Source organism: Emys orbicularis, chromosome 9, assembly GCF_028017835.1.
Source record: "Emys orbicularis isolate rEmyOrb1 chromosome 9, rEmyOrb1.hap1, whole genome shotgun sequence".
Classification (NCBI taxonomy): domain Eukaryota; kingdom Metazoa; phylum Chordata; order Testudines; family Emydidae; genus Emys; species Emys orbicularis.
In genome coordinates this window covers 69,670,805-69,814,983 of record NC_088691.1, presented here as the reverse complement: position 1 = coordinate 69,814,983, position 144,179 = coordinate 69,670,805, and the positions used below count along the sequence as shown (strand labels likewise).

Genomic DNA, 144,179 nt, shown 5'->3' with positions numbered 1-144,179 from the left:
ACTTTAAATAACAGGAATTGTGGAAAAACAGATGACCAATTTGTTTAAAAATTAGCACTTTTTATGAAACATATAAAGTAAAAACTAGCTCTTGACTATTCTGTACAGAATATCTTTGAAGCATTGTACAAATATTAAATAGTGCACAAAACACCCCTGTGAGCCTGGTAAATGGCGGTATTCCTATTTTCCAGAGGGGGAAAATGAGATGTAGTGTCTCCTACTGAAGGGAGCATAGGGCGATGGAGGCAGGTCAAGAATGTAATTCAGGAGTTCCTGGGCACCAGACCTGTACTCTGGCTTCAGGACAACCTGCTTTATTAAAACAGCTGCATACAAGCATAAACATTATGGTGGGACTTTAGAACTGAGCAACAGAGCCATTAAACAGAGTTAAGAGACGGGAGGCTTGCCCCAACCTGTCCATCAGCTGCTTTGCTGTTCTGTCCAACTGCTTGCTGGATGGTGTAAGATGACGCAGTGGAAACTCTGCTGTCCTGTGACATGTATAGGCTAGCTGGTGTGCTCCTAACTTTGCTACTTGCTGAAAGCAAGTGTGCAATTACTGAAAAAAGTTCGATAAGGCTAACCCCAAATCTATAGTACCAACACCTTCAATCTGTCCATTACAGTGACAGACCCTAAATTATATTGTCTTTGACTAGTAACTCTCTGAAATCTTCAGTAACTGAACTGTTGTCACTGCTCTTGCAAGTACACATACCTTAAGCTAGTAGTATCCAGCCCTGAACTGCAGCAGCATCCATATAATATAAAAAAAAAAAAAATAAAGCCAGTTCTTTATACATGAATGCACAGGCAGTCAAGGCCAAAATAATAGACTCTATAACTTCCCTAGCCCCCTACAAGTATAGCTCTTTGGTTTGATTAAAGTGCACTCATCACCAGCTTCCAAAACATATGTACAAAATATAAAACTAAATGACCAAATGGCATCTACTAAAGACTCAGTCTGAACCTCCCAGACCCTCTTCAGGCCAAAAAAAGTGAAAAATATCATTTTCTGAAATTGACAAACTTGGCCTTGTAATCCACATAAGACCCAATTATCTGTTGTTGTGTGTTCCTATGCTTGATGCAAGGGAGACAGAGAACCCAAGATGGCTATAAGTCACCTTTCTGCCCCCTGTGTACTTGGGCTATCTGGGGGCCTGTGGAGAGGAAGCCACTTGCAGAGTACAAGTTTTATTGAGCAAGCAAAACTCAGAATCTGTGTTTCACGTTCTTAAGAAGTATCTTCCGGAAACTATCTATTAATATAGACATACAGATACAGAGCACTCGCTTAAGGAACATGTCGGGGTGGGGAGGAGAAAGGAGGTGCATAGCTGGGGCATCCTACACTCTTGCTACGTTAGGCCAGTGGATGGCCTATAGGGCACTTTTTTCAGCCAGAAAATAAATTAGAACAGCCAGGCAGGCCCTCCAGATAGGCCAAAAACTTAGGGAGCAGAAAGGTGACTTGTATACCATGCATATAGTATATTACAACTGATTTTCAAAACTGTGTGCACACTGATGAAGCTGAAACTTAGATCTTGTAGGTGTATACATCTGTTCTGGCTTTATCCACATGTATGGGTGTTGCCTTTAACACTCCTCACACTAAGGTTTATAAAGAAAAGCCTATAACTTGTATAAGATCTATTGTCTACTCTATACCATTCTATGAATGACCGCAATATGCAGGAACCAACATTCACCGCTTCCAGTTTAAACTGATACATTTATTATTCTTTGGATTTTAATTCTAAACTTGGATTTACCAACTGGCCTCAGTGTATTTTCTTTTAAGTTAGTACAGTGTTGATATGCTCCATCTCCTCCTCCCCTCTCCCCCCCCCCCCCCCCAAACAGGACTTTTAGCACTGGTTTGCTTTAGCTGGAAACTTACATTTCTGATTTATTCCATTATCACTTTGAATCAAAATCATGACCTCAAAATCACTCAGAGTAGTCTGGTCAAAGCCAAGCAAAACTCTGCAAGTATGCTCTTCTTTTTTTTTTTCTTTTTTTTTTCTTTTCATTACTGCCTGGAAGCTGCCTCTCGCTGATTAGGTTTTTGTTTGTTTGTTTGTTTGTTTGTTTTTTGTAGTCCCCATCCTCAGACTGGGCTCATTATGAGAATTATATTGGACTTTCTTCAAGATGCTTGTTTAATTTATGGCCAAAAAAAAAAAGAGTTGGTGAGGTTAGGAGGAGTGGTGTGGTGGTTGGTTTTTTTGGTTTTTTTTTATTAGAAAGCCAGAGTATTAGAGTTACAGTAATAAAACTGTCCAATAGGTGATAACTAATGCAATACCAGATGTCATTGCAGATGTTGAAGAGGCTACTAGCTAATAAAAGATTCTGACAGAAACTCCTTATATAAAGAGCAAATGGAATTAAAAAAAAAAAGGCTGCTAAAGTCAGTACCAGGACTGCAAAATAGTGCAGAAGGAAGCTGGAGATGTTTTTGGAATATGATTGGATACAGTGCTGCAGGTCTGATCTGTAGTTTGAAAACTGACCTCTCAGTACTTTGTTACCTGCTGCTAATCCATTGAGTTTATGCCATGATAAGAGCTGTACTTACCTTGTTCAGTCCTGACAGTACCATGTTTCTTGGACACAACAGCAAAGATCTTTTTAAAATGGAGGCGTAAAGTCAGGCTTACGAATAACTTAGGCTTGACTTTTCAAAAGGGCCAAGCACACAGTCTGGGGATGGAGGCTGCACAAAATCAGATTGATTCCAGGGGTGACTGGTGGTCAGTGCTTCTGAAAATCAGACCAAACTTATTTTAGAGCCTAATTATGACTTTGGGAGCTTAACTTTAGGGTTTTTTTTTTTTTAAAGTATTGGCCCACATATTTGCATAATCCAGTGCCACGAATATTTACTTCATGGCACAGAAATATTTCTACCAGTACCCCCTAATTTCACTGCAAAAGTTAAAAGGAGGGTTGCTCTCTTATTTTCCACAGATATCTTTCCCATGTAGGCCTTTGTAGACCATAATAAAGTTATCTTTTATCCTTCTGGCTATTATGATACTCTTACATGATGCTGGTATTTCTGCAATCTTTGAACTTTCTCTTAGAATTATGCACAGTATTTCTTCCTTGCCTTTTAATGGAAAATCTCTTTTTTTCTGATCATTTTGAGGAAGTATCTTCTTTTGTCTGTTGTATTTTGGATTGGCTAGTAATAAATGTCTATCACATCCAAGTTCTTCTCTGTCACATTGCTTATAGATTCATATTCCAAAAGCCAGAAGGGACCATTGTGATCATCTAGTCTGACCTCCTGTATAACACAGGCTGTAGAACTTCCCCAAAATAATTCCTAGAGCAGATCTTTTAGAAAAACATCCAATCTGACTTAAAAATTGCCAATTATGGAGAATCCGCCATGACCCTTGGCATATTGTTCCAATAGTTAATTACCGTCACTGTTAAAAATTTACGCCTTATTTCCAGTCTGAATTTGTCTACCTTCAACTTTCAACCATTGGAACATGTTATACCTTTCTCTGCTAGACTGAAGAGCCCATTATCAAATATTTGTTCCCCATGAAGGTACTTATAACTTGTGATCAAGTCACCCCTTAACCTTCTCTTTGTTAAACTAAATAGATTAAGCTCCTTGAGTTTATCACTATCAGGCATGTTTGCTAAGTCTCTAATCCTTCTTATAGCTCTTCTCTGAATGCTCTCCAATTTATCAACATAATTGTCAATGGTGGGCCCCAGAACCAGACACGGTTTTCCATCAGTGGTCGCACCAGTGCCAAACACAGAGGTAAAACAATCTCTCCACTTCCACTCACAATTCCCCTGTTTATGCATCCCAGAACTGCATTAGCTGGTTTTGTTCATAGCATTACACTAGGAGCTCATTTTCAACTGATTATACACAATGACGCCCAAATCTTTTTCAGAGGGCATGTCTTCACTAGCAACGTTAAAGCTGTGTAGTCGCGGCACCGGCGCTGTTCGAGTGCTCTCCAAGCACTATAAAAAAACCATCTCCAAGAGGGGAATAGCTACCAGCATGCTCCCAACGCTAGTGCACTGTCTACACTGCCACTTTACAGTGCTGAAACTTGCAGCGCTCAAGGGGGTGTTTTTTCACTCCCCTGAGCGAGAAAGTTGCAGCGCTGTAAAGTGGCAGTGTAGACAAGGACATAATCACTGCTTCCAGGATAGAGTCCCTCATCCTGTAGGTATGGCTGCATTCTTTGTTCCTAGATATTTACATTTACATTTACATTTAGCTGTATTAAAACACACTTTGCTTGCTCACATCCTGCTTATAGGTATCAAGTGATCTGTTCTCTTTATTATTTACCATACTCTTCTAAAATTTGTGTTCTCTACAAACTTTATCCATGACAATTTTATGTTTTCTTCCAGGTCATTGATAAAAATGTTAATTACACTAGGGCCAAGAACCAATCCCCACTGGAAACACATCCGCTCAATGATGATTCTCCATTTAGAATTACATTTTGAGAGCTATCTATTAGTAAGCTTTTAATCCATTTAAAGCATGCCAGGTTAATTTTATATTTTTTTTTAAATCAAAATGTCATGCGGTACCAAGTAAAATGTTTTATAGATGTCTAAGTATATTACATCAACACTATTGCCTTTATCAACCAAACTTGCAATCTCATCAAAGAAAGATATCAAGTGAGTTTGATAGGATCTATTTTCCATAAACCCATGTTGATTGGCATTAATTATATTACCATCCTTTTAATTCTTTATTGAGTCAAATAAAGTGGTAAAAATGCCAAAGCCCCCTCTACACTAGCACTTATACCATTGCTACCATCAATGCACCTTACAGTGTTGGTGGTAGCAATTGTTGTAACATGGGCATTAATTTTTCTGCTATGGTCTTAGCATAGAAGACTTGCTCTGACCAAATCTACATGACACAATGGTGAAAGTGGGTAAGATCTCTCTATATTAGCACTTGTGCAAAAGTACCATTGCTGGGAAACAGGGCCAAAATATGTTAGTCTATCAACAGTTGCAAATTGAAGATCTGTCATTTATCAGCACTGCAACTCCATCTCTGGTGGAGACAGTAATGCAGTGAGGACTCAGACATTTATACTGTGTTCTGTTAAAAGCAACAACAACAAGCAGGTGAGTCCTAGCTACACAACAGCTTCCACCACCGCTACCACCAGTGGAGTGGTAATGGTAGTGAATTATGGGTTCTCCGTTTGTGTATTTGCAGCCATAGTGTGCCAGGTGACTGCAAATCCCATGGTGGATCTTGGAATGAGAGGTGGTTCCTGGAGATAGAGTAGACCTAGTCCATTAAGGGCTATTTATTTATATTTCAGTTCCAGACTCACTTGAAAAAGTAAGGGAAGGTAGTGTAGGTTGTACAGCATTAGTGTTTATTATTATAATATGCTTTGTCTGGTTAAACCTGTTCAGAGCCACTATGTGATGTACTAATTACAGCATCCTCATGATCTTTGCCTTTCAGCCCATGAACACTGACTGGCAACAGTCCACCTGGAATTGGTCAGAACATGGTGCAGATCTCGTTCTGCAAGACTGACGTTTGTGTTGGGGTGACTTGTACAGCACAAAATGATGCATAATGTTTTAAGGGAGTAACTGGAATAAGCTGCACCAGTAGAAATCATGCTGCACTGGTGGAAACCCTGTCTACACTAGGGGTTTACACGAGTGAAGTTAGGTCATTGATAGATAACTTGACAAAGTAGGGATGAGACTGCATCTTAGTCACACTCCTTTTTATTACTGAAAGCTTTTCTGCATTTTGTTTATTTTTTATTTTGAAACTGATGGATTGATACATGGATTTAAATTATGTCATGTGTTTTACCATCACTTCTGTTTTGTAGCAGATTTAAATATAGACTAGTAAAACTTATGAAGCAAGCAAATATCTTTACTCCTTTTTTTTTTTTTTCTCCATGTGCTCGCTATCACAGAGAAATCAGATTTAGTTCCCATGTTGGTATGTTGTTATTGGCTAGCTATTGTAATAGGCTTTTGTTGATGCTGCTGGAGAGTAATTTATTTATGCTGCTGCTAACATGGATGTATCACTGTAGTTGTTAGGCTGACCGATCTCCATTTTTATATTGCAGGAACTGGTCCCTTTGAGCACATCTCAAAGTCCAAAAAATTAGGATAAACCATTTCTATAGTGCATTGTGGGCATGCACAGTCCAATATTGTAATATTATCTGGTTCACAGGATTTGTTATACAGTATTTAAAGGGACACTATTTACTTGAAATCTAATCACAATTAAACAAATAAATTAAAAGAAGTTTTAGACACCCACCCTTTAATCCCCCAGCAAATTGTTGGGGTTTTACAATCACAGTTTTTTCTTTTTGCAAAAGCCTTTCTTCCCTCTGTTACAACATTTGAACAAACAGGAAAATAAGCCCCCCCCCCAATCCTGAAAAAGCTTAGGTACACATCAAACTTTAAACACATGAATACTTCCATTGAAGTCAATAGGAATACTTATATTAAGTTATGCATGTGTATAAATGTTTATCAGATTGATAGCTCTGGCCCAGATTCAAAGAAGTATTTAGGATCCTAACTTCCATTGAACTCAATGGTAGTTAGGAGCCTAAATACCGTTTGGATCTGGGTCTACCTTGACTGTACAGGGGAAATAGAAAAACTGACCATACAAAAAGTGCATCAAGTAAAAAATTCTAAAAAAAAAAGAGAAATATTTTCACTAATCTTATTCATTTACAGTAATCTTAGGAGTTGCGTATAACAATAGCAAATAAAAATAATTTCAAAATGGAGTGTGGTCTTTTTTTAAAGTCAATAATATCCCTTTAAATACTTGTAGGTTTGCTTTGAATTTGAATTTCTGCATTGTTATAGAAGTATCTGGGGCAATGTTGGTAACTTTTAGCACAGGGGTGGGCAAACTTTTTGGCCCGAGGGCCACATCTGGATGGGGAAATTGTATGCAGGGCCATGAATGTAGGGCTGGGACAGGAGGTTGGGGTGCGGGAGGGAGTGCAGGGTGTGGGAGGGGGTGCGGTGTGCAGGAAGGGGCTCAGGGCAGGGGGTTGGGGTGCAGGAGGGGTTTGGGGTGCAGCAGGGGGCTCAGGGCGTTGGGGTGCAGGAGGGGTTTGGGGTGTGGCAGGGGGCTCAGGGCAGGGGGTTGGGGTGTAGGAGGGGTTTGGGGTGCAGGCTCCGGCCCGGTGCTGCTTACCTGGAGCAGCTCCGGGGTGGCAGCGGCGCACACCTGGGCCAGGGCAGGCTCCCTGCCTGCCCTGGCCCTGCGCTGCTCCCGGAAGCAGCCGGCACCATGCCCCTGCGGCCCCTGGGGGAGGGGGGCAGAGGGCTCCGTGCACAGCCCTCGCCTGTGAGTACCGTTCCCGGCCAATGGGAGCTGCGGGGGCAGTGCCTGCAGGCAAGGGCAGCACGCGGCGCCCTCTGCCCCGCCCCCCAGAGGCCGCGGGGATGTGGTGCCGGCCGCTTCCAGGAGCGGCAAAGGTCTGGCAATCCTGCGGGACAGATCCAAAGCCCTGGCAGGCCATGTAGTTTGCCCACCCCTGTTCTAGCAAGTTAAATTTGTGGGATATTGTTCTGAATTAATTTTTTCCTTGTTTGGATTAAATTCTTTTTGCCTCATTAATCTGTGATAATTTTGCTTCCACATGGATTTAAATCTTCTTCTTCTTCTTTATAGAGAAGCAGACACAGCTACTGAGTCTATACTGCCACCCTCTATATTCCTCATACGTGCATTCCAATACACTCTTTTATCCTGCTCTGGGCCCTTAAAAAATGTAGCAGAGCTTTTTTAATGTTACTCAATTTCCTGATATGCTCACTAACCTCCTCTTAGTATGTTTTATCACCTTCAAGCTTCTAAATTTTTCATAGAGAGCCTTTTTTTCCTGGGAACACTGCCAACATTTCAAAATCAGGTGATCGACTGTTTCTTTAACCTTACGTGTATTACATAACTCATCTTAGTGTCTATTCAATAGATACAAATTATTATTCAAACTGCAGTGACCAGTTAAAAGTCTAAATATGAGTACTGTACTTCACTGATCTGGTCAGAACTTTGGAATAGTGCATTATCCTCTATTTTGGGGCATATTTCACAGAATCAATCTTCTTCCCCTTTTCTCTGTGGTCCACAATTCATCTCATCCTTTTTTAATTAAACTTTTAAATTCCTGAATACTGAGAGGAATCTTTATATCATTTTCTATATGTTTAAAAGCATTTTTTTGCTTCTTTATCTACCACTTCATTGCCAGGTATCCTCGCATGCACTGGAATCCACGCTAGTACTGTGTTCATGCCCAAGCATACAAACAGTTGTCAAAAACAATATTTCATTATTAGATCACCTTTGCTTTATGGATTGACATCTTCCATTAGGATGCTTTTTAAGAGCTAGGCCATGTCTACACTAACGAGCTGACAATGGCACAGCTGTACCATGCAGCTGTGCCGCAGTAAGGCCCTGTCTACTCTGGCAAGTTTCTGCACAGTAAAGCAGCTTTCTGCACTATAACTCCCGAGGTGTAAACACTGCGAAGCCACTTAGTGCACAGAAACAGTGCAGTTGTAGCGCTTTAAAAAAACCACCCCGAGAGGCGTACAGCTTTTTGCGCCAGGGCTACAGCACTGCGGTGCCAGTGTAAACATTGTGGCGATTACAGTGCTGTGATTGGCCTCCAGGAGGTGTCCCACAATGCCTGTTCTCACCTCTCTGCCCATCGGTTTGAACTCTACTGCCCTGCCCTCAAGTGACCAACCGTCATCCCCACCCCATACATTCCTTTGCAAATTTGAAAGTCCCCTTTCTGTTTGCTCGGTGATGCGTGCCGTGGTCTCAGTTCATCTTTCCAGGTGGCCATACCTGCTCCACGCACCAGGCAATCCCCTGCTTGGAGCAATGCCGAGCTGCAGGATGTCATCAGCATTTGTGGAGAGGAGGCTGTCCAGTCCCAGCTGCACTCCAGCCGAAAGAATTATGATGCCTACAGACAGATTTCACGATGCATGAGAGAAAGGGGCCATGACCAGGACACATTGCAGTGCAGGGTCAAAGTGAAGGAGCTGCGGAACGCCTACCCATGAGCTGTCAGTTCTACAAAGAGCTGGATGCGATACTCGGCAGCGACCCCACCTCCATTACAAAGACCACTGTGGATACTTCAGTGGCTCATGTGCCAGTCGAGAGTGGACTGAGCCAGGAGGAGGAAATCTTGGATGAGGATGTGGAGGGGGAGAGGGACCCAGAGGCAGAGGATGATTCGGAGCCCAGAGATGCATGCAGCCAGGAGCTCTTTTCTACCCCGGAGGAGCCTAGCCAGTCACAGCAGTCAGATCTTGGCGAAGTGCAAACAGGAGAGGAGGTCCCTGGTAAGTGGATCTGATTTTGGGAATCGCTGAAGCAAGTTGTTGGGGGCAGGAGGGTTGCAGAAAGCAGGCTTGTCTCCCACCGCATGCCTAGTCTGAGCGGCAGAACAGGCCGTTGATTGACTCCCTCACTTCATGGGAATTTCCCTCAGAGATCTCCTGGAAACTCTCACGGAGATACTGGGCAATCCACTGCCGCAGCTTCTTCGGCAGAGCTACTTTGTTTCTTGTCCCATTAACAGTAACTTTCCCGCGCCAATGGGCTGTCACGATGGGGAAACCATTGCTGCACACAGGCGAGCCACATAGGGGACAGGGTGGAAGCTGCAGGCTTGGAGAAGACTCTGCTTTGATTCCCTGCTCACCCTCAGCAGCGAGATATCTTCCATAATGATCACATCCTGTGGAAAGAGTGGGGACAGGAATCATTATCAGATCCCCCCCCCCCCTACAGTGCTGGCTCTCCCCAAGAGCCACGTGCCCAGTGTACAGCAGGGTCCGGGAAGAGTGATTTACGCCACCCCCTGCGGCTACTCACCATTTTGGGGGTCTTGTGGCTCATGTGTGCTTGCCTGGGGTCAGACAGTTAGTGACCGGTGTGTGAGTACTGGCTGTGTTTTAAATCACTGAATCAGTGTTCTCTGTGTTGTAAACAATACTGCTTCTGTAAAATGTTGCGTTTAAACTTCACAGAGATGACATTGGGAGCCCAGCCTCCCTCTTTGTTATTGGCGGCTGAATGGCTGCGCAGAATTAGAAAGCGGCTAAGAAAAACGAAGGAGGACTTTCTGCGTGATGTTATGATGCACTCCGCTGCCGAGAAACAGGAATTGAATGAGTGGTGGGACAGCGAGAAGAGGGACCGAAAGGAGAATGGGGCATGCCAGAATGAAGCCACAGAGTGGCTCTTAAAGGTTATGGAGCGCCAAGCGGACATGCTCCATTAGCACTGCAAACCGAGCAGCTCCGTGCCCGCCCTCCCCTGCAGCTGCTGTCGCAAAACTCTTTCCCATGTGCCCTCCAGACACCGTTAACACACTCTGATCAACCTCCTGGCTCCAGTCTATACCCGCGGCATTCCATCCCCCCGCACAGTTGAGGACTGTGGACTCCCACTACCCACTGCACTCAACATCCATCCCTCTGCAGTTTGGCCCCGCTGAAGTACAGTACCAGTTGCACTGTACTCCAAAGGAGAAGGTTGGATATGATCCCTGGACACACAGAAATCTTTAGCTGTCCCGGGACCCCTCCTCCTCCTGGGACCTTCCCTTCCTCCATCCCCCTCACTGCTGATGTTTTTTTTTTTGGTTTGACTCTCTCCTCCGGTTGTTGTCTTTTATTAAAAGAATTGTGTTGGTTTGAAAGCAGTCTTTATTCTAGTAATTGAAAGCAAAAAGAGCACTGCAAAGCAACATATAATTATGTTAAACCCCCTTATTGCATCATGTGCACCAATCACCTCCTAGCATTACAAGCACTGCAATCTCAAGCATAGCAACAAATATTAGTGGCTTTTAGCTTCAAATTGCTTCCTCAAGGCATCCCTGATCCTTATGGCCCCATGCTGTGCCCCTCTAATAGTCCTGGTGTCTGGCTTTTCAAACTCTGCCTCCAGGCACTGAGCCTATGCGAGCCAGCCCTAAGTGAAGCTTTCACCCTTCCCTTCACAAATATTTTGGAGCGTACACCACATGGCTATAAGCATAGGAATATTGTCATCCGCCAGGTCCAGCTTTCTATAGAGGCAGCGCTAGCGGGCTTTTAAACGGCCAAAAGCACACTCAACAGTCATTCTGCACTTGCTCAGCCTGTTGTTGAACCACTCCTTGCTGCTGTCAAATTGCCCCATGTATGGCTTCATAAGCCATGGCATTAAGAGGTAGGTGGGGTCTCCCAAGATCACAATGGGCATTTCGACTTCCCCTAGAGCAGGCAGCAGTGTGCCATTAAAAATCCTGCCCAGCCCGGTCCGGCCCGCTCTTCTCTGCCCTCTGCCCCCCTGCCCCCTCCCGCGGGGGCAGGGGGCAGAAGCTTGGTCCTGCCGGCTCCCCTGCCTCTTCCCGTAGTGTGCTGGGTTCCTGCCCCTCCTCCTCTCTGTCCCTCCCTCCCTCCCTGCCGATCAGCTGATGGCCCTTGCAAGGGAGGGGCTGGGGGAGGAGTGGAGTCAGTGTGCTCGCTGCTCCCGGCGGAGGCAGAGAAGAAGCGGGGGCAGGGCCTTGGGAAGGGGGGTTGTGGAATAGGGGGCATATCCCCTCCAGCCCCCTGCCCTGACCCCCCTCACACACACCCAGCCCTCTGCCCTGAGCCCTGCAGCTCCACACACACCCCAGGCCCCTACCCTGAGCTCTGTATCCCCCTGACACACACCCAGCCCTCTGCCCTGAGCCCTGCGCCCCGCACACACCCCCGGCCCCTTCCCTGAGCCCTGTACACACCCCCTCATACACACCCAGCCCTCTGCTTGACTCCTTCACCGCCCCCCCCACAACCCCAGCCCTGACTCTGGCACCCCCACACATACCCAGGCCCCCCATGCCCTGACACCTACACCCCCCTCACATGCCCCCAGCCCTCTGCCCTGACTCTTGCACCTCCCCACATACCCAGCCCCTCCACACCCCATGCACCCCCCATATCCTGACTCTTGCACCCCCCACATCCCCACCCCCACCCTGAGCACCAAACGGGAGCTCCTGCACCCTCCCCCCCCACATTCCCACCTGCACCCTTCGCACCAAATGGGAGCTGCCCAGGTAAATGCCCCAGACTCAAACATCCTGCCCCAACCCTGAGCCTCCTCCCTCATTCTAGCTCCTGACCAGACCCTTCACCCCCAGCCCTGTGCTCAGTGCACTCCCACCCTCAGCTCAGTGCAGAGAGAGGAAGAGAATGGGCCAGAACCAGGGAGAAGGTAGGTACCCACTGTATGTGGGCAGGGCCAGGACCCCAGACCGGCAGCGGGCTGAGTGGGTCCGGCAGCCGGGCTCCCGGCTGGCAGGAGACGGCGGATGGAACCCCTGAGCGGCAGTGGGCTGAGCCGCTCAGCCCACTGCCGGTCTGGGGTCCCGGCTGCTGGCGCCACACAGCCCGCTGCCAGTCTGGGGTGAACAGAACCCCAGACCAGCAGCGGGCTGAGTGGGCCAGCGGCGTAAGATCAACATTTTAATTTAATTTTAAATGAAGCTTCTTAAACATTTTGAAAACCTTGTTTATTTTACAATACAACAATGGTTTAGTTATATAATATATAGACTTATAGAGAGAGACCTTAAATTAAAGTGAATAAATGAAGACTTGGCACACCACTTCTGAAAGGTTGCTGACCCCTGCCCTAGAGTGATCTTCTGGTCCAGGAAGAAAGTCCCTGCTTGCAGCTTCCTGAACAGGCCAGTGTTCCGAAAGATGCATGCGTCATGCATCTTTCCGAACCAGCCTGCGTTAATGTCTGTGAAACGCCCATGGTGATCCACAAGCTCCTGGGAAACATTGAGAAATACCCCTTGCGATTAATGTACTCAGTGGTTAGGTTGTCTGGTGTCAGAATTGGAATGTGCATGCCATCTATTGCCCCTCCGCAGTTAGAAAAGCCCATTTGTGCAAAGCCATTCACAATGTCACGCACGTGGCCCAGAGTCACGGTCTTTTGCAGCAGGATTAATGGCCCTGCAGACTTCCGTCAACACGAGTCCAACAGTAGACTTTCCCACTCCGAACTGATTAGTGACTGATTGGTAGCAGTCTGGAGTAGTCAGTTTCCACAGTGTGATCGCTATGCACTTCTCCAACGGCAGGGCAGCTCTCATTCTCGTGTCTTTGCGCCGCAGGGCTGGGCGAGCTCATCACACAGTCCCATCCTCATCTGAAAGTTCTGCAGCCACTGCTCGTCATCCCAGACATGCATGATGATGTGATCCCACCGCTCAGTGCTTGTTTCCTGAGCCCAAAAGTGGCGTTCCACTGTGGTCAGCACCTCCGTGAATGCCACAAGCAATCACATGTCATAGCTACTACGTGTGGTGAGATCAATGTCACACTCTTCTTGCCTTTGTAGTTTAAGGAATAACTCCACTGCCACTTGTGACGAGTTAGTCAGAGCGAGCAGCATACTGGTTAACAGTTCAGGATCCATTCCTGCAGCCCGAAGAGGCAAGGTGCGTAGTACACAAACCATTGAAAGATGGCGCCAAATGCGGACGGAAGCACAGGGATTGCTGGGATGCAAAGCAATGCATCACAGGGCATTGGGACAGGACCCAGGATGCCACGTGACCCCCTCCGCTTTCCCACAAGTCTTAGCAGCAGAAGAGAAAGAGGTGCTCTGTGGGATAGCTGTCCAGAGTGCACCGCTTTGAATACTGCTGCAAGTGCCGCAAGTGTGAACACGCTATTGCGCAGGCAGCTGACAGTGTGAACACACAATAGTGGTTTCCCTTCAGTGCTCTTTGAGCGGTGCTGTAACTGCCAGCGATGTAACTTTGGCAGTGTAGACGTGCAAAGATAGCTCGTGTAAAGATCGCTTGTGTAGCCGCTCTAAACCCCCAACGAGCAGCGGTAGTTATGTCTCCCACCCACATAGAGCTGTTCACACCAGCCATTCTATCAGTGTAACTTATGTTACTCAGAAGCATGTTTTTTCACATCCCTGAATGACATAAATTATACATATAAAAGTGCTAGCGTAGACATAGCCTTACATACTGTGTTTGATCACTCTCCCAATTAACACCTTGTTTTTCCACCCACCTGCAGTAGTTTTCCTCTCAGACCAAATGGAAACTTTGAAAGTTGTTTTCAGATAACAATGGAAAGCAATTATCTACATCAATACCCCCTACCACAACCCCTGTGCTCCTAATTGACAATACCTATCTGCCATTCAACTGAAACACCGCTGGCCGACACCCTGAGAGCCCAGGGCTATGAGGTCCAGATACATGCCCTGATCGTGGGAGCCCTGGGCACATGGGACCCCCACAATGAGCCGGTACTGAGAGCGTGCAGAGTCGGTCGATGCTACGCCCGGCTTATGAGACAGCTCATGGTGTCCGACACCATCAGGTGGTCCAGAGACATCTACACAGAACACATCACAGGACACTGCTAGTACCAGGTCGAGTAACCGAGACCACCGACCAGGGAAATAACCCACTTCCTTTCCTGACGAACCGAGGGATGCACCCCCCATCATGTACTTATTCTCTACACCAATACTGACTTGGACTCTTAATACATTCCATTCATGGCATACCTGAGCCCATTTATCCACTGATGCTTTAAAAACTCCCACACCCCAATCTGGATCTATGCTGGTTATGTGATATGTACCGTATGTACCTCGTGAACCTTGTAACCGATACTTGCAATCCCCCATAACCCAAGCCCAACCCCAGATGTACAGTACCTTCCCTCTTAACTTGTGTAAATTTGATTTTAAACATTAACTTTAATAAAATTTTTACATCTGCCGTACTTTACCCTCAAACCAAACTGGAGACTTTGGAAAAGTTGTCTTCACATACACATAGTGCCAACAGGGATCAGAGTGGGAGTGCAGAATTTCAATTCATATTGAAATGTATGTGCCACCCAATTAGCCCCTTGTTTAGCTTCACACCTTCAGTAACTACTTTCAGACCACTGCACTGAAGCAATAATCCTCTGCATTACAGACACAGTATAAAAAACAAAAAAACCTAGACTGTAAGGGGGCTGAAATAAGACAAGTTTATTTAAGAACAGGGATACAATGCATACTTTCAATACACACTGCCATAGGAAAACAACCTTCAAAACCTTCTACTATTTCCATTCACTGAAGAGCCGTGTGAATTTCCTTTAGTTCTACTTTGTGAATCTTCTGGACAAAATGACAGCCTCTGTAAAGTAGTCAGAACCACTGGTGCTGTAAAAATATTGACACCACACCAGGTATTTTTTTCAGGGGTGGGGAATGCTGTTTGGTGACTTTAGTTTAGAAGGTCTTTATTTACAGCCTTGTATAGGAAGAAAGGGATTGCAAGATAAAAATAGAATTGTTCAACTGCCTCACATAAATAGGTTACTTCAGCATCTTCTGTCATCCAACTCCCCCCTAAAGCCTTATGAAGCAATGGTCAAGGAAATTAAAATTACAAGTATAGGATGTTGATTCAGGCCATACAAGAAGGAGGTCAAAAAACTCACATCTTTTTAGGATAGGAACCAGGTGGAATATAATTTGGAATTACAATATTTCAGTTATTCTGTTTCTAAATGCAGAAATTTAGAAATAATCTATTAAATATATTTTTGAATGTTTATTTTGATGCTTTTACTGGCCCCAGCAGACCCCCTTGATGTCAATGGGATATATGTTGAAAATGACTGTAGAATATTGTTGGGAGGGGGGGGAATTGGCATGGGGGATATGAGAACGGTCAATAAAATAGCAAAATAAAACTTACCTCATTGTGTCATATTTTACTAATCCTGTAATGACTTCAAAGGAACTTTTGCTTGTCAGGATTGCAGGATGGGATTCTGAATATAATACATTGAAAACCTACTTTCTGCCCTTCCCTCCCCCTTCAAAATGCAGGTATTACATAGGTTTTGTTGAAGCTCCTTCACATTTTTCCAGCTATATATAGTTCTGCATTGTTATCAAAACATCTTTTCAATAGATTTTAGGTGTTACAATTGAGGGAATACATCTTTTTTGTTGTTTCTAAAGCCTTTCAAAAAAGAGAAATGATTATAGTCCCATATATATCCTCAATGTATCACACAAAATTCATGCAAAGCCTAAAACAAGCATCAACTTCAGACTGTGATAGATGGATTTATGTAGCTAAAAAGAAATGATTTGATTTTTTTTCTTTGTACTGCCTTTTAAATAGAGAAGAAATTCTTCCTCCCACCCTAACATAGGCAGCTGCCATTCTGAGTTTCTTTTCAAATGCAGAATGTTACAGAATGAGACCATGCAAACACTTAAGCGTGCGCTTAACTTTTAAGCGCGACGGTGATTCTCTTTCTCTCATATTTTCTCTCATATTCTTTGCTTTTTACTCTGAAGCAAAATATTGAAATTTTGCATGTTCTGTATGGAAAAACAGCACAGGGTATGTATATGTATGATTCTTTGGAAATGCAGTTTATCTCCAATCTCCTACTCCACAAGGAAACTCCCACTCCAAATGAATTTCAGTCAGTTACCTATTATAAATTGGAAAAAGATGCACAGTTTCCTTCTTAAATACCCAGAGCTCTCTGATACAATCAGCCAAGGCTCTGATTCTTCCCCCATTCAAATTAATGGCAAAACTCACATTGATTTCAATGTGTATGACTGGGTCTTAAAAGAAACAAAGAAACTTATTTTTAAAATTAAGAAATGGTATTCTTGTGTAAATAAACCAAAAACTTGCTTTTCCGTAATTTTTAAAAGAGAAATGTTATGTTAATGTTAGGAATGTAGAGAATACATTGTATTAGGGCCAACCTTTTAATGCTTCTGATGCCCTCAGCAACATTTTGAGTAATGCTAGAGAGTTTTTCAGCAGGTGTACAAGTAAATAAAAACTTTAAGATATCATGTCACTTGAAACTAGTAAAAAACTAGTAAAAGCAGCATGCCTGTCATATTGTTAGAAAGAAATTGTTAGAGTCATTGAAGTGAAAGTATTTTGTGTAGGTCCTTATACTGTGCTCATCACTGTAGTATTGGAGTACCTTCCAACAGTGCATTTAGCCATGTGACCTTCAGATGCATACTAGTCACTCTCCATGCTGAGCTATTCTCTACCTATTAGAGCAGGCATTCCTGGCCCTTATACTGCAAGCTTGAATACTAGCGTGAAGGAGGCTAGGGGTGAATAGAGGGTAGAAGTAGTCATGGCACATGAACCTGAACCCCTATTACTGAAGGGTATTTCCCCAAAACTAGTTACTAGTTACTACTTTCTTTATTGTAGGAATATTTGAAGATGTATACATAAGATAGCTGGCATTGACCAAGATGGGCATTAGGGCTACTAGCAGTTCATAGGTCAATCTTGCTGTTCTTCACCCACCCATCTCCCCTCTGATTGACACCACTGGTACTTAAGAGCAATTCCAGTGGTTCCTTGTGTGAGCACAAGACCTTACATTTAGCAAAACTGCTTTATTTCTACTACAGATGGGAGCAGAAATTAGAAGAGGCAACAATCCTTACTCTTAATAATTTTAGTAAGTAAGAACCAGCAATATTATTGAGTCTTGTATAGTGCCAAATAATCTTACAGTGCAAAATACAGCTAAAGTTAGGAAAGATTCCCAAGGAGAACCGACATGGTTGTAACTTCATTTTTAAATCATCAGCCCTACTCTAGTTACATGTTGGGATTGAGCATTTGACTGACCTGAGTTACTGTTTGTGGACCTCCTAAAAAGAAGTGAGTCTTTAGGAGTGACTAGAATGAGAAAATGAGAGCCTGGTACACTGGGCTAGTGAGGTTGCCCTAAGCATAAGGGCATATCATGAAAGAAAGCACAAAAACAGTAGCAGAAGACATTGTGCTAGAGCAATCGGCAGTAGTGGATACTGCCCATTTTTGCAGGCACCTGAGATCCAAACTGCAATTTAAAGTAGGATCTTTCTCCCAACCCTTTGAACTTCTTGCAAGCAAAATTCTTAGTTTAGACTTAATTGGCTGGGTTGGATTCATCTCCTAAGCTCCAATGTCTGGGGACCATATTCTTCATATTGGCAGTCAGAAGGAAAACTTTGCATCTCCTACCACTTGACTTTTCTTTTTGGTTGTTAATGAAAAGCGCTTTAAGAACTAGACATTATTCTCTAGAAACTCTACTTTTCAGAAGGGCTGAATGGTACTGTACTTTAGTCATGCTGAAATCATTAAGACTCGTTATTGTTGTGCTGCTGTTATATAATTTTTCCTTTCGGTGTATACTTAATGCTGATCAGGAGATTAAAAACGTACAGAAGAGGTACTTGCATTAGTCTAAATGGGCAGTGGTTGTTTTAAACTGAAGGGAACAAATAGGTGAAGAAACTATTACAGAAGGCAAACTAGCTCACAGGATATTTGTACCTATGTACCCTCAGTGCCAAAGTTTTACAGGTTTTGCTAGGAAACTGCTTAAGTGGTATAATGATTTTAGGTATTTTTCAGACTAGTACACTATCATAAAAAGAATTATGCTCCTATAGTTAGGGTCCAGATTGGGAATCAAAACTAGGAGTTCTATTCCTGCCTGTGCCTGTATGGGATCTTGGTCTAGTCACCTAGGCCCAAATTTCAAGTGTCTACTAACTTTTTGTTGTTGTTTTTGAGTGACCCACCTGAATGCCAGAGGTGCTGAGCAATTGAACCTGCCATTGACTTGCAAAATCTGATATTTACAAAACATCCATCCCTGTTATATAAACTGTCCTAATTTGCAAGTGACCTATATTTAGCCTCACTCTCACACAGGTATTGCTTCAGGTGGCATCCTCATTTCTCAAGCATATGTTGTGATTAGCAAATTTAAAAAAGGAAAACAAAAATGTATTTCAACATGACTATGAGTCTCCCAAGGAGTACAACACCCATGAGTGCCATGACTCAGTGAGGCAAAATTAACCGCAGGGAAACTTCAGGTTGATAAATAACAGGAAAAGGCACAATATGCCTGTGCAGTTCTTTTCTTGGCCTGTCTTTTAAAGACACTGTTTGCTTTTGCCCTGTCCATACAGGTTTGAAAGGAGTTGTTTAAGGCCTATGTTTAAGGCTGTGTCTACATCTGACTTTGTTTCCTTTAGATTTCCCACCATTGCTACCATCGGGCGCTAGTTAGTGTTGCCAAACTACCAGCATATTAATAACCATCTCAGCTCAGATCTAGCAACCCGATGGCTAAAACCCTGGTGAATGCTGGCATCTACCTCATTTATGCTACCAATGGCATGATTATTACCAACATGGGAGCTGCCTCAGTGATAGCAATAGACAGACAAATTTCAGGTCAACTATTGCCAACTCCAAGTGTTCAAACATCACAAGTCAGATCCTCCTCAATTGTAACTTTAAAAAAAATAATTAATGCTGGGGTCTCTTTTTGTTTTCTGTTCAGGCTTTGAGCCTTAAGGTGAACTCAGGTCACACTTTCAACTTCTCCCCCCACTTTGTTTAAAAAAAAGGACAGCTGTGAGTCTTCCATAGTCACCTGATTCCAGGAGCTGTGACTTTAAGAAAAACACCTGAGACGTGAAGTAAAAGGACGAGAGCTGGCGAGGCGGCTAGTGTAGACAGGACCTAACGTCTGTGCCCGCTCAGCCAGTTGCTAACAATGTGAGGCACTCTAGTCCTAGCTGGCCCAAGGCTCTGATTGCAATGAGTAGGGGCAGCACTAGGCCCAGTATGTGGTGTCTATGGGCCCAGAGAGGCTCCTGCCAGCCCCTGACAGACTCTCTACAGCAGCTGGGGCTGCTAAGAGACCCCTTTCCCCCAATCCCACCACTGCTCCCTCCCGACCCAGGCACCCCTTCCCCAGACCAGCCCTGGGACCCTCTCTGCGTTTGCCCCTCCCCTACTGCGCCGCACTCAGCCAATCAGCGGCCGCCTTTCCCCCAGCGCGCTTTCTCTTCCTGCCTTTCCCTCTCCCCCCCACCCCTTTGCAGCCGGTGACAGCTCGGAGCGAAGTCTCGCGAGAGCTAGGCAGCAGAGCCCCCACCCCTTCGCCCGCCCTCCCCGTCGTGCTCCTCCCCGCGCCCCTCCTGCCGCCGCGGCCGGATCTGTCTCAGGGGTGGGGGGGCGCTTGGCCCTGCGCACTGAGCGATGTTTGTCCGCCATCGCGGCGGACGAGGGTGAAGGAAACGCCGCCGCCGCCGCTGGAGATAGGGGCCTGCGCCACCGCCGCCCAGAACCCCCCGTAGCCGCCTCCCTCCTCCCCGCCCCGCACACCCCGGGGGTCGCCGCCCGGAGTGAAGGTCGCCAGGGGCTCCTGCCCGGGGTCTCCCCGTAGCCCCCCCCCTCACCCCGCAGGAGGCTCCGCTCGAGCCGGGTCCGAAGATGTCGAACCTGAGCAAGGGGACGGGCAGCCGGAAGGACACCAAGATGCGGATCCGAGCTTTCCCCGTGAGTACCCGGGCACCGGTTCCGCGCCAGGCCCCGGCCTCCGCCCGGCCGCAGGCCCCGCAGCCGCCCGGTCTGTCACCCTGCTCCCCGCGGGGGGCGAGGGGGAGAAACTCCGGGGATGCGGGGGAGGGCAGGGGAAAGGAGTTGGGAGCTGGGGAGCCGGGGGGAGGAGGATGACACGCTCTGTGCCCCCATCTGTTATCAGCACAATGGAACCTGTCACCGCGGCCAAGCGGGGGAGGAAGGACCGGGACTAGGGGGCGGCGGCACGGGCGCTTACTGGGGACCGGGACTGGGGGGGCGGTGGCACGGGCACTCACTGGGGACCGGGACCGGGACTGGGGGGGCGGCGGTACGGGCACTTACTGGGGACTGGGACTGGGTTGTGGCGGCACGGGCACTCACTGGGGACTGGGACTGGGACCGGGACCGGGGGGGGCGGGGGGGCACAGGCACTCACTAGGGACTGGAACCAGCACGGGGGGGCGGTGGCATGGGCACTCACTGGGGACTGGGACCGGATTGGGGGGGGGGGGGCAATGGCAGCACAGGCACTCACTGGGGACTGGGACCGGCACTGGGGGGAGGAGGGGGCAGTGGCGGCATGGGCACTCACTGGGGACTGGGACTGGCACTCGGGGCGGCGGCATGGGCACTCAATGGGGACTGGAACCAGGACTGAGGGGTGAGTGAGGTGGCAGCATGGGCATTTGCTTCGGGGAGAGGGGAGACAGCGGAAACAATTACTGAGGGGGCCGGCACGGGCACTTACTGGGGACTGGCACCAGGACAGGCTGCATAGGCATTTACTGGGGACTGGGGTTGTGGGTGGTGGTACTGGTGCTCAGTGGGGCGGTGGTGGCACAGGCACTGGAGGCTTGGACTGAGGGATGGGTGACAGCACAGGCACTCACTGGGCACGAGAGCTTGGGGGGGGCACATTACAGACACTGGGGATTGGGTTTGGGGGGCAGCAGCACAGGCACTTGCAGGGGATCGGGGTTGGGGGAGTGCACATTACAGACGGTTAGGGGGGGACCCTCCATCACAGCAAGAAACATGCAGAGGAACCTGCACCGGTGGTGGTTCTTCCCTCTCATAACCTATGCAAAAATGTTATGAAAATATATTTAATGCAGTTTCCAATGAAAGGCTCTCAGACAAGGAATCAGAAGTTATAAATGTATGTAAACAAAATAAGAAGTTTTATAAATCCAACTCTGGGCTAGTTTTTCTGCATATGGGAGACTTCATGTTGCAGGGATTTTAGGTCAGATGGTAAAATGTCAGGTGATATGAAGAGTTGGTAGCAACATAGCCTCTGTGTAACTTTCATAGGATTGTTTCATATATCCAGCTGTGAGATTACCAGCCACTTTAGTTACTGAGTGAATGGGCCTAGTTATTAACTTATACTGCCATAAATCTTTGCTGATGCTTCGACAGTTTCTTCAGTTGAAGGTTAGGGCACATGAATGCGAAGACTGCTGTTAATGGTTTCTAGCATTACAAGAAATATGAAAACTTCAGTCATCATTCGTGATTTCCTGCAAGTAAGTGTGTGTACACACACACACACACACACACACACACACTTGTTAAAAAGGAGACGCTCTGTTGAGTCATTGGCTTTTAGTGTTTATCATAACTTTTGATGTTACACCTGATCCAGGTAGCCAGTGGCAAACAATTCATATGTGTTGCCTTCACATATAAACTGGACATACCTGTTCACATCAGTTCACCAGCACATAATATGGCAGAGGACTTGCTTAGCCAAAATTCTTGCCAATGAAGTTGAGGATTTTAAGACTTCTTTAAATTGCTGGAACTTTTCATTTAGGACTCTGACTCAACTGGACAGCTTCCCTCTTAACCTCTACTTCTAATCAACAATAATTCTTTATGTTGAACAGTGAATGTCAAAGGAAGGAGCAGTGTGTACTGTGTATTAAAAGACTAGAATGTTTTAAGTGATCTATGGCTGGTGATCTCCAAAGAAATTATTTATTTTTAATACACTCTTATTCAATGCATAAACCTCATATTATTAGAACTTTTGGAGGTATAGAAAAATAATAATTGGTTGGCTGAAACAGCCTTAGACAGCTTGTATACCATAGAGCAGTGGGTCTCAAACTTTTTTACTGGTGACCCCTTGCACATTGCAAGCCTCTGAGTGCGACCCCCCATATAAATTAAACACCCGTTTAAATATATTTAACACCATTATAAATGCTGGAGGCAAGCGGGGTTTGGGGTGGAGGTAGGTTGACAGCTCGCAACCCCCCATGTAATGACCTTGTGACCCCCTGAGGGGTCCCGACCCCTAGTTTGAGAACCCCTGCCATAGAGTGACTATCATAAAACTTAATAGTGACAAAAATTGTGCATCTATTTTACAGCAAACTACTCTTGTACAATAAAAGTTTTCTGGCAATTTTAAATTTGGCTAATAGGATCCATGCATAAAATCTCTTTATATATGTAGATGAGGGTAAACTAACAAGGGTAAATTCAATGATTAGAATAAACATTATTTTGCATTTTATTTTTTGACAGTTCTTGTAACCGAGCATATAAAATGCTGTTCGTGGGTGAAGAATGTTCACACGAGCCCTGCTCTCATAAATGCTGAGAATGCTTGATTTTTTTTTTTTTTTTACCCCTCAAACTGCTTCTTGTTAGTATTGTTTTAATTTTTCCTTTTGAGTTGTTTAAAGAATGGATTACAGTTATTTCACAAAAGTTATCTAATTATGTTCCTTAAAAATTAACACATTTATGTATATATTAACATCAGGGCCTCCAACTCCAAAGTAGAAGCTGACATCTGTTGATATTATTTTTCAGGTTTTGATATTTAAAATACATTTCCTTTTTTGCAACCAAACCCAGTCAAAAATTCATGAAGGATTTCTAACTGAAAAAAGAACATGGAAGTGAATGACAGCTTTTAAGTGTTTACTATCATGCGAGTAATTACAAGAGAGAAAAGTTATCACACTCTCCAAAAACTATAACCCCAGTTTTCTAAAGATGTAGGCACGTGTGTAATTTGCTCAGTTGACTTCAGTGGACTCTTCATGTAAATGAAGTTACATGTGTTTTCAAGACTGGGACCTGTATTTAGTATTTACATTCATATCTGGTTACTGTTCTCTCTTTTCACCTTCTCCAATTCTGATGCATCATTCTTAGTTTTGAATTGTTAATATTGCTAGTGTTGTGCCATTTCTGTGTTCTCTGTTTGTTTGTTGTATATCTTCAGCAGTATTACATCTCCATTTCCTTCATTTTGTTTCAGTTTTTCATGTGGGAATAAATATTTACTATTCCATTATCTGGAAAAGGTAACCTTGTTGGACAAGTAAGGTTCCTGAAATCTAGCAATGTCATGGTTACTCCCTGATGATGGCCATGGCCCTTCATATTCTGTACTTATCTATAACATTTTTAGCATTTCTTTCCTATAATAAACATGGGTGAATGATGATGGAAAGGTGTACAATAATTTTGCACTTTTCTTTTCAAATTGTTATGTTTTTGCTGTTTGTTCATGTATGAATTAAAAATAGCATAAGGGTAAACACAGTGTTAAAAACTTGCTCAATCACAAATGCTCTACTTAAGAATCATTATTTTACTGCAAAATTACTTTTCTTCACAGTTTTTTTTAGTTTCTTGTAATTAAGGAGTGTAGAAACACACATTGGTGCAAATGCCCCTCCATAGAAATGTCCTTCAGTATTAACCAGCTGCTGGTATACAGAATCTCACTCACTCTGCTTTTCCTTCCCTCAAGGGCAGTGGCAGAGGGTACGTCTACACTGCAATTAAAAACTTGCGACCAGCCTATGCCAGCTCACTCGCGCTCATGGGGCTTGGGCTAAGAGGCTGTTTAATTGTGGTGTAGACTTTCAGGGCATGTCTACACTTACCTCCGGAGCGATCGATCCAGCAGGGGTTGATTTATCGCGTCTAGTGAAGACGCGATAAATCGACCACTGAGCGCTCTCCCGTTGACTCCGGTACTCCACCAGAACGAGAAGTGTAGGCGGAGTCGACAGGTGAGCGTCAGCAGTTGACCTACTGCAGTGAAGACACCGCAGTAAGCAGATCTAAGTACGTTGACTTCAGCTACGTTATTCACGTAGCTGAAGTTGCGTAACTTAGATCGATTTCCCCTCTCCCCCCTCCCCCCCAGTGTAGACCAGGTCTCAGGCTTGGCTGGAGCCTGGGCTTTAGGACCCTGTGAAGCAGGAGGGTCCCAGAGCCCAGGCTGCCACCCGAACATCTACACCACAATTAAACAGTCCCTGTGTTTGCACTGCAGTTAGACACTCATGACTGGCCTGTGCCAGTTGACGGCCTCCCAGGGCTTGGCTAAAGGGCTGTTTAGTTGCAGTGTGGATAGGCTCAGGCTGCAGGTTGAGCTCTGGGACTCTTCCACCTCACAGGATCGTAGAGCTCCAGCCCAACCCCAAATGTCTGCACCCCAGTTAAAAAGCTCCCATGACCCCAAGTCAGCTGGCACAGGCCAGCCGGGGGTGTCTAATTGCAGATAGACAGACTCTTAGGCTACGTCCTCACTACGGGGGTCGATTTAAGATACGCAAATTCAGCTACGCGAATAGCATAGCTGAATTCGACGTATCCGAGCCGACTTACCCCGCTGTGAGGACGGCGGCAAATCGACCTCTAGGGCTCCCCCGTCGACGGCGCTTACTCCTACCTGCGCTGGTGGAGTACAAGCGTCGATTCGGGGATCGATTGTCGCGTCCCGACGAGATGCAATAATTCGATCCCCGAGAGATCGATTTCTACCCGCCAATTCAGGCGGGTAGTGAAGACGTAGCCTTAGAGTACTTAGGAATCTAGAGGCTGAAGTGGGCTGGCTGTTCAGTAGTCAGAAGCAGTCAATGACTAGAATTCCTTGAGCAGTAAACCACCCTTCCTATTCACAATAGAAAGAAATAAGTTTGTGTGACCAGTTTAACTCTGACATACTAAAAAAGGTGTTTATGCAACATTGTCTTGTTACATGCACATTACAGCATATTGGTATTTGAGTGTGGCTAGATTGTGGGATTAGGCCACCAAACAAACAAACAAACAAACACAAAAAAAACAGATGGTTTAGGGCTCTTTTTTAATTTTACCTTTTGAAATTACTTAAATCTAGAAAGAGTAATGGAAATAACTTTTTATCATCTTGTTACTAAAGTTCTGTATATTTGCATTAGGTATACAACGGTTACTTTAAGGTTGTACGATGAAATAATCTTGTGTATGAACTTTCAGGAGTACAGAGCCTGTACAATAATGCCATTTTCAAAAATATAACAAGATAGTCTTAACACTTAAAATATGTACCTATACACACACCTTTCAGCATCAATAATTCAGCTATAAAAATTTGGAGATGAAACTTGGCATAGGGTTTAAATAAACTCTGCAAGTTTTTTTCAACAAATCTCTTTAATTTGTCAGCTATCTGTTACACGGAAGCCAGAAAAACTCACACTGCAATGGATGTTCAAGTCAATTTGATTAGACATGTTAAATGTGGCAAGTGATTAATTCATAATATTATGTTGTATATTGATAATAAAGAATGTCTGTACATTAACTATATTTTGTAAACATTGCTCACATTTGAGGGACTAAAACAGTGCCTTTGCAGAGTAATAAGTCTGCTGCACAAAACACACACTGAAGTTCTAGTTATTTTCCCAAAATAAAGGAAGGAGTTATATTTTTTTGCCATCTTTTACCCTCTTGTTAAAGTACTATAGCGTTCTTATGTTGCGTTTCTCTACTCAAGTCACAATGGGCCAGTTGTTGCTGGCTAAAGGACTACTTAAAAAGCTCTCAAACAACAAATATAATTTTAACATGATTTAGTTGACCTGTGTGGATGGAGCAAAAGCATGCTAGTTCTGTCTTTAAAACTTTGTTAGAGATGAGTCAGTGCAGGCCTGACTTTACTGCAGCTGCATTTGAACTATTTTGTGGTGACTTTTGACCAGTGAAGATAAAGGCCATGAGTGTATACTGAAGTGTCAGAATGTAGCGTATAAGTCAAAATAGCCTTAATATATCCAATTCTATAAGTTTCTTGTGAAAATACATTGAGCTAACAACAAGAAGTTTTATAAATTTACACAAATAACCTGACTTTAAGAGCTGTTAGATGGACTCTCACCAAGGATTCTTACTACTTATATCACAAGAAATTAACTTTCATCTACAAGAAATTGGTTGGTTAGATCAGTCTGACTTGAAGTGAGTTATTGTATTTGTTTATACATCATATTTTGTCAATGCTTTTGACCATCTTAATTTCCTGTAGAGCTCTTTCTTATTTTTGGATAATCCTACAAAATATTTTTCTGCCAACCCCCAGAATGTAACCAGCTATTTATGTACGCTGTTATTGCAACAATAAATACAGGGCTACTTTAAAGATTTCTGGAGAGGGTTAGAGAGATCCCATACATGTGTATTATGTAAAATGAGTCTATTTAAATATACCCCAAACTGTAAACTAATGCATTTTATATGGAATGGATAGGATAGTTATGTTCACTTTGCCCAACCTTCTTTTGCATACGTGTAGCCTGGCTGCTTGTTCCTTTCAACCCCAGTGATCAGCTTACATTAGTTTTAAGTTTTCCAAGCTATTGTTGCAGAGCAAAGAGATAGTGGCTTAATTTTTGTATTTAAAAAATAAAGAAGGCTGAGAGTCTCATTAACACTCCTACATTCTCCAAATCAGAGTGGCTGGTACATGTGGCCTTTGCATGGCTGAAAGAAAGCTCTACTTCTGGGAGCATTAGCTTCTTTTATGGCTTGTTTTGACCCTGGGAGGTGGAGGGGGGTACATGGTGTACCTTGAAGTGAAATTAAAATTTACATTAGCTATCATAATGTTTGGATCCGTCCAAGCATTAAAGAAGTTGCTTTAACGTCTGTAGATTCACATGGATGAGTCTGAGCCGAGATTTCAGAAAGAACCTGGATAATTTGTTGAACTAGTCTAAAACTGTGAGTATTCAGGTGGCAGAAGCTGTTACTGGTGTATTAACATTTAGGGCATTCTACACATACACAGCTGCAGCGCATCTCCCGTCGGCATAATAAAACCACCTCCGCAGGTGGCAGTAGCTATGTCAGCGGGAGAAGCTCTCCTGCTGACATAGCGCTGTCCACACTGGCGCTTACATTGGTGTAACTTACGTAGCTCAGGGGTGGTTTATTCACACCCCGAGTGACATAAATTATGTTAACATAAGCTGTAGTGTAGACATAGCCTTAGACTCATAGTACGTGTTCTCTGTGGTGTGCATTTTGGGATGGGGTGAGGGGAGAAAGGAAAGATGGTTTGTCATACGTTTGTTCAGCTCCAAATAAATGAATTAATTTCAACATAATGACTGGTACTATTCACTTCAGACCATATGGTTAAATAAACATATCACATCAGTGCCTTTGTGAGCGTATGCTATATTTCACAGTCACAAGCCATATTTTTATAAAAGCAAATTAGCCTTTAGCCCCTAATAAAATATGTAGTAATAAGTTGGATATTCATCAGTTAAGTTTCACTGTAACACATTTAGGGCTTTGAAATTTAAAAAAAAACAAAAACAAAAAACAAAAACAAAGCTGCAACGTTATTTACCTTGTTGAAAAGAAATGGGCATTGTTTTGGAAAATTCCCATTTAACAATGGTATACATTCTTTAATGTGAAAATGCTCTTAAATTTTACCTAATCGTGAACATTGAAAGAACATCACTAGATTTAGTTAATATTTCAGATTAAATGGTGGCATGGAGTTGAACAGGTTGGACTGTGAAAACTAGCCATCTGTTCATTTTCACCGCATTTTAGGTGTTTGAGTTGATAAAGGTGTGCTAATACTAATTTTAGAATTTTTACAAGAAATGTGTATTCCCCCCCCTAATTCTATGACCATACTATGTCTAGCTGTGATGTCAGCAGATCTTTCAAGATAGGCAGGGACAAGTCTATTCAGCCCTTACATGGAAGAGTTTCAAGGCGATTCCCAAGTCTTATAGGTGTTGGTGATTTAGCAGCACTTCTCTCTGAGTGCCTGGTCTTGATAGGTATTGGGTACCCATGATTCCAGCTAAGTTGGTACTGAATTAAATACCTCACCATGGTGTTGGAAAGCACCTTGCTGCTGCTGGAGGTTACTACCATCTTTTAAATGAGATGGAAAAACAAAAGAGCTTGGCCATTTGTGATTGGTAAAAATTCCTTTGCAGTCTTTGCAAGAGAAGGAGACAACACTAGTATTCAGGCCAAATTTTAATTTAGGTGATTAAATTAGTTTTTCAGTGGATTTGGTGGTATTTGTTTTCTGTTGAACTGTTGTGTAGTTTAACTGCTGTTAAGCAGTGATCCCCTTTTGTCCTAGGTGTATCTGCATCAATGGTGGGTGAATGAGTTAAATGAGAATTGCTTTACAACTTATGCAGGATGGAAGATGCTATATAATTGTAAGACCTTTTAGATGAAGGTTGCATATATTATTGGGTTCTCTGAAAAAATACTATTTAATTTGTTAATTGCTTCCTTCATATGATGCAGCCTGGAACATTTTTAATAATGTTCTATAGGCGTGTGAGTGTAGGTTCCTGATTTAATGTAAAATAAATTTTTTGCAGCTTTCTAATTAGTAGACTTGTCCATCTATGCTCCCTCAAAAGAAAGCAGGTGGTTTTTAGTAGTTTAAGGTTCTATTTTGCTTGTGGGACTTACATTTTTAAATTAAGATACAGGTAGTAGAGTTAGGACTGTCTTTACTTTTTTGTCAAGTATCAGAGGGGTAGCCGTGTTAGTCTGAATCTGTAAAAAGCCACAGAGGGTCCTGTGGCACCTTTAAGACTAACAGAAGTATTGGGAGCATAAGCTTTCGTGGGTAAGAACCTCACTTCTTCAGATGCAAGTTCACAGACCGAAGGAGCTTATTGATTTGCGGATTGCTCTCATGGTTATGGGATATTGACTCTCTGACTGCTATCAGTAAAGTGTGTTAGCTTCTTTTTGGAAAAGGACTGATCCTCCCAGAATTAGTGGAATGGGGAGAAACAAGGTATGGGAAAGCATTGCAATAGAAAAAAATGACAGCTTTATGCTAGGATGAAGTAGATTTTATAATGTATAATTACTCTCTTTGGAGTTTAATCAAAATAAATATTCAGGTAATATGAAGATGTACATTCTGGAGAATAAGCAGAAGTGGATCAGGGCAGATTTTTGTATATGGTAGCTAGTTATGACTTATATGATTTATGGGGTGGGGGGAAATAAGGGAAAAAATTCCAGGGGACTGTGCGTATAATCATGAGAAGATGGAATCACTTTTTTTTATTAGGACAATGTGTGCTGCAAAATTGATTAGACTCTTTAAATTGGTATTCATGTTGTTGCTGATTACAGGCCTGAAGTCTTTTTGATACTTTGACGGTAAAATAAGGTGGAATTAGGAGAGGTGAGAGATGTATATTGTTTATAGTTCTGGTTAAGATTTATTATACTTGTGTGGAAATATGGAATGCAGAGCGAATCTTTACTACCCCTCTACCCCAATATAACACGACCCAATATAACACAAATTCGGATATAACAAGGTAAAGCAGGGCTCCAGGGGGATCAAAGCAAGTTCGATATAACGTGGTTTCACCTATAACGCGGTAAGATTTTTTTGGCTCCCGAGAACAGCGTTATATCTGGGTAGAGGTGTATTTGTAGTCTCAGTTTAAGATATGTGCAATACAAAACTGACAGTCTTCCTTATGTCTCACATTAGTTTGAACCTAAAAGTGGTTTTGTTTAAGTAGTCCATTGCAGCTCTTCACATTCACTCTTCCAGTCTAGAGTATTGAAGTGCTAGTGTTTCCCCTCCCTCCCCCCCCCCCACACCTGGCTGGTTTTTTTACTTGTGGTGGGAGGGATGGGAGAAACTTTGATGCTTCTGAATTTGGGAGAAAATTGGAACTAAGATTAGTGAGGACAGATGCCCTGTAAACGTTCTCGTACAACTCTTAATTCATTGCTTTCTTCCTAAGTTGTTCCAATGCTAGGGTTTTCCAGGCAATGCTTCCTTGTGTGCCAAAAATTATGGTAAATATGTTAAATATAGGAGAGAAAAAAGAAAAAATGTTACCATAGTGCACCAATATAGATTATGCACAAAATTCTAAATGTATTACAACTCTCTTCAAACAAAGTGGGAAAGTAGGCCCTTTTTGTCCCTTTTAGGCCTCTCTCCTAAAACTCCTTGCGGTATTGTGGGGTTATCACGAGAAAAAAATAGTTGTCTTCAAGCCCAGAAGCATTTCTTTTCCCTTATGTTTCTTCTTTTGGAATGCTGTTATAATCTTTGTAAGTTTCCCGTATACATTGGTGTGTTCTTGGAACACTTCCTTTTGATCTTGATGTATTCTGTTTAACATCTATATAACAATTTCAAAATATTAATCATTTAACCTATTTGTAAATTCACTTTTTTTTTTTAATCATATGGGTACATTTCTAGTGGGGTTTAGATCGAAATTAGTATCGGGAGGGTATTTAGTATTGTGGCTCAAGGAAACTTTGAATCAGAGCTGAAAGGCTAATGAACTAACGAATTGTTAAGTTGGGAAGAGGGTACCTCTGAGTAGAGTTGGTGTCTTCCCATGCCCCAATTTCTCTGGAAGTAATATTTTTCCTTCTCCTACTAGTTTCCAACTAAGACTTTGCAATATAGCATCTGCATCATGCTCTAAAGTGAGTATCTTTTTGATGTCTGAGCTTTTGTAGTAATCAATAGACATGAGCTGGCAAAAAGGAGAAATTAATGATCTCTGCCTACGGTGTGTAAAATCAGTTAACTATTTTTTTTTCTTAGAGTATTGCCTTAAAAATGTCTATTTAAAGAAAATTTGTCAGAACAGATCTTGAAATATACATAATCATTTTATTCTAAGTCAGGATTCTTGGGATAGATTTGGGAAGCCCTACATCAGTGGCTCTCAACCTTTTCAGCCTACTGTACCCCTTTCAGGACTCAGATTTATCTTCTATACCCCCTTAAAAACTACTTGCTTACAAAATCGGACATAAAAATACAGAAGTGTTACAGCACACTATTACTGAAAAATTGCTTACTTTCTCACTTTTACCATATAATTATAAAACCAATTGGAATATATAGTATATAGAACAGTATAAACAAGTTGTCTGCATGAAATTTTAGTTTGTACTGACTTTGCTAGTGCTTTTTATGTAGCCTGTTACAAAACTAGGCAAATATCTAGATGAGTTGATGTACCCCCTGGAAGACCTCTGTGTGCACCCAGGCCTGCACAACCCTTTTGCATCAGCTAATCTCCCATTATTTCATTACAAATATTTATAACAAACATTGGTTCTAGAGCAGTTATTCATCCGTGTCTCTCAGACTGACTTAGGATACCACATCTACAACTCAGAAGTACTTTGTGTACCGCTGTCATAACTTTAATCAGTGTAGCTATACTAGATCCCTATTCTAATATACTCAAGTTGTGATATGTGGGGAGAGAGAGAGAGAAACTGCTGCTCTATATATTTAGCATTAAATGGTACTAGAAATATTTACCAAAGCTAAGATGGGGAGACACAAGTTCAGGTCCCTGCCCTTCCTGATTCAGAGCATTCTCCCCCAATTGCTCTGAAGGCTGAAATGTAGTGCCACTTATTTGAACAGGCGCACTTTATCTGTTACAGTAATTACAGGGAAAACTGTTGTATGGAATGTCATCTGAAATACTTTGAATCCTACACAAGGATTTTCAGAGGCGCCTAGGGCAGTTAGGTACTCAGATCCCATTGAGGTTGATGGATAATTCCAATAAGTAGTTATTTTAGGTAAATGATTCTTTATGGTTAGATCAGGGGTCGGCAATCTCTGGCACGCGGCTTGCCAGGGTAAGCACCCGTCACAGGCCAATGGGGGCTACGGGAAGCAGCGCGGGCCGAAGGATGTGCTGACCGCGGCTTCTTGCAGCCCCCATTGGCCTGGAGTGACGAACCGCGGCCAGTGGGAGCTGCGATCGGCCGAACCTGCCGACATGGCAGGTAAACAAACTGGCCCGGCCTGCCAGGGTGCTTACCCTGGCGAGCCGCGTGCCAGAGGTTGCCGACCCCTGGGTTAGATTCTGATACTCGTACAGCACCTTATTCCATGAGTAGTGCCAATGACTTCAGCATTGCCTAAGGTGGTATTGAGTGTGAGTAAGGGTATCTGAATCTATATAATGAGTAAAAGGAATTAATAAATATAAGTGGTAAAAGGAATCTTCAAAGCAGTTGATAAAATACTGTACCTGTCACTGTTTCATAATCTCTTTAGTGCATGTAGTTGATGCTGTTATAACAGTGGGGCTGACATAATAGCTGCACAATAAAGTTTGTTAATTTGGAGTTAGGGTTACTGAAGTGATGTTTTCATCAACCCAAAGCCTCAATAAGATTAAAAAACAGCGAAGCACCTACAAACCATCTTGCAAGTACATATTTTTATGTGCTTAACTAATCCTGTTCCTATTGACTTTACTGGCGCAGGATCATGCCCTAACTCACAGATCTATCTACCACCTCTGCCAGAATGACCATTAAATTGTGCCCACATGTCATGCATGTAAACATATTTCAACATGTAGATGAACATATACAGGAAGCCCAATTTGTGATTGCAAATAAGATGAAATTAATCCTCTTTCCTATTAGAACATATTGGAGATGAGTTTCAACATTGTAAGGTGTATCTATTCAAAACATTTAATGTTTGTTTAGAAATTTAAGATCAATGTTAGTAGATTTTTACATTTAAACAACTTAAGTTACAGCAACTTTGAAATTCACATTTCTTACACTTTCTAGTAGGAAAACTTTTTTTTTCAGTCCTTGATATCTCTGAATTATCAAGGTGGTGATTTCCTAATTGAGTGTTTTATTACATTTAAGACAGTATTTTAATGACTTACCTTTCTTTGTAATTAGAAACAATGATTAACTTCTAGTTCTCTTTTAAATAAACTGTTTTTGGAACTGTTGATGTTTGTGGCATGTGACAAAAGGACTTCCTTGCCTGCTTTGTCGCAAGTCTGAACTAGATTCCTCTTTCATAGATCAGTAACTTACTGCAGTTTGTATTGTTTCATGATTCCATTTTGTTCTATTTTGGGTGGAGGATGAGTAAGAGGAATTAGATATCACTATTTGCATTTGTTCTCCCAGTTCATTCAGGATGGATTAATTTTTCTTTTACTATGTAATTCTGAGCTCCTGGTAAACTATTTCTTGTCATTTTTAACTGATCACAAGCAAGGCAATTTACTTGAATTGAAGAGGCCAAGGCAGTGAGATGTGGCCTCCTATGTTAGCTATATCACATTTGTATTGGAGATTGTTAGTTGGACCAGACAAAACACACAGTGCGCCTTCCTGGATACAAACCACTTAATTCATCTCATACAGCTCTTGCTAAGTAAGAATCCAAGGATAGTTTCTGATTCTTCACTCTTCCCAAACCAAATTGCCATGCATACTGATGCACCAGGCTGACTGGATCTGCCTGCACTGGAGAAGTTTTCTAACCTGTTTTGAAACCAGTTTTATAAAACTGCTCAGGCTATTTTAAACCCCTGAATCTAGGTCTCTGCTTTGGCTCTAACCAAGTTTTAAAATTAGGTTAGGTTGAGCTAGCTTTAAAATCAATTAGAACAATTCCACAGTATAGCCAGATCTCTCTCTCCCCCAAACAGATATTTTTGAAAATGAGCACTTTCATTATGGCCATTCTCTAATACATGCTAATCTTTTCTGACCTGAAACAATATGGCAATGACCACCATGGAAATGTGTCTAAATATTTGCTGTAATCCTTGGTTAATATTATAGGCAATGTCTGTATTTTAGGTTGTATAAGCATTTCCATTTCAAAGGGCCATTTGCAGTTTGGTATAACTTTCTCCAATGTATGACTTTTGAGCTGAAACCTTCCGTATTTGATTTCTGATAGAGAGTCACTTAATTTGAAAGCTTGAGCAAATTGGTTAAGCCATTTAAAAAAAAAGTTACCAAAATATTGCAACTCTTTTGAACAGCTCTAGCACCTCTGTGTGAGGTGATAGGAGCTTGAAATTTAGCAGGGAGATGGTGCCTAGTTTACAGTTATATCTTTTGGTGGTCTGTTGAAGAGCCATTTATATTTGGCAGAGTTATGACTTTATGTAGCACGTGCACTGACTTTATGCAGAAATGAGAGAGCGTTTGAAAAACATTTTTATTGGGATTGCAGAAAAGGAAGATAATAATAAAAATGAGAAATTATACGTACTGTGATACTTCAGGACTTGTGTGGAATGAGGCAGGGCTCATTTGGAACCCAGGCTCATGAGGAGCACTGCCTCATTCAATGCAATATGTGAAAGTGGAAATGAGACAGGGATTCACAGTACACTGTCCAACTTCAGCAGTTCGAGGATGGTGTCCTTCAGAATGTTGCCTAATTCACCAACTGACCTGTACGTGTTCTGGGGAAAATAAATAGTAAGATCCAGATTAGAACAAAGCATACACACAAGGGGCAGAATTAAGGTTGTCGTAAAGAAACTACGATATTCACTGACTTCAGGTACTTCATGTTGCAACCTTGTGTGGTGTTTTTTTTTTTTTTAGAATCATAGACGTTTGTTGGCATGAATCTTGGAACTGAAATTGGTGACCTGGTTTTGATTTATGCATTGAATTTCTAATTGGTGGTAGGCAGTATTTCATGTTTTTATCTGTAACAAAAGGAGTAAATTGTCCACAATAGATTTTGTAACTTTGCACCACAAATAATTGCATAGCAAAATTATGTGTTACTTCTGTTGTGATAATGTAATAAGTATTAGGGATGTACATACCATTTAAAAAGTTAACCATTTAAATTATTAAAAAATATTTTGTTTAAACGGTTAATTGATTAAAGGGCCAGCCTGCTAGGCTGCTCTGGCCGGCCGGCGCAGGGTTAACGGTTAAGGTGGGTTAACCAGTTAGACTAATGCTTACCGGTTAACCTTTCACATCCTTAATAAGTATACAAAGCAACAGAATTCTGATTCCATATAGGAGTAATACTGTTATACATAACACTTAAGTGATTTAATTTCTGACCCTGTGATGTGTATAATCCACTACATTTTAGAGAGGCATCGAAAAACTTATCCTTTCACAGTTGTGATATCCTGTGAAATGTGATCTTTGTTTTTTAAAGCATGCTGGTCTCAGTCTTTCTGTATTTGGTTAGAGATCTTTCAGCTTAAGATGGTATTTTGGTTGGTCACAAATATTTCATTTTAAATATAAAATTAGTGATGGAAAAAGTGCTAGATTAACAGATGTGGAGGGAAGTCGTCTTTATTCACAGAATCAGACAGCATGGATAATAGCATTCTATGACTAGCTATTATTTATCAGTGCCTAAGGGCTGGCCAAGCATGGGACCCCACTATGCTACAGTATAAAATAGAACAGTGGTTCTCAAACTTGGGCCGCCGCTTGTTCAGGGAAAGCCCCTGGCAGGCCGGGCCGGTTTGTTTACCTGCCCTGTCCGCAGGTTCGGCCAATCGCTGCTCCCACTGGCCGCGATTTGCCGCTCCAGGCCAATGGGGGCTGCAGGAAGTGGCGCGGGCTGAGGGACGTGCTGGCCGCCCTTCCTGCAGCCCCCATTGGCCTGGAGTGGTGAACCACGGCCAGTGGGAGCCGCGATCGGCTGAACCTGCGGACGCGGCAGGTAAACAAACTGGCCCGGCCCACCAGGGGCTTTCCCTGAACAAGCGGGGGCCCAAGTTTGAGAACCACTGGAGTAGAAAACAGTCCCTGCCCTGAAGACCTTATAATTTAAATAGACAAGACAGATGCAGTGTGTGGGGGAAGGGTAGAACACATAAGCAGAGTGAACAATGTGATGGCAGCAATGACTAGGAATTCTGGATGTCAGTTTAAATATAAAGTTGTTAATTTTCAAGAATAAGTTTTCAACTATAAAGAGCTGTTGAGTATATTAACTCTGTTTCTTTGATTGCTCAAGAATCGGTGACTGCTTTAATTTACAGTCAGAATTCAAACAAACCTGTAAAAACAATTATTTTCCTAGGAATTTACAAGACATTAAAATTGTGGGGGAAAATACAGAATGGCATAAAAATAGAACCTGAAATCCAGACTCATTACTTTCCTTCATTGCTTGACCTATGTGTGTCAGTCTCATTCTGTTGGGGCCATTTCTAGAAGAGGAAGGATAGTTAAATTTCTGTTCATTTGTTTAAGTTCTCAGTCTCCTAAATTTGTCAAAAACACTGCCAGATCAGGATAAGGATATGGTTTAAAGCCTATTTTATATGGGGCACTGAATACTGTTAGATGATGAAACTGCAGCCAGCTCTGCGTGTTAGAAAATTTCTTCTGACTCTGTCTGTATCTTGTTGCTGTTGCCCTTAATTTAATCTTTTAAATTGGAAAGAACTGTCCCCTCTCCATTAAGTCTTTGCAAAATGCTGTTGCAACTCACCCTACTGTTTAATTTAAAAGAACCCACCTCCCTTCAATCTTCCATCCTCAAACTGTCTAAGAAATGGGCTCTGAAAAGCCCTCACAAGCAACAATGATTTAGTTTTTATTTTTCATTTGAAAGCTAATATAGTGCACGAATTGAACTCTACAACCGAACAGTAATTCATTATTTTAAAACATTTACATCAACAGTTTAAGTAAATCTATCAATGCGAGGCAGGGAATGAGCAAGGAAGAACACTGGGGACTGATTCTTCACTCAGAATTGCTAGTGTGGATCAGTGAGCACCCTTTTGTTGTCAGGGGTCTGCTCTAGTGGATCAAATTGCAGAATCAGGGCTTTAATTTTTTAATAAAACATATATGCCAGCTCTTATCCAAGGATCTCAATCTAGATCTCAGAAGTACATAAATGTTCTTATGACATCACAAACTAATTTTGTGTCTCTTGACTACCATAGTGGAACTTTCAGTATGTTTGTTTTTATGGAGACAGTTTTTGTTACAGCTGTCTTTAGAAAAATATTTTCATTTTATTTAAAAATTTTCATTTGTGACAGCCTCACAAGCTAAACAACCCAGAGGTAACCGTTCATTGACATTATTTAGTTTTCAGGAAGCAAATATTGGCCAGTGTAAGGTCCTACATATTTTGTGCAAAAGTTTAAACAGAGCTTTTTAACAGAGGGGAAAACCGTAAGACTCTTCTTGCTAAAACTTATGTACAAAACTTATTCACTGCTGCAATACATAGTCATTTAAGTTCTTAGAAAGCTTTGGTTTGCTAGAAAACCATTGCTGCAAAGCAAGTCAACTATTTTTGATTTCTGAGTAGAGGATAATATTCTCTTAATTTGTCATGATAAAACTTCAGCAAACCCATTTCCTAAAATGTATTCAAGTGCTGCTGCTACTTGAAAGAGAGAGATAATTAATTGAAGGAGAATATGAAGCTACACCAAAAGATGGAATATTTAATATCAAATATTAAAAAGTAATATATTTCAAATATTCTTTGTGATAGCTTTGTAAAGTTGTCTTCTATAGGTTGAAATTTCCTGGCATTTCCCTTCTGCAGTTCTCTGAAGTGGCCCCAGTATGTGAGTTATGATTAGAGCAGGGGGTTGTTTACATTTATATTTAGTGAATTAGAGGCAGAAAAGGATAAAATAGCAAGTTCTAATTTTAATCCCAGTCCCACCAAAAAATAGAAAATTAAAGTTGACAGAATTTATTATCCCTATTATAAGGAAGGACTTTTACTCAAAGTAATTCCTCAGTCCCAAAAAGAATGGAAAGGGGGGTGAAGACCTGTTCAAGACCTCAGATATTGAACATCTTTATACAACATTGAAAGTTCAGAATGAGCACTTTGGCCCCTATATGCCCTCCCTCAGCTCAGGTGACCGGTTTGCAGGCTTCGATTTGAAGGATGCTTCTCTTCATTTGGACATTCATCCTGTTCACAAAAGGTTCCTGCAGGTCACAGTGGGCCAAGAGCACTTTGAATACAGGGTGCTCCCGTTCAGCCTCTCCATGGCGTCAGGTTATTTACAAAAGGTGTTGTGGTGATGGCTGCATACCTCTGTAGACAGGGGAGATGGATATTCCTTACCTGGACAATTGGCTGCTCATTGGTTGGTCGTACCAGGAGTTACAAGCAACAGTCACTACCACAATTTAACTCTTTGATTCCCGTCATTTTGGACAAGTCCATATTAACACCTGCACAAACCATACAATTAATCGGGTGGACCTGAACTTGGACACAGTGGGGACCTGCTTACCTCTGAACCAATTCCTGGCCATGAGGGATCTCATCAGCCAGCTTCATCTCAGCCCTTAGACTACAGCCCAATCCTGCCTGGTTCTGGCCACTTGGAGGCATGCACTTATGTCACCCCGTTGACATGATTGCATCTACAATGTCTCTCGATCTGCAAATTCCAGGGCCTACTGTCTCAAAATGAGGGCAATGTGAAGCACCCCAGTCCAGCATCCCTACATCTGGCAGCATAGCTTTAGGATGGACAATGAGCGTAGAACAAGCCTTCTTTCAAGACGTTGAGCCATCCTCCAGAACAGCAGGAGACCCACTGTGGGAAAATGCTACTGCTCTCCCTTTCATGCCAGCAGCATCACTTCCTATTGAGGTCCCAGGTATCGCTCCCCTACTGGAGTATCTTCTTTTGCTAAAGACACCTGGCTTGTTGATCAGCTCCCTATGAGTACGTTTGGCAGCTCTGAGCTCTTTCCAGTCCCTGATGAAAAGCTGCCCTGTTTTTTACTCATCCCTCTATCACAAAATTCCTGAATAGCATCATAAGGACATTTTCTCTAGCTTTGAAACCAGTTCCTGCTTGGGATCTGAACTTCATTCTTTCTGCTGTCCTTTTGAACCTTTAGCCCCTTGTTTCCTTCTGCACCTTTCTTTGAAGATCACCTTCTAATAGCTGTTATCTCTGCTAGAAGGGTAGGGAAACTTGGAGCCCTTATGACAGACCCACCTTACACAGTTTTTCACAAGGGCAAAGTTTCTTTAGGTCTACGTCCTAAATTCATACTTAAGGTGCCTTTTGAGTTTCATCTTAACCAGGCTATACACCTGCTAGTGTTTTATGCTAAACCTCACTGAAGCATGGAGAAGGCAAGACTCCATACCCTAGACATATACAGGGTTCTTGCCTTCTTTTTGCAAAGAACAACTCCTTTTCGGAAATCTCCAGGGTTGTTCGTTGCTGTTGCCGAGAAAATGAAAAGGAAAGCTATCTCTTCCCAAAGACTGTCTAAGTGGATAGTCTCTTGCATTTCTCTCTCATATAATGTTATGAAAGCCCCTCCTCCTCAAACTGTCAGGCCCGTGCTAGGATTGCTCAAGTGGTACCAGTAGCTTCCTTACAGGGAATTCCCCTCTCTGAGATTTGCAGAGCAGCCACTTGGGGCTCTTTACACACTTTCACCAGGCATTATGCGCTATTCCAAGCTTTGGACACAGATGCCTCCTTTGGCTCAGCAATCCTCAACTCTGTGCAACCAGAAGGAGCCAGCAGCCAGCTTTCCTCACTGTGAAGGAGCATTTTCCTCCGCCCCTAGTTGTGCTACTGAAGACCTTTCCAGCTGAACTGCCTCCTTAATCTTGGAGGTCTCCATATTCATATTCTCAATGAATTCCCCATGATAGAGAATAATATTTGGTAAATACAGCCTGAGAGGTAGCAGGAGAAAGTAAATTAAAAAAAAAAAAGATGTTTCTTCTATATCTTGACATGAGAAGAGGGAATGATCTGGAGCTACGAGAAGGGAGCTGTGGAAATTCCCACATCCCACTCTTGATAGGACATAAAACCAAGAAAATTCAAGAGGCTGAAAGTAACTGAGGGCATGTCTATACTGGGACACTCAAGAAAGTTAAGATGAGCCAACTAAAAGCGTGAAGCTAAAGTGCATTTAACTCCTATGTGGAGTTCTCATTCAGAAGTAAAGTGGCCTGCTTAGACAAGTCCTGAAATCTGAATACCCTAGATCAGTCAGACTAATTTCTGCATAAATATATACCTTGTCCTCTTAACTATGGCCAAAATTGGGGTTTAACATATCCAGTGCAAAATGCATGAGAACAAATGGCAAGAATCTCAAAATTGGGTTCCCAAGGCTTTTGAATAGTACACAACTTATCTGGATTCTGACCTCTTAAAAGGTTATTTGCAAAGAATTTCTCCTCCCATCACCATCTTCAAAATGTTAATATGTATTACTAAGTGATCCTATTTTTAATATTGTCTTGTTTATCTTTAAAATTTACATGTCTGACACTGACTCTCTTCTGAAGCCTAGTTGACGCTAATGAACTCCTGTTTTAGAGGACTTCATTAGGCAAACTAGGGATCTTTTCGTTTGTGCCCAAAGTGTCCACACACGGAATTACAGTACAGCACTTTGGTGCATGCTGCAATTCACACCCTCTTAGTCTAAACTGCAGATCAGTGTAGGCATGCACAACTAGGGGAGGAGGAAAATGCTCCTTCCCAGTGAGGAAAACTGGCTGCTGGCTCCTTCTGGCAGCAGGCAGTGATTCACCCCTGCTCCCAACCCAGTGTTCATAGAGAGGGAAAAAATGTATGCTGCCCTGGCAATGAAGAATGAGGATTCTCTCCCAAAGGTGGAAGAGGAGAAGCCATGTTACCTCCAAGACTCCCAAGAGGAAAAAAGGATGGTGGTGGTCAGTGACTCCTTTCTAAGGGGGGGCGGAGACATCCATCTGATGGTCTGACCTGGCATCTCAGGGGTGTGCTGCCTGCCAGGGGCCCATATGACAAGTTACGGAAGGATTGCCAAGGATTCTGACCCACTACCCTATGTTGCTCATCCATGTGGGCACTAATGATTCTGTGAGGTATGACCCTGAGCAGATGAGAAGTGACAGCAGTGCTCTGGGAGTAAGGGTGAATGAGCTGTTGCGCAGATGGATTTCTCATCAATCGTTCAAGTCAATGCTAGGGGGCCAGGCAGAGACAAGACACATCCTGGCTACATGGATGGTATCGCCAGGAGGGCTTTGGCTTCCTTGACCACAGGATGCTGTTTCAAGAAGGACTTCTGAGTAGAGGTGGGGTCCACATATCTTGAATCAGTACCAGCTCTGCTGCTAACTCACTATGTAGCCTTTGACAACTCATGAAACCTCTGTTTCCTCATCTGTGCAATGAGGATATGTTCTGTAGGATTGTTAAGTGTATTTGACGGTTGTTTGCTAAAACAGTGCTTCATCTGTTCTAAATACTTGTCATTTATATAGATATGTATTTCCTCAACACTCACCACTGTGGCCATAGCCGTGTTATAATAAATTAGAAACAAATAATTCACTCATATGGATCACTTCAGTAAAATCACTGCCTCTTATTTGTCACACATGAGACCTGTACCTGTTATGAGGTATGTCAATTAAAAGCTTGATTAAACAGGTGAGGCTTATACCATGGCCCAAAATTTGTCAGGTTGTATGTTAGGGTGGGTGATAACTGGAGTTGGTTGTTATATTTAGGGGGAAAACAAGAATTTTCTCCCTGTGGAATCAGGGTTGAGTCCTATGAAAACTCTATTTTTGAAGATAAAAATGTCTGTTTAAAAAAATAAAATAAAAAAAGATGCCATTGACCGTGTACTTGGAAAAATCATAGCAAAGGCTGTCTTTGACTCAGTGCAGTTAATCCCTACCAGTCTTGTCAACTCTTGTTGATCTAAGGTTCTGATAAATGTCATAAATTTCAAATCGGAGAAATTTGACAGAAACCATTACTAGTGGTTTCCAGCTAATTTTCTGGTAGCCAAAGTTCTTAATTCTGGAAAATACTCATTTCTTTTCTTCAATATTGCAGATGACCATGGATGAGAAATATGTAAACAGCATTTGGGATCTCCTGAAAAATGCGATCCAAGAGATCCAGCGTAAGAACAACAGTGGTCTCAGCTTTGAGGAACTGTATAGGAATGCATATACTATGGTGTTACATAAACATGGAGAAAAATTATACACTGGACTACGAGAAGTCGTCACTGAGCATCTCATAAACAAGGTATCTGACTAAACTAAATTTTAAATCGGTGTCTTTCTTACTGATATCTAAGATGAACACTGTATAATTGTGGTTTGTGACAAAAATCTAAATTTTGATACATTAGTTTTAAAACAATGTTTTTACTCATACATAATATCAGTTTAGGACTAATGTCACGCATAAGATGATCTTATGTTAGAGGTACCATTTATGTTTAAACTACTAATGAATAATGAAATGTACCAATTTAAATGTTTATGAATATGTGAATCAAGAAACCATTTTTAGTTGAATCATTATTGCATGAGCAATGAAAATAGGTATGTCTGCTAACCTGTTCATTTTTTTTTTTTTTTTTAAGTTTGTGGCTTTTTGATAGAATTGAGTAGCTTTCTTTGGTGAACTCTGTTTCACTTACTAGTAATAATAACCCCTTTTTTCAATCTGGGAACTAACTACATCCCAGAATAAGAACTTGCTTGTAATGGGCTTTGTTCATGAACTAATGAAATAGTTGTGCTGGTATTACATTATATACAGAGAGTAGAGAGGCATTGTTCAATGCATAAAATCAACTTGACAAAAAACATCCTGAACAGTCTGAGTCTTTACATTTCAGTCTTTTCAAAACATACATTTAATTTAGTCCAAAATTTTAAATTAACAATCCTTTTGATTCTGAAGATAAAAGATATAAAGACCTTCCATCTCGCCTCAAGCCAGAGATTGGACCTCTATGGCTTTGTGTTGAAGAAAAGCAGTCACGTTTAGATCTGGCGTAGCTAGCTCACGTTAGCTATACCCAGCCTTGACTTGACCTTTTTCTGAGTTGAAACAAGGCTGAAAACGTATTGGCTAAAGAGATCCAGCACTTGTGGCAGAATCAAAGATGCAGCCTGGAGAACAGCTGCTTTTCCACTGTGCCCATTGTATGTACTGACCCAGGCACTCGGGTAGAATCACAGCCTATCGTGCCCTTACTGCACAGTTTAGTGAGTTGCAGTAATCAGTGGACTGCTTCCCATTTTTGGTGGTTCTTTCATGTGAAGACATTTTAAAGACTTTGCTCCAGACCACTTCAATCTAAAATATGCTTTAAATATATATTTTCTTACACTGTGTGAATGCAAGGACAGGTTGAGTATAAAGTGACCAAAGGATTTTGCAAGTATATGTCCTTTTATTGTAATATATTAATGCCTCAGAGATATTAATGAATTTGTTAAGACTAGTCATGTAACATGGTAAATGTCTGAGACTTTTAGAACTCTATGCCTGTAAACACCTCTGCATTATCATGGGCTTAGTGGTGTTTACAGCCTACGCTAGGTAACACACAGTAGGGCAGTAATCTTTCACTTGGTTAGACATAAGGTCAAAATGAGTTTCTTGTGGTGGTCTGATCTCTCCTGCTCATTATTTATTTATTTATTTATTTATTTATGTGTGTGTTTAAATAAATAAATAAATAAATAAAAAGCTTACACATGTAGGAAAGCCCAGTTGTGATAATTGCCAGTGACTCTAAATAACAAAAGTTGAGTAGGACTGAGGTATTGTAGTGCAGCTGTGAATGGGATGCTTATACAGTTTTTACCTGGAAATGTTTTTTTTCATGCAATTAGAGTTTTTTATCTGATGCTTATGAGAGCTTAACTAATACAAACTCAGCAGTGTCTGGTAAATTCATATTTCAAATGAGTAATGAAAGGGCCTCTGTGTATGTGCACGTGCTTGTGCTCACAGAAAAGTATAAGTGTGATTCAGACATCAAAATTTGAGTCAGTATTTACAATTGAAATAACTTATTCATGAAAAGAAAGCTAATTGCTGAATTTTAATCTTTAAATTAGTTGGTTTTAAAATGCCAGAAAATGTCCATATTATATACAAACTAGTTTCCCCAAACGTGTAATCATTCACATGAAAAGGTGACTTCCCAGTAAAAGTGCAGAAAAATAAAACTTGAATGAAGAGGTCTTCTTGGTTGGTTTTTTGTTTATTTTTTTAAAAAGTCTTCAATTTCAAAACCAATTCCTGTCTTCTTTTATCTCTGAGTTCCAGCTTCAGGATGTGACATTAAAGTGTGGTTTATGTCCAATATATTGGTTGTATAAAATGGTGCTATTTTAATAACAGAAATAAAAAATAGCATTTCAGGAGCGTATACACAGGTGGTAGAAGTTGGTTCAACTCTGAAATTAGACATCTCTTCAGTTTTCTTGTAGTACTTGTTGCAAGGCAGATGAAACAACTAATTACAATTCAATCTATTTAATTGAGCATTTTACTAAACTGAAAGTTTAGTGGAAAAATCATTACATCTTTGATAGCTCTTTCCAACACTACTACTTATGTCAGTATTTGAAACATTAAGTATCTAATTAAATCACTGGAATGCATTCTAGTCACAGGTGTTCACTTATCTATACCTTCAAAGAACAAATGGTGGATACTAGGGCTGGTTGGGAAAATCTGACACAACATTTTTTGCTAATTTGTCAAAATCAAAACATTTAGTGGAGACAGCTTGATTTGATGAAGTTCAAATAGAATACAGGCAGGTTTAGAGGTCTGCCTGGTTTCCTGTCAGCTCACCTGCCAGATTGCATTGGACAGGGGGACTGCAGGGTCTGTGGTTCCAAGGCAGCCCACTGGGTTGACAGCCCTGGAGCTGGGGCTCCATTCTTTGTGGATACCCTTGTGAGAACAGGTTAATGTTCTTGTAGCTAAGTATACCAGATATGGTGCTTGCGCTGTGCATGTAATACAGAGGTTTATCTGTGGTTTATAGATGCCAGAGATTAGCGAACTGCTACTCATCTATTTGAAAGCATTTTTCATGGTTAGTGGTGTTCAAGTTTGGAACACAAGTATATTTTTCTTGTGTAGTTAGGAACTTTTGCTCTGCTATCTTTAATTGCTTGTTGAAAGTCGTGTTCCGCCAGACTTGACTTAGGAAGAGACCAGACCAGGGGTTGGCAAACTTTTTGGCCCAAGGGTCACATCTGGGTATAGAAATTGTATGGCGAGCCATGAATGCTCATGAAATTGGGGGTTGGGGTGCAGGAGGGGGTGCAGGCTCCAGCTCAGGGTGTGGGCTCGGGTAGGGCCAGAAATGAGGAGTTCAGGATGTGGGAGGGGGGCTCTGGACTGGGGCAATGGATTGGGATGTGGAGAGGGTGAGGGCTCCGTCTGGGGTTGCAGGCTCTGGGGTGGGGCTGGGGATGAGGGGGTTGGGGTGCAGGCAGGTGCTCTGGGCTGGGACTGAGGGGTTTGGAGGGTGGGAGGGGGATCAGGGCTGGGGCGTGGTGTGGGGGGGAAACGTACGGACTCAGGGATGCAGGTGCCGGGTGGCATTTATCAGAAGCAGTGGCACATCCCCCCTCCGGCTCCTACGCAGAGGCGTGGCGCCGGGCAGCTCTGCGTGCCGCTCCGTCGGCAGGCGCCGCCCTGACAGCTCCCATTGGCCACAGTTCCCGGACAATGGGAGCTGTGGGGGGCGGTGCTTGGGGTGGGGGCAGCGTGCAGAGCCCCCGGCTGCCCCTACACATAGGAGCTGAAGGGGGGACATGCTGCTACTTTCAGGAGCTGCATGGAAAGCCCCCCACCCTGCTCCCCGGCTGGAGCCCGAAGCGGGGCAAACCCTCGACCCCACTCCCTGGCAGGAGCTCGAGGGCCGGATTAAAAGGTCCAACGGGCTGGACGTGGTCATAGTGGCTTTTTGTTTGTTTTTTAAAGTTACATACCTTTTTCCTCAAAAGGTCTGGTCCAGGGGTGGGCAAACTATCTGATACATTTTTTGCAGTATATTTAGTTGTAATTAAAATCATTAATGTTTGCACCTGCCAAGTGCCGGCCCCACTTCTGAGCTCTGGCACTAACATTAAAATGTAACCAGTATAAAATTTAAGAAGGATAAAATTAAACACAAAAACTGTGTATTAACTTTAGCTAGATAAAAGTATTAAACCACCCTCACAGTGGTTCATGTCTGAATTGTTGTAGGTAGTGGGACACCTAACTTTTAGATTACAATTTCTTCTGTGTATTGTGTAGTTAATGAGCTTAAAAATAGTTTTTTGTAGTTACTTTAGTTTATAGTTACACCTTCAGGTGCCAACCAAGATTGAGGCCTCTTTGAGCTAGGTTTTGCATAAACAGAAAGCAAGAAATCATTTCTGCCCCCAAAAGTTTACATTCTAAATAGATAAGACAGGTAAAGAATCGGAAGGGAAATGGAACAAGTGACGTTCCTTGTCCAAGATGACATGGCAGTTCAATGGTAAAGATGAGACTAGAAACCAGGTGTCCTAACTCCTAGTCCAGCGCCATATCTACTGAACCATGGTGCATTTAAGTAGTAAGATATCACACTGTCTATCAAATCTAAATTGATTGATAGATAACTTTGTTCTTCAAGTGATTGCACATGTGTATTCGCTCCACATACAGTTGCTGGAATTTTTTTCCTCAGTGGTAACTATCTGGGTGGCTTGAGTGCCTCTGCTGCAGCATGCCACTGAATCTAGTAGTATAAATGGCCAGCTGACCCTGAGCCCACTCAGTTCCTTCTTATTGACCGTGATGGTCTCTTGAACTGCTCTTCTTGCTCTTCATAGAATCATGGGACATGAAGGGACCTCGAGAGGTCATCTAATCCAGTCGCCTGCACTCATGGTAGGACTAAGTATTATCTAGACCAGGGGTCTCAAACTCCTGGCCCGTGAGCCTCTCCAATGTGGCCCGCGCAGCTCCAGGAGTTTTGGGGCCGGGTCTCTCCCTTGACCCCCACCTGCCGCCCCCGGGCGCTCTCTTCCCCCCCCCCCCCCCCCCACGGGGCCCCAGCCTGAGCGGCGTCTGCCTGCTCACTCCGGTGGCTGCTGGCCCCTCCATGAGGCCCCGGGGTGGGGCTGTGCCTCTGCACGCTGCCCCCACCCCGAGCGCCCCTGTGGCCAATGGGATGCTGCGGGGGCAGTGCCTGGGGGTAGCAGTGTGCGGAGGCCCCCAGGCCCGCCTCGCCCTGCCTTGGAGCGCCAGGTAAGCGCCGCATCCCCGACCCCCTCCCAGAGCCTACGCCCCCACCCCCTCCCCACATACCCCCTCCCATCCCCAAACTCCCTCCCAGAGCCTGCACCCCTCCCCAGCCCCCCAAACTCCATCCCAGAGCTTGCACCCCTTCCCACACACCCCCTCCCACCCCCAAAATCCCTTCCAGAGCCTGCACTCCAGACCCTCTCCCCCACCCAAACTCCCTCCCAGAGCCTGCACCCAAATTCCCTACCCCAGACCTCCTCCCCCAACCCAAACTCCCTCCCAGAGCCTTAGGCAGGTGGGGGGTGGAGTTTTGGGGGGCGGGTTCTGGGCAGCATGAGTGACATTATTGGCCCACTGGGAGGATTTGAGGACTGGCCCTAATGTAAATTGAGTTTGAGACCCCTGATCTAGACCATGTACTCTCAGTGGACGCTGTTCTCTTGCATTTTATTGTAAATAGTTTAGTGTTTGTTTTTGTTCGGTTTTTACTCCATCTGATAATTTTGGTTGATTCCTGGTGCTGAGGGATGTCTCGGTCAGCAGGCTTCAAGGCCTGCATTTCCTGCCATAGGGCTATGCCCTTGAGTGACCCAGACTCAAGTTGCTTGAAGTGCCTTGGGGAAGATCACATTGGGGAGCATTACCAAATATGCAGGGACTTTAAGCCTTGCACGAAGAAAGATCGTGAAGCCAGGCTAAACTTTCTACTCATGGAGACCTCCATCTGAGCCAAGTTGGTAAAACTTGGCACCAAGTGCCTCAGCGTCGGTAAGGAGTGCGCCTTCTACTGTGCCTGAGTCCCAACAACCATTTCGCTATCCCCAGTGCCTGAGAAGAGGCATTAGAAGCAGACTGCTGAAAGGGGAAGATCCCCTGCACTGAAGTCTGCTAGGCATGGGGATAAGTGGAGTGTGATCTGAGTATAAGCACTCCTCTGTTTCAGAACCGCAGAAAATGGCACTGTTGATTACAGCAGCTTAGGTACATTCTGTTAAGTCCACAGCCAGAGGAAGCACCTTCCACATCTCTGGCACTGCATTGTATCAACTTTGTTTTGGAATCGATCATACCAGAGGCATTTGCGGCTGCCAGAGACCTCTCTTTCGGTGCCAGTTCTGCCGGCAGTACAAGAGTTGATGCTATCAGTTTTGGCGAACGCAGGAGAACCAGCAGGACTGCTACAGCACTTGGTATCATGCCAGCTTCATGTACCCCTGATGACTTGTCCTTCAGTACCATCAAAGGGAAAACCCGCGATGCTCGCTTTTCTGTGGACCTCTCAACGTTGGCACCGATCGCTGGCACCGATCGTCTGGAACGGGGCCTCCATGGTCAGCGGAAGGAGAGTTGTCTTCTTCTGAATCGGAGGTCAGGTGCAACATTTCCCAGCCTCGGAGCCACACTCTCTACCCCTCCTCCAGATGTTTCCATCCTTTCATGGATCCTGTCACGGGAGTACCATAGAGTTGGGTGGTCAGGAGATCACTGGGGCCCTATGCCTGTCCAGTGTCTTTTTTTGGAATCCGTGGGTCTTTCCCCCTGTTTCCAGATCAAATTCTGGGCACTTCTATTCGGTGGCATTGGAAAGGCCCATGCATGGCACCTACTCACCAGGAAGCACCCATTCTTGACTCTGGTACAGAGTCCAGTACCAGACAGCAAGAACCAGCTCAACAGGACCCTGCAGATCAGGAAATGGAGGAGCATCTGCAGCCAGTGCTGGGCTTCTCTTCCTCTTCCCCTGATGAGGCAGTCTCAGGAGGGGTCATGTCATCTTCTCCCAGATTACTATAAGGCACACCAAGAATTGTTGAAGAGAGTTGCTTTAAATCTGGGTATACAGGTGGAGGAAGGAAAAGTATCCTCACACTGCCTGGTCAGTATTTTTGCGACTGCAGGTCCTTCCAGAATGGCTCTTCCTCTCAGTGAGACAGTTAAGGGTCTGTGGCAGACCTCTGCATTCTTTCTCCCCACTTCAAAAAGGGCTGAGCACAAGTTTTATGTGCCCGCCCAAGGTTGAGTTCCTGTACTCCCATTCCCTCCTCCCCCTCCCCCCGGGGTGTGTGTGTGTCACTGGGAGTATCTGTTGCTAAAGACAGGAAAAGGCAGGGACATCAGGGTGCAACCCCAAAATCAAAAGATTAAAAAAAGATAAACCTGTTTGGTAGGAAAGTTTATTCTACTGTGGGGATGCAGCTCAGGATTGCAAACCAGCATGCACTGTTGAGCAGGTATGACATTAATGTATGGGACTCCATGCTAAAATTTAAAGACCTGCTCCCAGAAGATGCTAGACAGGAGTTCTCTTCGCTAGTGGATGAGGGAAAATTGGTGGCAAGGGCCTTGCTGCAAGCTGCTCTGGATGTGGCTTACTTGGCTGCCAGGTCCATGGTTTCAGGATTGACCATGTGGAGGAGCTCCTGTTGCAGTCCTGGAGGTCCAGCAGACTGTGCAGGACCTGCCCTTTGAAGGATTCTCCCTCTTTTCAGGGTAGACTGATGCTAAGCTCCATGCATTAAAAGACTCAAAATTAATGGGGTGGGGCCAAGGGGTTTGGAGTGTGGGAGGGGGCTCAGCGCTGGGGCAGAGGGTTGGGGTGCGGGGGGGGGGGGTGAGGGCTCAGGCTGGGGATGAGGGGTTTGGGGTGTGAGAGGGGCTCAGGGCTAGGGCAGAGGGTTGGAGTGTGGAGGGATAAGGGCTGCAGGGTGGGGCCAGGGATGAGGGGTTCATGGTGCAGGAGGGAGCTGGGGCAGAGGGTTGGGGTGCCGGGGGGTGAGGGCTCTGGCTGGGGGTGTGGGGCTGGGGATGAAGAGTTTGGGGTTCAGGCAAGCTGCCCTGGGGCTGGGGCCAGAGAGGAGGACTCCACAGTCCACCCCGCCCTCTCCCCACCAGCAGCAAAGAGCTCCAGGGGAGGGACCCCCTTTCCTCCACTAGCAGCACACCCACCTGGCACTGTCACTGCACGTGCTCCTAGGGGCCGGGCCCTTCTCAGGTCCAGGAAGGCCCCTCGCCTCCCCTGAGTTGAGTGCCGGGGTGGGGGTGGGGGTGGCGGAGCCGGGGGATGCTCCGGGGGCGGCGTGCGGGGTGGCAAGTGGGGCTGGAGAAGAGACCTGGCCCTGAACATTGGTGGAGCCACCTGGCCCCAAACATTGGTGGAGCTGGGCCCCCGGGCCCTGAATTTGCTGGAGCCCCGGCACCAAGGGGCTCATATAACTCGCCGTCCCTGGTCATACCAGTGATTCCAGACCCTGTTTTTCCTTTGTTTTGCAAACTGCCTTTCCCATTTCCTAAGTATTTGGTCCCGTATCACCACGGACTGCTGTGTGTTGAGCACCGTAGATGTGGGGTACACCCTCCAGTTTATTTCTACTCCTCTTTCTCACCATCCCTTCTAGTCCCTCTTGAGGGACCCCTCTCACAAAGAACTTCTGGTCCAGGAGGTTTAATCTCTTTCAGGTGGGAGCCATTGAGGAGGTTCCACAGAATTTAAGAGGGAAGGGTTTCTACTCCCATTATTGCCTAACCTGAAAGTGAAGGGATACGGCAGATCTATTTTAGGCCTATGTCAGCTCAACATCTATCTCAAAAAGATAAAGTTTTGCCTGGTCACCGTGGTGTCCATTATTCCCTCTCTGGATCTTGGAAACTAGTATGCTGCCCTCAATTTAAGAGATGCCTACTTTTGTGTGTTAATATATGAAGGGCACAGAAAGTTCCCCAGATTCTTAGTGACACTCTTGTCTTACTGGTTCACGGAGCTTCTGTTCAGCCTGTCTGCAGCTCCTCAGGTGTTCGCAAAATCTATGGCTATGGTAGTAGCATTCTTCAGTAGATAAGCAGCACAGGGTCTACCGTTACCTAGATGACTGGCTAGTCAATGGCTGGTCCAAAGCTCAGGTTATATCCAGCATTCAACTCATGTAGTCAGCCTTCAAGGCCTTAGGCCTTCTGATCAATGCAGACAAGTCTATCCTTTGCCTGGTATATAAGATGGAGTTTATAGGGGCTGTATTGGACTCTACCCAGACCAGAGCATTCCAATCTATTTAATCTCTCATGACAGACCTCAAGATTCATTCAGTCACAACAGCCCAAAAGTGTATGAGGCTCCTAGGGCACATGGCCTTGTGCGCACATATAGTACAATGTGTGAGGCTGCACATCAGACACATCCAGATGTGGCTGGCCTCAGGGTACTCACCAGGCCACCTTCATCTGGGCCCTGTGCTCATGGTACCTTTGTGGGTTCTAATTTAGGTGAATTGGTAGTTAGAGCCTGTCAATGTCTGTGTGGGCATTCCATTCCTCAGCCCTCAACCGTTGATGGCTCTGCATCACTTCTAGGGTGGGGAGATCACCTGGGGCCCCTCTGAACTCAGGGTTTTGGTCCTCAAGGGAACTCACTCTTCATATCAACCTCAGAGAGCTCAGAGCGATTTGTCTTGCCTGTTAGACTTTCCTACCTCATATCAGTGGGAGAAATTTGTTCGTTCTTAGACAACAGTGCAGCAATGTTTTACTTGAACAGGCAGGGAGGGGCTCTCTCATCCCGCCTTTGTCAGGAATTCCTGTGGAAATTGTGCATAGCCTGTTCAATCAACCTCAAGGCCTCTTACCTGCCAGGGATGGAGAATGAGCCAGCAGACCATCTGAATGGGTCCTTTTCCAATCACCACAAGTGGTCTCTTTGCCCAGATGTAGCCAGATGCATTTTCCAGCAGTGGGGGACTCCCTAAATAGACTTATTTGTGAACAAGTACAACAGACAGTTTCATCAGTTCTGTTCCCTGCAATGCCTCAGACTGGGATCCATCACAGAAGCCTTCAGAAGCCTTCCTGGCTTCTGAAGAGCTTTACTATAGTTTCCCCCCAATCCCACTCCTACACAGAGCGCTTCTAAAGATCAAGTGGGACCACACCCCAGTGTGGTGCCGACAACACTTGTTTTCTACCCTACTAGTCCTCTCAGTGGCAATTCCAGTCTTACTTCAGTTGCACCCGGATTTGATCTCTCAGGACCACAGTTAGCTGCTCCACCTAAACTGGCAGTCCCTTAATTTAACGATCTGGAAATTCCAGGGTTAAATCCCAGAGAGGAAGCTTGCTTGGAGCAAGTTTGCCAGGTCTTACTAAGTAGCAGAAAGCTCTCCGCCAGGAAGAGTTCTCTATCTGGGATTGTCAAACTGGAGTCTCACCAATGCATGTGTCCATCCAGCATATACTCATCTTTTTGCTGTACCTGAAACAAGGTTTAGCAATTTTCTCTATCAAGGTTCACTATCATTTTCTCTATCAAGGATCACCTGGCAGCAGTATCAGCTTTCCATGTGGATAACTTATGTTTGTCATATCATTAGAAAAATTTAATTCCTTAAAGCCTGGAAAGATTGGGCCCTCAATTAAGGGAGCCTGTTTCCCCTTAGGACTTGAACTTGGCTTTGTCTAGACTTACGAGACCACCATTTGAGCCTTTGGCAAAATGCTGTTTACTGTACCTTTCGTGGAAGATGGTTTTCCTAATTCCTATCACTTCTGCCAGAAGAGCCTCTGAACTGTGTGCTCTTGCATCCAATCCACTGTACAGTCTTCTTTAAAGATAAGGTGTACTTATGCCCTCATCTGAGTTTCCTCTCTAAGGGAGTTGCAAATTTTCACATCAATCCATGTACTTACCTGTATTTTACCCCAAGCCACATGCAAATAGGGATGAGCAACGGCTTACGGTTACACATATTAGACGTTAGATGAGCATTGGCATTCTACATAGACAGGACCAAACTGTTTTGTGGCTATAGCGGACAGAAAGAAAGGTCTTTCAGGGTCCTAACAGAGAATTTCATCTTGAATATCTTCTTGTATCTGTGCTTGTTATGATTTAGCAAGCATTTGACCACAATGCAAGCTGGCTGCTCACTCTACAAGATCGCAGGCATTCCTCAGCGACATTCCCAGCGCAGATTCCCTATCCTGGACATGTGTATAGCAGCAACTTGGTCACCAGTGTATACTTTCTCTTCCCATTATGCAATCATCTAGTACTCTAGAGACAATGCCAAATTTGGTTGTACTACAGTGTGTGTGTATGTGAACTCTGATCCCAGTGCTTGGGAGTCACCAAGAGTCAAATGTGCATGTGCAATCATTCAAAGAAGAAAAAACAGTTACTAAACTTTTGTAACTGTTGTTCTTTGAGATGTGTTGCATGTGTCCATTCCATGACGCACCCTCCTACCTCTCTACATTGGAGTTTCCAGAAAGAAGGACCTGAGGGGGCTCAGGGTTGACTGAGCCATTTATCCTTGTGCCAGTGGTGCGCGGCGGCATAAGGTGCTCAAGCTGCCCAAAGAGGTCCCGCTGTGGGGAAAAATTCCAGCATCTATGTGTGGGGTGCGCACACACCAAGAGTGGAATGGACATGTGCAACATATCTCAAAGAACAACAGTTACGAAAGGCAAGTAACCATTTTTTGGTGACATCACTGCTGGTCCTGTGCCATTTGTATCTGGCACCTTGCACTTGATTTGTATCTGTTTTCTTGCCCTGGGTTTATCTCCTAGCTTCACCTCAGGGCTTTACCCTTCCATGGCTTGGTCCCACACATTCCAGATAGTGTTGTCCCTTTGCTCCCTTTACGACACAGCTATGCCTGGACAAAAATCTCACCCTAAATATAACAAAAGCCAGCAGGCCTAGAGCCCCAGAACCATTTGCTGATAAGCAATACCATGGCTAGAAAAAAGGAAAAACTACAGTTAAAAATAATGAAAAGTTAAAATGTTAGAGGAGAGAGTTGTGTGTTTTTTTTAAAAACCTGGTAGGTAATCCAAACTGACACTAAAATAGCATACCACAAAGTATTTTCCCTTATGGGTAATTGGCATACTGTGTGTGTGTGTGTGTGTGTTTTTAAGGTATTTATAATTACGTTTTACAATAGTCTGTTGTACATATTTTAAAAAATGTAAAAAATTTTTGCTAGAAAGCAAATGTCACTCAGTATCATGCGTTTCTTTCCTCTATAAAAGGGGCACTTGGTGGGGAGCAAATATTCCTGGTGGAAAACATAAAATTACACTGTAATACCTTATTTTAAAGCTACATCTGAATAAAGAGTATCTAATGTCACAAATGTATAAACTCTTTTACTTTATTAATACCATTTTATAATGAATGGAAAACTTCTGCAATAAAAGCTGTTAACTAGAATTTTAGCTAAAAAGCAGATTAAGTCCCCAGTTCAGGAGGTACTTAAACATACTTAAGTACCTTCCTGAAGTGGGAGTCGTATTTTATAATTTATTTTCCTCCCTACAGAAGATGGATCTGGCTAGCTGGGCCAAGTGGTGTAGTTTAGGGAATTACATGGCTGAACTGTTTGTGCTGTACCAGATCTCAAAATTGCCAAAGGAAAAATGTTATACCATAAATCTATTGCACAGCCTATTTAACAATGTTAGTTAAAAGTAAAGCTATGCAAGGAGAAAATTTAAATAAGAAAAACACTATTAGAGTTTTCAAAAAAAAAAAAAAAAGTTAAATTTCTTTAAAAGCCAAGAGCTCTCTAAATTAGGGCTGTCAAACGATTAAAAAACTTAATCGCCATTAATCGAGCTGTTAAACAATAATAGAATACCATTTATTTAAATATTTTTTGATGTATTCTACATTTTCAAATATATTGATTTCACTTACAACACAGAATACAAAGTATATAGTGCTCACTTGATATTTTTTTTATTACAAATATGTGCACTGTGAAAAACAAAAGAAATTGTATTTTTCAATTCACCTAATACAAGTACTGTAGTGCAATCTCTTTATTATGAAAGTTGAACTTACAAATGTAGAATTATGTACCAAAAAAAACTGCACTCAAAAACAAAACGGTGTAAAACTTTAGAGCCTACAAGTCCACTCCGTCCTACTTCTTGTTCAGCCAATTGCTCAGACAAACAAGTTTGGTTACTATTTGCAGGAGATAAAGCTGCCCGCTTCTTGTTTAAATGTCACCTGGAAGTGAGAACAGGCATTCGCATGGCACCTTTGTAGCCAGCGTTGAAGATATTTACATGCCAGATGCACTAAAGATTCATATGTCCTTTCATGCTTCAATCACCATTCCAAAGGACATGCGTCCATGCTGATGACGGGTTCTGCTCGATAACGATCCAAAGCAGAGTGGACCGACGCATGTTCATTTTAATCATCTGAGTCAGATGCCACCAGTAGAAGGTTGATTTTCATTTTTGGTGGTTCGGGTTTTGTAGTTTCCGCATTGGCGTGTTGCTCTTGAGACTTCTGAAAGCATGCTCCATACCTTGTCCCTCTCAGATTTTGGCCGTCACTCCAGATTATTAAACCTTGGATCAAGTGCTGTAACTATTTTTTAGAAGTCTCAGATTGGTCCCTTCTTTTCATTTTGTCAAATCTGCTGTGAAAGTGTTCTTAAAACAAACATGTGACTGCTATAACATGAAATATATCGCAGAAAAGGCGACATACAGTTCTCCCCCAAGGAGTTCAGTCACAAATTTAATTAATGTATTATTTGTTAATGAGCATTATCAGCATGAAATCATGTCGTCTGGAGTGATGGTACCAAAGCATATATGGCACGTAAATACCTTGCAACGCCGGCTACAAAAGTGCCATGCGAATGCCTGTTCTTACTTTCAGGTGACATTGTAAATAAGCAGGCAGCAGTATCTCCCGTGAATGTAAACAAACTTGTTTGGCTGAACAAGAAGTAGGACTGAGTGGACTTGTAGGCTCTAAAGTTTTACGTTGTTTTGTTTTTGAGTGCAGTTATGTCACAAAAAAAATCTACATTTGAAAGTTACACTTTCACGATAAAGAGATTGCACTACAGTACTTGTATGAGGTGAATAGAAAAATACTATTTATTTTGTTTCATTTTTACAATGCAAATATTTGTAATAAAAATAAAGTGATCACTGTACACTTCGTATTCTGTGTTGTAATAGAAATCAATATATTTGAAAATGTAGAAAAACATCCAAAAATATTTAATAAATTTCAATTGGTATTCTATTGTTTAACAGTGCGATTTAATCACAATTAATTTTTTTGAGTTAATCATGTGAGTTAACTACGATTAATCGACAGCCCTAGTCTAAATCAAAGTCTAAAACAAATCTTGTGCAAGCTTTCATCTTTGTGAATATAGAGGCTATCTAACTTATTCTTAAATGTATACACTGAAACAATTAAATAAATGTATATCTTCTGTATAGTTCTATAGATAACTCACACATAGAAAACCTTCAAATGGTTCTTTGCTAGTTTGTTCAGTTTGTCCCAAAGTCTGAAGAGAAGTTCAGTGACTGAGCTGTGTCACTGATTGCAAGGCTTCAGCAACCCTTTAACACAGTTACCTATTATATTTTATGCAGATTAGTTTACAACTCCAAAGTGTTTTATTGTGTTGTGAAATGTGAACAAGGCTAGGTAGGGGTTGTCATCTTATCAGAGTTAGCCCAGGCTAGTCTCGCATGAGCCATCCATACTGCAAAGCCCTATCCAAGTCAGAGCTATGTGGCTCTGTGTACAATGGTACTGTACTAGCCCCTAAGCTGGGCTGGATTTCTAGCAAGATATCCTTGGTTCTTAATGATGCATTAAACTGGGCCATTTTTTAAATTCATCCTTAGCGTATGGGTCTTAATGATGTCACACCACAGATTTACAAAAAGGCTGGTGTCAGCTTCTGGCCACCTAGCAGCCCGTGAGGAGTAGGGTGACCAGACGTCCCGCTATTTCGCGGTATTCCCTTTTCCCCCCCCCCCTTCTAGCCCCCCGCCCCCCCATGTGTCCCAATATTTTCTTCTTCTCATCTGGTCACCCTAGTGAGGAGGATTTCTTGGACAGCACCTCTGTTCAAGTGCTGTGGAATGCAGCTCAAGTGGACCGAGGGGATGTGGGGGTTAAATGCTGAGCCAGTGGCTTCCAGTGCAGAAGAATGGAGGAGTTAAATCTACAAAGTAGAGCCCAGGTGGAATTGCGGGATATGTTTTTGAAGGGCTAACAGCACCCAAGCTTGATTAGCTGGCATTCTCACCACGAAGTAGATGGGCTGCTAACTTGGGCTGAAGCAAAACCCTGATCTTGAGCCTGTACTCTCAGCTGTGCCTGCTAGCTCAGGCTTGAAGCACCCTCATAGCTCTGGTTAGAGGTTTTTCTTGGAAGATGGAATGGGGTTAGGGGCAACGTCTGGGCTGTAGCCCTCACTAACTGCAGTGAAGACACCCCTAGTGACCACAAATCCTTCTTTTTATGCAAACTGTGGTAGGCTTAATATGTGTCTTACATGAGGAAATGGCAAAGAAATATTTGTGGGAAAGTGAGTGCAAAGAAGCAGGCATCCTAAGTGCGTCTACCTGTTTTAAAAACATTCAGCATAATGCCTCAGCATCTTTGAAAACATTCCAAATACTGGTTAAAGTAAATTCTGGTATGTGAGAAATATAGAGGGCTGTACATGTCTATATTTCTTAGGCCTGGTCTACACTAACCCCCAAATTCGAACTAAGGTATGCAACTTCAGCTACGTGAATAACGTAGCTGAAGTCGACATACCTTAGTTCGAACTTACCGCGGTTCAGACGCGGTCCACACGCGGCAGGCAGGCTCCCCGTCGCCTCCGCGGTACTCCTCTCGCCGAGCTGGAGTACCGCAGTCGACGGCGAGCACTTCCGGGATCGATTTATCGCGTCCAGACCAGACGCGATAAATCGAACCCGGAAGTTCGATTGCCAGCTGTCGAACTACCGCGGTAGTGTAGACCTGGCCATCTGCTAATTTACTGTCATCTACAAACAGCTAACTTTTAGGTGATATTGGTTAATTATAATCTATTCTGTAAGAAAGAACATATAGTGTTTAACTATTCCATATTATTATGGTGCCAAGTGGGAATGGTTTGCATGTTGGGCGTCATTGATGTATATGCATCCAAGATGGAACTCAACATAGAGTTAAAGATGCTATGCAGTAACTTCTGTCTCAGTTGTAAAAGGTATTGTATGGATTAATGCACTCTACTTTGTCTAGGCAGTTAGACCAGGAGCTGACAGGCACCCTGAGGCTTCTAGATGACAGAGAATGTTAAAACAGACCCATGTGGAGATAAATGTTATGGGACTGTAAAATTGAGAAAAACAAAGCCATCTAATGTTGTTTTGTTCCAATAACTTCACTTACAGTGTAAGGGATGATAAATTCAAGGGGAATCCTGCTGTACAGTGACTGGCAGCACATTCTGTATCTATCTTACGACTGCTAAAAGCAAGAGATTGATAATTTGGAAAAGGCAAAAGCTTTAAATGAGACTGCTAAAACTAGAGTACTAGAGCCTTCAAACTGTCCCTTTAACAGGGTACCAAGCTCTAAATAACCTCAGTTAGACACTATATGAAATTTTCAGCAATTGAATCATTCACATTGCCCTTGTGAATACAGAGACCTGAAACCAAACAAAATTCATCCCCTTTCTCACTGGCCCAGACCTAGCTACTTCTGTATAATCAGAAACTCCAACCATATGTTAACAAATGTTCAGGTAGTCAGTGTCAAGCTAACAGACCCTGGAGCTGCAGCCCTCTAGAAGTATCAAACTATGATTTAAGAAAATTCATCCATCACCACCTTCCTAAACACATGTACAAAATTTACAAATAGAAAACTGTCACTTTTTAACAATGTTTGTCTCTTCTGCTTCCCAATCCACAGGCCTCTTTCTGTAAATAGGCATAGACATCCTATTCTTCATTATATTTACTTTCTAACAAAATGTTGCTATTGTTTACACACCATGGTGGTTATAAAGTGTTCTAAGAAATGCCTAGATTGTTTTATAGCATGCACTGAATTATCCACTTCGTAGACTTAAAGTTGGAATTCTAGCTGCCCTCTTTTTTTTTTTTTTTTTTAAACCAGCATCTGTTTTTCTGTAACAGTTTGCTTTGACTATATTTTAAACATCACTCTTCCTTTCTATGTTTTAGCTTTTCTCATGATTTCTGCCTGCAGCTGTGTATAGATTCTAGGGATGGAGTTAATTCCTAGTTAATGGTTAAGGTGTTCTAGAGTTTCCCCAACTCTTGTTGGCTTCCCTCCTAAATGGTGGGGGGAGATTTCTGACTGACCATAGGAATGAGGTAAAGGGCAGAAAGTGTATGCAAGACCTGGAAAAGGAGAAAGGAGGATTATGGCACAACAAACTTTATCCCCCCAAAAAATGTTTTACAAAATTTTATAAATAAACTCAGTCATTAGTAACATTTCAATAATTAATTATGATTTAAACACCCAAACATTGCAACATGGTGGTAGCTCATGAGAATTGGTTTCATTGGGTAAGCTGAATGCAACAGTAGACAAACAGCATTAATGGTTAACAATAAATTAATATCATAGGTTGGGAATCCGTTCATAAAATATGTCATTCTTAACCTCCTTACTATCAGTTACTGCCTGCCCACTCCCTAGTCCTTTCTGTCTGCTGGAGTTCTGTGTTAGAGACTGCACCGCTACAATCTGGAGGAATCTGTCTTACTATACGAATGCTTTTAAAAACTCTTCTTTGCTGCCAATTCTTCATACCGTCCCTTACTTTTTAAACTTTGCCATGTCCAATGGCCCACCTAAACTCACTTCTGATTGTAACACTTTACAGTGATATTCATTGTTTTGAGCTGCTGTGCAGAGGGAGTCATAATATTCATTTCTGTCATAGAAATCTTGTTTTTATTTTGATTTGCCCCTTACTTACAAAGGGACTGTACCAGCTATATGCAGCTAATACTCTTGGAGAACAAATATAGAATGTTGTATATTAGCTAGTAACAATCCTTGCCTTTGTATCTGTGGTAAGTAAACCTTTCTTTTCCTAGCTGTTTGTTTAATATTTGTATGATTGTTCCAAAATGTACATATGTGTATGCTTTTTGTTTGTATTAAAGATGAATCTTTTTCATAAATGAAACCTGCTTTAACTTTAAAGTACATGCAGTGGATGTCATCAGGACAAAATGACTTTAAATCTCCAGGAATATTCACTTAGTTTTGACACTGCATATTAGGCAAGCTAAATAACAATACTAATATTTGTAAAAGTTATGTGCTTTATTCATATTTTAATAATTCAGACATCACTTTTGAAGTAGATAATGGTCAGTAAGCTTTGGCCTGTTTCTTTCCCCCCTCCCCCAGCACCCCACCCCCACCCCCCAGATGTTGAGCACCTGCTTTTTCCATTGAATAGGAGCTGTTGGTGGGCAGCACTTATGAAAATTAAGCCCCTAGTAGCTGGCATTCTTGAGAGAGTAGCACAGCAAATACATATGTAGTAGCTGGCTTCAGACTTGAAGCAGAACTTTCTAGTGTCAAAACTAATTTGGTAGTATGTCATTATCTTCGTGTTTCGTTACAGGTGCGAGAAGATGTGTTAAATTCATTGAATAACAACTTTCTTCAAACACTAAACCAAGCGTGGAATGATCATCAGACAGCAATGGTGATGATTAGAGACATTCTCATGTACATGGTGGGTAATAGTGGTATTCCACTTTTCATCATTTACAGCCTGGTCTTCAGAAATGTAAGCTGCTTTCCTTTTAGACCACCATGGCAGGAGGGGGAGCAGTAAGGTATGCACAGTAATCTGCTTTCCAAGAGAAATAATTTATCTCAAAGATAAACTACTAAAAAGCCTAAATGAACAAGAAAATGGTAAACTGGTCATTTTGTTTCATCATCACATTATTTGGTAGACAGAGCAGAGGTTATTGAAAGTGTTGTTCAGTTCTTTGTTTCTTGCTGTCACTTGTGCTTCAGGGATGGAAAAGGCTTTCAAAAGCCAAGCAAAAAGGTAAGGGTAATTGATTCAGAATACATAGTTTATTTTGTTTTCATTTGGGCAGTTGGTTTTGAATTGTTTCTCTCTTCCAATTAAAGGAGCTTTCACTTTTCTCAGACTTGGGAAAGTCTAATATAGTAGTCTTAAACTGCCTCATGATATTTACGTTTACACGTTCAGCGTAGTCTGCTATTTATCCTTTGGTGAGTGAGAACCCAATTTACAGATTGCAATTTTACACCTCTCAGAAATCTGGCAATGAGGTTCCACTCTGAAGTCCTAGATTAGGACACCTCTATTATCACCTCTAAATTTGGCTTGGAGACTTCCAAACATACTGTATAAATGCTCAGCAAATCTTGAAGATAATATAATCAGGGTGCTGTAGAATTACAGGAAGACAAAAAATTACCCTAATTTGAATTTCTCTTTTGTCTAATGTTCTTGTTATCCTGAAACTGAAAACCAGATGGTGACTCTCCCATCAAACTTACAGTGTAGTGGAATCTCCTTGAAACTCTGTGCTAGCTGTATTTGAGGAAAATAGATAGATATTAAGCAAAATTATTTACAGGTCTTGTTCTGGATTTACATGTCTCCAAATTATTATTTTTGCTATTGACTTAGTGGGAGCAGAATCGTTCATGATGCATGTGTGAACATGTTGCCCTCAATTGGATGGTTGTAATTCAGAAAGAACATAAAGATCCTTCAATGCCTGGTAGCTAATAGATGTCTTCTTTCAGCTTGGATGGTGGAGTCCTTAGTTTTTTGGATCTGTAGCACTAGGGTTCTAGTGTGTTTTAAGTTAACCACTATGGAGTTTGAGCTCTCAGAAGGGAATTTATTCTCTGGTGAGGAGGTGGTAGAATGGACTCTTGTATGCTCTCAAACCACAATTCATATTCCAGAACCAAAAAACTTGATTGCAAAAACCAGTTAAGGTTGCAAAATGACAGTGTTGTACTTTACTACCACATTACTTAAGAGAATAAAAGGATGTGGTGTTGGTCACTGTCAGGAGACAGTATTGGGCCACTAGATGGACCTCTGATTGGTATGGCAATTGCTATGTTCCTTAGTATGTACTAATTTTTAACTTGGATGACTGAAAATAGGACTTAAGTTAAAGGAGGGGAACAGTCAAGTTTAAAATCTTTTATTGAATTCTCTCATTCCATCTTCTTCCATTGTAGGTAGTTTTTTATTAATCTTTAAGCTTGTCAGAACAGGAAATCTGACCTTCTATAAGTCTCAAGTGCCAACATTATTATTTCCTTTCTAAATACCTGTTTTCAGCCTATTACAGCTTCTGAATAAAATTATCTATGCAAAAGCTTGGTGCACACAAGATTTTTTTTTTTAAGATATTTTTGAACTTGAATTGAGAAAAATATACAAGCTATGGCTATGGGTACTTCTTGTGGATCACATCTTGCAATCTTTACAATTAATTCATTAAGTTCTATGTGTGTTAACAGGCATTTTCCTTGAAGTAGATCTTTTAGTCTAAGAGCTTCTAATTAATACTCATATGAGTTGGTGATCTTCTGGCAACTAAGTCTGTGTAACAATGCATAAATCCAAAATGGCAGAAAGGCTTGCATTTTGTGTTACCTATGTTCAGATATTTCAAGGCAACACAGGAAATGTAGTTGAGTAGTATTTTTCTGAAGTTTGCTTTTATACATTTTAACAACGTGCTTTTCACAACAAACAGAACTGCAAAAGGATAATCAGGAAAAAAGTTACTTTTAAAAAAAAAATTGTGGTAACACTGCGCATTAATGTTTCAGTGGAGAGTGCCAGCAGGCTGGATCAAGGTCTGGTATCTAGAATTAGTTAGTGATACTGAGGATGATTACAGATGCTAGTAGCTGTGTACACTGATCAGTCGCTGAAAATCAGATCATATTCAACGTATGAAGCCTTAGGCCTTGCCTATACTACAAAGGGTTTGCTGGTGTAGCTATACTAGCAAACACTCCTGATGTAAACACAGTTTATAGCAGCATGAGTTCTTTTGCTGGCATAGCTTATACTTGTTCCCCAAATGAAATAAGGTATACAACAAAATGACTTTTTTGCTGGTGTAACTGCATCTGCAATAAGGCTTTTGCTGGCATAGCTATGTTAGTTATAGGTGTGATTTTTTTTCACACTACTAACTGAGATAGCTGTGCCGACAAAACTTTTAAGTGTAGACCAGGCCTTTAATTCTATAGTTAAAACTTTAAACAGTCTAAGGGTGAAAAACACAAGCAGTAAAAGACCAAGTCAACCAACCCCTTGTTTCTCTAGAGAATGTAATTTAAATACTTAGTGCTATATAAACATTAACTGATCCCCAAGAAATCTTTAAATTAGTTGTTTTACCGACTAGGCAGTGAGACAGAGGTTGTGATTTACATACTCTGGCGTTCAAGGCTGAGATCCAGCACATTCTGCTAGACAGTGCTGTAATCTAACAGTGAAACAATCACAGTACCACACCCTCTAAGCTGGAGCACAAGTTTGCAGATAAAAGAAGGAAATAAAAATTTCATCTTAACCATAAAGCAGCATGGATTTTAGACATCTTTATTAATGTAAATCTAGGGGTCTAAACACAATAAGTAGATGGATATACAGATACATTGGAACAGAAGTGACCAAAAAGCTTCAGTTTTGAGATAAACTCTAATTCGGCAGAACTAGTAACTGGACAGGAAAGCAAAAAGGATTGGTCTACATCTATTAAGTGCAACTCATAATGAACAATAATAAGACCAATATCTTGAGAAAATAAAGATGTGTTGAGTTCTATATAAGAACCAGTTAATGCAGCTTTTGATATAAAGGAATGTAGAACTTAAATAAATCCTGTGAGACACTTAGTAGTAGGCATAAGAAGTTGGATTAGTACCCCAGTTCACCAAAAATCAGGTGCTCAGCAAGGTGATTAAGCAAGAAAGTGCTCTGTGCCTTGGTTACCAAAACCGGTTCAGTTTCATTAGACTGAAATGATATCTTGTGCTGCAGCATGTCAAGAGTGCCAATGGATCCAATAAAATAAAGATGGAGGATCATAGTTTGTTTGAATTAGCTCAAACAAAGTCTTAATTGGTCAATACACTACTAAAAGTTAAACAACTTTGAGCTATGGGACTCAGAAGTTCAGAAGTGCTACACTCCACGAGTCTCCAAGTCATGGTGAGCTGAAATATTAAGACTGTATAGAAACCCGAATACCTTTTTGGTTTTATATTATAAAATTTGGTGAAATTTAGGGTTTGTAAAGGTGCAGTACTAACAGTCCTGGAGATTGAAGTCCTTACCTACAGAACTTGTGTAGTCCCAGGAAGATCCAGCTTCCTGATACAGACTTGTCATATACCTTAACTGCGGTGTGAAGGAACCACCAGGGAAAAATATAGTGATTCAGTCTTCATGCAGAGTAAGTATTCCTCTGTGTGCGCCAATCAGGATACCAGTGAGTGGCATTTATGACTGAGTTTGAGTGTGCACTTATCCGCTAACCCAGTGGTTCTCCTAAGTTTCAAATTATATGGTGTTTCTTAAAGTAGGGGTCCCCTTGTAAGGTCTTTCTTGTGGCAACTAGAGTATTTGGTTACGTGAAAAGCAATAGATAAGAGACAAGGTGAATGAGGCTGGTTTAATATGATGGATGTGGCTTTTTTTCCTCCTAACACCTAATATGTATATGTACTTTTTTCTCCTCTCCCTAGTTGTAGTATTTTAAGTTTTAATACTGACACTTTTTGGTTGAGTCCACTATGTCAATCCTTCAAGGTCACTTTTCTGTGTGTGTGTGTGTGTGTACCTCTTATTTTGGTGTTATCAACAAAGTGTGGTATTGGTTTAAATTGCATGTGACAGGCATGAATTAGTCTGCAGTTACAAGTCCTAGCCATGCCAGGGATCTCTGCCTTAAGATTGATGAATACACAATTGAAACTTTCCAGGTTATTGGGGGCAGCCTTTTGTATCAATGTCACATATTTTACTGTTGTGCTGTAAGCAGTTGTGTGGATCACGTTATATTGATCCATAATATTTGGTTGTAATCACTAACATCAATTTGGACATAATCACCTCCATTTAAAAATTGCTCCTATATGTTCCTACTCTCAGGATAAACACACCTGATGCATGAACTTGTAGTCTTCTAGTGTACATCTACACAGCAGTCAGGAGGTACAATTACAACTTGCGCAGGCATACCCAAGCTAGCTTTGATTTATGTACCTGGGGCCCCAGGTGGGATTGTAGCTGAGTGGCTAGCTGAGCCTGTGCTGGTGCAGTTACAGTTATTTTTAGCAAGCTAGCTCAATGAAAGCTAGCGCAAGTATGCCCATACATGCTGTCCCAATAACAGTGTAGCTATATCCCTAGGGGAAAAAAAGCAGTGTTTGCTGGGGCCATTTACTCCTCTTCCTTCTCACAGGGCATGACGGATAAAAATGGTAGAGGGCCCACCAGCCTTTCAGTGTTTTGACACTTGAAAGTACAGTGAGCTTGGAGCACACACAGTCCTCAACATTTTCCTTGCCATTCTCCCCCCCCATACTTTTTTTTTTTTTTTCACTGCCCATTTGGGTGATTTATTTTTTTTAAGTAGTCAGTCAGAAAAACAAGAAGGGTGAGGTGATATCTTTTATTGGACCAACTTCTGTTGATGAGAGAGAGAAGTTTTCGAGCTACACACAGCTCTTCCTGAGCTGTGTAGCTCAAAAGCTTGTCTCTCTCACCAACTGCAGTTGGCCCAGCAAAAGATATTACCCTCACCCACCTTGTCTCTAATATCCTGGGACTGACACAGCTACAACAACACCGCATACAGTCAGTCATTAGGGCAGCTTCCCCTTTCTCTAATGACAGTACTGTTTAACCAATTTTCTTAAGCATTTTTCTTTTTGTTTTTTGGAGTCCATTGAGCCCACAGTTTGCATGACTGAAAAGCTGGTTTATAGCCCTGTGCAGTTCAGTCCATTTGGTGCCAATCTTCAGTGTCTGGAAGTCCCATGACTTGTAATGCCAATCATGATCATTTCACTGTTTCCTTGTCTCTCCCCCCTCCCCCCCCCCCACTTTCTCCTTAGTATCCTCACTGTTGCAAATCTAGTGCATGAGTGTTTGAGAAATAACATGCTTCAATTGTAAGGGGTGGGTTTTTTTGTTTTGTTTGAGTAGGGACTGTTTCTTTATTACAAGTCTGTATTGTGCATAGACCAATGAGGCCCTGATTTATGATTGGTGTTTGTCTAGGTGCTACTGAAATACATACTTCTACCTCCTTTTGTCGTCCTCCCCCCCCCCATCCCCCCGCCCAGCCAGGGGGCCAGACACCCACAACCCCTCCACCTAGAGCCCAGCTGTGGGGCCCCCTTGCCCAGGTACCTTCACCCCCCAGAGCCCAGCTGTGCATCTCCCCCTGACCCCCAGCCCAGGCACCCATCTCCCTCCTCCTCCAGAGCCCAGGGATCCAGAGGGAGAAACAGCCTGATGCTCGGTCCCAGGTTTGCATGGATTTTCCTGCACACCGCCCTCTCCTTCCCTCAGAGGATTCAGGGGGTCTGGGGGCAAAGCGGGGGAGCTGCAGCGCTTGTATTCACCCGGCGGTGGTCTGGGTCTTCGGTGGCATTTTGGTGGCGGGCCCTTCAGTCGCTCCGCGTCTTCGGCAGCACAGAAGGGCCCCCCGCTGCCGAAATGCTGTCGAAGACCCGGACCGCCCCCGGGCCAGGGCTCGCGGGGCCCTTGCGGGGCCTGGGGCAAATTGCCCCACTTGCCCCCCCCTCTGGGCGGCCCTGTGCCAGGAACCCTCTAGCTCCCGCTCCCCCCCAGCAGTGTCTTCTCTGTGTGAGCTGGGCTCTGCCAGGTCCAGTAGCCCCTAGTGGTGGCTAGCAGCACTGCAGCCCATTTCTGTGGGGCAAAGGAAATTCTGCATGCACAACATTAATTTCTGCAAAATTCTGCATTGCACAGTGGCACAGAATTCCCCCAGAAGTAATATATGAGACATTGTTTAATGCCAAAGAAGTAAAGTTGGCAATCTGTGTTTAAATCCACTTACTAACCTTGCTTAGAAGTAACCAGTATTCGGTTACTTTGTGGAAACCTTCAGTGCAGTATTTGGCAGCTCTTAATACTCCAGAGTAGTCGACTGTTCTCTTGAGGCTTCCATTTGATTAATTAGCTGCCTCTTTCAGCAGGCTTTTTTTTCCTTACACCATAGTGAGAACCTAATCGAGAGAAATGAACTACATAAAAAGAAATGTTATCAGAAGAAAATAGCTTTGCCTATAGCTGCAGAAATACTGAAACTTGTACTACATATTTGTCATTTTATTTCACTGAATTATAAACTTTTACAGTTATAGACTTTAAGAAACTATTGAACAAAATCAATACATTTTTCTTACCTGTTAACATGTTGTAAAAAGAATTGGTTTAATAAAACTTTCAAAAGTCATAGAGCTTTATTTAAAGCCTGTTTCTAAGTACACTTACAATTTCAGATCCTCTTCTGTTATTAAAAGGCCAGTCTATATCTTTCATTTAAAAAAGTTATGTTTACCTCCTCTATCATTTTTTTTTCCAGATAGCCCTATCTGGTAGGAAACTGATGTGTTGGGCAGGATGCTTTCTTTCCTATGGATTTGGAGGGCTTGCTATAGATCAGGGATTTTCAGACTGGGGGTCGGGACCCCTCAGGGGATCACGAGGTTATTACATCGGGGATCGCGAGCTGTCAATCTCCACCCCAAACCCCGCTTTGCCTCCAGCATTTATAATGGTGTTAAATATATTAAAAAGTGTTTTTAATTTATAAAGGGGGGTCACACTCAGAGGCTTGCTGTGTGAAAGGGGTCACCAGTACAAATGTTTGAGAGCCACTGCTATAGATTGAGGGGCTTTGCCATGGGAAATGAATGTTACGATCCAACATAAGGCTTAAGTGTTGGCTTAAAAATTTAGCACTCCCATATCTTTGCAGTTTTACACTTCTGTTTATTTCATTTGAATGTACAGTTGATACAGCTTATCCTATTGGTTTAAAATAGGACTGGGAGGAAGGAATGTCGGAGTTTTAATCACAACTGTATGACTTGATCAAGTAACCAGTAGCATCTCCCAGTGATGTTGAGATTTAATTGCTTACTCTTTGAAGATACATAAAGTACTGTGTAATGCTAGGTATTATTATTTGCTCTTATTTTATCCTCTAAAATGAGTCAGAACCAAAAGTAGTAAATATGACTGGCATCTATTATTACACTGTGCTCATTATGTCAAAACTTATTGTACGCGTCCCCACATATAAGCACAGGTAAAGTCATAAACAATATCTAAATGGAGCCAAATTGTTGTACCTTGTTTATCTGCAGGTACTGTCAGCGGAGATGATTGTGTTCAGTAAAGAAAAGGAGAATGTTTTGTACATTCTAAATGAGGGACATCCCCTATACCATGTGCTCTGGCTCACTCTAGTTATTTACCCACTTGTTGCATAATTAGTAAACATTTCAGGATAGCCAAAGTACCCATTGTTGGCATTCTTATTGTTGATGCTTCAGTGAATGCATCACACTTATTAATATCCTTTTTATATGTGTAAGTTTTTCTCCATCACACATGTATAGTTCACCACTACCTAACAATGTGGGTCCCAAGTTCAGCTGCTTCCACTTGGCGTTTCTGAGCTCTTGGTTTTGAAGTGTAGGTTCATTATTTGCTGAATTTAGATTCCCATGGTTGATCAGCAGAAATGCATTTGAACTGCTAGTGAATGAATATCAAGGCATAAACTTAACATATGATAAATTCCTTTGGTTTAAAATGTCCCTTTGAATGATCCGATGGACAGTGCTACAAACTGAGAATCCTTATTTCTCAAAAAATCAGGTATGCACAATACCACCATGCTATGCCACCAGTCTGCCTCCAAGGCTCAGGTCTACTCATTTTTTTTCAAACCATATTAGCACCTTAAAAAAAAAAAAAGTTTTTAAAAAGGGTGTTCTTATGCAAGTGTGTGTTGGTGTGGATCCCATGGTAGGCGCTCTTGTGCTCCGTGCTTGGAAGATCAATGCCAGGTGTTTGCCCTGTGCCTAAAAGGACATAACAGCTGTGATTCTCCCTCATTTTCCCACTTATCACCCGTAGTAGTGAAATAGATCCTGGTAAGTGTCCAACTTGTTTGTTAATAGCTATTAAAATTAATTTATAGCTAAATCTCTGAAAATTCTTAAAATCTTCAGAACTCCTCTAATCTATAGATATGCAACTAATATACATGCAGCCTGGCTGAACTGAATACCAATGAACATTTTTTCCTTTATAGCCTCCTCGCCAGTTCAGAGCTTCTCAGCATGGTGGATTTACCAACAAAGAACAGTTCATTCTTGCTTGGATGGTGCTAAAAATGTTTGAAACCATATATACATAGCTTTGTTACAGAATGACTTACAAAAAGTCTACCTAGTTTACTGCACAGTTTAATTGTTTTGTAATGGATTGAATTTATTAGAATCTTTCTACCAATTAAGTTTAATGCCTTCCTAGAGTTGTTTTAATGTGAGCTGAAAGCTAAATACATACAGGTGAAAGTAGCTGGATCGATCAGTCTCTTATCTGTTAGCCACCTAAGTGAAGAAAATAAACAAGGATGCCAACTATGGTGATGGTTTTTATCAAATGTACACAGTTCCACTAAAAACTGGAGTGAAGATACCGATTTATTTCATATAAGCCATTGAAATAGCACTGGCTGTTGGTAATTCAGTTTTACTACAAATTTGTTTTTTAAAAGTGCCTATGGAGATTATAGGTTATTTAGTATATTGTAACCACTTGAGCTGCCCTTGGAGAATCTAATGGCTATTGTTTGTAAATACTTGTATTTAACTGCATAGGTCACTTCTTTCTGAAACACTGCATCCAAAGCAATGATAATCAGGAAAAGGTGGAATTAACTAATGTGCAGGTTAGTTTTTTGCAAACTGTAGAAATAATTTGTAATGCAAAAGCCTAAAATAAAATATGAAAGTTTCAAACTTACACACAAGTTGAGAAAAGGTAGTTATAGCTATGTGTAATGTTGGTAAGCTTTCCTCTTTCTTTCCTCTTTTTTGTTTAATTTTACCTCTTTAACGTTAAAATACCATTTTCAGTTAAGTTAGTAATGTGTATATACATATAGTTTTGTGCATTTTTATACTAATAACCATACCTGGGCAAAGATGTTTTTGTAGTGAGTCACATTTATGGTTTTAGTTGCCTGATCTGATATTAAAAACCTTCTGTAAGTTATAGGACTTCGCTAGTTTTGAGTTATAGCCGCATTAAAGCGGAAGTGCATTATATTTTGTTTTGTTTTGTTTTTTCTTTAGTTCTGTCTTCCTTGAATGTTTCCAGGCATCAATCTGAGTTTCATGTAGGTCCGTTATATAATAGTGCATGGTTCTGTGACCTGTAATTGTGTTTTAAAGGCAGTTTTAGCTCACTTGACATATTTCAGTTTCATAAGGAAATGCATGTTCTGTGCTACCTTTAAAGAGCGTTCTGTGTGTATTATTTCCATGCTGACTGGGGCACAGAACAAGGGCCCGTGGCCCTCCACGTTTCCTTGGCTTAGGTCAGCACTGATTGATAGGCCTTTGAGTTCTGCCCTCTGAATACAGGGGACTCCCATTGTGCATGGCTCATATGCGTGGGGGCAGGAAGAAGAGGCTCGTTACTATTTATTTTTTATGATGGTAGCGCGGAGGTAGCTCAGTGCAGGAGCGCGCCTCATTGGGTGTGTGCCTACACTGCATTAAAAAACCCATGGCAGCAAGTCTCAGGGCTTGTCTTCACTTCAGGCTAAATCAGTGCTGCTGCGATCAATGCAGTGGGAATCAATTTTAGCGGGTCTGGTGAAAATGCGATAAGTTGATGGAGTGTCTCCTGTTGACCGAGTGCGATGTAGATGCCGTAAGTTACGTCGACTTAAGTTACGTGACTTAACTAGTGTAACTTAAATTGACTTGCATGGTTAGCGTAGACATGGCCTCAGAGCCCAGGTCTACAGACACAGGCTTGCACGGCTCATGCTACAGCACGAAAAACAGCTATGTAGACGTTCAGGCTCAGGCTGGAGCTTGGGATCTGAAACTTGGGGAGGGAGGTGGGTTTTAGAGCCCGTTTTGCAGCCCAAGCCCAAACATCTATACAGCTGTTTCTAGCATCAGAGCCTGGCTCTACAGACTTGGACTCTGATACTCGCTGCCTTGGGTTTTAAAATGCAGTGTAGGCAGGATCATTGTACTCGCAACTATACAAAAAAGTGACTGAAGACAGTTCCTGCCCCAGAGAACTCATCTTTACTTCCTTCCTTTTTATACCTATGGAGAGACTGGGAAAGTAGTTGATTTTAGTGTAGGTAACTTGTTTTAGGTTGAGTCCATAATCACTTCAGCAACATTCTAGCTTGTGAATCATTGCCAACCCCAACCCTGGCTCCTGGGAGTTTCTGTTATCCTTTCAAGCACTTGCTGCTGCTGTTCCTGGGAAGTAATTGCTGCTCCCTGGTCTGCAGCCTTTGTGTACTAAACCTGGGCCACATGGGCTTTAGTCCCACAGTTGTCTCTAATTTTTGAAAGTATCAAATAAAAAAAAATAAAAGTAACTTGCCCCCAGTGGGAAGCAAATCTGCAGCTTCAGGAGCAACAGTAGTGCTGTTCTAACTCTGTAGCATCACAGATTCACTGGAGCATCAGGTGCTACTGTTGTAATAGCATCATTAGTACTTCTACCATGGATACTATACAGGTTAGTCACTTCCCTGGTTTTAATCTCATCAGTTGATACCCTAGTATTTAAACTCTGTTCACAAATTTTCTTTGGAGATAGTATGCCCTTTTTTCCTCAAAGTTGCCTAGAATATTCAGTTATTTTTTAATTGCCTCAACTTTGTTGATCTTTTTACAAAAGTACACTTTGTCTTGGTTTTATTCCAGAATCACAAGACAAGGACTATAATGTTCTTGTGTGCAAGTCTATAAACAAGGCCGTGAAATAAATAACAGAATGTCTCAAGGTATTAGGAAAATCTGGTTAACAGTAGTATCCTCTAACGACCATCTTCATTGTGTGACACCAGGAGGGTGAATTTGTTAGGCCAGTTAGTAACAGTCATTGCTTTGAGGCAAAATTGTTAAATGATTGATGTAAGTGTGACAGAGTGCGTGTTTCCCACCTGTTCATGTTTTACTGTTTAATTTCTCTTCGTATGGTATCTGTTAGAGCTTCCTCCATGTTAAGTGTGAAAAACATGTTGTTCTCTCCGAATTGTGGAGTGTAAAATGTTTTTATTGTTCAGTTGTCATGTAGAGGAAAGTTGGAGTAAAGTGACTGACTTTGAGTAACTTTCAAAATGTCTACTAAGAATGTCAAAATTATTCTTCTGAGAGTATGGAACTCTTTCCTCCTCAATTTTTTCTAGTCACCTTTTACTTGTGGGGAAAAAAGTATGTAGTGCAATCATAATTTTAATCAGTTGTTTCCATAGAATGAAGCATAAATTTATGAATGGTCTGATTTCCTAGGTATTCATGATACAAGAATTCTGCACTTTAACTCCATGTAAAGGAAAGTGTTTACAATAATTTAGCAGAATATATAATATGAGCGCAATTAAGTGTTTATATCTCCAATTCAAATATTGACCTTTTTCCTACAGTGAATTTGTATGCACTCTGACATGCATAGCTATAAAAAATCTCCATAATGTTTTATATTGTACAAGCCAGTAGGAATGAACTAGCACATTTTGAAACTAATGTGCATTAAAATTAATGAATATCCTGAGACCTTAAAAATGCAGGTTTAGGAATGTTTTCAGTAAGTAGCTGATTTGCTATTTGGCATTACGGAGCATGCACTTAAAAATAAAGGCAAAAATTTTACCATCTCTCAACAGTACTAGTACAAACCACAAGAACTTCCTCCTCTTGATGGTCTTTTAGTGATGTCACATGCATGGTTTCATTCAGCACTATACTGTTAAATGCCAAATAACAATTGTAGTCCCTACCTGACTTATTAACCTCATCCTGTTGACTTTTGAAGAGAGATGAATAGAGATAAAAGAGAGACATACAAATGAAAGGGGAAGGGAAAGTTTATCAGGCACTCTTATTTACCATTTCTCCTAATACAAATGTTAGAACACTCAACAAAAAGTGGGATTGCTGATTTTCTTTTGGTCTGTGTGTATAGAGAGTAGGAGCCAAGTTGTTGGTGTCTTTCCAGTAATGGGCATGTGATCTCTACAGGAATGGTCTTTAGGCCATATGTAATAGGTGGAATACTGTTTTATGAGGGTTTGTGGCAAATATTTGAAATGTATATTAAATAGCGTTGGATATGAGAGTTTCTTGGCCAATGCTTCAGATAGAGGCTAAGCAGAGAGATGGAGATGGAATAAGTTTGTTTGTGATGACCTTAAAGAAAAATGGTTTCAGAGTAGCAGCCGTGTTAGTCTGTATCTGCAAAAAGAACAGGAGTACTTGTGGCACCTTAGAGACTAACAAATTTATTAGAGCATAAGCTTTCGTGGGCTACAACCCACTTCTTCGGATGCATATAGAGTGAAACATATATTGAGGAGATATATATACACACACATACAGAGAGCATGAACAGGTGGGAGTTGTCTTACCAACTCTGAGAGGCCAATTAAGTAAGAGAAAAAAAACTTTTGAAGTGATAATCAAGATGGCTCAGTACAGACAGTTTGATAAGAAGCAAGTGTGAAAATACTTACAAGGGGAGATAGATTCAATGTTTGTAATGGCTCAGCCATTCCCAGTCTTTATTTAATCCTGTGTTGATTGTGTCTAGTTTGCATATCAATTCCAGCTCAGCAGTCTCTCGTTGGAGTCTGTTTTTGAAGTTTTTCTGTTTTAAGATAGCCACCCGCAGGTCTGTCATAGAATGGCCAGACAGGTTAAAGTGTTCTCCCACTGGTTTTTGAGTATTATGATTCCTGATGTCAGATTTGTGTCCATTAATTCTTTTGCGTAGAGACTGTCCGGTTTGGCCAATGTACATGGCAGAGGGGCATTGCTGGCACATGATGGCATATATCACATTGGTAGATGTGCAGGTGAACGAGCCCCTGATGGTATGGCTGATGTGATTAGGCCCTATGATGATGTCACTTGAATAGATATGTGGACAGAGTTGGCATCGGGCTTTGTTACAAGGATAGGTTCCTGGGTCAGTGTTTTTGTTCAGTGATGTGTGGTTGCTGGTGAGTATTTGCTTTAGGTTGGGGGGTTGTCTGTAAGCGAGGACAGGTCTGTCTCCCAAGATCTGTGAGAGTAAAGGATCATCTTTCAGGATAGGTTGTAGATCTCTGATGATGCGCTGGAGAGGTTTTAGTTGGGGGCTGAAGGTGACAGCTAGTGGTGTTCTGTTATTTTCTTTGTTGGCCCTGTCTTGTAGGAGGTGACTTCTGGGTACTCGTCTGGCTCTGTCAATCTGTTTTTTCACTTCAGCAGGTGGGTATTGTAGTTTTAAGAATGCTTGATAGAGATCTTGTAGGTGCTTGTCTCTATCTGAGGGATTGGAGCAAATGCGGTTATATCTTAGAGCTTGGCTGTAGACAATGGATCGTGTGGTGTGTCCTGGATGGAAGCTAGAGGCATGTAGGTAAGTGTAGCGGTCAGTAGGTTTCCGGTATAGGGTGGTATTTATGTGACCATCGCTTATTAGCACAGTAGTGTCCAGGAAATGGACCGCTTGTGTGGATTGATCTAGGCTGAGGTTGATGGTGGGATGGAAATTATTGAAATCATGGTGGAATTCCTCAAGGGCTTCTTTTCCATGGGTCCAGATGATGAAGATGTCATCAATGTAGCGCAAGTAGAGTAGGGGCATTAGGGGACGAGAGCTAAGGAAGCGTTGTTCTAAGTCAGCCATAAAAATGTTGGCATACTGTGGGGCCATGCGGGTACCCATACTCTCTGTATGTGTGTGTATATATATCTCCTCAATATATGTTTCACTCTATATGCATCCGAAGAAGTGGGTTGTAGCCCACGAAAGCTTATGCTCTAATAAATTTGTTAGTCTCTAAGGTGCCACAAGTACTCCTGTTCTTTTTAAAGAAAAATGTCTTTCTTTTAACAATTGTGTGCAGTGTTGTTGTAGCCATGTTGGGCCCAGTATATGAGAGAAATGAGGTAGGGGATGTAATATCTTTTATTAGACCATCTTCTGTTGGTGGAAGAGACAAACTTTTGAGCTTCCAGAGCTCTTCTGTAGGTCGCTCACTAGCAGCCCTTGTCCTCAAAGGAAATCTTCACAACATCTTCAAAAGTTGAGCTTAGGAATTTAAATGCATAACTCTGTGGGGCACTAAAAATTGTGGTCTCAACAGAGACACTGGTTTTATGACTCATTACAGCAATTTGTAACCTAGCAACCTTCCTTTGTCCTCTGACTGTAGAGGTGTTAATTGCCCACTTCATCTTACCTGGTTTGTTGCAACACGTGTTAAGTTAACTCCTCATGCTTAACAAACTGTCTCGCCTTGTATTTAGATGTGACACTCTTTTCCAGATCTGAATGAACTCTGAAGCTTGTCTCTTCCACCAATAGCAGTTGGGCCAATAAAAGATATTACCTCACACACCTTGTCTCTTCCTTAAAAAGCAATTTGAAAATTTCATTTCTAGCAGTGTTTTGAATCAATAGATATTTGTTATGGAATTAAAGTTTAAAATAAAGGTTTTTTTGATTGGGAACTTAGGTTCAGATTTGGAATGTGTGAATTTGTGCAGTACTAAGCTTTTTTCCCCCTAGGGGAAACATAATTAAATTATTTTTGTTCCCTTTAAAAATAAAAAAGGTGGTGGGGGGAGCGACTTCAGATTATACATGGGCATTTCCACATATTATGGCGATTTTCTCCTATAAACAGCTGAACAGCGTAAAGGAAACAGATTTGTCTTGGACATGTTTTTCTTCATATAATGTCGCCACTAACAATGTCAGCATTGTGTTGCGTAGTCTAGCCTTTTTTTAATCTGTGTAAATAAAGACTTCGAAAGCTAAATACTGAGTTTATAAAGGGTAGCAGTCGGTGTGTGGGAGTGTGTGTGTGTGTGTGTGTGGGAGGGGGAATGCAGTTCAATTATTCAGCTGTTTCCATGCAGTTTAAATCATGAACAATCTCTTGAACACATTTTGAATTATACAGGTGTGTGGGATATAAACTTATATTTACATTTATGTATTTTTTCCTTATAGGACCGTGTATATGTACAACAAAATAATGTGGAGAATGTCTACAACTTGGGGTTAATAATTTTTCGAGATCAAGTTGTACGTTATGGCTGTATAAGAGATCACCTACGACAGACTCTGTTGGATATGATCGCAAGAGAGCGGAAAGGAGAAGTTGTAGATAGGTATGATGGCTCTGACTGATTACTGTTATATTTAATCTTTAAACAGAGTGGTAAGTAGTATTTACAACATAAAATATGTATAGCTTGCTTGCTTTTCAAACCACCAGTTAATCTGTAATTCTGATCACAGGTATGTTGGAGAGTTGTTCTTTAAAAGGCTGGGGGGAAAAAAAGATTTTTGAGAACTTGTCTCCTGTAAACGTTAAATTCACATGTCTGGATAACTTAAAGGGTGTACTGCTAAGAAAATGGTTAAATAAATATTTAGTTTAACTACAAAGGTTCAGTGACCTGTTTATTAATATTTTTTCATATTTACTCCCTGATTTTATTTTTTGTTTTTGTTTCAAGTCTTTCCCATTACTTGACTTTGCAGGTTGCTCTAAAGTTTGCGGTTGGGGCAATTCCTTGTGCATTTCTTCTCCTGGTTTCCTCTTTTGCTTGGACACTCCTTGTTTGACCTTTTGGGGGTGGAGGAAGGTTTATTTTTCTCTCCATTTTACTTTTCCAGAGTTTTAACCTGCCTTTCTCTGTTAATTTGTTCCCTTCTAAATCCATTTCTTATTCTCTTTTACAATTTCATCAGATGCTGATTGCCATGCCACATGCCTGGTGCTACACCTGAAGTAACTTGCAATTTGCAAGTTTTTTGTGCTTCTCCAATTTCAGAGCAGCTGTTGGGTGTGGAGGCATGTAAACTGCATGCTGCTTTAGTGGCAGTATTGTCATTGGGATTGCCCAACAGGCATTTTATGAAGAGAATAATATTGTCTGTCAGCAGCTGTATATTGTCCCCTAGTGCCACACAGTGGGATTTTTCCCAGCCTGACTAATCCTTTGCACTCTTACGTAATCTTTATTGACATGTGCTTACCCATGTTTTGACTTGCTGACTCTCTTTTGTCAGTAATAAAAAATACTGTATACTTTCACTGGACTAGATCAGTGCTACGCCTTTAATTATGGGACTGTTCTGGGTGAAATAAATTGATCGGTTCGCTCCACGTTGGTAGCTTTCAACTTAGCTTCATTTAAAGCAAAAATACTTTTGGTTGTCCATTGTACTGTGGAATTTACTGTCAATATAAACTGAAATGGATTTCAAAATTGTTTACTGCTCTTGTCAGACTAGTTCCTTTGAAAGATTTTTTTTAAAATAATTTAATGAAATAGAAAATGTAAGACTGTTACATTTTAAAATTGCTTATAGTGGACTTGATTCACTCCCCCCCCCCCCCCCCGCCCCATTAGTGGTTTGGGAAATGAATGAGAGAAACCTATCTTAGCAATGTTCTGTACCGTTTTATTAACTTATATTCTTCTTTTTGCTCTATCTTAAAAGCATGTATGAATTTCTAAATTGTTAACATCTTTTGGCAGAGGCGCAATAAGAAATGCTTGCCAGATGTTAATGATCCTAGGTCTTGAAGGAAGATCAGTCTATGAAGAAGACTTTGAGGCTCCATTTTTGGAGATGTCTGCAGAATTCTTTCAGGTACAGCAATGTTGCCACTTAAATTTGTATTTTAACTATATATGGAATAGAGCTAGTACATTTATAATTATGGATACATTTTGTCATGGTAAAGTTAAACAAAATTCACGCAACAGTCATGGGGGAAAATGTATAAAAATCAATGTATGGTCACAGCAAGGCCGAAGCCAGAACCCTGCCACCTGGGGCTGACAGCTGGAGCTTCACTGCCCGGTACTGAAGCTGAAGCCGAAGAATTCACGGAGATCTGTTAAAGTCATGGAATCTGTGACCAAATCGTATCCTTATTTATAATTTCCTGAATAGTAGGACAATTGGTAAGAATCAAAGCTCAGCATTCAGTAATCGTAACTTGATAAATAGGGAGGGTGTTTGTGTTTTTGTATGCGACTATATAACAAACATTTCCAATTAATCTTAAATCAGGGTCCTTTATAATGTCAGTACAAAAGTGAAATTATTTGGGAAACTGCCTTATGAGCGTGATTAAGCGTATTGCAGAATTTTTAATTTTACGGGCTCTAATTGCATAAAACAGGGGTCTGCAACCTTTCAGAAGTGGTGTGCCGTGTCTTCATTTATTCACTCTAATTTAAGTTTCCTGCATGCCAGTCATACATTTTAACGTTTTTAGAAGGTCTCTTTCTACAAGTCTATAATATATAACTAAACTATTGGTGTATGTAAAGTAAATAAGGTTTTTAAAATGTTTAAGAAGCTTCATTTAAAATTAAATTAAAATGCAGAGCCCCCCGGACCGGTGGCCAGGACCCAGGCAGTGTGAGTGCCACTGAAAATCAGCTCGCGTGCCGCCTTTGGCACGTGTGCCATAGGTTGCCTACCCCTGGCATAAAAGGAAAGAAGAATAATGAAATCTTCCTAAATAGCCTTTTGAGGGTGGCCCTGAATAGTGGATTAAGAAAGTTTTTAACAAATTTCATAGCTAAAAATTGAGTTGGGGGAAAAATGCCACTTGTTAAAAATGGTTGAAATTCAGTCCTGCCCTCATGTTCATGGGGATGAGTTCCTGTATCCTGCAAAATTACTTGAAATCAGCAACATGTGCAGTATGATTTTTTTAAAAAGTTACACAGCAGTATGTACCTGTGTGTGATTAGTATTTAGGTGTCCAAAATAGTCCAGAAAAATTCCTATACCTGAGTTTCCCTAATCTGAGGGAACTAAGATGAGTTGCTAACAAATGTCAGAATCAAAAATGTTACTTCATTTGTGAACTACAGCATGGTCTACGTGAGCTGACTTTTTAAAAAAAATAATTGCCAAAAATAATTCTGGAAAGTAGACTGGACAGTCTTAGTTAAATATTAGGTAATTTGTTAAAGAGAAATCCTGCACTGATAATTTTTAACTTATCTATCTTAACTCTTTTTTTAAAACGAAAAAGAGAGAGGAAGGAAGAAAAAGTTAGAGATGGACAGTTTTCAAAAGAGAGAAACTTTCCATCTCTAACTTGTAAGAATTTTTTATTTGAAAAATTTGACAAAATAATAGATTAAAAAAAGTGAAGAACTTTCTTTCAAAAGGATTCTGGTAAAATTCCTTACTAGAGGCTATTAACTTTCCCTTTCACAGCTGAGAAATTTCTTTATGTCTTGATTTTAAAATCTTGTTGAAACAGAAAGGGGGGGAAGGAATAAATAGCTAATTCTCAGTGTGTCTGAGTTGACTAAGGAGTGCTTAAGTCAGTGGTTCTCAACCTATTTACCATTGTGGTAAATATGCAGGTCTGTGTGTGTTATATGTGTGTGGTTGCATCCACACACTATATAAACTACCTATATGACCCTGAGGATGTCACATGGGCTGCAGCTGTGCGCTGATTAGGCCGCGTGTTAAGAACCACTGTATTAACTGTCTGGAAGTGAGAAAACCAGATAGCAAAATTTGCTGACAGCAATTTAGGTTAGTCAATTCCAAAAAAAATTGAACTCCAAGAAAGACCTATATTAATAAAACGAAGCAATTTCAGCATCATAATGGCAGACAAAATTTACCATAGGTTCAAGATAAAGTACATTGGAAGACTAAATTGAAATAATCCAGTGGAACAATTTGATTCCAATTCTTGTTTTCCGTATGAGTTCTAAATACCTCAGAGTAACTGCACAACTGATTGGAGATGTTTGTTACATGTGCATTTGTAGTGATTTAAAGATGTTGGACTGTATAATAAGAGAAACAAAAGTATAATATTGACCAATAGGGATTAAAAACAATTTGATATGAAATCATATACCCTTCAATGAAATTAGCTGGAATAATAAAGGCTGTGAATCCTCACATTTCAAATTTATCGCCAGCGGGCATTAAAGAGAAATTTCCATCTTTCCTCTTTTCCCCCATAGTATTGTACTGTACAGCTAGGTACACTGTGTTGGGGGTTTTATGCCTTTCTCTGGATCATATGACCATGGCTACTATTGGAAACTGGACATGGGATTTGCCATGCCAAGAGAAACCGGTGTTCTTATTGTGCTCACAGAGGCGTGAGCTTAACCCTGGGTATGTGAGTAGGCCCTTTGAGCTCACATACTTTGAGTTAAGTACATTCATAAATCTTTGTAGGATCATAGCTATATTGATTTCACATTTTTGTCATTTTTCTATTTGATATGGGCCTATTTATAAATGATGTGATTAATACAAAATAAATTTCATAGTACTCTCCCATTTTAAAAGTATCTCAAGTATTAATTTGTTTTTGTTTTTTATCACAGATGGAAAGTCAGAAATTTTTAGCTGAAAATAGTGCTTCAGTATATATAAAGAAAGTAGAAGCTAGAATTAATGAAGAAATAGAACGGGTGATGCACTGCCTTGATAAATCAACAGAAGAGCCAATTGTGAAAGTTGTTGAAAGGGAGCTTATATCCAAACACATGAAGACTATAGTGGAAATGGAGAACTCTGGGCTTGTTCATATGCTGAAAAATGGAAAGACAGAAGGTAAGACTAGATCGCACTGGAAGCAAAAATGCCTGGAATGCTGCTGTGATTCTTGTGACACTTGTAACCTTGCTTTTAAGTCTCAATATGGGTTCTCTTTACACCTTAATATTGACGTTCCTGTGGAAGCCTAAAACCCCCACCAGTTCTGTGTTAAACGTATCTGGGAAAGTTGCTACAACTTTAAATGCATCTTATGTAAATTAGGTCACAGTCACCTCAGGGCAGGGACTGTACCATACATGTCGCATATTTCTGCTTAATGTCGAACATTCTGCTTCTCAGTGAAATATAAAAGAGTCTTTGGCAAAAGAATGAATGTATTATACTGTCATATGTCTCCTACCTTCTGTGAACCACTGTAATGCCAACCTGCCACTCTTCCAATGCATTGTTCTCAAAATGCATCTTTCTGTGGAGTGTCAGAAATGTTCCATAGATTAATTTTGGCCAGCAGACCACAGTTTGAGAAGCGCTGGAGTGTAAGCCATTCACTTAACAGTAGACTTGCATGATGAATGCATTGAGGGAAGAGACTAAAAACTGCATTGCAGAGAAGAATTGTCTCAGTTCTGTTAATAATAATAAAAAAAAGCACACAATTTTTCCTCTCCTCAAGATAGCAATTTAAGAGGTGAACATGAGACATGGAGTGATTGGTTATAATTTCCTGCAGCAAGAGAGGCCTTGAGCCTTCAGGACAGCAAAGAGGTGGGTGTAGTGGCTCTAATAGTATTCAGTACATATTCACTCATCCTCAATTTTCAAAGTAGTAGTACATCCAGGAATTGATACATTTCAAAAGGGTGTGAGGTAACTAAAACTCTTATGACTTCAGAATTGTAACTTAAAAGGAAAGAGAGTAAAAGTAACATACTCACAGACCACTCACAATGGAAACAGAACTTCAGTCATGTGGCTAAAGCACCATTTTAAAGTAGAGAAACTTGTAAGAATAAGGGGAGTGAAGGGAAAATGAAAAAAGGAGGAAATCAAGAAAGTCAGTCAAATGCAGAGGCTCATATTAAGGAATAATATTAGTCACACAAACTCTGTATTGATTTCCTCATCAGTTTAAAAATATCTCATTTTATAACTCAATGGGGTTTTGAGTTTACACTACTGTAGGGCTTTTCAGAGGAAAAATGGCATAGATGTGCTAAGGAATGTATCACTATTTCTGTGCAATAAATTGTACAACAGTGTTCATATCACAACAGCAGGAACAGGAAGGTAACTGGGCTGTCTCTTATGCAAATGGTCCCTTGTTCCCAAAGCAACTTTAGAAACACGAGGAAGTCAGATGGAAGGTAACACTAGTCAGTGACAGAGAGCCAAGGTGTGAGTGGACAAAGGTATTAGCTGTGTGGAAAGACTTATTTAAAGAGGAGGTGACAGGACTATGCTTAACTGCATATGGGTGTATAAAGTAAAGTGACTCTGAGGTTTCCAGCTGGTGAGACGAGTAGTTGAATGGTCAGTGAAGGATTGTATGGAAAGTTATCTTCAGCTTTGGAGGCACAACTAGTCTGAGATAACTAGAGATTCAAAACTATATGAGAGACAGCTCAAAGTAAGACTGGATAGAAGGTAAATATTTGTGGATGAAGTATTATGTTAGAAAATCGTCTACATAATAATGGGGACTGAACTTAGGGGAACATGATGTCAAGAGTGTGTGGAGGGAGGAATCTGGAACAGATACCAAAAACATGACACCAACAGAGAGGAGGAGAAAGGAAGATAAGGAGATATTGAAAGAGCAGTTGGTTTGTAAGAGGAGAGCCAACAGAAAGCTAAAGATGGAAGATTAATCAGCAGCATCAAAGGCAGCAGGCAAAGAAGAAAGGGACAGAGAATCCCTATTAATTTAATAGGAGGAGTTCCAGAGCTAGAGAATAGGAAGTCAAAGAAGTGCAAGTAGATGGCAAATACTAAGATTTTTGAGGCTAAGATGAGGAGGAAAAACAGATGGAAGTGAGTGTAATAGAAAGAGAGTGAGAAAGGCAAGTGGGATAAGTGAAGATCTTTTTCAAGATAAGAGCATGCTTGAATGCAGAAGATGCTAAAAGTGGGAGAGCCATTAAAGGTAAGTGGGGTAGATAGGAACAAAATAGGGAATGCCTGTTCTGGTGGTGGCAGAACAAGCACAAATTCAATGGGATAGGCATGGGTTAGAGGCAAGTAGTAGACAAGACCTCTGACAAAGGATGATGATGGTTCTAGAGGAAAGTGTGTGTGTGTGTGTGTGTGTGAAGTATTATATAACTTAACACCCCCCCCCCCCACACACACACACACAGTTCCAGTTCTACACACAAATCACTGGACCAAAGAAGGGCAGGGATAAAGGGGCTCAAGACAGGAATCGAGGCAAGAGCTGAAAATTGTTACTGCAAATAAGAAGTTTAAGATTTTTACGTTATTGACAAACAAATGTCAAATGATGAATTTGGGTCTGTTTTAGCTAAAAATAACTCATATTTGCTTTGGGAATTTAATAAATTTTAGGAATTTTAAGTGAAAACTAGAAAGTCGTTTAATTAGCCCCTTTCTATTTTAATTTTTTAAATATTCTCTCATATCCTTAAATAAGGTGTTTGATCTTTGGGATGGTGAATTTGAAGACTACATTGTTGAACAAAATTTACAGCACATCCCCACTAATAAATGTCTCATCGTCTAGAGAATTGTGATGCTGTATTGTTTTATTCTGTTAGCAGATTTTTTTTTTTTTTTTTATTGGAGAGGCTGTTCTATGTGAATCTTCTGAGACTTGTCCTCTTCATACCTATTTTGCTTGTCTAATGAATGAGGTGCATGCAGATATGGTACATGTTGGCTGTAGTGCACAATATTTCACTGTTTTTGTTTTCAGACCTTGCTTGCATGTACAAGTTATTTAGCCGTGTGCCAAATGGCCTGAAGACAATGTGTGAGTGTATGAGTTCGTACCTGAGGGAGCAAGGTAAAGCTCTAGTATCTGAAGAGGGAGAAGGAAAGAACCCAGTTGACTATATTCAGGTAGATAAAACTTCTCATTGTCGTCTTTTCAATTTTTTTATTGGTCTTACGGGGTAGCAAAGATGTTTAAGCAATGCCTTATTTGGGGGTTAAACCTCCAAACTGATGCAAAAATGGTTAGTAATAAAACGATACCTTATAATTTTAGGTTATTACTAACCTGTCTATGGTGAACTTTGGGAAATATTTTCAATTACTTTCATACACATGGTGCTTGGAGAATAATAGCTTTTATGTTTGTTTTTATTTGCTTATTTTATCAAATGAAATATATTCAGGCTAATTAAAGAAATTCCTAGGAAATCTCTGCTTTTCTCCCAATAAGTGACCGGCACTAAAACTTTCTAGGAGAATACTTCCTCTTGACCAGAAATCTGTACTTAGCAGCTCCGGGTGTAATGATTAGGAGTTGTAGGTGAATGAACACACCACATAGATGCATGTACACTTTTTTTAGGCCACAACTTTATTAATTTTAACACTGAGGAGAGGGAGTGTATGCACCCACGCCCTGCTCCCCCATACTAGGAGTGTAGAGTTACAAAGCTCCCACCATAAAACCTGGGGGTAGACCGCTTGTAGGCCTACTCCTAGGACTTGTGCCTGAATCCTCTTTGCCTTCCCCTACATGAATGGGGAACGGGTGGCCAAGGGGGTGACCATAGTACACAGACTTCAGATCTCCCTTTCTCATATAGATGCAGAGTCCATCAGCTAAATCTCAGGTCTCCTTTATCTCAGGAGCTGGCAGTCTTGCTGGACACCAGCCATAAATTGCAACAACCTAAACAGTCTTACCTTTCCTAATATTAAACATTCACGTTCTATATCTTACAACTCAACTGTGTCACTGTTGGTATGACTACATTGCAATTGGGAGTGTGATTGCAGCATGTGTAGGCTTACCTAAACTAGATCAAAGCTGGCTTGAGTAACAATAGCAGTGAAGCTATGGCAGCAGGGGCAACTGCACAGGCCAGCCCCACCCACCCAGGACCCTGGCTGTATGCTAGGGCAGCAGCTGCGTGAGTATTAAACCTCAGAGTTACGAACACCTCAGGAATGGAGGTGATCCATAACTCTGAAATGTTCATAACTCTGGACAAAACATTATGGTGGTGTTTTTTCAAAAGTTTACAACTGAACATTGACTTAATACAACTTTGAAACTTTACTGTGCAGAAGAAAAATGCTGCTTTTAACCATCTTAATTTAAATGAAACGAGCAGTTTCCTTACCTTGTCAAATCTTTTTTTAAACTTTCCCTTTATTTTTTTTTAGTAGTTTACATTGAACACAGTATTGTACTATAATAGCCTTTTTTTTTTTTTTTTGGTCTCGCTGCCCAGTTGCGTACTTCTGGTTCCAAATGAGGTGTGTGGTTGACCTGTCAGTTCATAATTGTGCCATGGCTTAACTGCTATTATTATTCCAGTTAGCTTTGATCTAGTTAGATGGAAGCTAGCTCAATTATGTCTACACGTGTTGCATTCACACCTCCCCATTGCAGCATAGACATACCCTATGATGATGTGAGGAAGGTAAAAAAAAAACCCCAGACCTCTGCCAGTTTGGTCCTGTGGGGAAAATTCCTTCCTGGTCCCAAAACATGTGATCGGTCTGACCGCAGTATCCTCAAAACACAACTCCTAAAGCAACATCCTAAAAATTCAGCTGAGACTAGGGGAAGGGTGTGAGGATAGGCAAGTGGGAAGAAGAGGTTTTGGGAAGTAATTGTAAATATCTCCTAGCCAGTGGAAGGTGGCAGATCTGAATGGGCATATGGGCAGCCCCTCACTCTTGCCATGCATGCACTCTCACTTACACCTCCACCCAAAATACCTCTTCCAGGCAGTGTTGCATGCCCTGTTGAGTGTGGGGGAAGAGGGAGGCAATTGCAGAGGCTCTGAAATGCAGCTTTGTAACATCTGTTTTACTTTAATACTCTCCTGTTTTATGGGATGTTTGAAAGAAGGACCTGAATATTAGTAATAGTAATTTTTATCTTGTGTAGAGTTTTTGGAGGTAGTTTTTAATTGTGCATTACAGGTGAAGCTACTGTAGAATGCAACAACCATCCAATGGGTGTCTTCTCAAAAAGCAGGACACATCCTCCTTGTTAAGGGATGAAATACTTTTTTCCCCCTGAGAGCTAAAGGAAAGTGATGTGTAGCACCTGGCTTATCAAGGTCACACAATCTGAGCCAGGAGCCTATTGTCAGCCTTTCCTCTCTCTCTCCTTTCTTCATAGAGGAAAAAAACCTTAGTTTTAAACTCACACAAAGAATTCTGGAAATGTTCTTATTAAAATTTATTTCTTTTCTTCTATAAGTACTCATTTATTTTTTAAGGAAAACCTGTAGTTGGGGCACTATTGATTAATTTCTTAACCCATGCTTTCTCTTAAGGTGAAAACTGTTTTGTTCCTTAAACTCTTAAATTTGTTTGTGTACGGGGAGGATGGTCATTTGCAAATGTCTTGTACTGTATCTAAATGCAAACATTTAGTGTAATTTCCTATATTAATAGTATTCATCGCTATATTCATAGTAATGTTTTATCTATCAACATGGAATCAAATGACCTTATTACTGGTTACTAATTAAAAGAAGCCATTTGAGTATAAAATATTGATATTAATTGTGGAATTAATTAGTTATGTGGCAATGCTTAAGCAACTTCTTTACCAGACTCAAAGACATGAACCACTTCTCAAAGGATTAAGAAGAAAACACCTTCTTTGATGACCAGATGAGTTTTAAAACTCTAAGAATCATTCTATGTTAAAAAGCAAAACAAAACATCTATTTTAAAAAAGCTGAAAGACTTTAAAATTCTCCTCTTAACACCAGTTGTTGTGTATTCCTGGAAAGGACACATAAGCGAACCTGGATAGACAGAAAATAGCATGATTTACTTTGAATTCAAGACTCTTATAGTCATTAACTTGCCTGTCTCAAGACCACTCTTTAATTTAAATGGATGGATTTATAAGAAACATGCTATTTCATTTAACTCTTGACTGGCTTCTTTTAAGTAACTTAATTAAATACTTCCTTCAGTTTCATAGGAATTAGTTTATAATGGGCAAAGGTAGGTTACAGAAGAGATTGTAGCTGAAGTTGCTAGTTTTGTTTTTGTTTTCCCGTCTTTTCCTTTATTAATACGTATTCGTAATTAATAGTGAGTAGCTTGTTTGTCTTTGATTGTAGTGTCTCCTATGGCATGGGAACAACATCATGTGACTAAAATAATGGGTGTCACATCCATGGTTGGCATTAAGAGAAACAATTAAGATTTGTCTTACCATTTTTTTCTGTAGATTATATACTTTCTTTGTAATTTTGAGGATAAAAGTACTTGGGGTATGTCTACACTACGAAATTAGGTCGATTTAATAGAAGTCAATTTTTTAGAAATGGATTTGATAAGTCGATTGTGTGTGCCCCCACTAAGCGCATTAAGTCGGTGGTGTGCGTCCACAGTACCGAGGCTAGCTTCGACTTTCAGAGCATTAAACTGTGGTAGCTATCCACAGTTCCCGCAGTCTCCGCCGCCCATTGGAATTCTGGGTTGAGCTCCCAATGCCTGATGGGGCAAAAACATTGTCGCGGGTGGTTCTGGGTACGTGTCGTCAGGCCTCCCTCCGTGAAAGCAACGGCAAAAAATTGCCTTTTTTCCTGGGTTACCCCTGCAGACAACATATCACGGCAAGCATGGAGCCCGCTCAGCTCATTGTCACCGTATGTCTCCTGGGTGCTGCTGGCAGACGTGGTAGTGCAGTGCTACACAGCAGCATCCCCTTGCCTTGCCTTGTGGACGGCAAATGGTACAATACGACTGCTAGCTGTCGTCGTCGTCCCGTGGGTGCTCCTGACCGACCTCGGTTAGGTTGGTCGGGGGCGCCTGGGCAGACATAGGTGCCCCTGGCTGGCCTCCGTGAGGTCAGTCGGGGCTGCCTGGACAAAAATGGGAATGACTCCAGGTCATTCTCTTCTTTAAATTTCGTCTAATGGAGATTCAGTCCTGCCTGGAATATGATGCCAGCTGAAGGCTTCTGCCTCAGGCTGCTCTCCCAGTTGGCAGCAGCGCGCGGTCACACCTACCCAGCCTACCCCTTGCTCCCATGGCTCATGAAGCCTGGACAGTAGTAAGGAGCAGTTCAGCTATAGGCTGAGCAAGTGCATAATGGTGGTAGAATGTGCCTTTGGACGTTTAAAAGCTCGCTGGTGCAGTTTACTGACTCGGTTAGACCTCAGCGAAACGAATATTACCATTGTTATTACTGCTTGCTGTGTGCTCCACAATATCTGTGAGAGTAAGGGGGAGACGTTGATGACGGGGTGGGAGGTTGAGGCTAATTGCCTGGCTGCTGATTACGCGCAGCCAGACACCAGGGCGGTTAGAAGAGCACAGCAGGGCACACTGTGCATCAGAGAAGTTTTGAAAACCAGTTTCATGACTGGCCAGGCTACGGTGTGAAAGTTCTGTTTGTTTCTCCTTGATGAAAACCCGCCCCCTTGGTTCACTTTACTTCCCTGTAAGCCAACCGTCCTCCCCTCCCCCCTTTGATCACTGCTGGCAGAGGCAATAAAGTCGTTGTTTCAAATTCATGCATTCTTTATTAATTCATCACACAAATGGGGGGATAACTGCCAAGGTAGCCCGGGAGGGGTGGGGGAGAAGGGAAGCACAGGGGTGGGATAGTTGTAGGGGCACCCCCTAGAATGGCATGCAGCTCATCATAGAAGCGGCATGTCTGGGGCTCTGACCCAGAGTGGCCGTTTGCCTCTCTGGTTCTTTGGTAGGCTTCACGCGGCACTGCTGCGGGTCCCTGTTATAACCTCTGTCCTTCATGCCCTTGGAGATTTTTTCAAATATTCCGGCATTTCATCTTTTGGAACGGAGTTCGGATAGCATGGATTCGTCTCCCCATACAGCGATCAGATGCAGTACCTCCCGTTCGGTCCATGCTGGAGCTCTTTTGCAATTCTGGGACTCCGTGGTCACCTGTGCTGATGAGTGCTGCATGGTCACCTGTGCTCAAAAGTTTGCGGGGCTTTTCCTGTCTACCTGGCTAGTGCATCTGAGTGGAGAGTGCTGTCCTGAGCGGTCACAATGGAGCACTCTGGGATAGCTCCCGGAGGCCAATTCCATCGAATTGCGTCCACACTACCCCAAATTTGACCCAGCAGGGTCGATTTCCGTGCTAATCCCCTCGTCGGGGAGGAGTACAGAAATCTATTTTAAGAGCCCTTTAAGTCAACAAAAATGGCTTCGTTGTGTAGACGGGTGCAGGGTTAAATCGATCTAACGCTGCTAAATTCAACCTAATCTCGTAGTGTAGACCAGGGCTTGGTGCTTGACACTTTATAACACCCTTTCCTGCCTATGTTACTGTTCTAAAGTGCTCCACTTCAAAGAATGAACCACAACCAGTAGTATTGAAAAGGCACATTCCCCTAAAATAATAAAATAAAACAAGCAGTTCAATTTTAAAGAGAGACAGATTAAAGCATGTGGTAATATTTCTTTATTAAACAGCCTATTATGATAATTGCACCACCATTAATGCAGCTGTTTTAGTCCATTTATTTGCCAGGGTTTCAGTTTAGTCTGACCATAAATTTGAATTACAGCAACTAGAAACATAATTTTACATTGAAGTAAAGATTCTGAATAATACTGTGAAATATGTAGATAAATTCTAAATTAGCAGAATCTCTGTTTAACTATGGTCTCCTGAAATGCAATACTGGAGTGTAATTTTCTTACTAGCAGTATTATATCTGTAAAAATAAAATGTTATGCTCTATTTTTCTTAAGGGTTTACTGGATTTGAAGAGTAGGTTTGATCGGTTTCTTCAAGAATCTTTCAATAATGACCGGCTCTTCAAACAAACTATTGCGGGTGACTTTGAGTATTTCCTCAACCTCAACTCTAGGTCTCCAGAGTACCTCTCATTATTTATTGATGATAAGCTGAAAAAAGGAGTCAAGGGAGTAAGTACAAGTTCAATTACGAGACTATACTGAATCTATGGAAAACAGTAGCAGGTTAAACTAAACTAGTTGTCTTTGTATACTTTTATAAAGCGTTATGTGAATGTGTATGTAATACTTTTTAAAATGCACTATTATATAGTGCATTTGTGTGCGTAATGCTTTAGACATGTAAGTAAACAAGTTGCCTGTCACAAAAGCCATATAAGCTAAACAGTTAACATACATAGGGAAAAAAATTAGACTCAAGCATGGTAAACAATTGCTCAGTTTTTATTTTTTTGTCTTAAATTGCATTGTGAACCAAATTTTAAAGTGTTGCACTTAGGCATGAAAGTGTGGGGCCAGAGATGGTTAGTGGAGGAAGTCTAGTCAAAAGAACTAAACTTTTAAGAGTAAGTTTTTGATTTTTGCTGGACTGTGATCAGTATTACTTGAATATAAAATATTACACAATAAAAATGTATAACCAGCTAAGAGATTTTCTGACTCAAAAAGACACTGGTCAGCTTTTCTGTTTTATTGACTCTTTCTGATTTGAAAGAAAATAAAGCATGATAGTTTGAAAGATCAATCAGAATGGAAAGAAGCACTGACCAGTGTGTTCATTTCCAAACCTTTTTTTAAAAAATTTTGTTTCAGCAAATTTTTAATTAGAGCTGCATATCTTGAGTGTTGCTGATGGACTTGGTCAGAATTGCTTGCTTTTTATTTTGTAATTGTTTCCTTTACCGTGTTCAGATTGCAAGAAAATCTCTGAGATCCTTATAGCTTATATTTTTGCTAGTGTTTCAGAAATTAACTTATAAACTCTATAAATTATTTAATCCTATGAAATCTGAAAATTCATGTTGCAGTCTGAAACTGTCTTTTAACCCACTTTCTGTGCAACAGTCAAACTCAGTAAAATGAGTTGTGAATGGGCTTTCAGTCTTAATTTAAAATGACATGTTATTTCAGAAGCACTTCTATTTACTTTGTTTAGAGTTTTTGTAGATATTTAAGTAAAATACTAGTTTTTCCTATTGTAGCATCATAGTTTTCCCCCTCCTCATCGTCTTTTCTCCATTTTCATACTACTGGGTTTTCTTCTTTCCATGATATGACTGCCCTGCCCTTTGGCCATTTTGCTACCACAGTGGTCCCACTTCTGCCAATCTGCAGTCATACTTCCCACTGGCAGAATGGGATACTAATTAAGGGAAGCAAATTGTGTTGATGGTATGAATCATAAAAAGAGAGTCTTTAATTTGCCATAGTGGTGGTGAGGAAACCCTTAAGGATGCAGCAGCTAAATCCAATTAAATGAGACATTTTAGCATTAGAACTTCCATACTTTGTCATTGGTACAAACTGATCTAAGGGCTTGTCCACACTAAAGTTTTAAGTATAGACACTACGTATGGGTGGGGTTGTCCCTTTGGTATAGTTAATCCACCTCCCTGAGAGGTGGAAGAATTCTTCCATCAATCTAGTGCTGTCAACACAGGATCTTAGGTCGGCTCAGGGGGTGTGCATTTTTTATATCGCTGACTGACGTAGTTAAACCGACCTAGTGTAGAGCAGGCCTAACTTTGTCCTGGGTATGTAACTGGATTGTTTCACCGTATTGGTTGGTTGTGTGTGCTGGCTGTAGATTACTTTTCCATTACTTTTGGTTGTATAAGAAATATGTACTCGGAGACTAAAAATAGCAAATTAATTGTTTCTTTATTTTACAGCTAACAGAGCAAGAAGTAGAGACTATATTGGATAAGGCAATGGTTCTGTTTAGGTTTATGCAAGAGAAAGATGTTTTTGAACGTTACTATAAACAGCACTTGGCAAGAAGACTTCTTACAAACAAGAGTGTTTCAGATGACTCTGAGAAAAATATGATATCTAAATTAAAGGTAAGATGGCTACCTGCACACAGCTTAGCTCCTTCAAACTGTTCTTAAATTGAGTTTTATTCCTTTATTTCTTTTTCTTTTATAAATATTTAATTGGCATAAAACTGATTACAATATACTCATTTAAATATCAAATTAAAGTTTTTAATAAATACAGAAAACACTAATCCGCTTTATTTCTATTATTAAAGGTTATCTGTCAGAAAAAAGAAATACTACTACAAAATTAGGGTTGAATGTCCCACGTTGGGTAGGAGGGCATTTTAGAATATTGAAATTTTGGGGGCAGGAGGGTGGCTCTAAGAAATATCTTCCAGCAAGAAAGTGACTCCAGTGAGGCAGTGTGATCTAGTGGTTTGAGACCAGGAGTTTCACCTTGATCTTATTCCGAACTTTTCCACTGACATACTGTGTAACTTTGCAAAAGATGCTTACCATTTCTGTATCAAAATATCCTCATCTTTTAAATGCCAATAATACTTAACCACCTAAAGCACTTTGAGGTCCTTTGGTGAAAGGTTCTTTGGTAAGTACCAAGTATTATTTCTTCTGTATGAATCCTCCTTTCACCCATATGCATTGTAATAGTGATACCATACTAATATCTGAAAACAAACTTACCTTATAGTTTCCTTCACTTCCCTCACACTCAGTACCATGTGGTTTCTACAATTTTCAATAATCTCACTTCATAACCTATAGCATACTTAAAAAAAACTCTACTTGTCTAGCGCAAATGAACTTTTTGGATGGATGAATAAACTATTATGATTTTGTTAATTGGTGTCATGGTAAATGACAGGTGAATGTTTATCCCTGTGCTGGTGAATTTTCATGATAGTTTTGCAGAACTGACCTGTACGATAAGAGATATGGATGCTCAAAAGAAGTATTTAGAAAAAGTGCAGTAGTGTAAGGAGAGATGAGAGATAACAGATTTTACCTTATTTATTTGGGTAGGCTTCAGTCCTCACATGCAAAAGAGAACTGCTCTTGCAAGACCTGAAAATGGGCTAAGGGTGGAACCAAGCTAAAGAAAAGTATAGAGAATGTCCTCTCCATGTTTGTCTGGGACATTCAGTGACTAACTCCAACGTTTCAGGATTTAAGTGTTTGCAGATCCATTTTATAATTATAATACAGCAAATAATTTTTTTTTGGTAGACTGAATGTGGATGTCAATTCACATCTAAACTGGAAGGAATGTTCAGGGATATGAGCATCTCAAACACAACAATGGATGAATTCAGGCAACATCTACAGGCTACAGGGGTAAGAATCATTCAGATCTTTTCTTGTGCTTCTATTTTTACATATAAACACAAACCTGCATTAGAGAGATTCTGCATAACTCTTCATTCCCTCACTTCTCTCAACAAAATAAGAACTTTTTAACTTAAATTTTTGACCTTGCAATTTTTTCTTACTCACTCTGAAAATATTTTGATCTTGAGATTTGTTTGAAGCCTGATTTATTACTTTATTGAGTTAAATTACTATTCTTTAAGTTCTGTTGAGTCTTTTACTGCGTCAGTGTTCTTCTAAGTCAGTGGTGGGAAGCCTGCGGCCCACATGCGGCCCGTCAGGGTAATCCCCTGGCAGGCCGCGAGACAGTTTGTTTCCACTGACCGTCCGTAGGCACGGCCGCCTGCAGCTGTGGCCGCAGTTCACCGTTCCCGGCCAATGGGAGCTGCGGGAAACGGCGCGGGCTGCAAGGATGTGCTGGCCACTGCTTCCCACAGCTCCGATTGGCCAGGAATGGCGAACCGCAGCCACTGGGAGCTGCAGGTGGATGTGTCTGCGGATGGTCAATGTAAACAAACTGTCTCGTGGCCCACCAGCAGATTACCCTGATGGGCTGCAGTTTGCCCACCGCTGTTCTAAATAGTTGTATGGACTGTCCTCTATAAATGAGTCACACAATTGCAAAACTCTAATTTATGCCAAAACATAATGTAATAATTTAAGTAAAATGTATACAGTGTATTTGCATAGACTTAGTGCTTGGTAAAAGTAGGAATAATTACAGTGGACATACAGTCTTGTCAATACACCAGTACATGACAAGATTTGAAAAGCTTCATAGCTAAACTTATGAACTGTTAAACTGCTTTACCAGCAGGTGGCGTACACTTACTTGTTGTTGAGGCAAATAGACGGTAAATTTTTCATCATCAGTTAGTATTTGAACTCATGAGCTCCACTTTAAAGTCGTAGCTTTGTATGTCACTTTTTAAAGAAATGATTGTGCAACTCTTCGTATTGTCTGTCAGTCCTGTATTAATTTTTTATCAAGGATTTTTTTTCCAAATTTTTTATCAAGGGGTCTTTCTTTTTATCTCATTTTGGTAAAGTTTCTTTTTAGACATCCTAGTTTTTCTTTGTGTTTGGATCTTAATTGGTATGAAATGCCTTGAAGTGTTTAAAGGCTACAGAATTGAGTGTCTGCCCTCTTGGGAGTCAAAGTTTTGTATGAGAGCCATCTACTTTGGTGCATATCCAACAGAATTAGTTCTTTGGCAGCACTTTGACAAACATGTTTCCAATTTTTATGGGGAGATTTTGATAGTACTAACTCTGTTGGGAGTCGCACGTGGCACTGTTACAGGTGGTCTTCCTAGTTCTGTTTATCTGAATGTATATGAGTTAGATCTTAGAATGTTATTGGAAAAATCATGGAGCAGGTCCTCAAGGAATCAATTCTGAAGCACTTCGAGGAGAGGAAAATGATCAGGAACAGCCAGCATGGATTCACCAAGGGCAAGTCATACCTGACTAACCTAATTGCCTTCTATGACAAGATAACTGGCTCTGTGGATGAGGGGAAAGCAGTGGATGTGTTATTCCTTGACTTTAGCAAAGCTTTCGATACGGTCTCCCACAGCATTCTTGCCAGCAAGTTAAGGAAGTATGGGCTGGATGAATGGACTATAAGGTGGATAGAAAGCTGGCTAGATCATCGGGCTCAATGGGTAGTGATCAATGGCTCCATGTCTAGTGGGCAGCCGGTATGTAGCAGAGTGCCCCAAGGGTCGGTCCTGGGGCCGGTTTTGTTCAATATCTTCATTAATGATCTGGAGGATGGCATGGATTGCACGCTCAGCAAGTTTGCAGATGGCTCTAAACTGGGAGGATTGGTAGATACGCTGGAGGGTAGGGATAGGATGCAGAGGGACCTAGACAAATTGGAGGATTGGGCCAAAAGAAACCTGATGAGGTTCAACAAGGATAAGTGCAGAGTCCTGCACTTAGGACGGAAGAATCCCATGCACTGCTACAGACTAGGGACCAAGTGGCTAGGCAGCAGTTCTGCAGTAAAGGACCTAGGGGTTACAATGGACGCGAAGCTGGATATGAGTCAACAGTGTGCCCTTCTTGCCAAGAAGGTTAACAGCATTTTGGGCTGTATAAGTAGGAGCATTGTCAGCAGATTGAGGAACGTGATCATTCCCCTCTGTTCGGCATTGGTGAGGCCTCATCTGGAGTACTGTGCCCAGTTTTGGGCCCCACACTACAAGAAGGATGTGGAAAAATTGGAAAGAGTCCAGCGGAGGGCAACAAAAAATGATTAGGGGGCTGGAGCACATGACATATGAGGAGTATGCCCTGGTTGGGATGATTTAGTTGGGGATTGGTCCTGCTTTGAGCAGGGGGGGGTTGGACTAGATGACCTCCTGAGGTCCCTTCCAACCCTGATATTCTATGATTCTATGATTGTCACCTATGATGCACTTTTTAGACGTTGACCGTATGACCAGCAAAATTTGTTTCCTTCCTGATTCTTTAAAAATAATTTTGAGATGCAGTTTCTGCCTGTATGTTACATCAGTGCAAGTAAACAAAACATTTTATGGTGTTTACATTAAAACTGTGATCAGTTTCTGTGTTCTCTGTGACAGCGGTGACTTGAAGGTTACATTAATCCTTCCATAAAACACACTGCAAGGCTTAACTACTTCATTCACTTTCGCTCATTAGTTCATGGGTCAGTTTCTGGAGACTGTTATTCCTGATACTGAACGAGGATGTGCCTTGTGGTGTACTACCTATAGAATGTGTTCATTTTGTTTCATAGGTGGTTTGTCATTACAAGCTCCTTATTTTTGTTTGTAGCAGTCCAAAGTGCTTTGCGCTGAACATTTTTTAAAAAAATAACTTAAAATTCACAGTAATTGAAATACAGTAGACAATAATGCTAACAGGCTTCCAAATACTACCAGCTCACAAATATGCAAAGAACCACTGCTCTAGCAGAACAATTCTGTAATAAAAGATGGCACTGGGAAAGGAATCAGGAGTCTTTCTTCATATTACCATTGTGGTGCAAGAAGTTTTAGAGTTTCTACTAATAGCCCCAACGTATTCTTTTTTGAAACAACTGTGATGCATTGTATGCATATGATCCTTCCTAGACAAGAGTCACAAGCCAGCTCTTCCCCATTCAGAAGCTAAAAGCCTCATAGATATAAAACTGAGTTAGTAGGTATTGAGAAGGATGATGCAGCTGATGTTCGACTTTGTACATGCAGCAGTACTTTCTTTCACTGAGAAGCTAAAGTGGGAGAAATCAAAAGATTATAGAACCTTAGGCATTTTCCAGATTGATGAACCTGAAATCTTGGGTTTTGGAGGTCATGCAGCACAATTCTACACTTGAAAGGCTCTGTCCCTCTATTAGTCCATGCTACACACATGCTGGTGATAAGAGGAGTCATATGAGACTTGACATTCCTAAAACTTGTTCTAAATCGAATATCTGCCCCCTTTATATTTAGCATTGCATCTGTGAGAATCTGAGTGAGCTCAGGCTCTTGTCCATGACTAAGATGTTTCAAAGATTCAGTGGGTAAGAAAGCATACTCTTCTTTCCAGATATGATGTTGCAGTTCCACTATATTCAGTAAACATATTTTCCATACCCTCATGCCCATTCTGATTCCACAGTTCACAAACTAGGCATTATCTGGAACAAATAAAAATACTTCGATTTAATGCACTTTTTTGTTGATTGTATGCATTGGGTTAACGTTCAAGGGTATGTCTGCACTGTGATAATAGACCTATGGCACAGCTGTGGCTGGCCCAGGTCAGTTGACTTGTGCTCATGGGGCGCAAGGTATGGGGCTATAAAATTGCAGGGTAGACATTTGGGCTCCAGCCCAAGCCTGAACATCCACGCTGCGATTTCATAGCCCCCCCCCAAGCCTGTCAACCGACCTGGCTCTGAGACTTGGTGCTGTGGGTTTTTTTAATCTCAGTGTAGACGTACCCCATCTCTAGATGGATGATTGACTGTATTTCTCCGAACATCAGTGTCATGTTAAGGCTCATGAAATAAGAAGCATGTCAGTGACATTGGATGGCCTTTGGTTCACTTTGGAGAAACCTCAATACAGTTCTTTATGTATATTTGTAAAATATTGTTTTAGATTGTTATCTTGAATCCAGTCTCTATTAAAACCTGTTTCTGGATTGCATGGCCCAGCTGACTTTTTTTCCCCCCTAAGAGGTCTTTAGATGTTAGTTCTAATGTATTTATTAGGTGCATTTTATTCTTCTAATATAAAAATAGCATCCCTGAGAAGTATTAAGATTGCTATGTCGCTATTTAACTTGGGAGGCATCTACTTTTTGTCCAATGATATTTGTGACTTTTTTTACTTTAATCTGATCCACTCTAATGCTGTATATTAGTTTTTGTAGTCTGTAAGAACCTGGATCTGTTTATAATTATACTTTTTCTTTAGAGAAGAAAATTACTTACCTATAAGCATGTTCTTTGGAGGTATTAATCATAAGCCTTCATTAACCCACCTCATTTCCCTGTGGAAGCTGGCGATACACTCAGTTATAAGTTTGGCACTATGGAATTTAGTTGAGACACTTTTTGACAATTATACTTTGATTTTAAATAGATGTGTGCCACCTGCTGATGAGACTGTTTAATAGCTTAGAACATCAGCTGTAGAGTGTTCCAAGCCTGTGTGAATACCTATGTTAATAACTACTTTCAGAGAACAAGCATTAAAGCCACATAATTTTTTCAGGTTGAGCAAGAAGAAAGTCCTTTACATAAAAAAATGGGGAAACATATGCAGATGATTTCTGCTATAAAATTCCAGAAAGGGAATGGCAGAAAAAACTCCTGTTGCTTAGTATTGAATGTCAAACTTAGTCATACTTTTCTGCCAAAGGGCAAATACAAAAACTGTTACTTTGCAATTCATATTGTTAGCAACACAGCATATACTTTCTTTTCCTATCCAGCCAGTCGTATTGGAAACAGAATAAAAGCAGAAGGCAAAATATGACACATTTACCCTGTAATGCATCTGACCTTGTAAAGCTCTGAACTTCAGAATGACTGTTTATTATCATGAATACGGAGCAGTTGCACAGCATTTTTTACATGATCATACTCTGTATAGTCTTAAATTGCCATATGGGAACAATGTGAGCTTTTTGGCTCCTGCTCCAGCAAAGATGAATTTAATTTGTGCAGCTCAGAAAGAATGGCAACAACAATTTCTCCTTAGCCTTTGGAAAGTAAAAAATGGAAAGTCTAATTATAACATAGGAGAAGTGGAGAACACTGTCCTGTTTTAAAGCGGTGGATGTCTTCTTCCAATGTTGTTGTAGGTCTCGTTAGGTGGTGTTGATCTCACAGTGCGGGTTCTCACAACAGGCTACTGGCCTACTCAGTCAGCCACACCGAAGTGCAACATCCCTCCAGCCCCCAGACATGCTTTTGAAGTATTTAGAAGGTATGTATTAAATCAGGCTTTGTATTTTTAAAACAATGGGTACAGTAAATATACTTTTGTGAGTACTAAAGGCATATTAGAGAGCTGCTTTGTTCTTTTTGGGGCAAACTAGAAAACCAACTACTCACTACTTGATTTTTTTATTTCAGATGAGACCTTAACCTCAGTTTAACTTTTTTTTTTTAAGAGTAATTGTTACACATTACACTTAGTATATTCCATCCTGAAGAGTTCAAAATTATCTATGTATGTAAAGTGCTTTTGGATCATAAAAGCATAAAATGTGCATTATAAATATGTAAATTTTCATTTTAATTGTCTCGTAGATTTTATTTAGCCAAACACAGCGGTCGACAGCTGACACTCCAGCATCACATGGGTTCGGCAGATCTCAATGCCACCTTCTATGGACCTGTTAAAAAGGTAAATGTCTGTATTCTGAAAGTGTTATGGTTTAATCTAAAAAAATTTGTAAATGTAAAGATAAATTTGTAATCAGTTTTGGATTTTCTTAGCTATAAATTAAACTGCCAGTATAGGACATAAGTACAATTTAAAAAAAAATACATCTATCCCTTTTTTTTAATTCAGCTCTTACCTTGGCAACAGTTTGGAGTATACTTACAAGCATACATTCTATAATCCTGAATCAAATTTGAAACTCTCCAACCTGTTGGTTTAATTAAATCATAGGATGATAATGGACTCATAGACCATCATGATCATCTAGTCTGACCTCCTGCAAATTGCAGGTCACAGAACCTCACCCACAGACTCCTGTAATAGATCCCTAGCCTCTGGCTGAGTTACTGAAGTTCTCAAATCATGAATTAAAGAGTTCAAGTTACAGAAAATCCACCATTTATACTAGTTTAAACCTGCAAATGACCTGTTCCCTGTACTGCAGAGGAAGGTGAAAAACCCCCAGGGTCTCTGCCAATGTGATCTATGTTAAAATTCCTTCCTGACCCCAAATATGGCCATCAGTTAGACCCTGAGCATGTGGGCAAGACCCATCAGCCAGACAGCTGGGAAAGAATTCGCTGTAGTAACTCAGAGCCCTCCCCATCTAATGTCCTATTACCAGCCATCGGAGATATTTGCTGCTAGCAGTTGCAAATCAGCTACCTGCCATTGGGGGCAGTTTCATCATACCATCCTCTCCATAAACTTATCAAGCTCAGTCTTTAAGCCAGTTAGGTTTTTTGCTCCCACTACTCCCCTTGGAAGTCTGTTCCAGAACTTTACTCCTCTGATGGTTAGAAACCTTTGTCTAATTTCAAGCCTAAACTTGTTGATGGCCAGTTTATATCCATTTATTCTTGTGTCCATGTTGGTGCTTAACTTAAATAACTTCTCGCCCTCCCTGGTATTTATCCCTCTGATGTATTTATAGAGAGCAATCATATCTTCCCCCCAAGCCTGTGTTTGGTTAGCCTAAATAAGCCAAGCTCTTTGAGTCTCCTCTCATAAGGTAGGTTTTCCATTCCTCAGAACATTCTAATAGCCCTTCTCTGCACCTGTTCCTGTTTGAATTAATCTTTCCTAAACATGGGAGACCAGAATTGCACACAGTATTCCAGATGAGGTCTCACCAGTGCCTTGTGTAATGTTACTAACAGTTCCCTGTCTCTACTGGAAATATCTAGCCTGATGCGCCCTAGGACTTCATTAGCCTTTTTCACAACTGCATCAGATTGGCAGCTCATAGTCATCCTGTGATCAAATAAGACACTCCGGTCTTCGTCCTCCTCTATCACTTCCAACTGATACACCCCCAGCTTATAGCAAAAGTTCTTATTGTTAGTCCCTAAATGCATGACCTTGCAATTTGCGCTGTTAAATTTCATCCCATTTCTATTACTCCAGTTTACAAGGTCATCCAGATCATCTTGTGTGATAGTCCGGTCCTCCTCTGTATTGGAAATACCTCCCAACTTTGTTTCATCTGCAAATTTTATTAGCGCACACACACTTTTTCTGCCAAGGTCAGTAATAAAAATGTTAAATAAGATAGGTCCCAAGACTGATCCCTGAGGAACTCCCTTGTAACCTCCCTTCAACCTGACAGTTCACTTTCAGTATGACCCGTTGTAGTTACTTCAGATCATTTCTCCAGTTTGTCCTGTTCATTTGAATTTTAATCCTATCCTCTAAAGCACTTGCAACCCCTCCCAGCTTGGTATCGTCCACAAACTTTATAAATGTACTCTCTATACCCCTGTCTAAATCATTGATGAAGGTATTGAACAGAACCAGACCCAGAACTGATCCCTGCGGGGCCCCACTCATTATGCCTTCCAGCATGACTGTGAACCACTGATAACTACTCTCTGAGAATGGTTTTCCAATCAGTTTTGCACCCACCTTATAGTAGCTCCATCTAGGTAGCATTTCCCTTGTTTGTTTATGAGACGGTCATGTGAGATAGTATCAAAAGCTTTACTAAAGTCTAGATATACCATGTCTACCGCTTCCCCACTATCCACAAGGCTTGTTACCCTGTCAAAGAAAGCTATCAAATTGGTTTGACAGGATTTGTTCTTGACAAATCCATGCTTACTGTTACTTATCACCTTATTATCTTCTAGATGTTTGCAAATTGATTTCCTAATTATTTGCTCCATTATCTTTCATTATCTAACATGCCAAAGCCCACCCTATAGCACTACTTCCTAAGCCATCTGTTGATCATCGTCATCTTATCTCGCCTTCATTCACCTCCTCTAGGGACAGGTAGAATCCCTGAGCCTCCATTTCCTTAAGCATCTTCCCCAGCCTGCTATAGTCGCCCTTGATGCATTCCAGCGAGAATCTAGCTGTATCATTTATTCCCACATGAAGGACATCATTGGATTCTTTCCTGCTCCCATTAGGATCCTCTTCAGCCTCAGATCCATATCCTGTATCTTAGCTCCCAGCAGGCAGCACACCCTTCTGTTCTCCGGATCAGCTCGGTGACAGGCCTGTCTGTTCTTTGTAGTAGGGAGTCCCCAATCAGAAACCTGCCTTTTCCTGGGGATGGTGTGATTCTCCAGCCTTCCTTCTGTTCCTTCTGGCTGCAAGTCCTCTTGTCTTTTATTCTCCCTTGCAATCTTCTCTGACTCAACCTGTATCTTCCTGTGGCTCTGAACTCTGGGTGTATCCATCGATTCTTCCCCTCTTCTTATAGGACTAGCTGTTCTTCCTTGCCCTCCCACCTTATTTTGGGCTGTGACTCAGACCAAAGTGAAATTTCTCTGCAGTTGTTGCATTGGAATTAAGGTTTAAAAAAAAATTTTCAAGGCAAACCTATTGTAGTTTCATAATGCCACTATTGTCAATTACACTTTTCAAATATATAGAAAGCTTAAAGTTTAAATTATACAAACAAAACAAGTAAATTTCATTTGTGAGAAATGGGGAGTAGTAAGCCCTGGAGAGATCAGCATTGGAAAGCTAAGCAAAGGTTAGAAAGAAGGAAGAGATTGTATGGTACATGGGGACAGAGAAGGTAATCCAAGCATAACTGCAACATAAAAAACATAAAAGTGGGATTAGGACACACCCACAATATGGATTACTAAGAGAAGTTTTGGAACTGGCCTGATTGGAGCAAAGGGACAAGGATTTTCGCTGCAGCAATTTTGATAAATTGGTAAGCAGGAGGGGAAGCAGGAAGACCTGAAGAGTATATTAAAGTAGTTAGGCAAAATCAGAACCAAGCATATACTACTCTGGGACTTCTGGATTTAAAATCTCAAACTTAATATTGCTTAAGTATAGTTCTCCATTTACTACATAAAAAGCTTAATCAGGAGATGAAAAAATATTCCTAAAAGTGATTTCATTACTTCTTTTAAATTCAAACAGGAAGATGGCTCAGAGGTTGGTGTAGGAGGTGCCCAAGTAACTGGCTCAAATACAAGGAAGCACATATTGCAAGTTTCCACTTTCCAAATGACGATACTAATGCTCTTTAACAACAGAGAAAAATACACGTTTGAGGTATGATTTGTGGCTTTCTAAGCTGACTTAAAAAAAATGTTAAAATGTATTCTGCAGATAGATGCAGAGCATATGTAGATCTATGGTATTATACATCCACCTGTACTCTTTCAGAAGTTGTGTAGGAAATCTTGACCTATGTACACAGACCTTTTGATGCCAAAGGAATATACCTCATTTGTCTGTCTCTCTCTCTCTCTCTCTCTCTCTCTCTCTCTCTCACACACACACACACACACACACACACACACACACACACACACACACACACACACACACACACACTTTTTTTTTTTTTTAACTTGATAGCGAGAGTTCGGAGTCCATAATAATTTACTTTTATATTTTTACTTTTTGTTTTTAGCTCCATAATGTTGTTTGACGTATTGTTAATCCCTTAACATATGGAATGTGTGTTTCTTAGAGAAGTTTCCATTGGGATTGTATGCTGTGAAACCCTTATTAAAAGTGTGGGCTGTGTGTAGCTGCAAGCCCCTCTTCCTTGGAACACTTAAACAAAGGGGCCAGGGCCCTTAACCATTTGTTTCCTTTAAAGGTGTTGAAAATTGGCTGATTACCTTAGTCATTCTCTATTCCAGAAACTCCGAATTTAGAAGTATATACCTTTAGACCCCAGCTGCGTACAGGGAAATGATATTCTGCACAGCAGTATAAAATACTGTTTTAAGACTGCTTCAGGTTAAAAGGCTTTAATTCAGTATAGCCAGCCAGTGAAGATGGGGCCCAAATTGTTTTGGGTCCATTTATGTAAATACTCTCTCATGAACATGAGGATCCACTTACCTAAAGCATTAAAAAAACTGATTTCATTTTGTTTGGTCTTCCTCCCCCCCCCCCCCTGAAGAAATCTCTATTCTTGATACATGTTTCATATTCTGAGTTATCAAACCTTGGAATAGGAAGAATCTGCCTTTATTTGATTGCTGAATAGTAGTTAATGTATTCAGCACCAGTAAAATAGTGATGCTTTGTTCTGTTGACCCTCATGATGTGCTATGATAGCATGACTTTGCATGCATTCACAAAAGCATAAGATTGCCAGAACATAGAAGCATCAGTGATGTGTAAGTGCTTGTGCAAAACACAAAGGTTGATAGACTGACTTTATTTTTCAGTTGCCTTTGCAACTGCACACGGTTTGCTATTCTTTTTCTGTTTCACACAAGTATACTTCTGAGAGCATTCTGTGCCAAAAAATTAGGAATTCTGCACACAATATTTTAAAATTCTGCAAGTTTTGTTTGTCAATAAATAAATGCAGAGACTCCAGCATGGCAGTGGGGAGCACAGGCCACTGGCTGCATGAAGGTGGGAGATCACTCTGCAGCCCTCCAGCTTCTACCCCCGGGATATGGACTCAGTGGTGAGGCTGCACCCAACCCTGACACAGCACAAAGCCTGGGCCTGCCCCAGAAACACCATGGGGCTCTGCTCCAGGTGCACCAGGTGTAGGGCAGGCAGGCTTAACCAGGAAGGATCCAAGTGTGGAGGGGCTCAGTGTGGGGGGGATCCAGGTGTGGGGTGAGAGGATTCTGTGTGGGACAGTCTGGGTGCAAGCAACTCAATGTGGGGGTCTAGATGTGGAGGGGATCTGGATGCACAGAGGCTCATTGGGGGGGTTCCAGGTGCAGGGGCAATGGGACTTTCCAGGGACTTCCAGGTGAAGGTGGTTGGGGCTCAGCAGAGGTTTGTGTGTAGGGGTCTCAGCGGCGGATCTGAGTGCTGGGGGAGTGAGGCTTGGTGGTGTGGGGGTCTGGGTGCAGCTAGTTGGGGGTCAGTGGCGTGGGGCTCTGGATGTGGGGGCTCAGGCTGGTGCAGGGAGTGGGGCATCAGGGTGGGGGTTTGAGTGCAGGGAGCTCAATGAGGGGTAGTCTGGGTACAGAGGTGGGGGCCCAGAGGCAGGGGGTCTGGGTGCAGGGACTTGAGGTTCAGTGGGGAGGGGTTTGGGTATGGAAGGCTAGGGGAGTTCTGGATGTACCGTGTGAGGCTTGGCATGGGTGTCTGGGTATGGAAGGTCCGGATGCACAGGGATTGGGTGGATGGGGGAGCAGCTCCCCATACAGTAACCTTTCCCCCCACAGCTGAGGAATGATGGAGGCAGGAGCAGTGGAGGATACTGAGCTTTCTGGATTTGGGGTAGGCTTCTGAGGGTGGGTCTGACACAGCCCCAGCAACTTCTCTCCTCCCTCGAGCCAAGCAGCTGATTCCAGCTCATGGTAGGAGCCACTGGCTGGGGTGTCCCCAGCCCTGCGGTGATTTACCTTGCTGCCGCCTGCTCTGGGTACCTGAACTGATGTACCTGCGCTACTAGGGAGTGCTGCGTGACCGCTCTTGCAGCTTCCCTTTGCTTCCCTGTCAGAAAGTCATTTTTCTGCAGGGGACATGAATTCTGCGCACATGCAGTGGTACAGAATTCCCCCAGGAGTAACAAGTACTGATTGGAAGGTGGACAGGTAGAGATCACCACAGCAGCCAAAATGGACTGTGAGTTCTAGTTTTTAGATTGTCTTCTATAGACTGTTGATTTAACAGTGCTGTCCCCACAAACAATGGGAACCTATTGAGGCACTGGGGTGGGCGGGTGTGGCCCTGCCCATTGCTAAAGGCAATGAGCATAAGGGGAGGAGCCACCAAACCCAGGCATCAACTAAATCTGGGGGACAACAAATGGAAAAAATAGGGCCAGGAGTGCAGGTCACAGGGATGAAATAAGGGATCCAGGGGGAGACACCGAGCAGAGAATCCCAGACAGCGACCCTTGCCCCTCAAGGCATCCAAGGAGGCAGTGGACACCACCCAGAGGAACTCTGCCCAGAGATGTGACTTAAAGAGCAATCAGAAGTAGGCCCCACAGTCATAGAGCACCCTCCTGTCCAGCTTCCTTTTCTAATGTGATGGATGGCCATCTTGGCCAATGTCCGGAGAAGGTGAACGAGGAAGTCTCGTCACTTTGTGGGGTCACAGTCTATTGCTAGGCAGATCCCAAGAGGAGGGATAGAGGCCACTGCAGTCTCCTACTTAGAAAAAATCACTTCAAGTCAATCTATCTTTTGATGGGGGTCAGGAGATTTTTTCCCCGTTCCAAAATAGCCATGAAATTGCTTGGTATGTGTAAAATCTCATTGTGGTATGCCAGGGCTTCTCCCCAGCTTTCAATTGCATGCTGCCACACCCTCTGCTTTAAGAAGGCTTATTGTCCAAACATAAGTGAATAAAGCAAACAGAAATAGTCCCTTAGCTCACCCTTGTCCTAGGGTTTCATGGTCTCCCCTCCCACAGTCTCTGGTGATCCTGCTTCTTGCAGCTTCCCAGTCCCAGCCAGCTCTGCTTCATTTCTGGAATAACTTCCTGGGTACCTGGCCCTTTGCTCCAAGGACTCTCCACAGGAATTAGCTCCACTTCTCAGACCCAGCCTGTCCCAATAACTTATCCCGTCCCTGCCCTCTGATAGGTCTGTATAGACCCAGGTGTAATCCTACTCCCTTTAATTGGCGCATTTGGGCCCACCTACCCTGATACATAGGAGCTGGTTCTGGTCTACTCACAGGGACCAGCTACCCTGTGACACTCTATAGACCTTCGAGTGACCCAGCTCCCATATGCAGCATTCTGCTTTCAGCACTCTATAAAGTCAGTACTGTAAAGGACACAGTAGTACAGCATAACGCCAAAGAAGTTCAGGTACCCTCTGTGCTGACAATAAGCAGAGGCACCAACAAAAAATGATGCCTTTGCAAAAGAGGAAGGAGTTTTGTCTAATTACGCTTCTGTTCCCAGCTCTGCCACTGATAACTCTAACTGTTAAATTTCCCTAAGCTCTTAGCCCCATTTTGGATAAGTGGTAATTAAGGCAAATACTTTCTCTTTTGGAGCAGTGCTGACACTTAATAGTTGATGGGGTACTATAGGAGCACAGAGTATTATTTATTTATTTAAATATTTATTTATTTATTTTTATTTTTTTATTTTAGTATTACTATTTAGATTTTGAGGAAAGAATTTTGCTTTTTAATTGTTGGAGGTTCATATGTTAGGGCTTTGTGTAACTAGTTGGATATTTTTGTGAGGGGAAAAATGGGCTTACTTTAATGGTGCTTCCACATGAGAGGGAGGTTTTTCTGAATAGCTTAAGGTTTTTTATTTTCTTAATAACTTACCCTATTCTTTCCAAGTGGGCTACTCCTTATATTCAAATCTTACGTTGTTGCTTATTTCAGTGTCTGGTGAAGAATGCTTAAATATTTTGAAGTATATATCCTCAGAAGCTTCATTTGTTCACAAATTGAATATAAACTGAAGATTTGTCCTATCCCTAACCATGTCCAATGTGAAATTCAAAATTTGATATGTATGAAATTGTTACATAATTCAGCAAAACTAGTTCATTAAAAAAGTTTAGTCTGACTTCATAATTTATGCTGTTCCTTTTTTCCCCTCTTCCACATTGGGAGAGCTTTTAAAGGTTGGTGAAGCCTGTACAATTTAAAATTCTTTGCGTCTGTGGATTTTTCAACCATGTTAATGTTGAAACAATTATTTAATTCCTTGCTATAAGAAAAAAACTTAAGATGTCTGGAATTTGACACACTGTATTGTTTGTTAGTTATTGCAGCCTATTGTGTAGTTTCCAGACACAGCTCCTTTAGATCTGTTTTAGATATGTTCAGCTGCATAATAGGTTGTAATTATAGCTTTCCTCCCCAAAATGAAATGTCTATAACATACCAGATATTAGAAAGTGGGGGGGGGGAACACTTTAGAAATATCTCTTTTAAATCTTAAAAAGATATTAAATGTCTTTATAAAAAGATGTGCATTTGTAAAAATAACATGCTGATGACTTAAACTTCGTTAGGATGCAGTAACTCCTGTTGTTCATGTTAATAGAAAAATTGTAATTCTTGTACCCTTCTTCTAGAAACCTTTCTGTGCTACAAATTGCTGAGTACCCTCCACCCCCACCGAAGTCAACTAGTGGATGGTGCTCATCGTATCACAGCATCAGACCGTTTCTGTGATGCTTATTTAAAGGCAATTTGTGCATTTCTGAAAGACCAGATTTCATGCAAGTGTCAGTTTAAGGACGAACTGTAATGTTGAGAATTAAAATACACACAGTATGTAGTGAATGCCCCCCACCCCCACTGCCTGGTTAATAAGGGTGTATAGCATAAAAACTGGTTCTTAATTTTTATTTTAGTTCTGTATTTCACTTTCAATGGCAGTAGTCAGAATACTTTATTGAGGTGAAAAGTACAGCAGTGATTATTGATGGATTGATTTTAATCCTTTGGCATTAGAAATCAGGGTGTTGGACTGAAATCTCATTGGCAGCAGTAGGTTGTGCTGGAATTGTTGGCCTTGACACATTAAATTTAAATAAATAATTAAAAAGCTTATTTACTTATTGTTGTAAGTAATTAATTTATATGGTCAAGATTCATTTCCTTTTGGTTTACTGAAGTGGTCCTGATTATGCCATTGCAATAAGGTTCATTTTTCAAGACAAAAATGATTGTAATTTAGTCTTTAAAAATGCACGTTAGCTGAAACTTGATAAACAAATATAGGATAGAACCAAATTGGTGGTTATATTTAAATGAAACTAGAAATGAGCAAATATCCGCTCTTCATGTCACCCTAGAGGTGGGCTTTTTGGGTATTGGCAGGTGTAACGTAAAGGTGTTGCGCTAACACAGTCCGAAAGCACATTGCAGTAGTTCAAAACTTCAGCATCCATAAGAAAATGGAAAATGAGGATTGATTCCTCAGCTTCTAAATGGCTCTCAGTAGAACTCTCAGGAACACTGACTTTCTACGTGGATCCAACTAGTGCTAACATTTTTATGAAGAAGACAGCAAAACATGCCATAGCTTATATTTCTCCCAACAAGTGACTCCGAGAGGCACTAAAACTACAGAAACACTTGATGGAAGTTTGAGGGACTCGATAGATAAGCTGATTGCACACAGTCTTCTAAAGCAGTGTTAAGCACTGCTGGGGTATATTTCTGTAGGAATTTTGTGCTTTGTATGGGTTCGAACAGTGTTTGCACTACTAATGTTTTAGTAGTCATCTTTCAAATGTCATCTGTTGTACTTTGAGCTGAGGTGGACCAGACTCTCAGTTTTGTTCTCTGCTGAGTGTAAGGAGGAAACAAAACTAATCTTAAGCAGCTCTATACTTTTTTAGGAGTGTACTCTGCAGGAGGGTGAGAAAACACATTTTTGTGAAAAAGCTGGTGCCAGGATGAGACTCATATTTGATATTTCTTGTAAGGCTGTCAGCTTTTCATGTTAACGAACTGCCTTACCTGGCTTGATAAGGTACTTTTGATAACTTTCTGTCAGAAATTTCCTTGATTGCTGTGTATACTTTTTTCATTGAACTGATCATGAAAGTAACTTTGGAGCTCAGGTTTCATTCCATAAAGCAACATTGGAGAGAATGGAAATAAACCCTTTTGGCTTTCTCAGGAGATAAATTGAGTGTTAACAGTTAATTATTCATTTTGTTCCCTTCATCACATTGGCAGCTGTTGACTTTAAATTATACTTGAAGAAATCCACTTTCTCTAAATTAACCCATGTTCATCATAAGCCTTTTTGTGTAGTGCTTACTAGACTATCATTAAATGAATTCTAACTTTTCAGGCATCTAAAGAATCTAAATATCAGAATTTAGTTTTGAGAGCCAAGGATTATCTTTTTGAGCAATTAGGGTTGTTTTTTTTTGCGCCCCCCCCCCCATCCAAAATAAGCTACCTAACGTGTTCTGACATTAATTATAAGCTATTGATGATGTCATGATTTTCCTTCAGGAAATTCAACAAGAAACTGATATCCCTGAAAGAGAGCTTGTTAGAGCCCTACAGTCCCTTGCATGTGGCAAACCAACACAACGAGTTCTCACAAAAGAGCCTAAATCAAAAGAAATAGAAAATGGTCATATATTTACAGTGAATGATCAGTTCACATCCAAATTGCACAGAGTCAAGATTCAAACGGGTAAGTCTATTTTTATATTCTGCTCTCTTGTACTCCAAAAATATCTTAAGTTGTAAAATGTTGGCATCTACATTGAAGGTAAATGCATCACACTAGCAAAAGGAAAATATTAAGCTATAAAACCTGTTGTCATTGACTAGTAGCCTGAAAGCAAAAATTTAAATGAGGAGGAAATCCAAAGCACTTACAGAAAGTAATAGTTGAGTTAAGTGGGGATGTTTTTTTTTTTTTAAAAAAGTATGTAGTCCTCTCCAAGGAGAAGAAGGTGGAAGGACTGTAGCTTTTAAATTAAATTACTATTTTTTAAAACTTACCAGGCTGTGTTCTGATTTACTTGGCAAGGGAGAGAGAGACATCTATCTCAGCGGTTCTCAAACTGTGGGTCGGGACCCCAAAGTGGGTTGCAACCCCGTTTTAATGGGGTTGCCAGGGCTGGCTTTAGACTTGCTGGGGGCCAGGGCCAAAGCCCCATTGCCTGGGGTCAAAGCCCAAGCCCAAGGCCTTCAGCTCTGGGTGGTGGGGCTCAGGTTACAGGCTCCCTGCCTGGGGCTGAAACCCTTGGATTTGGCTCCCCCGACCTGGGGCAGTAGGGCTCAGGTAAGCTTGGGTTTTAATTCCCCCCTCCTGAGGTTGTGTAGTAATTTTTGTTGCCGGAAGGGGGTCACGGTGCAATGAAGTTTGAGAACCCCTGGTCTAGCTCATAGACATATAACTTACTCTACTGCTATGAAATTACTGATTTGTTGTTTTCTTCAGTGAACATTGGGTGTTTTTCCTGGCTGTGCTCGATGTTCATTGGATTTTATACACAATTCTTTCTGATCCGCCGGTCTCCCCGTGGGCAGCACCCAGTCTCCCAGCGGGGAGCTGGTAGCTTTGTGGGCGCAGCCCGGCTCAAAGCGGGGAGCCCAGGGGATAGCCGGCTCAATACAGTCATCAGCATTCTTCCTTCCATTTTCTCAGTGCTTGGGGATCTGTAATGACAAACAAATCAGTTCTAAGAACTGTAAGAATGAATATCCTTTTCAATTTCTGCCCGCCACTGTTCCACCATCCCTTTTCAGGGACCCATCTCACAAATCAATACTCTTTCAAGAAGTTCAGATTCTGCTTACACTAGGGGCCACAGAAGAAGTTCCCCTTCAACATCAGGGAAAGGGATTTTATACACAATTCTTTCTGATTTCCAAGTCCAAGAGGGTTTGAGATTCATTCTAGATCTTTGAAATCTCAAATATGAGAAATTTTGCAAGATCTCCCTAGCATGTGTTTATTCCTTCCCTAGATTGCAGTGACTGGTTTGCTTCCTCAATCTACAGGATGCTTACTTCCATGTGGTGGTCTCACCAAATCACAGGAAATTTCTGAGACTTGTGATAGTGGGACAGCGTTATTAGTACACAGTACTTCCCTTCAGCCTATTATTAGCCCTGCCACTATTCCCAACTGCATGGCAGTTTTGGCAGCCTGTTTGGAGGAAAGTAATTCATGTTTTCCCTTATCTGGACAATTGGTTCATTCAGGGCAGATCTGAACATCAGGTTCTCTACCACATCAGGTTTATCCTTTGTCTTTTCAACTGTCTAGAAATCTACATTTTCCCCAACACACAATCAAGTTCTTTAGAAGTTCTATGATTTTGACTGCGTTTCTCCCATCAGAAGAGATTTCAGACAATTCACTAGTTGTGCCTGTCTCTGGAGTCACACTTTACCACCACAGTCTGAGCCTGTCTGAGGTTACTAGGCCACATGGCCTCATGTACTTATGTGACCCAACTTGTCAGGCTGTGCATGCACATCTTCCATGGGTGACTAAAGTCAGTCTATTGACCAAACAGACATCCCTTAGACAAGTTGGTCCATGTACCTCCTTCTGTTCTAGTCTCTTTAGAATGATGGATGGATCAAAAAAAGTATGCGGGGGGAGGTACTATTTTCTTGTCCTCTTCCATCCAAGACTGTCATTATCGATGTGTCCAATATGATGGGATGCTTACATAGGTTTGCTAGCCAAGCATTATGGACCGAAGACAAATCGACCCCTCATATCTATATCCTCAAATTTTGGCCAGTTCTCAAGGCTTGCTGTGCTTTTCTCCCTCATGTCAAGATATTGTAGGTCCAGATTATGACGGGTTGCCCCCCTTTGGATGCCACCTGATGTGCTGAGATACCACTGAGCCTGCCTATTATGCCAACCTGGGCACCCTTTTTACCTGTCTTGCTGAGCCAAGCTATTAAGCTTCCTCCAGCACACACACACAGGCAGGGCCACACCAAACTGCAAAAAAAAAAAACAGACACTGAGATTAATTCTGGGAAGGCTCAATTTAAGGGATTTGCCCCAGCCCTCAGGTGTCCACCTACCTTGGAGTGCAGACCCAAAGATATATTATGAAATCCACCTCCTCCCTCAATGTGGAGGAAGGTATGCACTGCCTCCCCCTCCTTCCTCCCCCCCCCCCCCCCCCGGGGTTGTGTTATAAACAAGAAATAAGTTTATGAACTACAAAAGTGAATTTTAAGTGAATATAAGAGATAACAGACCAGAACAAAGCCGATTACTGAGCAAATAAACCTAAGTACTCAGACTAAGCTCAATATACTTAAGAAACAGGTTAAAAAATGTAATTTCTTACCCTAAATGTTATTTTAGGCAGGTTGCAAAGTTTCTGTGGTTCAGAGTTCCAGTTATATTTCTTTTCAGACTGGACCCCCGTCTCAGTCTGGACTCCCCCCGCCTTCCCTTCATCTGGCTTTAGCAGTCTTTCTTCTTGGGCAGACCGGCTGGAGAGGAGGAGTCCCATTTGCCTTCCTCCCCACCCTTAAATAGAATTTAGATAAGGCAGGAATCCTTTGTTTCCCAAACTTGACCCCCCTTCCTTTACAGTGGAAAGTTACAAGAAGTCACAGATAATGTTTAGTATCAGGTGACAAGACCACCTGACCTAGTAGTGTCACAGTTACATACCCGGATGCCGCCCAGGAGGGAGAGATTAGTGTCTTCATGGTTTGGTTGTTCCTTCCTGATGGCTCATCAAATTTGATGGCCTGTCATCTGGTGGGTGTCTTCCCAATACACACCCAGTTATAATGGTTACATAGTCCATATTCCTAACTTTAGATACAGAAGTGATGCAGGCATACAAATTGGATAATCACATTTAGTAAAATAACCTTTCCAATGATATCCTACAAGACCCATCTTGCATAAAGTTATGTCATATCCGGGCTCCCTATGAGCAGTACCCAGGCTCCCAGCGGGGAGCTGGTAGCTAGGTGGGCCCAGCCCGGCTCGGAGTCGGGAGCTCTGGGGGTAGCCGGGCTCTAGCTGGAGCCGCCCATCCTCCCCAGGATGACAGCTGGGCCTTTTTCTCAATATCACAGCTCCATGCTTGAGCCATGAAATTGACAAGAATGACAGCCAACAACTGATATAAGTAATGCACGTACACTGCATCGCCCTAACTACACTGACATAAGCCCTACACCTCTCCTGGAGATGGAGTTATTATGTCTGTGTAATAGGGCCCTTACATTGGCGGGACCAAGGCTGTAGTGTGTACACTGACATAATTAGGTCGACATACACTGCTTTACATCAACATAACTCTTTAGTGTAGACCATGACTAAATAATACTTGACTAGTTCTTTATCTATTTTAGCCTCAGATTTTCCCCATTTACATTGATGTTTACTGCAATAGTGGTCCAATCACTGCTAACTTTTTCTGATGAAAACTGAAACAAAAACACTTTGGTCATTGCTGCATTTTCTGTTACTCTTTCCCTCTTCATTGAGCAATGGGCATACCCTGTCATTGGTCTTGATCTTCTTGCGTCTGATGTATTTTTAAAATGTTTTCTTGTTAGCCTCTATATTGCTAGCTAGTTTAATCTTTTTTTGTGCTTTGGCCTTTCTAATTTTGTCCCTACATGCTTGTCTTGTGTTTTTTATAATCATTCTTCATAATTTGACCTAGTTTCCACTTTTTATATGACTCGTTTTTGAGTTTCCGGTCGTTGAAGATCTCCTGGGTAAGCCAGGGTGGTCTCTTACCATATTTCTTGTCTTTCCTATACGCTGAGATAGTTTGCTCTTGTGCCCTTAATCACGTCTCTTTAATAAACCTACCAACTTTCCTGAACGCTTTTTTTTGCCTTAGACTTGCTTCCCACAGCATCTTACCTACCAATTCTGAGTTTGCTAGTCTGCCTGCTTGAAGTCCATTGTCTTTATTGTGCTGTTTTCCCTTCTGCCATTCCTTAGAATCATGAGCTCATCATTTCATGGTAACTTACACCCAAGCTGCCTTCCACCATCAAATTTTCAACCACTTCCTCCCTATTTGTCAGAATCAGTCTAGAACAGCCTCTCCCCCAGTTGCCTTGTCCACCTTCTGAAATAAAAAGTTGTTTCCAGTGGATTCCAAGAACTTCTTCAGTTTGTCCTCCAGTTCAGGGAAGATCTTTTGGGGATTTTGGTTTTTTTTTAACCTGATGGTTTCTAGACTTTTAAAAGGGATTGTTTAATTATTTCCCTGGGTAAAGGATGCATTGCCACCTTGGAATCTTAATATTGTATTGGCCACTTTAATGGGCCTTCCATTTGAACCTATAGGCCACCTGTTCTTTGTGTCGCCTGTGTCAGAAGACATCTTTTCTCATAGTCATTGTTAGCCAGAAGAATGGGTGAGCTTCAGGCTGTCACTGCAGGACTCCCATATATACTATGTTTTCAAAGATAATGTAGCTTTGTGGCCACAGCCGAAGTTCCTGACTGAAGTGGTATCTGCCTTTCATCTGAGCCAGACAATATACTGACTGGTTTTCTTCCTTCAAAACCACACTTACATAAAGATGATGAACGTATACGTACTTTGTATGTATGGTGAGTATTAATCTTTTAACTGGACAGGACTAAATCTTTCAGGTTGTTTCCTTGGCTTGTGTATTTCTTATGCTGATAGAATGAAAGGTCAAATCACACACAATTTCTAGATGGAGTATTTCCTGTATTACTGTAGTTTATGGGGTAGCGAACACACCGCCTCCACAGAGACTGTCTGCTCACTTAATGAGAACATAAGCTACTTCAGTGGCTTTTCTAAAGGACATATCCATGTTGGATGTTTGTAGAGCTGCCGCTTGGCCGTCTATTCATACCTTCACTCATCATTACGCCATTGTGACTGCTTTGAGATCTGATGCAAATTTTGGGAAGGCTGTGTTGTAGTCACTATTAGGGCTCAGAGTGACTTTACCACCTAGCAGTACTGCTTTGTGAGTTACTGCTGAGTAATACACATGTGCAGCCACTTGAAGAAACAAAAACTATTACTTACCTGTATTGTAACTGTTTTTCAAGATGATGTTGCATGTGTGTATTCCACTAAACCCTTCCTTCCCTGTGCATTGGAGTCCTGTTTCATCATATTTCTGGCGTAAAGGAACTGAGGGGGATTGGGGCAGCACTGCCCTTTTATAGGCTCAGGAGAGGCCATGAATATGTGCAGGGTGCATGCAACGCCCTGACAGGTACTTCTGCAAAAAACTCTTTGGCTCCAGCATGCTGGGTATGCTGGGAGTGGAATACCTGTGTGCAACAACATCTTGAAGAATAACGGTACAGGTAAGTAACCATTTTTGCCTAGCTCACTAAAGTTTTGAAGTTAAATGGTGAAATATGTTGAGACGCTTGTATATGTATATGCATATGTGAGTGCAGTGTGTTAGTACTTATTATTTATACACTACATGTATGAACTAAGATCTATCTAACCCCTATCCCACAATACACAGTGGTAGCATTTAAAAAGCATCTTCAAAGAATCTCTCTCAAAATTACAGAATATTTTGACTTGTAATAGAACATATCACTGGAACTGGTAATCTCTCAGATACATTTTAAGTGCAATCACTGTGTTTCTCTCATGCCAGACATTGCAAATATTACAGACATTTTAACCCTTTCCTAACAGTGGATGTGGACAAGACTGCAAACATCTTAAACCCAACAGTATGCTCTTGTGATTACACTACATATAGGTTGTTGCATAAACTACAGTGAACTTGGGTGTCTGCAGATGGAAGCAAAATCCCAAGGTATCCATGATTTAACATGTCTACCTTGCATGGAGTATTCTTAAGGTGGCAGAGACACAATAGCGGGTTACCAGTGTTTTAGAGCACCTTAACTAGTGCCTCACATACTCCGTGGCACAAGGGGACCAAGTTCTGTGGCAGCACCTAAATTCCAATGGGATACTAAATTATTCTCTTACTGTGCAATCCTCTTATTCCCATCACCCTTTGCACTACATAAACAAGTACAATTATGGCTCTTAATTGAACATACTCATTGATGAAAAATTCATACAGTTATTTTCATCAGAGGTTATATTTGAGTTTTGGCCTCTTGTTTTCTAGGCTAGCAGCACAACAGAACCAATTCTTGACTTCATGAGTGGATGTATCTTGCAGCATTCTCTAGTGAACAACTGAAAAGGAAGGTTCTTTCTATCTTTAGCCAGAGGGAAGGCTGCCATGATGTTCAGGGTTTTTGAGTGGAGAGAGTAAAATGAGAAAAAAGGATATCTAGAAGCTAGACGACTCCTATTCAAAAGCAGGAAACATTGAATTTGTGTATGGGAGAAGAGGTGCCTAGAAATAATAGCTGTAGGTGGAGAGAGACTGGAAGCAAGGACAGAAATAAGAAATTGGTGATGGTAGAAAATGCACAAAATCCAAAAGGGGCAGAGAACAAAGTGAATAGGTTGATTGGTATTTTTCTTTTGGCTAATTATCTTCAGCAGTTTAACTGGTTTGGAAAGTAACCTTGTAAATAAAATTCTGTCCCTTTCCTTACTATGTTGCAATTCCCACTGTAATTGAAACATCGCCTTAATTGAAACAGTCTGCTGACAAGCAAAGGAAATAAAACCCAACTACACTGTCAGAATTGTTTTCTTTGACACACACTCTAAATGATGTACAATTTAATAAGAAAACACCATATATAACCCATAGCTTCAAAGTTAATTTGGCAAAATCTGTGTAGTTTTAAAGAGAAGAATCTTCAATATGACAGTAGCCAAAAAAAGTTTTGCAAACAAAGTTCAGTACTGTTTGAAAAGCTGAGACGTTTAGTACATTAAATTTTAAACAGTAAATAGCAACTGACAAAATAGTAACACATACTTACATGTGCATTGATTGCTATGTATGTCTGTCTTCTTGTGGCCACGTTTCATTAAAAACCACACTTGAAAATGTCACAAACCAAGAAACTTAATTCCACTGTGGGTGAAATTAAATTTTGTGCATATTAATGTTATTAAAATTAATAATTTTGATTTTTGCTTAAGGTATTTCATCTTCTCTTTTAGTTGCTGCCAAACAAGGGGAATCGGACCCAGAAAGAAAAGAAACAAGGCAGAAAGTAGATGATGACAGAAAACATGAGATAGAAGCTGCTATAGTGCGGATAATGAAATCTAGAAAGAAGATGCAGCACAATGTGCTAGTAGCAGAGGTAACATCACATATAGTATTGACGTGGTTAAGAGGTTAGGAAAAGGGCACATCTTAGATTTCTCTGTCAATTCTTACTCTTCTGTTAATGTAGCGAAGTTACAAGGCCTTATCAGCAGTTCGATTTTTAAACTGATTCTAGAGAGACTTTATATTTTTATCTCATACCTCTGGAAGCATAGATATATTTAATTCCTTTAGTTGCTATTATGTCAACCAGTTGTTTATAGTACAGTGGTTTATAACAAAAAACAGTGAGTTGACTGCAAAAGGTTGATATCCTGTATTGAACTTGTAAATTGCCAACCATGGGGTCTGATGAGCTGCCAAGGGGAGTGAGTTTCAAAGAGTGAACCTTTTGTAGGGAGAGTCCTGATACTCATAGTTACTAAATTTGAAGGCTGCACAGACAGCAAATGTCTCCAGCCAGTTCTAACTGTCATCATGGTTGTAGGTTGAGAGGCTTCATGATAAACACACAATTGCACCAAGAAGTGAGAAAGCTGACGATGAGGAAACTTCAGCACAGAGTTCATGCCAACCATTCTTCTGGGTATAAATTGATAGGCTGCTGGTGTGAGGAAGGATGTTTTCTCCCATGTGTGTAACTGCTTAATTGCCTGCCCTAGTGCATTATTAGGTTTTTGTCTTTCTCTGAAATATCAGCTATGACAGTAATGGAGGCCGAATATTGGATGTGATGGACCAGTGGTACAGAAATAAAAAACAAATTTATTTTTATATGGATCAATCTAATTTCTATTACAAACTCAATTTTTTCACTTGGTTAGTACCTGAAGTGTGCAGCTGGCCATGTAAACTTTAAAGGTTACATCCAACCTGTTTTAACAAATGTTTTTTATGATTATTTTTAGTAGGCTGCAAAACATAAATGCGCAACGCATTATCATCTGCAATATAGCATTAATTATTCTTGCTTTTATGTCCTAGGTAACTCAGCAGCTGAAAGCCCGATTCTTACCAAGTCCAGTTGTTATTAAAAAACGTATTGAAGGACTTATTGAGAGAGAATATTTGGCACGAACACCTGAGGATCGCAAAGTATACACTTACGTAGCATAAAATGCGTTCAGCAAATTTGATTTATTCTTGGACTATACTCTCCGCATGAACTGGGAAGTTCTTTTAAATCATTAATATTAAAGACGACCATCTCTTCTATTAAATTACAATACATGTTCTAGACCATGCAGATCAAGCCTTTACTCCTTTTGAGAGTTTTCAACATCAATTGATTGAGCTTCAGGCTTTTCAACGTTATCCCTGTAGAGATCATTCTTATAATTCCTCGGGAAAATGTGAACGTGCTGCGTTTGTTTTCAAAACTGTATGAAAACACAAAAAATAAAAACAAATTTAGAAAATACAGCTCATTAAAAAATAAAATTGTTGGAATTTCATTTCCCCAAATCTTCAGTGTTGATGTAAATGTGTTTCTGTAGTGTTGCTTAGCACTTTGCGCATTGTATAAGTTGGGTTTAAAAACAACACAACTGCTAAGACAGAATTCCCGGTTATATTGCTCTGCTTCAGACATTTCTTTAACTAGCCATGTTTAATTTAAATATTTGGTAAATTTATAAAGACCCAAGAATACAATTTTAGCATGCTTCACTCTTCCAGCTGCACTCATTATTGTTCTGGCAATATGATCAGGAACCTTTTTGGGGCTCAGTAAAGACCGTAATAATTTTGGCTTTCCCTTCTGTAATTTTAGTTCTTCCAAATTAAGTTCTATATTGATTAGGTTTGTTCTGGTTTCTTTATAGGAAAAAGGAAAAGGTTTTAGTGTGTATAAACTGTATAATAATTTTTGCTGTTGTACTCACTGCTGATAGTGGATTGTACAGGGCGATGTTTTTATTTCACTTAATGTAGACACAATAAATTTAAAATAAACGGATTTAGTGTACACACACCACTAATTCAGTTGTTTTAGAGCACAGGGAGTACAATTTGTTGAACTAAATACTGCCCCTTGAAGAAACGCACCAAGACTATACCTTGTTTATTAATGTCATGACCGACCAGAAGGTTTCCCACCTTAAGTACGTATTTTAGGAGATTAAAGTGAAGCCATTGTGCACTATTGTTTTAAAATGCAATCTGAAAATGCAATAAATATTCTTACTTTAATCTTAATGAAATCTTCAGTTCTTACAGCAAAACTTCTTTCACATATTGTCAATGTGGTTCAAACCGTGGATTTCAAAATTGTGATTCAAGGGCATTGTTTTTCTTTGATAAGTCAGTTTCACTGCCTGCGGATGTGTATTGTATTAAAGATTCTTTTGATTAAGATATAGTTTTGACCTTACAAAGAATGTACTCTGTGCAGCTTCTCTGCCATAACTATGGTTTTCCCCATTTTTCATCAAACTACTGTACTTTTATTCTCAGTTCTCCTTAATTGTGCTTTTTCACAAGAAATTTAAAAATGTAATTGGGAAAGGCTGCTTATAACATAGGCACCAATTTGGAGTCAAAAAAGCCTGGTTGATGGTCATGAAGCATTAAGGTACTGCTGGTGCATTTGTTAACTGTATCTGACAAAGGTGTCTGTTCAAATATATGATAAAGTATATCAACATCATTTCAGTATGGATAAAGATGCCACATAGTTGTTTCCATGGCATTTGGGGCAATGTTTTTACTCTGGTCTGCATATTTCTGTAGATTGATTTTACTTTTGTTTCACTGTCAGCATTTGGCTGCTAAGAAAATATATTTCTATCTCAAACATTTTATCTTGAATATTTTGTAATTTATGCAACATGCTTCAAAGTCCAAATAAAAGAGTTTCTTTCATTTTATCCCCCAAAGTTCCAAAAATTTTGACTAGATCAGTTCTAAGTGATCAGAGTGAAAGAAAATTCCCAGGCTTCGACATTTTCTCTGTGTTTCACTAACTTCTATTTCAACATTGATACTTGGAAAGCAGTCAGGCTGGAAGGCCTCTGTGGTGTCAGTTATTAAATACCTGTGTGTATATGAATAATATACTTCAAGTGACAAAAGTATTTATTTTCAATAATGCTATGGATAGGTAGCAACCTTCCATTATTGTTTTCTAAATACAGTATACATACTAAATGAGGTAATAGAATTATTTCAGAGTGCCTCTATAGAATGTTGTGTCCTAAGATGTTTAAAATTTTCCCCATATATGTGCTTTGTCCCATGTTTTCTGATGCTTACTTTTTACAAATTTCCATAAAGGGGTTTCTTTTCAGATACCGGAAAAACTTGTTTATTTTGTTAAAAGGCATTGATGTTGTGGTAAAGTATCAAAAACCTAGACATTCAAATTTAACACTATGTATTCTGTGTTTTTCAAAAGAAGGGAGGATGGAAAAGTGAAATTCTGATTCCATTGAAGTCAGAGGGAGTTTTAGCATTTATTTCAATGGGGACAGAAGTTTAATGTTGCATGTGTTCTAGCTCTTGGCTGTCAGATATTTAATGTTATGTGTAAATAATTGTGTGTAGTGGTGTAGCTAATGTTCTTTAACCTACATAAGCATAATATGTGAAAGGATAGCAGGTAATTTAAACCTCCTTAAGTAACAAGGAGTGGAATTTCTTTTGCAGTTTAAAATGACTAGAATTTTAAAGAGACAAGATGGGTGAGATAATACTTTTTATTGGACCAACCTGTGTTGGTGACAGAGACAAGCTTTTGAGCTACACGGAACTCGTCAGCAACACAAGTTGGTTCAATAAAAGACCTCACCCATCTTGTCTCTCTAGTATCCTGGGACCAACATGGCTACAACAACACTGCAAACAATAGAATTTTAAAGACATTAATGATTTTGAAATTTGCTTCTGTGATCCTTTGAAAAATCTTACCCATAAATGTTAAATGTGAGGTAATGAAGCAGAGGATATCTTAATGTATCAAGATGAGGATATTCAAACTGAAGTCAAACTTAAAAAACAGCAGAAAATTGCTGCAGTTCCTTTTAAGGTGGGTTTAGTACTGTGTTTTTAGAATGTATACATGTGAATTTGAAATGTCTTGTGCAAACGGTGGAAATGTCCTGCTGTTCCTTATCTGATTTCACTTCTGATCTTCCTTTCTTAATGAGTTATCAGGCTCTTCCTGTTGAAATTTATTAAAATGGCATATATAGGGTTTACACAGCTGCCTGTATTGATGGAGAATATGAACATTATCAAGCATTTTTAAATACTGCTATGTGTAATTCCTTCATTAATCTTATTTTTCTATATTAATCTAAGACAGTGAAGTGAAAAATTTAAAAAAAAAATAACCTGCAGTTTTTCTTGTAAGATCTCAGGGCAGAATTTCAAACCAATGGTGCCTAAAATTAGACTCCTAAATCCATATTTGCTGATGGTGCCTAAAATTAGACTTCTAAATCCATTTTTAGGTCTCTAAACAGACATGGCCAGACTTAAAGCTGCTCAGCATATCTTACATTCCCCTTCCCATGCAAACTGTTAAGTTATAGTTAAGGCTGAATGACTGCAACTCCAACAACACATGATAAAAAGTCATTGCATCAATAACCTCCCCATCTACACTTTACTTACCGCTTCCCCTTCTCAATCTCAACTACCTCCCTTCCCCATCCACATCTCCACTCTGAGTTGTTTTCTTTTATGATCTTCCTTGTAAATTCAAAATTTATACCATAGTGGTAGCAGCAGCATGGTTTAGTGCAGTGGTCCCCAAACTTTATCGCACTCCCCCCTTTACTTCTGTCTGTCCCCCCCCCTCCTCTTGGGCTGGGAGCGGGGCTGCGCCTCCGGGGAGGGGCACAGAGGTAAGGGGGCTGAGGCTGGGGCCGGGAGCAGAGCCAAGGCCAGGAGCGGAGCTGGGTGGTGCTCCCTCCCCGTCCTGTGTGGACTGGCCCAGGCCCCAGCCGCATGGCCCTCAACGTTCCTTTGCGCCCCTTAGGGGAGGCATGCCCTACTGCACTTTGTAGACCTCTGGCTCAGTGCTTACAGTACAGGATTGGGAGTTAGGAGGCTTTGGTTTATGACCAGCTGTGTTTCCCATTTGCTGTGTGCCTCAGATAATCCAGTCTATAAAATTCCCCCATGCCTACAAAAGTATGTGAGGAGGTTAAGCTTAATATTTATAAAGCAGATTCAGAGTCTTGGATGGGTAAGTGCATAAGTTAAATAGTAATAGTTATTTTTCCCCCCTAGATTTTTGCAGTCACACGAGTCATTACAGGAATCTTTAACTTTCCGTTTTCTTTGTAAAAGTGAATTGAGTGCTGGTGAAACCTGCTCAGACAGCCCCGAAGCCTTTCACATAAATCCGTCTCCCGCTCAGTTCTAGTGTATACTAGGATATTTTGATATGATCAGGAAATCAGCAACTGCAAGATACCAGTGTTGTGGACCTGCAGAACAAAAGGGATAAGTTAAGTGCACCCATTGACTGAAATGCCTTTTACCTATGGATTGAATCAGCTATTACTATAGTTTTCTAGATGCCCTGTATAAAATATATTTTTTATCATTGTATTGTTCATGTTGTCTCCTTAAATGGAGTGTTTCTTGATCAGGAGAAACTTGAGTCATTCTGCAGCCATTATTGAGGAAGGCTTGCATAAAGAGAGGAGCCCTTTCTTGTGGTCCAAAGTAGCCACAACTTGGACTTATTTGATCTCCAGTTGTAGTGCATGGCACACATGAGGACCAGCCACCATAAGTGACAGGTTCCTGTTAATTTCATCCTGGGCTTCAGATACTATAATGTTCCTGATAAATCAGGTTACAGGAGAGGTTGCCTCTGTCTGCTAGGCTCCAGTTCATTGCCTGTTTTAAAAATTAGCATCAGGACCTCGACGTAGATCTGGAAGTAGTCGGCATGCTGGCGTGATGTGCTCTTTGTCACGCTGCTCTAACGATATGTAATTGCCTATAGTAAGCTTGAGCTCTTAATTTCGGTTAATAGCTTTTACATTGATCCTGGACAGACAGTTTATCAGAATAATCAACATGCTCAGTGTAAAGCGTGCTAAAGAGCTGCTACTATATTCTGAATTAATACATCATAATGTGAAAAGATTTAGTGAGACAAAGCACACCACGTATAGGTAAAGTAATTAATTATTGGTGGATGCCAGAGTATGGATTTGTCGCATAACTGTTACAACTAGAACGGAGTGTCCTACGAAGCATTTGTATCATCGATGTATATCCACCAAGTTAGCTTGTCATACAGCAGTAATATGTTCAAAATGTTTAACCAGTTTGGAAAATGGTAACAGATCTGTGATATGTTGTGTGTTTAAATACTTTTATATTTGTTGCACTGTAAATTTTAGGTGTATGGTGCTTTGTATTTTTTCAGATGAAGAAAAGTTTGTTTTGGATACATATGATGCTATATATAAGGAACTAAGATTGAAAGAGTGAGCATCTAAGGACTCTTAGTGCTTTTTCTTTTTCAGTGTTGATATTTATTACTGTGGTATTTATTTTCCCCAGAGAGAAACATCAGGAGTTATTGTGAAAATAAGTGACAAATTGCTTTACATTGGTGGGAACGCTACATGCTACTCTCTGTTATCAGTGCTTGACTTCTTGCCCCTCCATCTAAAGAAGAGCAGAGCGAGGTAACTAGCAAGCACCATGATATTCGCATGGCACAAATAGTAGGTTTCAGTTTCCGCTGGGGCAGTGTTCTTTGTAATTTTTCAGGTGTTTGACAGCTGGGGATGTAGAGGAAATGTCCTTCCACATTCCTGCAAGTAATCCAACACAAATTGGAGGTAGGGCAAGTAAGGATCCTCTTATTGGGCACAGCCCAGTGAGAGCTAAGGGAGTGGGCTTGTGGCTGGCTACTTGGAGAATGAAGTGAGGCAGCCGAGATTTTTTTTTTTTCCTTCAGGGGGTACAGAAAACTATGGAGTTGGAGAGGATTGGCAGGAATGAGTGGCTTGTGTGGTTGCTGGGATAAGCAGCACCATCGTGTAGTTTGCACTCCTGACTCATATTACTAGATCCAGCATTACTTGAAATTAGGGCTGTCAAGCAATTAAAAAAATTAATTGTGATTAATCACACTGGTAAAGAATAATAGAATACCATTTATTTAAATATTTTTGGATGTTTTCTACGTTTTCAAATATATTGATTTCAGTTACCACACAGTGCTCACTTTATATGATGATTTTTATTACAAATATTTGTACCGTAAAAAACAAAAGAAATAGGTTTTTTTATTCACTTAATACAAGTACTGTAGTGCAATCTCTTTATCATGAAAGTTGAACTTACAAATGTAGAATTATGTACAAAAAAACTGCGCTCAAAATAAAATATTGTAAAACTTTAGAGCCTACAAGTCCACTCAGTCCTACTTGTTCAGCCAATCACTCAGACAAACAAGCTTGTTTACATTTGCAGGAGATAATGCTGCCCACTTCTTGTTTACAATGTCAAATGAAAATGACAACAGGTGTTTGCATGTGACCGTTGAAGTTGGCGTTGCAAGATATTTACGTGCCAGGTGCACTAAAGATTCATATGTCCCTTCATGCTTCAACCACCTTTCCAGAGGACATGCGTCCACACCGATGACAGGTTCTGCTCGATAACGATCCAAAGCAGTGCGGACCGACACATGTTCACTTTCATCATCTGAATCACATACCACCAGCAGAAGGTTGATTTTCTTTTTTGGTGAATCATTTCTGTAGTTTCCGCATCGGAGTGTTGCTCTTTTAAGACTTCTGAAAACATGCTCGCGACTTCATCCCTTTCAGATTTTGGAAGGCCCTTCAGATTCTTAAACCTTGGGTTGAGTGCTGTAGCTATCTTTAGAAATCTCACATTGGTATCTTTGTGTTTTGTCAAATCTGCTGTGAAAGTTTTCTTAAAACGAACAACATGCTGGGTCATCATCCGAGACTGCTATAACAGGAGACATACAATTCTCCCCCAAGGAGTTTAGTTACAAATTTAATTAACACACATTTTTTTTAACGAGCGTCATCCGCATGGAAGCATGTCCTCTGGAATAGTGGCCGAAGCATGAAGGGGCATACTAATATTTAGCCTATCTGGCACGTAAATACCTTTCAATGCTGGCTACAAAAGTGCCATGCCAACACCTGTCCTCACTTTCAGGTGACATTGTAAATAAGCGGGCAGCATTATGTCCCGTAAATGTAAACAAACTTGTTTGTTTGAGCGATTGGCTGAACAAGAAGTAGGATTGAATGGACTTGCAGACTCTAAAGTTTTACATTGTTTTGTTTTTGGAGTGCAGTTATGTAACAAAAAAAATCTACATTTGTAAGTTGCACTTTCACAATAAAGAGATTGCATTACAGTTTATTTTTACAGTGCAAATATTTGTAATAAAAATAATATATAGTGAGCACTGTACACTTTGTATTCTGTATTGTAATTGAAATCAATATATTTGAAAATGTAGAAAAACATCCAAAAATATTTAATAAATTTCGATTGGTATTCTACTGTTTAACTGCAATTAATTTTTTAATCCCGATTAATGTTTTTTGAGTTAATCGCTTGAGTTAACTGATTAATCGACAGCCCTACTTGAAATGGTAAGCACAGGAGGAAGTATTTTGGAAGGATGCAGTGTGGGGTTAGGAGGGGAGATGGTCCACAGGAGGCTCTCTCCTCATACAGTATTCTGCAGAATGAAAGATTTGGAAGGCCATTGACTTCCAACTTCTGTCCTTCAGTATACTGAACAACTTGATGGACCTAATGCACAAAATGCATTTAGTGTTTTGAATCTCTGCAAAGCAGATTCACTTCTGCCTTGGCCGTGTATCTACTCTGATAGAAATGAAAGCGAGAATTGGATAATGCAATTTTAGATGAGAATAGCTGGTGGATGCTTAACTAACATTGAACTTCGCACTCAGCACTGTAAGAAATGACTGTGAGAAAACAGCGACATGATGTCAATTCATGGTAAGTGGCGCATACAGTAGCTGACACATAGCAACATCCATATAGCTGATGTAACCAGTCTATTTATGTTTGGTAGGTGCACTTAAGTTTGTTAAACAGGTTACAGAGACATGGTTCTAGATTTTTGGTCTAACCTATTTACGTGACAGAACTTGCTACTGCTAAACGACATTGCTGTCAACACAGCATTGTCTTGTCTTGTCTTGTCTTCATCAATAGTTGCCTACCAGCCAACAGGTGAAAACACCCATGCATTTGATGCCGCAGCATTTTTCAAATCAGTTGGAGTTTTCCTTGGAATATTCAGTGGCTCTTTCATGATGGGAGCAGTGACAGGGGTTGTTACAGCTCTGGTGACCAAGTTTACCAAACTGCATTGCTTCCCCCTGCTGGAGACAGCTCTCTTCTTCCTGATGTCCTGGAGCACTTTCTTGCTAGCTGAAGCTTGTGGGTTTACAGTTACCGTGCTGGCAATATTTAATAACACAGCAATGTGAGCCAAGCTTACAAAGCAACTTCATTTCTTCCCAGGCCTCTCTTACTGGAGTGAGAATTCAGACCAGTGTTGATCCCTTGAACCTAGTAACATTTAATGCCACTAGAGAGAGAAAAGTTTGCAGGTCCATTTCTGGTGACAAAGTAGTACCGTATACCTGAACTTGCTGCAGTGGTATTTTTATTGTTGATGCTTTATTACACAGTGGATAACTTAAGTTCATCACAACCATCCACCATGCAAAAAGCTCTTTTCATTACAAGCACAGCAAATGTTGAGACACTCCCCGATCGCATTACTCTTCCCATTCAAAGCATACCCCCAAACAATTAATTACCTGATTTAATTCACCTACGCATTAATTTACACTCTAGCTTGAAGAGTCCTTAAAAGAAAGTGGCAAAGGGCACTTCCAAAGCTTCTGAAAAAGTGAAATTAAAACAACCAATAAACTGTGGTCCAGCTAGCTGACTTGCAGTAAGTTGTAGACACTCATATTACATTGTAGGTATGTGGCATTTAAGTGGTATTTAAAAGTGACACCATATTTACAATGGAATAATAGAATAATCATTGTATCTACTGCTCATGGAGAATCCTACAGCAGGGTCAGTAGAAAAGTGCATTTTGGGATACCAAGTAAAACAACAACCAGTACGAAACTCTGTGGCTTAACACAGCATTGGTTATCCTCTGTGCTTGGTGTTGCTGTACCATCATGTGCGAATGGTTTTATTTAGGGCTCTCTTCCCTTGACAAGTTGATTTACCACTTAGGCATCTCCACATTTTCTATCAATGTTAGCATCAAGAGGTTTTGACTCTGCTCTAGAACTGGGCAGTCCTGAGTTATCAAAAAGTTCATATCCAGTAATCCTTAGTAAAGATGGTCTCATTTACCCTGCTCTCTGCTTTTTTCCTGCTGCTCCCTATCCCCTTCCTATTTCGTTACTTCTGAACTTCACACTTTTCTAAGGGCTACTACATTAAAGCTCATTAAGGACTTCATAGTGGTGCACTATCCATTTCTCAACCCCAGTTCACCACTTGCCACATTTGTTACTTTCCCCCTTCTTTCACCTATTCCTCGCTTCTTTTGACTTTTGTCTCCTGAGCTACATGCACAGAAGGGGAAATGTAGTAGTAGAAAGGACACAGCTTTGTACTCTCCCAGTCCAATACTGATAGTATCTGGAGTGATGTAGATTAGACATAGACTTCCTGTCATTGTATTTTTGAGAGGCAGAGATATACTTAATCCATTGGCTTAGCATGAGTCCTGAATTCCTGTCCTTACAGCTTCTACTCTTGTCTAACTGACTCCGCTGACTTTCATTTTGTTTTGTCAATATTTGGGGTACCACCCTTGCTGCATTCCTTCTTTGTGTCACAATGTGGATTAGTTCGTGGTCAATAGCTCCTCCCTTTCCCCTATCTTTTATTTCTATTACTGGTTCGTCTTGCTTTAAGATAAGGCACACATGATTGTATCAAACCTTTTTCTTAGGCCTTGGCTACACTCGCGGATCCACAGCGCTGCCACGGCAGCGCTGTGAAGCGCGAGTGTAGTCGCGCCGCCAGCGCTGCGAGAGCTCTCTCGCAGCACTGCAAGTACTCCACCTCTCCGAGGGGAATAGCTTGCAGCGCTGCGAGGGAGCGTGCAGCGCTGCAGGCGCTGATTACACTGGCGGTTTACAGCGCTGCACTCGCTGCGCTCAGGGGGGGGTGTTTTTTCACACCCTTGAGCGCAGCAAGTGCAGCGCTGTGAATTGCCAGTTTAGCCAAGGCCTTAGTTTCTTGCTCTGATCCAGACCCTTATTCAGACCTCATTTTCTAGATGCCCAACTTATCTCGCCTTTTAAAGGTCCCTGACTTTAAGAAAGTGCTGATCAGCTGCCCTCTGAAGATCATGCTCTTTTAAGGTGTCTCAAATTGTGCACTCAAAATCACTAGTCACTTGAAACCCTTGGTAAATTGTGTATATTTCTTGTGTATATTTCTCCATATGAAGTTGGTCAATTGATTCTCTTCATGATTGCTTTTAATTAAATGGATTTGACATCTGCTTCACAAGTACAAATAATTGCTCAAAAAACAGCTTTTGTTTTGAAGCCTCAGTGATGACCATTAAAACACCTTCTAATCAACTAGGGTAAGCAGTAAGTATAAATATGGAATAACCTTTGGCCTAATTTTTATTTTTTTTTTAGGAAAGATACTATTTCTAAACACCAGGCACAATTAATGATGACAGGTTCTTAAAAGGCCTGGTTCTTTGATACTTAACCTCATATATAGTAACCCCATTGATGACAGGACCAACAGCTGCAGGATTGATCCTTTATGGAAATGGTCACTATCCGCTCCTGTCTATTCTGTTTAATTCCCAGCAGTTGATTTGTTATATCTAGAAACTCTGTGGTTGAGAGGAGGCAATATGGGTATGAAAACATGTAATCCCTCCAGAGAAAGTCAGGCTGTTGGTATTTTAAAACACTTACCTCTCCATTTTCAAAGCCTTGCATGGGCTTTCAGGCATCTCTCCTGCTCCAAGACAAGGTGAGCAACGGAGCTAGAGTCCAAATAACTGATGTTTTCTCTGGCCGAGGGGAATTCAGTTAGAAGCTCTTTGCAGTGCCATCCCCTGAATTTTTAAAATTTTGCCCATTCTACTTGTGAAAAGTAGAAAGAGAGTTAACAGCTTTGGCTCCTGTCTCTAGTGTTACCCGTCCTCATGGGGCAGGGAAGTTCTTGCTGCAGAACTCCCATTGCTTCTCATCACAAGGGCTCCGTGAGAAGGTGAGAAAATCCCTGCTGGCACCCCATGCCAGAGAGCAGAAAGAAAGACGATGGGAAATCTAAACCAGGATATAAAGTAGAGAGGGAAAGTGGAAACGGAATGAAGACCAAGGACAAGGGAGATGTAGAAGGTTACATTCCATTATAGAATTGTTACATAGATGCTGAAATCCCAGCTCTGCTTGGTCCCTGCCACTAAGATTTGTGAGCTTCCCTTTCCTCTGAGTGTACTTGTCAAGGGCATTCTGAAACTTGTAGTGTTGTGTCTCTCTCTTTTTTCCTTTATCCAGATCATTAGCATTTTGGCTCAGGCCCATCTGTACAGGAAGCCAGCTCTAACCCGGAGCTTCTACCTGTACAGTCTGCCCTCTGCTCCCTGAGGGCTTGTCTACACTACAAAATTAGGTCGGATTTATAGAAGCCGGTTTTATAGAAACTGGTTTTATGCAGCCGACTGTGTGTGTCCCCACATAAAATGCTCTAAGTGCATGAAGTCGGCGGACCGCGTCCACAGTACCGAGGCTAGCGTCGACTTCCGGCGCATTGCACTATGGGTACCTATGGGTACCTATCCCACAGTTCCCGGAGTCTCCGGCGCCCATTGGAATTATGGGTTGAGATCGCAATGCCCGAATGATGCAAAGCAGTGCCGCGTGGGGTTCTGGGTACATTGCGTCACGCCCCTCCCCCGCCGTCACATCAACGGCAGACAATAGATTCGCGCCTTTTTACCTGGGTTACCTGTGCAGACAACATACCACGCCAAGCATGGAGCCCGTTCAGCTCAGCTCACCGTCACCATATGTCTTCCGGGTGCCGGCAAACGTGGGACTGCATTGCTAAACAGCAGCAGCAGCTTACTGCCTTTTGGCAGTAGACGGTGCAGCATGAGTAGTAGCCTTCATCGGCGCTCGGGATGCTGGTAGCTGTGGGGCTGGCAGCCGTAGGGCTGCATTGCACCAGCCCCTTGCCTTTTGGCAGTAGATGGTTTATTACGACTGGTAACCGTCCTGTCAGTATTGTCTGCTGAGCATCCAGAAGAGGCCGAGGGCGACTGGGTGCTCAGCAGATCTGCAAGAAGAGCTTTCCTCAGGTCTGAAAGCAAGTAAATTTACAGGTTGCCTGAAATGCTCATAGATGTCCTCGTTGGACAATGATGGTTACCAGTCGTAGTATACTATTTGCTGCCAAGTATTGTCTGCTAAGCACCCAGAAAAGGCCGAGGGCGATCTGGGTGCTGGCAGACATGTGGCTGGCACACGTGGGGCTACATTGCTACACAGCAGCAACCCCTTGCCTTTAACCGTCCTCGTTGGACAATGATGGTTACCAGTCGTAGTATACTATTTGCTGCCAAGTATTTGCTGCCAAGCACCCAGAAAATGCCGAGGGCTATCAGTCATGCTGCACTGTCGTCTTAAGATGTAAAAAATAGATTTGTTCTGTATTCATTTCCTTCCCCCCTCCCTCCGTCAAATCAACGGCCCGCTAAACCCAGGCTTAGGAGTTCAATCTCTGGGTGGGGAGGCATTCTGTGTGACAGTTGTTTGTATTTCTCCCTGATGCACAGCCACCTTTCTTGATTTTAATTCCCTGTACCTGTACGCCATGTCGTCAGTCGCCCGCCCCTCCCTCCCTCCCTCCCTTCTTCCCCTGGTCTTTAGATACTAGTTTCGTGCCTTTTTTCAGACCAGACGCCATAGCTAGCACTGGGATCATGGAGCCCGCTCAGATCACCGCGGCAATTATGAGCACTATGAACACCACACGCATTGTCCTGGAGTATATGCAGAGCCTGGACATGCCAAAGCAAAACCAGGAGGACCAGCTGAGGAGGAGGAGGCGATTGCAGTGCGGCGACGATAGTGATGAGGAAATTGACATGGACCTCTCACAAGGCACAGGCCCCAGCAATGTGGAAATCATGGTGTTACTGGGGCAGGTTCATGCCATGGAACGCCGATTCTGGGCCCGGGAAACAAGCACAGACTGGTGGGACCGCATCGTGTTGCAGGTCTGGGACGATTCCCAGTGGCTGCGAAACTTTCGCATGCGTAAGGGCACTTTCATGGAACTTTGTGACTTGCTTTCCCCTGCCCTGAAGCGCCAGAATACCAGGATGAGAGCAGCCCTCACAGTTGAGAAGCAAGTGGCGATAGCCCTGTGGAAGCTTGCAACGCCAGACAGCTACCGGTCAGTCGGGAATCAATTTGGAGTGGGCAAATCTACTGTGGGGGCTGCTGTGATCCAAGTTGCCAGGGCAATGAGAGACCTGGTGATATCAAGGGTAGTGACTCTGGGAAACGTGCAGGACATAGTGGATGGCTTTGCTGCAATGGGATTCCCAAACTGTGGTGGGGCGATAGACGGAACCCATATCCCTATCTTGGCACCGGCGCACCAAGCCACCGAGTACATAAACCGCAAGGGGTACTTTTCAATGCTGCTGCAAGCCCTGGTGGATCACAAGGGACGTTTCACCGACATCAACGTGGGCTGGCCGGGAAGGGTACATGATGCTCGCGTCTTCAGGCACTCTCTTCTGTTTCGAAAGCTGGAGGAAGGGACTTTCTTCCCGGACCAGAAAATAACCATTGGGGATGTTGAAATGCCTATCGTGATCCTTGGAGACCCAGCCTACCCCTTAATGCCATGGCTCATGAAGCCATACACAGGCAGCCTGGACAGGAGTCAGGACCTGTTCAACTACAGGCTGAGCAAGTGCCGAATGGTGGTGGAATGTGCATTTGGGCGTTTAAAAGCACGCTGGCGCAGCTTACTGACTCGCTGTGACCTCAGCGAAAAGAATATCCCCATTGTTATTGCTGCTTGCTGTGCGCTCCACAATATCTGTGAGAGTAAGGGGGAGACATTTATGGCGGGGTGGGAGGTAGAGGCAAATCGCCTGGCCGCTGATTATGCGCAGCCAGACACCAGGTCGGTTAGAGCAGCACAGCAGGGCGCGGTGCGCATCAGAGAGGCTTTGAAAACTAGTTTTGTGACTGGCCAGGATATGGTGTGAAACTTCTGTTTGTTTCTCCTTGATGAAATCGCAGCCCCCCCACCCACCCGGTTAACTCTACTACCCTGTAAACCAAGCACCCCAACCTCCCCTACCCTCCCCTCTTCAAGCACCACTTGCAGAGGCAATAAAGTCATTGTTACCTCACATTCATGCATTCTTTATTAATTCAGCACACAACTAGGGGGATAATTGCAAAGGTAGCCCGGGATGGGTGGGGGAGGAGGGAAGCAGCACACAACTAGGGGGATAATTGCAAAGGTAGCCTGGGATGGGTGGGGGAGGAGGGAAGCAGCACACAACTAGGGGGATAATTGCAAAGGTAGCCCGGGATGGGTGGGGGAGAAGGGAAGGAAAAGGACACACTGCACTTTAAAACTTTAAAACTTATTGCTGTGGAAATCATCTAGGGTGGAGTGATTGGGTGGCCGGAGCCCCCCCCCCCCCCCCCACCACCGTGTTCTTGGGCGTCTGGGTGAGGAGGCAATGGGACTTGGGGAGGAGGGCTGGTGGTTACAGAGGGGCTGTAGCGGCGGTCTCTGCTCCTGCTGTTGGTTACAGAGGGGCTGTAGCGGCGGTCTCTGCTCCTGCTGCCTTTCCTGCAGCTCAACCATACGCAGGAGCATATCACTTTGATGCTCCAGCAGCCGGAGCATCGACTCTTGCTTTCTGAGTACAAGCTGACGCCACTTCTCCTCTTCAGCCCGCGTTTCAGCACGCAAACTCTGCTCTTCAGCCCACCACCTCTCCTCTCGCTCATATTGGGCTTTTTTAAAATCAGTCATTGACTGCCTCCACGCATTCTGCTGTGCTCTGTCAGCGTGGGAGGCAGTCTGTAGTTCAGTGAACATTTCGTCACGCGTCCTTCGCTTCCTTCTTCGAATATTCACTAGCCTCTGTGAAGGTGAAACATTTGCAGCTGGTGGAGGAGAAGGGAGAGTTGTTTAAAAAAGATACATTTTTGAGAACAATGGGTACACTCTTTCACGTTAGATTTTGCTGTTCACATCACACAGCACATGTGCTTTCGTTACAAGGTCGCATTTTTCCTCTTATATTGAGGGCCTGCCGGTTTGGTGTGAGAGATCACTCACGCAGTGCCAGGCCACAGATTTCAGCTTGCAGGCAGCCATGGTAAGACACAGTCTTTTGGCTTTTTTAACCTTGTTAACAAGTGGGGATGGTTTAAAACAGTACTGCTCTCATGAACCATACCAAGCACCCGTTGGGTTGGCCATTTAAAATGGGTTTGCAATGTAAAAGGAGGGGCTGAGGTTTCAGGTTTAACATGCAGCACAAACCCAACTAACTCCCCTCCCCCACACACCCAATTCTCTGGGATGGTCACTTCACCCCTCCCCCCCACCGCGTGGTTAACAGCGGGGAATATTTCTGTTCAGCAGAGCAGGAAGGGGCAACTCTGAATGTCCCCTTAATAAAATCGCCCCATTTCAACCAGGTGACCGTGAATGATATCACTCTCCTGAGGATAACAAAGAGCGATAAGGAATGGATGTTGTCTGCATGCCAGCAAACACCGGGACCATACGCTGCCATGCTTTGTTATGCAATGATTCCAGACTACGTGCTACTGGCCTGGCGTGGTAAAGTGTCCTACCATGGCGGACGGGATAAGGCAGCCCTCCCCAGAAACCTTTTGCAAAGGCTTTGGGAGTACATGAAGGAGAGCTTTCTGGAGATGTCCCTGGAGGATTTCCACTCCATCCCCATACACGTTAACAGACTTTTCCAGTAGCTGTACTGGCCGCGATTGCCAGGGCAAATTAATCATTAATCATTAAACACGCTTGTTTTTAAACCATGTGTAATATTTACAAAGGTACACTCACCAGAGGTCCCCTGTGTGCCCACAGGGTCTTGGGTGAGTTCGGGGGTTACTGGTTCCAGGTCCAGGGTGACAAACATATCCTGGCTGTTGGGGAAACTGGTTTCTCCGCTTCCTTGCTGCTGTGAGCTATCTATGATGTTCTCTCCATCCTCATCTTCCTCGTCCGCCGAACCCGCTTCCCTGTCTCCAGCGAGGGACTGATAGCACACGCTTGGGCTACTGGTGGCTGCACCCCCTAGAATGGCATGCAGCTCCTCGTAGTAGCGGCATGTTTGCGGCTCAGCCCCGGACCTTCCGTTTGCGTCTCTGGCTTTGTGGTAGGCTTGCCTTAGCTCCTTAATTTTCACGCGGCACTGCTGTGCGTCCCTGTTATGGCCTCTGTCCTTCATGGCCTTGGAGATCTTTTCTAATGTTTTGCCATTTCGTTTACTGCTTCGGAGTTCAGCTAGCACTGATTCGTCTCCCCATATGGCGATCAGATCCCGTACCTCCCGTTCTGTCCAGGCTGGAGCTCTTTTGCGATCCTGGGACTGGGACTGGGACTCCATCACGGTTACCTGTGCTGATGAGCTCTGCATGGTCACCTGTGCTCTCCACGCTGAGCAAACAGGAAATGAAATTCAAACGTTCGCGGGGCTTTTCCTGTCTACCTGGCCAGTGCATCTGAGATGAGAGTGCTGTCCAGAGCGGTCACAATGAAGCACTGTGGGATAGCTCCCGGAGGCCACTAATGTCGAATTCCGTCCTCACTACCCAATTCCGACCCCCATAAGGCCGATTTTATCGCTAATCCCCTCGTCGAGGTGGTGTAAAGAAACCGGTTTAAAGGGCCCTTTAAGTCGAAAGAAAGGGCTTCGTCGTGTAAACGTGTCCAGGCTTAAGTCGACTTAACGCAGCTAAAGTCGACCTAAACTCGTAGTGTAGACCAGGCCTGAGACACAATACACAGAGCTATGATCAAACATATGGCTTTTTTATACACTCATGGAGGTGAGGAGAAGAGACCTCATGTGGTTAGAGAACTGCAGCATGGCAGCAGGATTCTAGAGAAAAGGGTGAGTTGTGTAATCAATCTTTGAAGTAGGAACTAAAAGATGGAGAGTTAATTTTAATGCTGATACAGTTGAGAGAGTAAGCACAGGGATTTCAAGCAATGGAGTAATGTGACTACAAACAAAGTGGCTGTGCCAGCACTGAAACTTTTTTTAGATGGTCTCCCTGGATTTCTTTCATAGTTTAGCGCTATTTTGCATTCATCCTTTTGTACCCATTTCTCTGTTGAACATTCATTTTTCTTAAAGCTTGCTCTTTAAACTCTGCACAATAAATTAATACTCAGCTGTGCTGTTAGATACATAAGTGCTTCTTGCTTCACTTGCTGTGAGTTTCAACTCATTTTCACCTCTCAATATAATTTGAAACAGATGTTTGTTTCAGTGACCACTGTATTGTTGAACAGGGTTCCCCAACCTGGCCAATACTGAGGTAAATGGAATGTACTGTATGAGTGGGAAAGAGCAGAGTCACTTTAGAAGTGTAAAAATGCTTAGCGCATAGAATCATCAGACATGACTTACCTTGTGCAGTAATAAAACTGAATTTGCCCCTCCTGCTATCTTTGCAGAATTACTTTACACTTCATATGTTTTGCATCTTCCAAGCACTGTACTAATGCTCATCTTCCCAACTCCCTCATGTGACGGGTAGGCAATGTGGTGTGTTACAAACTGTGTTGAAATTACAAGCACTCACTGTAAGTTGTAAGGGGTTAACCTCGCCTGCAAGTTAGACCAGGGGCTCTGTAGGGAAGCTTGTGGGCTGCGTACTCATCAGTCAGTCTGCAAGAGCCAGTCTGAAACATTTTCATAGCGTGGGCCACCTCTTATGGTAGTATAACCTAGTGGATAGGGCTCTGATCTGGGACTCAGGAGGTGTGGGTCCAATTTCTGGTTCAGCCATTGGCCTGCTAGGTGATCTTGGGCAAATGATTACATTGCTGTGCCTCAATTTTCCCATCAATTAAAAAAGGGGATAATAATATTGACCTTGGAAAAGGGCTTTGAGATCTAAAGATAAAAAGTGCTAAATTAGCAGTATGTATGTATTTATTTATTTATTATTAATGGAGTATCCCATAAATCAACTTCCCTTCTCACATACTTTTGGATAACAGCCCTGTAGCAACCACAGCAATTGCATTAGTATTAGAGCTGATAAAAACCCCAAAAGTTTTCCCAGGAGAAATTACAGTTGAAAAATCTACATGTTTGAAATTTTTCAGTTGCAAAATTTGGGTTTCCTGTGGGAAGTTTTGAACTGATTTGAAACTATCAGTTGTTTAATTTGGTTTAAAATGTCATTTTGTTTGGTTCTTCAGTTAATCCCCTCCCTCCCCCAGATTTTTGTTTTAAACCAACATTTTGACTTACTGGTAAAAGTTTCGTGTTTTTTTTTTTTTTTTTTAAACCAAAACATCCAAACAACATGACATTTTAAGTGTAAAAGAAATAACATTTTGGTTTGGAAATTTCCTGTGAGAGAACCAACTTTTTTGTCTGAATTGATACTGCCCAGGGGAAAACTTTGGTTTCCACACAATTGTTTTTTGCAGTGGGAAAACTTTCCTCATGAAATACTAGAGAGACAAGGTGGGTGAGGTAATGTGTTTTATATTGGACAACTTCTATTGGTGAGAGAGACAACTGTCAAGCTTACACAGAGACCTAAAGAAGAGCTGTGTGTGGATTGAAAGTTGGTCTCTCTCACCAACAGAAGTTGGTCCAATAAAAGACATTACCTCACCCACCTTGTCTCTCTAATATCCTGGGACCGACACGGCTACAGCTACACTGCATCCAGACAAAGAATGTCGACCAGTTTTATTTAATGTTAGGAAAGATTAAATGTGTGGGTAGCTGTCTTTAATACAGTGTGATAGCTGGAAAGGAAAAGAAGCTAGCACCACTCGGCCAGGCAGCTCTGCAGGTGGTCTGCGGCTCACTGTGGTGGTCCATATACCACAGTTAGGGAGTCTCTGGTTTGGAGCCAGGATGAGATAATTTAAGGGGAGAGTGCTGGCCTGGTGGATTTAGCTGGCTGGATATCTTCCTCCCACTTCTTTCCCCCCCAATCTCCCCTTCCTATGGCTTATAAATTGACTATAAAATGTCCTTGATTTGGTTGCAATGTTTTATTTCTCAAGTCGCTCCCCTGCTTCTTCCCCATGGGTAAGTCACACACGCACCCTCCCGCCTTTCCTGTTCTCTCCCTGCAGGTATCTGCAGCTGCTGTCCCAGACTAGGATTTATACTCCTCTGGGATGATCTCTGGACCAAGCTTCTAGCTAGCAGCTGCTGGCTAGGGCAGGGGAGGAGCGAGTTGAGTGGAGAGGAGGGAGGCGTGTGGTGCAGCAGGCTGGAGTGTGACTGGCAAGTCCGGGCGGGGGTAGCGAGGGTCTTGCTGGCTCAGAGCACTGCGCTGAGAGCTGCTCTCTAGAGGTCATGCTGCTGTGAAAGAACATCCTCCTGCTGCAGCATGAGTGCCTGGGCTCAGGGGAGGATACTGCAGGGTAGGTGGGGGCTGCTGCTCTTGTGTCTGGGGAGGCTGTGGGGTGTAAGCTGGTTACTAATGGGTTTGTTGTTTGGTATCTAGGTGGCAGAGCTCAGACAGTCCTTTCTCTCTGACACTCACTCCTGCTGCTGGTGCAGCTTTACATAACATAAGAATGGCCACGCTGGCTCAGACCAATGGTCCATCTAGTCCAGTATCCTGCCTTCTGACAGTGGCTGGTGCCAAGTGCTTCAGAGGGACTGTACAGAACAGGGCAATTATCTAGTGATCAATAATTTAGTGTGGTCCAGTCCCAGCTTCTGGCAGGCAGAGGTTTGGAAGTGGGCAGAGATGAGTGTTGTGTGTGTACGCAGTATTGTAGAACAATGATTTCATGCCAGTGTGAGTTTAACTCTCTCTGTACTTGAATTTCTTTCTTTGCAGCGGGGTGGGTCTAGTGGGTGCTTGGTAGAACTAGGGAAGGGGAAATGGATGCAGGACTGGCTGTGGAGATGGAGTGGAGTCCCTGCAGTAGTGGAGCTGACTTCCTAAAGCTTCCCCAGCCTCTTTTATCCCTTTGCTACTAGACTGACAGACCTGGGAGCGGGTGGGGGGAATGGAGGCTCTGTCAGACAGTAAATTCTTCAGGGCCGGAATCTTGCCTTGTTCTGTAAAGTGCCATGTTCAGTTCTGGCACTCTGTAAACAATGACTGTTGGGGGTGGGATGGGGGAGAATCACTAGAACACTTCTATTACTAAAACTGACAAGTATCTGGTGGCTGATACCGGTTCTGAATTGGTCAGAAAATATTCACAGACCAAGTCCTAGCCCAGCCCATGAATCTTGTGCGGTGGGGACTTGGAAAGCAAAGAGTTTAAAATGTCAGACCCAATGCAACAGGCATGCTATTGTATTCCTCCCAGGAAGGGGGCATTCAAATGGCTACGTAGATTTGCTGTGGGATCGTGTTTCCTCTTCACCACTTTATTTTAAAAGTTTATTTTAGAGTGTGTAAATGTGTGTGTAAGTGTAACCCAACCCCACTGGAACTACCTGGATGTGATCCCACTGTTGAGAGAAATCTGAGCACACACAGAATCTTTCCCAGCTTCTTCAGGTTTTACTTTTTAATCAATGAGAAATAATTGTCTTTATTTAAAAACACCTACGTTCTCTGTTTCACCCCCTTCTCTAATACTTCAAAATGCAAGGACATTTTTAGTGTTGGGGAAAACTCTTTGTTCATGTGGGATCAACTAACTGGCTAAGAACATAAGAGGTTACCATGGTAACTTATGCTTATTCATTTCCTTTCTGGGGTATTTGAGAAATGTGCCCTTTTGACTTGTGTTAAACTTCCCTTACTGTAGTGCTTCTCTCCTCTCAGCCCTGCCCTGCAATCTGAAGGTAAATGTAAAAACAAGTAATAGGGCTCGTCATTGATTGTTTTGGCATTGCTCTTGATTGTGAGAATGAGATACATATTGGAAGCCAGTGAAACCAATTAGTTTGCCTGTTGCTGTTCTTGCTGATGTCAAATGCATAGTGTGGTTTTGATGAATCCAATAGAAAAACAGTCTATGCTGCTTGAAAGAGAAGTGAGCTTTATGGTTAAACAACAAAACCAACGTGGGGGGAGGACTTTATTAACCATGTGTTAAATTAACAAATTATAAAGCACTGTTTGCAACATAAGCATGTAGCCGACACTGTATGTACAAAATATCATGGCAAAACTAGTGTTATACTTAATTGCTATGCGGTTGTAGAATGAGCTATTTATGGGGCTAAACCCTGTCATGATCTATAGAATCACAGACCTTCTTATACAGAAGGCATTTATTAAAGAAAGCAGCTAAAACTAGAGACCCAAACAGGCTTCCACAAAGCTTGAGTTCCCACATTGTTTACCAACCACCACACTTTGGAACTCTGTCCAGCACACAGACATCTAGTGGCTGAATAATATACTACAAATAGACATTGCATTTCAAGCCCTCTCCTCCATGAGTGCAGGAAGCCCTGTCTGCAGTAGTATCCCTGTTGAGGAAGAGGGAGAGGAAGGATTTCAGGAGCTTGTGCAGGGACTGCAGAACCCAGCTCCCAAGGGGCTGTCACCGAGGCTGACCATAGCACCTCAGGGATGAGGCAAGTGTATCCAGTCCTCAGGCTGGAGTAGTGGCTACAGAGACGTTCCGTTCTTGCTCTGTGGACTGTTGAGAGGGTCTCCAGTCCAGGTGTTTGGGCTGGTGTCTGGAAACAAGATTTGCCCCTAAAATTAATTTAAAAAAAAATACCATCCCCCGACTCCTACACCCATATGTGTGCATGGACTTAGTGTTGCTCAGAGTAATATGGACTCAGCTGTGAGTTTGAGCCGCGTACAGAGTAGGACCCTAACCATCCTAAGGAACCATTGGTGCCCATAAAATGTGCTGAGGGAGCCAAGGACACATTTGTTTAACTGATTCCAGAGGAAGCAAGTAATTACTTCAGAGCTACATGTTAACTCTGCAATAATGGGCTCTTCCTCTGAGGAAGGCATTTGCCTATAAAGAATGTATACTTTTGTGGGGTTATTTCTCAGTGTCTGGAAATGTTTCACAATGGGCTTTTATTAAAATGCTTATATTCAGCTCACTTCCCCCTCACATAGACCCTGTGTCCTAAGACAAGGGAGAGAGAACAGGATGACCACATGGGCAGCTCTCTTCAGTGGAAAAAATGTTGCTAGTGCTGTGGACATTGCACATGTTATGGTGACTTGTTTTCTTCCCGTAAAGAAAAGATGCATCTTCCTGTTGGGAGCATATCATCATTCTTTGTTTCCTCCTATCCATGCAAGTTCAACATGTGTTTTTCTTCTTGCTAAAACCCAGTGTAATGTCCAATCGTATCCATTGTGAATACCGTAGACACCTTTTGAGGGGCTCAACGTACTTCACCTAAGTTATGATGATGACAATTTTTCATTATTTGTATTACAGTAGTGCCTAAAGGGCCCAATCAGGGACCCAGGCCCCATTGTGCTAGGCACTGTCCACACATGTAATAACAAGAGGATCCCAGCCCCATAGAGCTTATAATATTAGCATATGATAAGACACAAAGAGGCTACAACTAAATGGGGGTAAGGACAAGCTAACAGTGAAATGTTCATACTTAATATAACTAGCAGCAGTTGAAGCACACCACCAGCAGGCTCAGATTCACCTGCTCTGACTTACAGGACAGGTGTGCTAGCCTCTGAGCTACACTACATGTGCTTACCGATAGAATTCAAGAGTGAAACTGAGTTGCTCACATGAATCAGTTGTTTTTTCATTAGTTCATGTTATTTCTCTTGAGCCTGTCAATCAGGACAGTGAGTAATCAGACACCTGCTCTTCAGTAATAATTACTGTAAAAGAATTGGCAAGGCACCAAGCTGCGTTCTCTATGTTTATATCAGGCTTATTAATCAGATCAGTTGAAGCATTTGGTTCCGGCCTAACAACATTCCATGACTTTGCTCCATGCTTCCAGAGTTTCTGTGCTGTCCTGTAATTTTGTTGCGAGGCCAGTTCTACCTTTGGATACATGACCACAGCTCTCATTAACTCCAGTGGAAGCAGTGCCCAGGTAGCTTAAGTATGTCGGTCTGAGATGTTAGAATGGGCTTCTCCAAAGAAATTGCCCACCTGCCTGCCTGCAAATTCACTTGTGTGAAGAGAAACATGTTTCAGAGGATCAGTCTGATGACTAGATTAGGGCTAGGCCTCCCCGTAATGTGTTAGAACTTGTAAGAAGGTAGAAAAGCTACAGAAGGGGTTTCTTTGTTGGGGGACTAGGCATGCGCCAAGCTCTGCAAATACATCCCTATCCCTCAGTTCAAAGGCGGCCACCACTATCACGTCCGAGGATTGTTCTTCCCTGCCAACTGTGGGGCTGTTGCTGTCTATAGTGCCCTGGCAACATGACTCCAATGGAGTCGTGCTTTCAGGGTTTCTTTTGTTTACAGCAGTCCCATCCATGAGGGGACATTCCAATGGAAGGAGGGTGTCTGCCGAAAGTTAACACAGCTTGTGGATGAAGGATGATCTTGTGTTTAAGGCATTCAACTGAGTCTGGGAATCCATTCCTGTCTCTGCCACAGATTTCCTGTGTGACCTTACGCAAGTCACTTAATTTCTTTCAGTTTACTATCTGTAAACAGGGTTAGTTGTACTTCCCTAGCTCAAAGGGGTGTTGGGAGATTAATGTTTGTGAGGTGCTCAGCTCACTGCGGGGGACATATAAGTACTTTGATGGAATATTTTGCAGTGGAGTTCCTACTGGGCGCCATGCTTTGGTCAAGGGAGGGAGGTGCCACTGAGGCATCTGTCTGCCTCTCTCCTTATTCTTAAATCCATACGTGGAGGGTTCTAGGGAAATGATCTCCCCAGTAGCAGTTCTGTGGAAGTGCTTTGGGTTAATTGCCAGTCTAAGGTAGTGTCCTTTCTCTGCTTTCAATCAGAAGTTCTGAGAGAGAGCCTCATGAATGTTCGTGAGGCGAAATGTAGGTGGATATTTTGTGTATCGCAACAAAAACTGTAAAATGTGCATTCCCAAACGCCATCCCCTGGGAATCTGTTTTACTGATCCCACTTGTTTAATATTAAAGATTTTAGTATTAGGAAATGAGTAGTGTGAGAGGTCAAGTTACTTAAACTTAAAATGTCAGAGCAAGTTGGTAGTAGATTGGAAATAGAATCCAGGAGTCCTAAATCTCAGTCCCATGCTCTCACTACAGGACATTCTGCCCTGATTAATTATTATTATTATACTACATTCATTCACTGACCTTATTTATACCCTTCCATAGCTGCTAATGGATGAGAAATTTTGAAACTCAATTAAAAGTGTTCACATTAATTGATTTAATTGGTGAAGATATTTTGCACCTGCTGTGACCTTCTTCCCTTGACAAAATTGCAGAAGCTTGGTAACCTTTCTGAGACAAAGCACATAGTTGTATTGGCAGAAAACACTATTTCCAAGGTGCATAATGAACTTGGACCAGGATTAGGGAAGTGAAAGCAAGAGGTAACAACAGACATTGAAAATGGAGTCACACCAAAAACAAAGTGTTTCAAGCTCAGTGCATTCCAACAGTTCATCTGCAGCTGTGCGACGTGACTGCAGTTGGGAAGCTTCAGACTGTAGAAGGCTTCAGAAGGGAGCATTTGACACTGAGGGCAGATTTTACTTTCCAAAACTGAATATTGCATGAAAAATTGAAAGCAAGCAAGAACAGTGGTATCTCAAGAGTGTATAATGGAAGTGATCAATTTTAATAGTGAAGATAGCTATTGACTCATGCAGCTGTAATTCATAGTTTGTAGAAGCTTTTAATTTCAAACACAATATTGGGCAAAATAGCATTGACACTTAATTTTGTTTTCACAGATCTCACTGCATTGGAATGTGATCAACCAGCAGTAAGTAACTTTCCCCCTCTAGACAATGCACTTGTTTATTAAATTAATTTTAAAACAGTGTGTGGGGTGGAGGGGCAAGGAGGATAGTGCTAATTCAATTCTTCCAAGATGAACTTTCTAAGAACCTTGCTGTACTTGGGCTTTTTCCCTGCTGAGGACTGCACCCTACCAAAGACTAATAACATTTAAGTCTTCTAATGAGCTTCAATGTATGGGTCTAATCCTCAACTGCGCAAAACACTCGAGGCCGCCCAGAG

General features: G+C 41.8%; 1 protein-coding gene across 1 annotated transcript; it reads left to right on the top strand.

Moving 5' to 3' along the window:
* The first annotated feature begins 42,535 nt into the window (after window positions 1-42,535).
* On the top strand, window positions 42,536-119,408 carry CUL3 (cullin 3). The gene is made up of 15 exons (XM_065410563.1): window positions 42,536-42,733; window positions 61,204-61,317; window positions 76,930-77,090; window positions 78,471-78,585; window positions 81,324-81,552; window positions 84,431-84,576; window positions 90,403-90,579; window positions 92,301-92,471; window positions 93,636-93,743; window positions 99,111-99,235; window positions 99,562-99,658; window positions 103,088-103,222; window positions 110,065-110,251; window positions 117,642-117,787; window positions 118,738-119,408. Exons 1-15 carry the CDS (start codon window positions 42,536-42,538, stop codon window positions 118,867-118,869), a joined length of 2,241 nt encoding a protein of 746 aa, XP_065266635.1. The 3' UTR covers window positions 118,870-119,408.
* The last annotated feature ends 24,771 nt before the right edge of the window (window positions 119,409-144,179 follow it).

Bases quoted from the DNA above. Each gene is read 5' to 3' on its own strand.
- CUL3 (XM_065410563.1), top strand. From the start codon at position 42,536: ATGACCATGGATGAGAAATATGTAAACAGCATTTGGGATCTCCTGAAA. The intron at 42,734-61,203 runs GTATCTGACTAA...GTTTCGTTACAG, and splicing joins CTGAGCATCTCATAAACAAG to GTGCGAGAAGATGTGTTAAA. The intron at 61,318-76,929 runs GTGGGTAATAGT...TTTTCCTTATAG, and splicing joins GAGACATTCTCATGTACATG to GACCGTGTATATGTACAACA.